General features: G+C 52.0%; 1 protein-coding gene and 1 long non-coding RNA gene across 3 annotated transcripts; one reads left to right on the forward strand and one right to left on the reverse strand.

Moving 5' to 3' along the window:
- Positions 1-40,537: 40,537 nt before the first annotated feature.
- LOC133251335 (uncharacterized) lies at positions 40,538-43,149 on the reverse strand. Its single transcript, XR_009737586.1, has 2 exons — positions 41,745-43,149; positions 40,538-40,702 (listed from the first exon to the last, which is right to left on the reverse strand). It is a non-coding gene; the product is annotated as an uncharacterized LOC133251335 (long non-coding RNA).
- An 87-nt stretch (positions 43,150-43,236) lies between these two features.
- On the forward strand, positions 43,237-121,348 carry PSD2 (pleckstrin and Sec7 domain containing 2). Of its 2 annotated transcripts, XM_061423652.1 has the most exons (17): positions 43,237-43,795; positions 49,483-49,612; positions 68,882-69,020; positions 82,816-83,229; positions 86,532-86,999; positions 87,323-87,517; positions 90,259-90,339; positions 93,974-94,086; positions 95,380-95,438; positions 107,645-107,734; positions 108,840-108,883; positions 109,946-110,136; positions 110,310-110,380; positions 110,773-110,930; positions 111,972-112,116; positions 113,459-113,602; positions 119,186-121,348. In XM_061423652.1, the coding sequence occupies exons 4-17, from the start codon at positions 82,856-82,858 to the stop codon at positions 119,393-119,395; spliced, it is 2,343 nt and encodes a 780-aa protein (XP_061279636.1). In that variant the 5' UTR covers positions 43,237-43,795; positions 49,483-49,612; positions 68,882-69,020; positions 82,816-82,855; the 3' UTR covers positions 119,396-121,348. The 2 variants fall into 2 exon arrangements, with proteins under 2 accessions (XP_061279636.1, XP_061279637.1); XM_061423653.1 differs by lacking the exons at positions 43,237-43,795; positions 49,483-49,612 and adding an exon at positions 80,416-80,495 and having other exon boundaries at positions 68,692-69,020.
- The last annotated feature ends 548 nt before the right edge of the window (positions 121,349-121,896 follow it).

Genomic DNA, 121,896 nt, shown 5'->3' on the forward strand with positions numbered 1-121,896 from the left:
GCCCCTGGTTCCCCTGCCCTGACCCAGAATTCCGCCAGGAAGGGATGTAGGGGAGGGAAGGATGAGGGTAGACAGAACTCTTCCCATCTCTGTCCACTCAGTGTTGCAAATAGATACGGTTAGGTGGACCCTAAATGAGTACTCCCCAAAACCCTCACCCCCTTGTTCTGGTCAGCAGGTTGTGATGGGGGAGTATTTCAAGAACAGGGGGGACAGGGGGACAGGGTACCAGGACCAGGCTTTTGTGTATTTTGATGTTATAAGAATAGCATGCAAAGCAGATGCAAATATTATGCAAACTAGAACTTTTCTTTTTCCAGTCAGCAGCACTGACAGGCTCTGAAATGGGATATAGGGGCCCAAGAACCCAAGGGGAGTGGTGGTAAGGGCAGGCATCAACACTGCTTTGTCAAGAGGAAGTGGCACCAGGCTGGGTTCCTGAGGGTTTAGATAAAGACTCGGGCACAGGGAAGTTGAGTGAAGTAAGGGCAAAAGCCATGACCACAGGAATTTGACTGAAGGCCTTTCAGAGATATCCTTGCATTTAATAGAATCTGAGACCAGATAGTAGAATGTTTAAATTCTCCTGTTCTGACCTCAGCCAGACCTGAGTTTGATTCTCAGCTCCACGACTTAATTGCTGTGTAATCTTGGGCAAGGCACTTCACCTCTGGAAGTTTCTGTTTATTTGCTCATAAATTAAGGCTAGTAATAGTATGGACCTCATTGGGTGGTTGTAAGGACTCAATGACATGCCTGCATGTACAGTGACTAGCTCTGGGTAAAGGCTCCATAAATGGGAGTTCTGACTGTACTAACTGCTTTCCCAACAGAGCCCCCTCCACCACCCTCTCTGGTCCTGCTTTAAGCTTCTAGAGCACAACATTCCCTAACTAACCACAGTGGAGTCAGCCCAGCATCTGCCTGAGGGCAGGGCCTGGGTTTGCTTTTCTCTGTCCCCAACTCAGCCTTGCCCAGAGGGGCACTCATCTGATTGAATGAATGATAACTGAATGCTCTCAACTCTACTGGCAGGCATGGAGGGCAGGCCCATATGGAGACCACCGAGGGGCTTGTAGGGTTACCTGGATTGGTAAACTGGGGTCCTAGATGAGGGATCCCAGCAGTCAGTTTAGTGAACAACGACTGGGTTAGTCCTTTTCCAATTAATTCCCCACCCAACTTCCTTCTAAATAAAGGTAGGGTGGGGGGAATAAGAGCAGGAGTTTCTACTCGCAACAAAAGAAAGCAAGGCCAGAGATGGGGTAGGAATGCCAGGGGATGGTCCTGATACAAAGAGGCAGGTGGTGGTGGTGGTGGTGTGGGGTGTGGGTGTGGGGGAAGTAAAGGCTCATAAAAATAGCCTAAATTTATTGAGCACCTATTTACCAGGCTTTGTGATAAACACTTTTCAGATGTTATCATATTCAAACCTTACAATGACAATCTGCTATTCTTTTTTAAATGCTTGGTGATATTGATAGAGACACTGCTCAAGGTCACTCGGCTGGAAAATATCTGTACCAGCATTTGAACCCTGGCATTCTTGCTCCATAGCTTTACCCTTCACCTCTGGGCAGCCCCTCCATGCTCCCTCCCAAAGGCTGATGTAGGTTCAAGGCCTGCCTCTTTCTCACCAGGCTTCTGTTGTTGCTTCACCTCAATCCACTTCATCAGTCAAAATATATCACTGCAGCAGAAAGCCATCCCCCCTCCCCATTCCTCCCCTCCAGCCCCATCCTCCCTGCTCCTCTCTGGTCTCTCTTATCCCTCTGCCTTCCTCTGATCTATACAGTAGCCAGAGGGATCTTTAAAAATGTAAGTCAGACCATGTCACTCCCAGCTTAGAACCCACCAAAGGCTCCCACTGCACTTTTCATAAACCCTGATGCCACACCTGGTCTGCAAAGCCCTGTCCTGTCTGCTTCCCCTTTGAACCAAAAGTCACGTCCACAGTGGCATGCTCCACACCCTCTCCTTTGCTTGACTGGTTCCTTCTGGTCTTTCAGGCTTCAGTTCAGATGTCACCTCCTCAGAGAGGCCCTCCCTGACTACCATAACACGTCACCTCCCTGAAATCCAGTCTCACATGGCCTGTTTTAGTATCTTATGGCTCTTTAGAATCTCCGAAATGATTCTGTTCAACTATTTGTTTACTTGATTATGGTCTGTCTCCCTGAATGAGAATGTAAGCTCTAAGAGGCTGATGTCCCCATGGTCTAAACTGCGCCTGGTACTTAGTACGCACTAGATAAACATCTGAAAGAATGTTGTGGTTGGTGTGATCTGGATCAAGAAGTCCAGCCCTTCTCTACCTCAGGTTCCTTTCTCTGTTGGGCTCTTGTCTCCTCTCTGCCTCCCAGGGAGAGCTCCGGATGAGATCAGAGATGGCAAAAGCGTTCCTCCGGGGGTGGGAGGGCTCGATGCCCGCCTGGAGATGAGGTCAGCGTGGCAGGCACCTCACCGCTGTGCAGGAGGCAAGGAGAGTTGCAAGGATCGTTTTGACTAGACCCCAGCCCCGAATGAGAGCCTAGACGGGCTGGGGAGGGTGCGCAACCCCTTCCTCCGTTGGGAAGCTCCTCTCGGCGGGGCCTCCAGTTCCCCCCTCCCCGGGGAGGCAGGTGGAGCTGCGTCCCCATCTTTGTTCCCATCTGGAGCGCGTTTGGCTCGGCGTGGCGGGGGCGGGGCTGCGCCCCCGCGGTGCCCGGAGAGACGGGCCCGCCCGCTTATCTGATCTGCGGCTAATTGAAACTCCCTGCTTGCGAAGGTCAGCTCGGTCCCCTGACAGCTGCCGAGCCGAGCCGGGCCGGATGGAAAACCCGGGCTGTGCAGGGCCCGGCCGGGCGCGTGGGGGAGGGGTTGTGGGGGGCTGCTTCTGCGGCAAAGTAGACAAAGGCTGCCCCTCCCTCCTAGTGCGCGCTGCTGGGGGTCGCCAGAGGTAGCGGCCTTCGCCCTCACCCAGCGGGGCGCTCCGGCCGGGATCACGTGGTCTAAGGCTACAGAGGCGGGGGTGGGGGCGCGCCCTTAATCCCTACGCGCCCGCCCATCCCGCTCCCACGCCGGGGCCTGTCTAGGGTCTCTGGGAGAGTCACCCCCAACTTCCTGCCCCTACCCCGCCTCCACGCCCCGGCTCTGAGACTTCCTGCCTCCTCGGCTCCGGGCTGCTCGGGCTGTGGGAAGCTGGCTGGGCGGGGGCGGCCGGGTCCCCTCCTCCCTGCGTGCTCAGCGGGGCGCTGGGGGTCCGGGAGGAAGTGTGCGCGGTGGGGGGCACGGCCTGGCCCCGGGGCGGCCATCCGGTGGGGCAGGTGCGGCCTCAGCCCTGGGAGGGAGGGAGGGCAGGCAGGCCCGTTGCTAATAGTGCTGGGGCAGGAGGGGGGTGGGGCGCGCACTGCGGGGAGTCCCGTCTCCAGGGTTCCGGGTGCGGATGTGGCTGGCTAGGAGGTCCCGCCCGTCGCGCCCCAGGCAGGCCCAGGCTCAGCAAAGCAGGCACATGTCCCCTCAACCTCCGGCCTGAGACTAGGCTAAGATGCTGGGAAGCTCCCAAGGTGTAACTCGGCCTTTGGGCTGACCGCGCCCTTGAGCCACGCTTTTTGGGCCTCGGCTTTTGCAGTCTGTAAAAAATAACCCTAGTGACAGCTACCATTTTTCAGAACCACGTGCCAAACATAGTGTTAAACGTTTAACGTACTTTTTCTCAAGCCACGCGACAATTCCATTTTGCTGATGAGCAAGGTGAGACGCAGAGAGGTTGCGACTTGCCCGAAGTCACACAGCTAGCAAGATACCTAGGCGGGACTCCAGGTTCTTTACGGGTGGTCTTGTTTTAGCAAGAGGTCTGGAGTGGTGCACCTATATAGGTCGATCGCACAGGGCATTCACTAGTTCCGTGAGCCCCTTGGTGGCGTCTCGCTGCACGTGTTCTAGTCTTGGAGCTGGGCACGTGTATCTTGGCGCACTCCCTCGTGCCAAAGCCTGGGGACAGAGGCATAGCCTAGCGCACTGGTGCCCAGGTGCGCCCTTCCCGGTTAGGACCCGGCAGAGTCATATGGTCTGAGCCGCGGGCTGAGTGGAGCGGGGGCGGGGAACTCAGAGTAGAGTCCACGCGGGCCGAGGCGCCTGGGAGGCCGCAATCCCGGCGCCTGCAGCCGGCGAGGCTCGGGGTGACGCGAGGGGGCCCAGCTACCGTGACCTCCTCCGCGGTTTCCATGGAGACGGTGCACTATAAATAAAAAAAAAAAGAGAGAGAGGAGGAATTTCAAACCCGTTTTCTACCGCGCTAGGCGGAGGGGGGGAAAGCTCTCTTTGAATCGAGTTTCCCATTTCACCTTCCCAGGCGGTGGGAGCGCTTCCCCCGCAGCCTAGCCGGGAAATTGCCGCCCCTCACGCCGCGTGGCGCCCCCCGAGGAAGCTAATTAGTGCAGCCCGGGGAGCTGGGGACTGGGGACCTGGCCCCGGGGGGCCGGAGCTTGCCTCTTGAGGGGGGAGAGCCTACAAATTGCCGCCCCCCCGAATCTCTCCAGGCGCGCACGCAGCCCGGCGCGGGCCGGGGCACAGGGCGCAGGCGGGAGGTCGCATCTGCAGCTTTGGCGCAATGAATCAGGCGCGGCCGCCGCCGCCGCTGCGGAGCGCGTCTGGCATCCGGAGTCTCCCGGGATCGAAAATAATTTGGGCAAAGCGGTGGGAGGTGTGTGCGCGCGCTCCGAGAGGAGGGCGGGGGAGCCGGCCGGGCCGGGTGCGCGGGGCGGGGGGAGGTGCCATCCGACAGCCCCGCTGTGGTGAGAACAGAGTTGACACTTCTTTCCTTTCCACTTACTGCGGCAAGTAACGCGAGGAAGCTTAACCCTCTCATTGCTTGGAGGATTAAAGATGCCGCGAGCGCCCTCATGAGGGCGCGCTAGTGTTGGGGGCCCAGGTGTGTGGGCTCTTTTGAGGCTGGTCATTGGGGCCTGCTGGCTTCAGCCCTTTGGCTCCTCAGACTGGTGCTCCCACCTGAACATTCTTTAAGGCATTCTCCTCGGGGCTTTTCTCCATCCCTCCTTTTACCTTTTCCAGAACAGCTAGCGTCAGTATTACGGCCTCAGTTTCCCCAGTTTTACAAGAGGGTCAGAGTCCTGTAGCAGCTTCCTAGTCTGTCTGGAGACTCAAGTTTTATGACCTGGCTGGAGCACTGGGCAGAGGCAAGAGTGGGTGTTTAGGACGGTGGATGCAGGAGTTGAAACCCCACCCTCTTTCATCTCCCGCCTGCACTGTGGGCGCCCTTCAAGAAAATGGCCGAGTTCCTGTTTTTGCCTCTGACGGCAGAAATGTCACTGCCGCTGCATTAAGCACGCTCGGTGGGAACTCGGGTTTGGATGGAGAAGCTGGCGCTCAGCTCTGCCAAGCTGCCTGCCGCAGGGGGGTGGGGATGAGCTGGCTGGCCAGTAGGCCTGGCTGGGGTCAGCTTTTGTATGTGCGGCTTCCCACCTTACTGCCTGCCACTCCAGTACCCCCAGGCTCCCCCTCCCTCAGCTATGCTGGTTGGTCCCACCTCGCTCAAGTTTTTTTTCTTTTTTGGGGAGGAGGCATCTATTCAGACCCTTGTGCCTGTCCATCTCAGGGATGGCAAGGAGAGCTGATTAAGGGGTAGAACCCACTTCTTCCTTCTCCCCACCCCCATAATAGGTAACACCTCTAGAATTTACTGATCTCCCCATTAGATGAGGAATTGTCCTTTGGATGAGGAAGGAATGGTAAGCCAAACCCCAGAGCATCCTCAGCCTTGTGACTTGAAGTCCTTCTAGCAGGGCTTGAGTTGGCGGAGCTTTCCACTACTTTCCTTCCTGTCAAAGGATCCCACCACCCCAGAAATTCTCAAACCTTGGTGCATGATTTGGCCTTGTAAGCTTGCAGATGTGGGAAGGGAGGGGTTGCAGTATGTTGAGAGTCTGATTCAGTGGGTTTTGGTTGTCCTGTCATCTGCATGCTTCACAAGACCCTAGGGGGAGGCCCTGGCTCCCACTCTGAGGCATGATCCCCTCACCCAAGGAGTCAGAGCTGGGAGTCCCACAGAGCTAGGTGGCCATGGCCATTAGCAGCCCCACTGCATAGACTGGGAGATGGAGAGAGGAGAAGGGACCGTCTAGGGTCACTCTGTGAAGTAAGGGTTCTATGGTTAAAGTGTAACTCTTGACTCAAGCTCTCTTGACTTTGCTGTGAATCAGCTGCATGTTGAGCTAAACTGTGCCATGTTTTCCTCTATTGTAAAATGGGGATAACAGTAATAGTCCCTAACCTCACTGAAACAGTGTGTGACCTCAGTGAGACAGTGCATTGAAAGTGTGAGCATAGGTCCAGGTGTGATAAATGTGAGCCTTTATTATCATTGTTATCACTATTAGAACTAGAACTCAAGTCTGAGGTTCAGATACTAGTTTTGGGGGGCAGAGACTCTGGCTGAGCTGTTGCTGATTCCCCAAGTCTGGTCCTTCAGGACTTCACCAAGTCTTAAACAGGGAAGAGTGTGTATGGGTTAGGAGTCAGTCCACCCAGGGGGTGGTTTCATCCGTGAGTCTCCCCACCACAAGCCCTACACTTTGGTCCTTTTTCACCCTTGGAAAGTATTGGTCCTGTCACAGTTCCAACAGTTCCAGATGCCCAGTGGGCACTGGCTTAGTTAGTGCTTGAGGGCTTACCCCCACCCTAGGCCCATGTCCAGCCATGGTTCTTTGTCGTGCATCAGATCCTGTGATGGTGGGAAATAGGCCAGGTAACTTAGTACCTCCTCCCTACCCAGGGAGTGTTGGTGTGGGGCCTTCTGGGGACAGGAATAGGATAGGAATAGGATACTCAAATTGGAGAGATCTTTGAGGGTGGGGAAGCCCACCTTCCTCTTTGGAAAGGCAGATCGGACCTGAATGAGGACATAGGACCAACATGTGCTTGGAACACAGGACTGATGGCTGTTTCATTTGGGAGCTTTTGGACTACTGGTTTCTGAAGTGTCACCCAGGGATTGTGGTTAGAATGCTGGAAGGACTTCCTGAAAACCAGGGGAGGGTTCTAGGGGGTCGTCCCTGGGCACAAGAGCATTGAAGTCTGATGTGGGGAAGGGGTGCATCTATTCGAGACCAGCTGGCAGATGGCCGAGATGGCCTCTCAGACCTCCTTATTAGACTGTAAGTAGTGGAGCACCAGCTTTGGGCCCTAAAGTTCTCACACACGCTTGCCTAAACATCTGCCTTTGCTCACTCATCCAGACTCACACTGTGCCCATATGTTGTCATCCCCACGTGTATGTACCCAAGAAGATGTGTGTATGCACATGTTAAAGCATCACACACGTGTGCAACACACACATATACTTCTGTATGAATTCACACTGGTATGCAGTTGAGTTCCCAGATGCACAGATACTAACATGCATGTGCACACAGTATCCTGATGCACTCAATGCACACATTAACACCTATGCACGCACATATGCACACATCAACACTCATGGATGCACACATGGGGACTTCCCTGGTGGTTCAGTGGTAAAGAATCGGCCTGCCGATGCAGGAGACTTGGGTTCAATCCCTGGGTCAGGAAGATCCCCTGGAGAAGGAAATGGCTACCTACTCCAGTATTCTTGCCTGGGAAATCCCACTGACAGAGGAGCCTGGTGGGCTACAGTCCACAGGGTTGCAAAAGAGTCAGATGTTGTTTAGAGCCTAAACAACAACAACAAATGCACACATGGGCAAACCCCTGACCGTTTGCTCTCCCATCAGCTAACTTGTGTGTATGTGGATTGTCTGTTTTCCATGAGGATAGTTCTATTTTCAGTCTTCTCCGTGTTTCTTGTATCATCTTCCCTCTATATGTGACTGTGTCCGAATTTCCCCTTCTTGTAAAGACATCAGTCATATTGGATTAGGGCCCACCCTAATGACCACATTTTAACCTGATTATCTCTGTAAAGGCCCTATCTCCAAGTAAGTTCACATTCTCAGATACTGGGGTTAAAGACAGCAACATACGCATTTTGGGTGGAAAGTAATTCAACCCATAGTGCTACCCAAGGTCACACATCTGGGAAATAGGGGAAGCAGGGTTTGATCCTGGGTCTGGAGTGTCAGAGCCCATAGTGCCATCCTACTGTGTGGTGCAGAGTGTGAGCACGTGTGTATGTCCTAGCAGTCACTCTCCGTGGCTCCCCTCTCCCATCAGCACGTGGGCGTCCAGTGCCTGCTTGCATGAAGGTGTTGGCCTTTTGCAGCCCGGACTCACTGGCATGCTGGTAGCTTTAATGCTCCTTTGGCTGTGATACGGGCACCTAGAACCATCCCCTGGGACCCTGGTGGCCAATGCTGCCCGACAAGTCAACATTGACAGGAGTGCCTGGAGATACACACAGGGGGCCGGGGGGCTGCCTGACTCCCTCCACCAGCTGCCAGTTTGGATGCTGCAGCCTCATTTCAGAGGCTGCTGGCTTTGAAGCGCTCAGCCCAGTCAGGCGGGAAGCTGGAGCCCGAGTCAGGGAAGAAGGGGCAGTCACGAGGCTTCTCTACATCAGCTGGGGCAGCTAGGACCAGGCAGGCCCTGGGCCAACTTCTGTCCACAGCCTGAACCTCTGCTTCTGCTGCAAGGAGACAGCGGGGCTGGACCTCTCCCCTTCTTGCTCCTCTGACCTTGGCTTGGGGTGGGTCTAAAAAAGAGACCTGGCCCCCAGGCCAGTGAGGGAGACAAAGTTTGAAGAGAGAGGCATGGCCTCAATTCTATGGGGAGCCCAGACTTTGGAGACATGGCCTCTGCCTTCAGAGAGTTTTCAGTCTGGAAAGTCCTAGGTTTTCTGAGGCCCAGGAAGTGGGGATGACATTGTTGTGAAGGTTCTGGAAGTTACTATGGTAGAGGATGGGCTTCCCTGGTGGCTCAGGTGGTAAAGAATCTGCCGGAGTGCAGGAGACCTGGGTTCGATCCCAGGGTTGGGAAGATCCCCTGGAGAAGAGAATGGCAGCACACTCCAGTATTCTTGCCTGGAGAATCCCATGGACAGAGGAGCCTGGCAGGCTACAGTCCATGGGGTCGCAAGGAGTCGGACACGACTGAGCGACTAACACACATAGTAGAGGAGGATTGGGATTAGCATGAGTGTCATACCCCACACATAGCTACAACGTTTATGGGGATGATGATGGCAATGGTGAAGGGTAACAGTTACTGAGCACTTACTGTGCTGCAGACTGCTAAGTGTCCTCTTAACCCAGTTATCCCATTTAATCCTTCTGAGATATCTAGAAGACAGCTACCATCATCATTGCCATTTTAAAAACATTTATTTGACTGTGTGGGTCTTGGGCTTCCCAGGTGGCTCAATGGGTAAATAATCTGCCTGCAATGCAGGACGTGCGGTTTCAGCCTCCAGGTTGGAAAGACCCCCTGGAGGAGGCATGGCAGCCCACTCCACTATTCTTACCTGGAGAATCCCGTAGAGGAGCGTGGCAGACTACACTCCATGGGGTCTCAAAGAGTCGGACAAGACTAAAGTGACTTAGCACACACACATACTGGGTCACGCAGCATCTTCCATCTTCGCTGTGGCCTGTGGGATCTTTTAGTCACAGCATTAGGGTCTTTACTTGTGGTATGCAAACTCTTAGTTGTAGCGTGTGAGATCTAGTTCCTCAACCAGGGATTGAACCTGGGCCTTCTGCACTGGGAACATGGGTCTTAGCTACTGGATCACCAGGGAAGTTCCATCATTGCCATTTTTAAATGAAACTGAGGTTCAGTGAAGTGGACTTGCTCAAGGTCACACAGCTAGAGAATGAAGGTATGGTCTGATACTGCTCTTAAAATTTCACAGCAGGCCCTGCAATTATATGAGGATGGGGTCTCAGGGGGGGACCTTGGGGTAAGACTGTCGTGGCTGGCAATGGCACTGATTTTGGGGTCTCCACACTCTGAGCCCTACGCTGGCCTAGGTGACAGTGGCTGAGGTGTGTCCATGATAATGATGTTGATGATGATAAAGTGTATCCTCTGTCAAGATGAACCAAGCATCTGCCTCCACACTTTTGAATTTGGTCTTCACAGCAGCCCTGTGAGGTCAGCAGGGTGGGAATTATTCTTCTTTTACAGATGAGGATACTGAGGCTCAAGAGTGTTGGGGTCAGTCTTCTAAGCAAGTCAGAAGGTGGTGAGTTGTCACTCAGATTTCCTGACTCCATGTGAATATTCCTTCTGTTAGACACAGGTAAGCATCTTCAGGTTATTTCAGAACAGAAGCCCTCCCGGTTCTCTTCCCCACCTCTGCATTGCTGGCGCTGTGATTGAGGGCAGGGACAGGTGAGGAAAGGGTGCCGATTCCCAAGAATCAACTCCCAGTAGCCACAGCAGCGTGAACAGTTGACCTGTCCTGGCCCCTCACTTTGTGATGTGCATAGTACTTCTTGTGTGGCCAGTGCCTTGGGCAGCCCTGCCAGCCGACATGAGTAGGCACAGGAATTCAGTTCCAATGAGCCTGCGTCAATGAGCACCTGCCAGACACCGAGCACTTGGCTGAGACAGGGCTGCAGGTGAGAAAAGGGCAATGACTAAGAGGCGGATATGAGACACCGGTGATAACTGTTAATGTTTGGGAACAGCTAGACTGTGAGGACACAGGCGCAGGTCTACCCGAGGGTCTACCTGAGGTGCTAGGAAAGGCTTCTCAGAGGAAGTAATGTCTAAGCTGAGGACTTAAGGGTTCAGGACTTAGCCAGACAAAGAAGAAAGAGTGGTAGGGAAGAGTTTTAGGCTGAGTACAGCCTAGAACCATGAGGCCTGAAAGGTGGAAGGAGAATAACGTATCCCAGGAAATTAAGGATGCTAAAGGTGCTGGAGCAGGAAGGGGTAGAGGAAGGGTGGGCCATTGACTCAGGACGTGTCACGCCAGGATAAGAGGTCTGGTATTGTCTCTGTGGCATGGGGGTCCACTTATCCTGCTTCCTGTCCCCTCTTCCACTTAGATAAGTACTTTCCTATCTTCAAGACCCTCTTTCATCAAGCGGATTCGCCCAATACCTCCTAGCAGTAGGTGGAGCCAGGGTCACCATATCCACTTTACAGATGAATAAACTGAATCTCAGAGGTTATTGACTTGGTCCATTTTACCTGGCTGGTATGAGGGGCATTGGGCCTGGGCCCTAGACCTCTTCAGGCCAGTACTCAGCCTGGGCTATCTGCAGGACATCAGTGTAGATTCTGGGATGGTGGTATGCCGTGGGGTAGGGGCATAGCCCGGTGTGGGGAAGCCCTGGGGATGGAGAGAGGGTGGGGATCCCCCTCCCCAAAGCTCCAAGTTGGTGAGGACTGCTGCCGCCTCCCTCCTGCAGTCCCCAGAGGCTGGCTAAGGGTGAGTCAGCCTGGATGAAGTCACCGGCTTCCGCGCAGCCTGTGCCCCCTGACCTGGGAGGCGCCTGCCAGGGGCACCCGCCGAGCGGGAGGACAGGCCGGGCAGCTCTCCAGGTCTCTCCGTCACAGCTGATTTAGGGGGGCTGGAGGTGTCCGGAGCCATCAGAAGCAGCTGGGTGTCTGGGGCTGCGAGGCCCATAAGTCATGCTGCCACCCGCCGTTCCCTGCAGTGCTCCCCGAGAGGTCTGTGATGAATCGCCCGGGACTGGGCTCATCAAAATCAGTTTATGCCAAAGAGAAATTAATTTCTGTCTCTCTGAGATGGGGAAGGGAAGGGCAGCTCCAGAGGCAGGCCAGTGACAGCAGTGCAGGAATGGGAGGGGTCCTCATGTGGCCATGGTAGTCCCTGGATTAAGACCCTAACCCTGTGCCTTCTACAGAAGGAGTGACTGAGGCTTGCAGGAGCCTCCTAATCTTGGGGACAAGAACCCAGATTTTGTTCTGTGTTAATTCTTTTTCCCCTCCCTCCCGGCTCTTATTTACTGAGTACCCGCTATGGGCCAGGCTCTGTCGTATGGTGGGAACACAGCGAGCAAGACAGAAATCCTGCTTTCATGGGACAGACATTCTGCCTGGGTGAGACAGACACGCTGGTAATAGGTAAATAAGAAAATACTAGACAGGCAAGCATTAAAGTCAGGTGATGTGGCCAACTTCCCCAGCATGGTCAGGCAAGACCTCTCTGAGGAGGATACAGTTAAGCTGACACTTGAGTTTCAGAAGGGGGTAACCCTTCCGTTGTGAAGCAAATTTTCTGAAAATCTAGTGTTGTTGAGGGCTGGGGTAGGAAGAGTGCATTTTAGGGGAAGGAACCAGCAGATGTTAAGGCAGGCAACCCCCAGACAAGCATTCCCCTCATGATCCTGGGCCGCTGACTGCCATCACCTGAGCAGCTGTGCCTGGGCCTGGCTGTTTGGGTGGCTGGGGGCAGGCTAGTGAACGGCTCTGCTTCCTGTATCTTTTACTGTATATTTTACTAGGGGGGAGATCAATAATTTAATATTACAATTTAATACAGTAGAAACAAGCCTGAATTGCTTATAGGGGAATTCACAAGACTCTTCTTTAAAGATAAAACAGGAGATGTCAAAGAAACGTTGGGTGGGGCAACTCACCCTGAGTCAGTGATCTTAAAGCCGAGGGAGGGCTCCTTTGTGGTTCAGCATGAGCGGCTGGGTCAGTCCCTTCACAGCCTTCACAGCCGGGCTTGAATCCCTCTCTCAGGAGTTCCTCTGTGGCTCCCCAGTGCCTGTAACAAGAACCTTAGGTTGGGCGTGGCGCCTGTCTGAATGCTCAAAATGATGCTGTTAAACAACTATTGTTACTCCCATGTTACAGATAAGGAAACTGAGACTTGGGCAGGAAAGAGACTTTTCGAAAGTCTCAGGCTTAATTAGTGGCAAAACCAGGATTTAAACTCACAACTTGGGTCATTCCTCATCACTGCCTTCCCGGTAGCCACATCCTCACTCTTACTTTCTCTTGATCCATTTTCCATTATCCTGTGTTCCACAGATAGTGTACCTCACAGGTTCCTACCCCAGCACCTTTGTATGCGTGGTTCTCTCCGCCTGCAGCCTCCTCCCTCCTTATATCTATTTGTTGAGACTCTAACCATTCTTCTGCCTGCAATTCGGGGGACTTGGGTTTGATCCCTGGGTTGGGAAGATCACTTGGAGAAGGGAATGGCAATCCACTCTGGTATTCTTGCCTGGAGAGTTCCAAGGACAGAGGATCCTGGCAGGTTACAGTTCATGGAGTCGCCAAGAGCTGGACATGACTGACTGACTTTCACTAACCAGTCCTCATGGTTTTATTCAGCTTCTTCCTCTTCTGATATGCTTTTTCCCACAAGCAAGGGGCTGCCCTTTGTCTCTTATGCCTCATACTTCTATTTGCCCTACTCTCTGAGCCATTATCACACGTACTTTGTGTGCCCAGGGATTGCAGTGTGACAGACCAGGATTTAGGTTCACGTCTCATTTCTTTCTTTCTTTTTGTGTGTGGCTATGCTGCTGGGCCTGCAGCATCTTAGTTCCCTAACCAGTGATCGAACCCTGTCCCTCGGCAGTGAGAGCGCTGAGTCTAAACCACTGGACTGCCAGGGAAGTCCCCATGTCTGTCACATATATTGGCTCTGTGATCTTGGGAGGGCAACAACTTTTATGAACCTCAGTTTCTTCATTTGTTAAAGTGAGCCTACAGTGTGGAGCCAAGAGATGATGAATAGAAACACTCAGCATAGGGTCTGGATGTCTCTGAAAAAATGGCAACAGTTGTTACAGAGCCTTTCCTAGCCTCAGTTTCTTCATCTGTAAAATGGGATTCAATGTTCCCTTTAGGTGGTCACAAAAGATGGCAAAGGGTGTCCGATGTGCCTGGCACACAGTGAGTCGATACTCAGCCAGAGAGGGTAAATCTAGGGCTTCCTCACATCTCTGTCCCTCACGGATCCAGCCCAGGGCTTTCTGGCTCGGAGCATATTTTTTCGGTTGAAGTTGAGGTAGATTTACATTTCCAAGCAGTGTGGGTTCATTCAGTCCAGGCAGCCCTCACGGTCAGCCTGGTACAAGAGGGGGAATTGACTCGGCACCCGCAAAGTCTCCGTCATGATCATCGTAACAGTAATTAATTTTTTGGTATGGGCAATTGGCATTTTCATTTTATGTAAAGCACTTTTGGAGAATTTTGCTGTTTTTATTGATCTGTAATGTATTGTCTAAGTACAAACAGCAGCTGCACAGGCAGTTTTAAGCAAAGCCCTCAGCTCCCTTGCAAACAGACTGCTGCCTGAAGAGAAATTTGGGAGCTCCCTCTGTCCAACCATGCCCCCACTGCCACCCTCTTTTGGTTATGAAACAAATTCTCTGGAAACTGCCCTTTAGTGTCTGGGGTTAGGAGGGTCGGGGTAGGTGAGGACCCCCAGCTCCTTTCACAGAGGGAGGGCTTGTCTTCAGTCACTTTCTCAGGGGGAAGAGGTCTGAACAGCAATAACAGAAAGATGGCCTGATCCAGGGGCCGGCAGGGAACTCTGCTTTGCGGTGATGGAGGGACTGCCCCCAGAGGTCCAAAGGTGCCTCTGTCCATAAACACATGTAGCTTTTCCCACCGTCTCTTCAGGCTGATTCCAGAGTTGGGAAGACTGAGATTGACGTTCCAGTGGCTCCCATCTTGGGGCTACTTCTCTGGGCAGTGAAGTTGACTACACTTTATAAGTAAAGACACAGCCAATGCAAGGCAGGTGCTTTGTTGTGTGTCCTTTTGGGGCTGCAGCTGATGGAAACGGGGCTTCTCAGAGGAAGAGGCTCTGTCCATAGGGCAACCCTGAAGCGTGCGGTGCCTGCGGTCTCGTGTGTCCCTCTCCACTGGTTGGGGTCTGAGCTTTATTTTGGCCACACTGAATGGGAGCTGGAGAAATGACCCAACAGTTTGGCAAACTGGATATAAGAAGAGAGAAATGGGGCAGTGGACCATAAGAAGGCTCTGTCTCTTTAGTTCATGGTGCCTGAGGATTTCAGGAGAACTTTGCCTGGAGGGGTGCAGAGCCCTTGGACCAGATGGGCCTCCAGGTGTCCTGAGGGGCCTGACAGCCCCTCTATCCTCCCCAGTTTTCCACAGCCCCATATACTCAGGGACCACAGAGGTCTTACTGTGAGTGACAAAGTAGATGGTGTGTGACCTCAAGAGGGGAGAGAACTCCTTGGCCTGTCTGGACAGCCCCTACCTCCTCTCCCCTTGGGTGTTGGGAGTCCAGCCGTCCTTACTGAGCTTAAGATTATTTAGTCAACAGTGTTTCTTGAGAGTCCCCAAGGCCCAGGTTTGTGTTAGGAGCTGGACCACCAAGTCCCCTCCAGGGACTCACTGTCAAGAGAGGGGAGCCAAACTCATGGCCAGCTCATTCCATGTCAGACATTTTAACGTGGGGATGCTCATAGCAAAGGCCTTAATCTGGTCTGGTCTGAGAGGCCAGGGAAGGCTTCATGGAAATAACTTGCTGGGTTCCAGTCACAGCTCCACCACTTACTAGCTGTTGACCTTGGAAGAGTTTTTTTTTTTTTAATGTTGCTGAGGATTCAGTGAATTAATACATCTAAATATGCCTGAAGATAGTGCCTGCCACACAGTACGTATTCTGTAAATTGCTGTGCCTGAGGGAAAGTTTAGTTAAGTAAAAACTAAAAACCCCAACAATCCAGTGATTAGGACACTGTGCTTTCACTTCAGGGGTACGGGTTCAATCCCTGGTCAGGGAACTAAGATCCCGCAAGTCATGCAGCCAAAAAAAAAAAACAAAACACCAAGTACCACTTGGGTGAGTAGGACTTGACAAGCATACGGGTAAGAAACAGTGTCCTCAGCAAAGAGAACAGGGATATGGATGTGGGAAAGCAGGTTCCTCCAAGGATCTCCCTTCTGTGTTACCTGGTGGGGGTGATGGTGGCTGTCCTGATCTATGATTTCGGCTGGTAACTCCTCCCTCCACCACCACAGAGTGGTCTTGGGGCATGAGATGCGACTGAGTCCCTGCTGTGCCCACTTACCTAGTCCTCTGCTGGTCCTGCCAGTGTCTGTGAGCCCAGCCATGGATGGGCAGTGCTGGGCATTCTCCTATGGGCATCTGGAACTCCTCATTTGGTTGGTGGGAAGCCTGGGGGTCAGGAGGGCTTCTTGAAGGAGGTGCTCTCTGAATAGTGTCCTAAAAGAAAATGAACCCTTTCCTAGACAGGGGAGGGGGGCGTTCCAGGCCCAAGGGCACAACCTATGCAAAGGTTGGAGAGATCCCAACTCTGGGAAAACAAAAAGACCTTGGGTGGAGTTTAGGCGCAGGGCCTGGGGAGCCCCACTTTGGATGGCTTTTATCAGGAGGTCTGGATTGTCCTCCCTTTGCCCTCCAGCCCCAACAGGCCTGGTGGCCTAAGAGGTTAAAGTCCAGTCTTGCTCCAGGGCCAGCCCAGGAGCTGGGGGTAGGGGCGCCAGTTGCCCCGTGCCTCCCTCCCACTCCAGAGCCGGGAGGGTTTGGCAAAGCAACAACGCAGCCTTTGTGCGTCTCTGCGGGTCTAGGCACGTCTGGCCCAGCCTAGGCGGCTGCCGGTTTCAGTGCCCTGTGATCCCAGCCAGGCGGGGCAGGGCAGGGCAGGGCGTCCTCAGTCTACACAGTGTGGCTCCTGGGGTCCCCCCGCCCCCCGGCCAGGGCTCCCCAGGTGAGGACGCCCCATGGTCTCGGTTGGAGTACCTGGACATAGGTGGGGCTGGCAGTGAAGCTATAGAGCAGGTAGACGGTGGGCGGAGGTGGGCGGGAAGGTGGGGGATGGGAGCCGGGTACATCCCAAGGCTCCCGAGTGCTGCAGCATGCGGCCCGATGGGTACCCCGGGTGAGTCTGAGTGTGCACTGGGGTGAGGACATGCTTCAGGGTGTGAGGGTCTGGGGTGGAGCACATGAGCAGCCCCCAGCCTGCTCAGAACAGAGCGCTGCTGTCTCTCCCCGTAGCGCCAACAACGAGGCCTCTCTCTCGGCACATAATGTCCCCTCTGTATTGTCTGCTGCTCAGTGGTGACGATAATTTTAAGGCTCAGATCCTTTTCGCGGGTGCTGGGGGAAGGATGGAGGCTGTCTGGGGGAGGGCCAGGGCTCCCGGGCTGAGTTTCAGCTTCGGGGGAGGTCTGTTGTATGTTTGGGGTCTCCCCCTAAATACCCACCACCCTCCCAGGGGCAGCAGAGCAAAGTCAGCCTCTGCGGGGACCCCCTACCCTCCAGTCATGTGGCCCCGCCCAGCTCCAAGCCCTCCCCCACTTAGACGTCTCACTGGGGGCCGAGACCTCTTCAAAAGAACCTGCTCTGGTAACCCCTTTTGGTCACTGCCTGTGTCTGCTGAGCTAGATGTTTCTTCATGTCTGCCTCTAGTCTTTCCTGCTGTGGAAGCGCTAGACCACCAGTTGTCAAACTTTTTGTTCTCAGGACTCCTTTTCGTTGTTCACGGCTAAGTCGTGTCTGACTCTTTGCGACCCTGTGGACTGCGGCTCGCCAGGCTCCCCTGTCCTTCACTGTCTCTGCAAGTTTGCTCAAATTCATGTCCATTGAGTAGGTGATGCTATCTAACCATCTCATCCTCTGCTGCCCCCTCTCCTTTTCCTTTAGAGGCTTGATAATTACTAAGGACCCCAAAGAGCTTTTGTTTATGTGAGTTATATTCATCAAGACTTACCATATTAGAAATTAAAACAAAATTTAAAAACATGTATTTAATCAGTCATTTAAAAAATAATAATACTAACTCTATTACAGGTTAACATAGACAATGTACTTTTATGAAAAATAACTTTATTTTCTGGAACAAAGCAAAATTAGCAAGAGGAGTGGTGTTATCTATACATTTTTGCAAATCCCACTCATTTCTGGCTTAATAGAGCAAAAGGCCCCCTTGGGGTTGGATTCTCACGTCTGTTTTTGCTTTCAATCTGTTGCGGTATGTTTCTGTTGTTTTGTTGAAGTGTATGAGGAAAACTTGGCCTCACACAGATTTCTGTTTGGAAAGTGATGAGTATTTTCCTCGCCTTTGCAGATAATTTGATACTACACCAAAACTTGACAAGTGATAGTTTCTTAAAGGTTAGCCGCTATGAAGAATCTGAAATCCCATCAATGAGCCCTTTATATTCTGTTTCATTGAAGTCCATTTGTCTGTCTTGTCCTTTGAATGGCTCTTTTGCCCATGCATAATTTTATAACATTATGCATTGGTCATTTAAAAAATTTTAGTTCACTGAGTTATGCAGATCTCTCAAATGTTAATATATTTCATTATGTAATATTAAATAGTCACATTGATATCACCATCAGTTTCATCAGAAATGTACCAGCAAGATCTCAAGCTCATGGTGACCTATACAAGTATTTCCCGATTCAGATTTTCACTTAAAAAAAATAGAATTTTATCATTGGCGATAAATGCTATAGTTGTTTTTGTTGAAGTGATAGGCTCACTTGGTTATTTTTGAGAGTATATCTGCCAGATAGCCAAGTCTAAAGTTTGTCTGTCAGTCTTTATTGTCTTTTTTTCTTTCTGTCTTTCCTTCTTTCTTCCCAACCCAGGAGTTGATCTGGGGTCTTCTGCATTGCAGACTGATTCTTTACCAACTGAGCTATGAGGGAAGCCCTTAAAGTAAAGTGGTATTCCATAAAAAAGCAGCTAGTTCAGGTCATAACTCAAACAACTGCAGAACTGCTTCCCTTTGAGGTAGAAATCATACTTTGGTATGTTACAGACTGTTTTATGTGAATTTCCCAAATCATCACACACGATGTTTACTAGATGTGTACGCAAGGTTGAGATTTAATAAAATCGCTAATTTTTTACTGCTTCACTTCAACAAGGACATTCTTAAGGGAAACTAGCTGCTTCTTTTTTTTTAATGGAAGCTCCTGACAGTGATATATACAATGACTTCTAGCACAGTTTGGTGTCACTGCCTTGATTTGTGCTAAGGCACGAACAATTTTACCCACTATTATTTTTGTACCATCATTGCAAATCTCAGCACAGTAAAAAGCCTTAGTATTATTGGTAAAATAATTTTGACCTTCAGTTCAGTTCAGTTCAGTCGCTGAGTCGTGTCCGACTCTTTGCGACGCCATGAATCACAGCACGCCAGGCCTCCCTGTCCATCACCAACTCCCAGGGTTCACTCAAACTCACGTCCATCGAGTCAGTGATGCCATCCAGCCATCTCATCCTCTGTCGTCCCCTTCTCCTCCTGCCCCCAATCCCTCCCAGCATCAGAGTCTTTCCCAATGAGTCAACTCTCTGCATGAGGTAGCCAAAGTACTGGAGTTTCATTCCTTCCAAAGAACACCCAGGACTGATCTCCTTCAGAATGGACTGGTTGGATCTCCTTGCAGTCCAAGGGACTCTCAAGAGTCTTCTCCAACACCACAGTTCAAAAGCATCAATTCTTCCGCGCTCAGCTTTCTTCACAGTCCAACTCTCACATCCATACATGACTACTGAAAAAACTATAGCCTTGACTAGACGGACCTTTGTTGGCAAAGTAATGTCTCTGCTTTTGAATATGCCATCTAGGTTGGTCATAACTTTCCTTCCAAGGAGTAAGCATCTTTTAATTTCATGGCTGCAGTCACCATCTGCAGTAAGAAGGTCTTAGATACTCCCAGGTTCTATGAACCCTGCTTTGAGAACCACTGTACTAAGTTATGGACTAAGTTATAGGCTTCCCAGGTGGCTCAGTGTTAGTAAAGATTCCACCTGCCAATGCAGGAGACTCAGGAGATGCAGGTTTGATCCCTGGGTTGAGAAGATCCCCTGGAGGAGGAAATGATAACCCACTCTAGTATTCTTGCCTGGATAATCTCATGGACAGAGGAGCCTAGTGGGCTACAGTCTGTGGGGTTGCAAAGAGTTGGACACGACTGGGCAAAACTGATCACACTCATGTGTACTGAGTTATTCTGCCTCGTTCTGTTCTTGGTGGTGGTGGGCCATGTTTTACATATTTCACCGATTAGGACACTGAGCCCCAGTGGAGCCTCATATGGGTCCTCATGTCTCATTCCAGCACCAAAATGAGAATTTTTTTCCTGGCAGGGATTGGGGAGACTTCTTAGGGGAGGTGGTGTTGATTTGATGGTTGGCCAGAATGCAAAAGGTGGGGGTGGGAGCCAGGGAGTACATTCTTAGTGGAAGGAACAGCACTGGCAAAGGCCTAGGGAAAAGAACACATAATGAGGCAAGATAACTAAGGATCTTGAATGCCAGCCTCAAGGCACTAGGCACCACAGAACGATGTTGACAGGGGAAGCAATGGCTGTTGTTTAGTCACTCAGTTGTGTCCAACTCTTGTGACCCCATGGACTGTAACCCACCAGGCTTCTCTGTCCATGGGATTCTCCAGGCAAGAATACTGAAGTGGGTTGCCTTTTCCTTCTCCAGGGGGGGTCTTCCCAACCCAGGAGTTGAACCTGCGTCTCCTGCGTTGGCAGGCAGATTTTTTACTGCTAAGCCACTGGGGAAGCCCAGTGATGGATGAGATGAACCCAAAGACAGACAGGGCCAGAGATGGGGCCCTGGGCCTTCACCAGGAGGCCTTTCCATGCCAGCTGGCCTCAGGACTGTGCCCTTAGAGTGGGGTGACATGTGGCTACTTAGATGGACTCATCTTTCATGACCATGACTGGCAGAGTGTGGTCTGCTGCCCAGAATCCCCTGGTGAAAAGTGTCTCCCAGGTTTCTGCACTGACAGCTTCTCTCTTCCTTTGTATCAGCTGTCGTGGTGACAGTGACCAGCCTCGCCTGGTTTCTTGTGTCATGCGTGCATGGGAGGGTGACCTGAGCAGAGGTGACAGCTGCAGAGAGAGGTTGGTCGTGGTGGCCTGTCAGTGGGTGATAAGGGCCTGAGCCCAGGAGCTGTGAAAGTGGGGGCTGCAGCACTGACCCTGAACAGGGATCGCCTCCCACCTCCACCCTGGGCCAGGCGTGCCCTTCTTCTCCTTCAGGGGCTCTGTGTTCCTGCTCCGGCGTGTCCCCCTGTGCTGCTGGGCCTCAACTGGCCAGGACTGAGATGGGGAGACAGACCTCAGTTTCTGTGTAAGATACGCCTCTCTACCCTGCTGTGCTCCTGGGTGCTGTGCACACCATATGGGTGTGCGCAGCTGTGCTGTGTGACTGTGTGGGAGTGTCCTATGCCACGTGTGTTTGTGACTGTGGCATGTGATGTGCCCTGTAGTGCAGATGCTTGTGAGCGTGTGTACCCTACCATGTTGAGTCGTGTGTGTGTTTTGTGCCTTTAGTTGGGTGGCATGTATTTTAGTATATAGTTTTGTATATCTTTTGGGGGTGTGAGTGTCACTGTGGTGGGAGTGTGTTTTTGTGTGGTGGTTTGTCAGTGTATATCTTGGCCCAGTCCCAGAAGGCCTGCTGAGGCATTGGGGGTTGGGGGTGGGGCCGGTGCTGGGCTAGGGAGCCCACAGCCGGGAGGTCTGACTGGGAATGGACAAGTCTTCACTGGCTCAGTGAGCGTGTGTGCTCAGTCAAGTCTGACCCTATGGACTGTAGCCCACCAGGCTCCTCTGTCTATGGGATTTCCCAGGCAAAAATACTGGAGTGGGTTGCCATTTCCTCCTCCAGGGGATCTTCCCAGGGATCGAATCCGTGTCTCCTGCATCTCCTGCATTGCAGGCAGATTCTTTACAACTGAGCGATCAGGGAAGCCCCACTGGCCCACAGAGCATTACAAACCATCAAAGAACCCCTGTCCAGCTTTGACACCCCTGGCTAGTCAGGGTGGCTGGGTGGAAAGGCGCCATGAGGGAATCAAAACAGACTTGGCCCGCCGCCAGCACCTTGCTGCCACTTGAGCCTAGAGGTGGTAGCCCAGTGCCTTGGGCCTGTCTTCCTAAGGCTCCAAGCACTTTTTGTTGTGGGAATTGGGAAGGGCCAAAGGCATGGCTCAGTTTGGCTCTTGTGGTCAACTTCAGCTCGTGGTGGACCATGGAGGCAGAGCTGGGCCCACACTGTGTTGGGCTGGGGCTGCAGGTAGGACTAGCTTCACTGAGTCAGGCCTGATGCTAAGTTCATTACATGTGTCATTCACTCAACAAATGTTTATTGAGCGTGTTCGAGGCCCTGCTTTAGTTGCTGGCAGTATAGCATTTAGCCTCACTGAATCGCAGAGAGGAGAGAGGGCCTACTGCTGTGCGTGTTACAGAAGAAGAACCAGATCTTAATGGGTTAAGTGATTTGCCCAAAGTCACGACAAAGCTGAGATTGGAAACCAGGCCTGTCTTGTGCCAGAGACGCCCTCCTCCTGCCCTTGATGTTCACAATTGCAGCCTACATGCTCACTGAGCTAGGACCAGCAGGGCGAGGGGATGGGCAGACAACGCTTGGGTCCTTGTGCCCTGGGCTGTTGGCTGATGCTGGAGAGTGGGTACAGCAGCTAAATAATGAGCTCCTAGTTGCTCTGCAGGGAAGGTGAGGTGATTGGAGTGGTCCCCAGAGGCTGTGCGTAGAGGTGGTCAGGTAGAGATTCAGGTGTGCGGAGGGACTGGAGGGTGTACCTTGTGTTTCCAGGGTTCAGTAACCCAAGGGAACACTTCCTCTCTGGCTATGTGAACTGGGATGGGGCTCTGCTGAGATGAGGTTCAACTGAGATGAGGCTCACTGTGAGCCTCAGCTTCTGCATCTGTAAAGTGGGCACAGTAATTGTCCCCTCCAGCCCCAGTGGGTACAATGCTCAGGGCTTGGTGGCTGGTGCACAGTAGGGCAGCTAGGGGGCTAGGGCAGAACTGGAAGTAGGTAGGGTCTCCCCCAGGGCTCTCTGCTCAGCCCCAGGAAATGGGTAGGGGGTAGGGAGGAGGAGGAGCAGATGTGCCCGCGTCTCACAAGAGCAGCCGCATTTAGCCACCGAGTTGGGATTGAAATATTCCTGAGGGAGAAGAACCCTGAGGCTTCAGGGCGGCAACAGCTCGTCAGTGGGGAGCGGGGAAGGGATGTTGTCACCATCTGCCTCGTGTCTGTCTGCGACTAAAATAATACTGGGGTGAGACTCGCCGCAGGCACGGGCCCAGCCACAAGGTTCCCCGGAAGAGGGAGGGGCCAGGGGGTGCTGCGAGGCTGGTGGGGGGATCAGTCTCATGAGTGCAGGGCCACGGGACCCCCAGACCTGCCTGGGGTCTGCTTCAGAGGGGAGACCAAGCGTGTGCTGAGATCTCAGTAAAGCAGGGGCAACAACAGAAACAAAAGCAAGAGGGACAGACAAATTGCCTGATTCAGCTTCCATGAGCAGATCCAGAATATTGAAACCAGAAAACGTAGCAAGAAGCTATTTTAATTTCAGCCAACGTATAAGTTTCGAGTCTATGGTTTACTGTGGTTTTTATTTTGAATCAAATATGGAGGATGCTCCATAATCTGCTCATAGCTCAGGGCTCTGGGGATAGAGCACCCACCTTTCTCACTGGGCACAGCAGTCACGTCCCAACTGCCTCTAAGGGTTGGTACCCCGGGATGTGGGCAGACACCCCTTCAGATGGGGACCTGGCTGGGAGCCTGATGCTTGGCCTCTGGGCAGTGAAGCAGTCATGCCTGGTCATCTTCTGTGCGTCTCACCAGACACGAGCTGTTGGGTATTTTTGTTTTTGCAGAGAAAACAGACCCATGACCTCAGCAGTTTATTTTAACTGCAGAAGCACCCTAACTGCTGGTTGCTATGTGCTGACACGGTGCAGTGTTGTCCATTCATCAGGCAACACATGAGCACCTACTGTGTACGGGCCATGGGCGGGGCAGGCTGGACCCACTCTCAGCATACAAGGCCAGCCACCTGGGTACCAGGGAGGGTGCTGGAGAGGTCAGTGAAGGGTGCTGGATATGGCAGGAGACCATGACTGTTGTCTTGAAGGAGGTGGCAGATGCACTCAGCCTTGAAGAGGAGACATGGAAGACATTTGGCATCAGCAAGGCAGAGCAGAGAGGATGCCCCAGGCAGTGGGAACTGTGCGTACATAGACCACGACTTTGTGGCTGCCTCTTTATGGGAAATGCGTCTGCATCACAATCTAAGCTGAGAAGCAGAGCCCTTCCAGTAGGCCAGACCTTGTGTTTACTGCTTTACATGGGTTTTCCTGGTCATTCCTTACCAAGCCCCCAAGAGTTGGTACACTTTATGTCCATCTTACAGATGAGGAAACTGAAACTCAGAGATGTCTAGTAACTTGTCCTGTGTGCTACCCCGGCACAATGCCCTCATTTGAGAGGCAGCAGTTAAGCACCTACTATGTGCAGGCCCTGAGCCAGGGGGCCTCCTGGAATCAGACCCAGCAGCACACTCCAGAGTTTTGTTCTCAGATGGCTGGGGTCTCTCATCTCTATCTGGGCACAGTGACCATAGGAACCTCTTTTCAGCATGTGTGCATGTGCGCACATGGGAGAGAGATGCAGGTGCCTGCATGCAAGAGCCTTGGGAACCCCACTCTACAGTCTTGAGCAAATTTCTCTGAGTCTCAGCTTCCTTATCTGTATAATGGGACTATAGGACCTATGTGCAGGCTTCTAGTAAGGATTAAAAGTGAAAGCAGGTATGAGAAGCCCTCTGTAAATTCAGTGAGTCCCCAATCAGGACTGATTCTCCTCATCTTCACAGAACAATCCAGTCAGCAAGCTTTCCCTGCAGCTGACAGCACCCCTGGCCACTGCATCAGCCACCACCCTGAATTATTCAGGACTCTCACTCCAGGCCTCTGTGGCCACTCTTCCCCTCCTCTGCAAGCCTGGCTGTCAGCACCCACTCTGAGCCTCTGTTGGGGCTCTGCTGACCTTGGTTCCCCCAAACTTCAGTCTGTTCAGGTGGGGCGGTGAGTGTGATAGGGTGAGTGTATGTGTCAGAGAGTGACCGGAAGTGTGTGAGAGCACAAGAGTGTGTGACAGTGTGTACAAGCATGTGAATGTGGGAGGGTTACCAAGTGTTTGAAGTGTGACTGTTAAAGTGTATGTGACCGTGGCAGTGTGTGTGTGTGGACACATAAGGGTGAGGATGAGTTTTTGTGTGAATGTATGTAAGTGTGAGGATGAGTGTGTGAGTGGTTGAATGTGTGTGTGAGTGTATGTGCAGGGAAGCCAGGCTCAAGAGTACAGGATGACCTGGAGTCAGATTCCAGCCTGGAGAAGGAGGGGTAGGCTCACCTCTATTTTCAGGGTCTCTTCATAACTGCATGCAGTGGGGAGAGATGGGAAGAGGCCAATGTTTGGGAAGAAGGGTATGTAGTGGTTAGTTCATGGACAGGACCTGAATCCCATGCTCTGTGGGGGCTTTAGCCCACTGCCAGACTGTTCCTGGTCTGCCTCATTTCTGGACAAACTGAGACCCTCACAGGAAAGCAATTCCCTCTCACTGGTCATTTTCCTCTCCCTGAACCGGGGTGAGCTGAGAACCCCAGTGGCTGTGACTGGGGGACTGTTCTCTTGCTTCCATAGCTAGATGGCAGCCCCCAGAGGTCTTAAGGGGGAGCTGTGGAGGGGGCAGGAATCTACTGGTACTCTTGCTGGAGGGCCTCCACCCATAGGCTGGAGGGACATAGCAGACCTCCCTCTGCTTGACCCCCACCCCAACCTGCATGCTGGTCCTGCCTGGAGCCTCACTGTCTAATGTACACAAATTTGGAGTACTGGGGTGGCCATGGGGGTAGGATTTAGGAACTGGGAGCCTGCAGTGTATGGAGGTTGGGGATGGACTGTGTGAGAGAGGCCTTTAGTATGGGAGAGGTCTCTGTACCGGTGTGAGGCTATGGGTGACCGAGTGTACATTTGTATCTGTGAATTTTTCTATGTGTATGAGCAATGTATGTGTGATTGTACTTGTGTTTATCTGCAAGTTTGTGTGTGAGTACCTGTTTGTGTGATTGGATGAGCATGTACAATCTATATTGGAGCGTGTGTTTGTAGAAGTATCTATTTGTATGAGGGGGTGAGAGATGACTGACAGAGAGGGAGTGGATGGGGGGGCCACCCTAAGCTCCATGGCTTCAGTCTTCCTTAGGCCTTGCTTGGCATGGCCTGAATCTGAGTGCAGTGGGGCCACGCTGCTGGCAGTGTGACTGCCTAGCTTTGTGGCAGAATCTCACAGCCCCATGGCAGGGGGAGCTATAGGTTGGGGTGGCAAGGCAGGGTGAAAGATTTGATTTTTGTGGGGGACAGAAAGAACTGGGGACAGAGACAGAGTTCCCAGAACCTGATGCCTTGGGTCCAAGTCCCAGTTCCTTCACTCACTTGAGTGAGCTGAATGAGTCGCTTCTCTCTCTGAGCCTCAGTTTCCTCATCAGAACAGTGGGGATTCTGATGGTCATGAGACCTTGGGGTACAGGACCTGCACATTAAGTGTTACCCACCAAATATCCTGAGACTGGGTTTTCCTCCAGACACTGGGAAGTTGGCCATTTGAAGGCTTGGACACTGGCCTCTAGAGGCTGGGGAGATGGTACCTTTTCTCCTTTTCTGGGCCCAAAAGGCCTGATTTGTCCCTACTGTACCTCTCCCATCAGCGAATATGTGTGTACGTACATGTGGAGGGTGCAGAGGAGTATAAGTCAGCTGGTCATCCGGTCCGTCCCCCTCCATTCTGGGAGGGTCAGTCCCCAGATCAGCGAGCATTTTCCATTCTGCTCCTCCTTCCCATGGTCAGAAGCAGGAATGGAGCAAGTCCTGCCCATTTCCTCTCTGGCCTCACTTTCTCCCTCTGTTAGAGCCAGGCGGGTGGGAGGCCTGAGTGTCCCTGTTGCTAGGTCCTCAGAGCTGGCTAGCTCCCCCAGTGCCCCACACCCACTAGCCTGCAGAGCTGTGGCCCAGGCAGCTGTCCGGCTGAGCGGGTTAGCAACACAAGACAGATGGCGAGGGATTATCTCAGCTTCTCAGAGTGCAATGGCGGCAGCGGTTGGGGGGAGGGGGAGGGCCTCTCACACCCTCCCCATGTGTGTATCCACACACACAAGTACACATGCAGTTCCCCACTCCTGCCCCAGACCCAGCCCAGCCTCCTGATACTTATGAGGTAGGCAGGAAGGCAGGAGGAGAGAGGAGATTCTGAGAACTGGTGAGAACCATGGGACTTGGCAATCTTGCTCCTGTCCCCCTGGACTCCTGGACCACAGGCTGAACCAGCTGGGCTTCTGAGAAGGCCCTCCCAGGCCCCTCTTGGACTGTGCCTCTGCTTCTAGGGTTTCTCTGCAGCTGCCCCCACTGGGAATGGTGTGTTCAGAACATGGACTTAAAGAGAAGCCTGAGGCTCAGAAATGTGTAAGCTGTGCCCAAAGTCACACAGCAAGTCTGGCGCATCAGCAGGCTGAGCCCTGGGGATTGGTAAGTGGTGGAGGGCACCAGACTATGAGGTTCCTGAGTCTTCTGCAAACAAAATGTGGTTGCCTCAGCACTTGACGCCACTGCCCAAGATCTCACAGGGATGTGTGTATGACCTGTCCTGGGAGAAGCTACATGGACACAAGAACTCAGGCACAGCCTCTTTCACATAGACTTCAGCCTGCATGCAGGCTGTTTGGAGTTGAATGACAGAGCTATGTCTCCAGGCTGTGTCACTGGGAAGGAATTGGGATGAGGTTAGAGCCCCACTAGAGTGAATTCGCCCACCTGTCCCCTAATTTGCCACAGGTGGACGGTAGAGACACTTCAGCTAGAGACTCAGCATTAGTCCCCCAACCTTGCCTTTGGACACCCTTCCCTACCCCCAGGCCTGAGTCATCAGTGCTGGGCCCCAGGGAGGGGTGTGGGCCAGGAAGTTGGGCCAGATTTGCAAATGACATCCCCAGGGGACCCTTTTCCCAGCATGGGGAGGGGGGAGGGGGCAGGGCAATGTGGAGACCTCTAGACAGAAACTTGGTCTCTAGTCATAGCCACCAAAGTCCAGACCTCTCCTCCCTCCCCTACAGTGACTCGGGGCCTGCTGGATCCAGTGATGTGGACTAGAGGCAGTGCTAGGCTGCGCAGGTGGCCTGGTTCATCTCTGCACGGAGCAAACCCACTCCTCTAAGCCCCTGAGGCTTCAGCTCCTCACTCTGCTCCTAGGGGCTCATGTGTGATTGTCTAGGACCCAAGATCAGGTTGACTGGAGAGTCAGTTGGGAAGCCAGTTGGGCCTACCCGTGAAGCTGCATTATTTGCTGGCTTGCAGAACTTGGCCAAGCATGCCCTGTCCGAGGGCATTAAGGCTGTCACCAAGTATACCAGCTCCAAGTAAATATAATATGCCTAGCCGCTGTTAACAGAGAAGGCAATGGCACCCCACTCCAGTACTCTTGCCTGGAAAATCCCATGGACGGAGGGCCTGGTGGGCTGTAGTCCATGGGGTCGCTAAGAGTCGGGCACGACTGAGCGACTTCACTTTCACTTTTCACTTTCATGCATTGGAGAAGGAAATGGCAACCCACTCCAGTGTTCTTGCCTGGAGAATCCCAGGAGCGGGGGAGCCTCGTGGGCTGCCGTCTATGGGGTCGCACCGAGTCAGACATGACTCAAGCGACTTAGCAGCAGCAGCGGAACTTGGAGATACCACCCAGACTGTTCCTGACATTTTGTGCACCACAAGCTCCTCACTTGCAAGCCACATTAGCCCCTCTGTCTCCAGTCTGAAATGACCTGACTACACTTCTGGCTCTCTGGGGCAGGGTCCTGGCCAGTCTCTCTCTCTGACCCTTTGGGCTCAAGTTGCTCGTCTGCATCCTCTGTCCTGAGGGTTGGGTGAGCCCATATTTAAGCTCCCCACGTCCCCTCAGAGATGGGCCTGGGGAGGTCCTACTTGAACTTCAGGGGCCTGAGCTTTCCCCCTCTCATAAGTGAGACTTTTCTCGTTCTTTCCTTAAGGTTTCAAAGTAACATTCTAAAGAGGGACCGTGAGAGCCAATCAGAGAGCCTATGTAAATAAGGTCTCGCTGATTGGCTGTCTCCTTCACGGCCTTTACGAAACTTCAACTTCATCAACTCAGCGAAGATTTTTCCCTTTGGCCTCTTGCGCCCTGGAGGAGACGGGGCTGAGGGTCACCAGGGCCATTCCCCTGCTGTAGGGTGCCTGATCCACCGAGTCGGGCCACTTTGGGTCAGGCAGGGGCGAGTGCGCCGGACCCTGGGGGTTTATTCTGGCTCAGAATCCCGGCAGGGGCGGCCGAGGGAGTGTGCCCCCTCCTCTTCTTTGTAGGACAGCTGCAGAGAGGGCTGCAGGCCGCGGGTATCGAGCTTGGCTGGGCCGGATCGATATCTGCCCACTGGACTGACGCGCCGGGGAGTCGGCTCGACGGGCTCCGCGGCAAAGTGATTGCCGTGCAGTTCCCCCCCTCCCACCCGCACCCCGCCTTCCCAGGCACTCCCCGGGAAACCGAGGCGGGGGAGTGGTGTTGGGCTCGAGGGCGCGGCGTGGGGCAGGCGACAATCTCTCGTTCCGGGCTGCTGCCCTTGTGGTGGGGGCGGGGGCAGCCGGGGGCCGCACCCTGCTCCCCAACCTACGCTTGTCCCCACCCCCAACTATTGCCCGCAAGTCGAGGCTGTCCCTGCCTGTATCTCGTCCCCTCGTCCTAGCCTTCGCCTTCCTCCCCACTCTCTTTGTGTGTCTCTTCCCTGGCTCTGAGGTCCTTCCCTTACTTCTGTCTCTGTGGTGTCTGTCTCTACATCAGCGTCTCCATTTCTTTCTCTGCCTGTCTCTCTCTAGCTGCCCCTCGGTCTCTGCTTAGGCCTCTCCTCTCCTCTTGCTCATTTTCACTTCCTCTCTTTGTCTGGCTCTCTCTTCTCTCCCTCCCTTCAGGCCCCCCCTCACCCGCACACCTCACAGCCCTGTTTACGACATCCCCAGGGCTGGCAGGTGGGCGGGGCTGCAGCAGAGAGGGGGTGAGTGAGGGAGACGCAGCCTCCCCCCCAGCTGTTAACCTTCACGCTTCAGGCCTCTGCGGATGGCAGAGGAGGGGGAAAGCCCAGCTGCCAGCTTGGCGGAGGTGACCAGGCGGAGACTGGGGGCTGCCCCTCCCTTTGGGCTTGTCTCTGGGGAGATTTGGGGCCGGAAGGAATGTGATGGAGGGCGCCTCCGGCCGAGAGAGGCTATTAGCCCCCAAAAGCTTTTGCTGGCCAGGCGGGTACCCAAAGGGGGCTCTGAGCGGCGCCGACTCTGCCCGCGGCCGGGCCGGACGTGGGGGCCGGCGTGAGAATCCCGCCCATCTGTGAGCCGGCCTCACGCCGTCAGACCCAATTTATCTCGCCGCCAAAGTTTCACAGCCATCTGCTCGAGTGGAACGGCTTCCAGCGCTGGCCCCACCGGGCCCCCCAGCCAGCGCGGGGATGTTTTCCAATACGGCAGTATCGCAGCCCCCCCACCCCAAAGCAAGGAGGGAGTGTGGTGGGGGGGAGGCGGCAGAGCGCGGTGCGTGGGGCTGGCAGGCAGCCCTCTCCCGCGAGCGAGCCGACCCTGAATTTTAAGCGATTGATCAGGAAGCGCAGGCCGTTCCCATCACTTAGAGCAGCCAAATGCGACGGCGCAGGGATTTCAAGGGGCCTTTGCGGAGGCAGTAATGAGGTCACCGTCACCGCGCCAGCAGGCGGGCAAGAGGGGGCGAAGGCCTGCGGGTACACGTGTGTGTGCACACGCTCGTGTGCAGCCACACCTGTGTCCACGTGATCCCCGGGGCCCCAGCACTGACCAGGAGAACTCGGCATTTGGGTGTGAGCCGATCACTGTTCCCCAACCCCCATCCCCCACCCCCTAGCTCTGTCTTCGTGACCTCGCTAGAACTCAGCCCCTGTCCCGACAATGATCACCTTAGCTTCAGCACAGGAACCCCAAGCTTCCTCCCCCCACCTCCATGTGCCTAAAATACAAATGTTTGGGCACCTGCCCATTGCACTTCTGAACAAGCCTGCAGGGACACATGTACCCTGGGCCTGGGTGATCACACAGGTGTGCACATTCGATTACTCACTTGACCTCAGTGCTCATGCATCCTACACTCCCACCGCACCACCCCCCCCCCACCACCGCCACAACCCCACCACAAACATGCACGCAGAAGCTCCACCGTTCTCAGCCCAGCACCAAGGAACAGAGAACCAAACAGAGACCCTCCACACCCCCTTCCCCAGGAAGCACACACATGTGCACACCGCTTCCCAAGACTCTGAGCTTGGCGCTGTGTCCGCGGGGTGGGCGCCTCCACTGCCCTCCAGCAGCGCGGGTGCAGACCTCAAAGAGAACAAAGGCCGAGCGGATGCAGGGAGGGGGACGCTGAGCCCCCGGCCTCATCCTCCTTGGCGATGCTAGTCTGTCTCGGCTCCACGGCCACCGCATCGAGCGGCTCTGATTGCCGAGTAAATCACAGCGATGATCTGAATAATTATCGTCTCCTGAAAAGCGGAAAAAAAAAAAAAAAAAAAAACCAGGGGAATAAATAAACAGAGGAGAGAGCAGCCACCTGATTTCTCGCAGCCCTGGGCTGGGGGGAATAGGTTGGGGTAGATGTCAGTGGTCTCCTGAAGATCCTAAGGCCTTCTTTTGGATGCTATGCAGGTGGGGGTGGGGTAGGCCTCAGGGCAGAAAGTCCTTCCAAAGAGGGTATAATGATCTGATTCCCTTTCTTCATTCATCTCCCCAGGTTAAGTCATGCCAGTTCCCATACCCATTCCACCCCAGCAGGCCTGTCTCTGCCTCTCACACAATCAAGCCCACCTGTCCTGTAGAACTCCCTGCTGTCTCCAGTCCCATTTCGTTGTTCAAGCCCATCTGCCCCCAAGGATGCAGTCTCCTTTCTGCTCCAGCTTTGACTGACTCTCCCATCTCTGAAGGATGAACCCCAGGCTACTTCCTCTGGGAAATTCTTCCCGATTGTCCAGCCTTCCAGGATCCTCCCCTCCCAAGGGTTCAGTGTCTGATTCTACATAGCCTGACTGATTTGGGGATGTTTACCTGGTCTCCTCAGCTGGATGGAGAGCTTTGGTGGGAAAGCTATGTTCTAAACAAAATAATGATTATTACAATAATAGCAGCTCTTACCCCATCCTGAGCATTACTGATGTACAGGCCTCATGCTAAAACATCCTTTCACGTGGATCCTCCCCAGAATCCTGTGTGGGAAGTAACAGTCCAATTTTACTAATGGGGAAACTGAAGCTTAGCAAAAGTGAAGCTTGGCTCTGGCCTTTCCTCCAGGATTAAAATGCTGATCTTCTGGATCCTTTCTGGAGTCATCCCTCCCCACCCCATCCTACAGGTTGGAGGAGCTGCTGTTCCTCTCCAGGTCTCAGCCCATTCCTGCTCTTTCCACCTCCCCCACCTTCGTTTTCCTATCCTCAGGAGGGGTGCCATCCATGCTTTTTGACCCTCAGCCCCCTAAAGGGCACGACCCTTCCCCACTGCCCCAGCATCAAAGGAGGGGCAGCTCAGTCCCTTGCTTCTGCTGCCTGAAATGGTTCCAGATGTGGGGCCTGCACGAGCCTGCACAAGCTAGGGTGATGTGCAGCACATGATGAATTTCCTCCTGGAGGCTGCCCTGAGGGAGACCCATCTACCTTCCACTCCTGGCACCTGGTCAGTAAATGGGAGCAGAGCATGGTTCATGGAGGGGGTCTCCCTGGAGGCTGAGGGAGGAGGACCCCTTATGAAGCCTGGTTGTCCAGGAAGATTCCACATACCTGTCTTGGAGCAACTAAGCCCATGAGCCACAACTACTGAGCCCTCTGGATCCTAGTTGTCTGGGGCAGGAGAGAATCCGAACCCATTGTGGGTTTGCATTCTACCCTCCATGGAGGGTAGGGTGTTGGATCTGGGGCCTAGGTTCTCCAGGCCAGGGAGGCCCAGGACTTAGCATTTCAGATCCTCTTACCACTTCCACAGAGAAATGCTACTGTGGGTGGGGCAAACTGAGTCAGGGGTCCCAAACTGACTCCTGGGTAGTGGTACTTGTGAAGAGCTCTCCCATGGGGGTTCTGATTCAAGGCCTCAAGTGTTCCTGGGGTCATGGGTTTTGACTCAAAGATTTGGGATAATTTGACCTCAAAGATTTTGTCTGTGGCTTGGGTAAAAAAGGGACACGTGGTTTTGGTCTAGAGACACATGGAGGTAGTCCCGCCTGAGCATGTGGAGGAAGATAAGGTTGGGCCAGCCTGGCTCTGGGAAACCCTCACTCCCTTCTCGTCAGGCCTATGCCTGGAACAGTCATAAACATTCACACCCAGGTACACACGGGCAAGAAGACATTCACACTAACATCCACACACAGGGGGACACACAGCACCTCTCAGTACAAACAAGTACGTACAGACACACTCCATGACAAACACACAGGATATGCAAGCATGTTGCACACACAAGAATCCCCAGGCCCCTGTGCTTATCTCCACACACATGCATATGGAGAACAGACAGGCACAGACAGGTACATACAGACACGTGCACAAAGACACACAAGCACGTTTGCACAGCGATGCACAGGCACACACATAGGCACACACCAGATCACTCGCCCCCACCCCCCGCAGGGAGCTGGCTGCCCGCCAAGTGCAGTGCTTTCTGCTGGGTGTGCACAACCTTTCACAGGCTCTAATTGAGTCGAGGGTGATTTATAACTCGGCAGCGCCCCTGCCTGAGTGGGCTGCCCCCTCCTATTGCAGCCCTGTCCAGAGCCTTCCCCCACTTCTGCCCCAGCGTCCTCACAGCGGGGTCACACACACACAGGTCCCTAAGATGAAGAAGAAAGGACCTTCCCCCTTGCCACCAGCTCCTCTCTTCATTCTTGCCTTTCTCCGGGGCCAGACTTTCGGTACTGAGAGTTTTTGCCTCAACCCACTCACCACCAGCAAACCCAGCACTGCACAGTTCAGCCTCCCAGAGACTAGTCACAGCCTTTCTGACCTGCCCTGCCTAGGGACAGACAGGACTTGGATTGCACATCTCATGTGCCTCCTTTCTCTGCAGCGAGAAAAACTGAATTTAGACATGAGAAGGGACATTCTCAGTGTGTTCGGGCTGGGGGGTGGGTTCTGGTCAACAGGGACTGGGAGAACCTGGGTTTCGGGTGGTGGGAGAAGGGGAGGTCACTGGGAATCTTGTTTCCTGCCCCTCCACCCTTTGGAGTAACTGAGCTAACTGTGACCCTCCTTCCCAGCTGTCCCCATGGCCTGTGTGCCTGGGTCTGTGATTAATCGCGTTAATTAGGCTGAAGGTTTGGCTAATAAAGTCCCCTTGTCCACGTAAGACAGAGCTGCAGTAAGGGCCTTTGTCCTGGTGTGTGCACGGGGAGTATGCACCCTGACCCCTCACCTCTGATCTCAACGTGGACTAACAGCCTCAGCCATGGTCTATGAGCTCAGCCTGAGAGCAATTTCATCCTCCCAGTGGCCTCCTGTGTTAGACGCTGATGCTGTTAACCCATTGGACAGTGAAGGCAAGCCAGGTTCAAAGAGGCCAAGTCATTGACCAAGTTATATACTTGGTTCGTGGTGGGAGCTGGCATTTGAAACCAGACAGCAGAGCAAAGCAGGCCTAACCCAGACTCTGACCTCACCATGGAGTCCCATCTGGCCCCCAGATCCCCTGGTGTTCAGGGTGCTATGTTTTGTTTTTTTTTTCTTTTTTGGAGCAGGAGAGGCTCCTTGGAGGGGCTAGCCCTCTCCATTCCCAGGACTGGGCTTAGTTTAAAGCATGAGGGACTCAGATAAGAGGGATCTTCCTGGCAGAAGGTATGTGTGTGTGTGTGTTGGAGAGAGGCCCTGTAGTCTCTGGGCTGCCCCTAAGGGAGTCCACATGGTAATGGCAGCCAACATTTAGTACCTGCTTATTGCCTATTGACTCACATAATCCCCCAGGAGAGAAGTTGAACCCTATTTCAGAGATAAAAACAACTGATACTCTGACATTTTAAAACCCATCTGCCCCAGCTTCATGGACTCAATGCAGCTGCACCCCAAGTCCTTCCCCCACTGCCGTGTTCTTTGGCCTCCGTGGCCTGGTGACCCCACTTCATCTCTGCTGTGGCCTTGACCCTCCAGAATTTGCTTGAATGCACTTGAGCCCATGTGAGTGAGGGTGTCAAGTGGGTGGCCTTGAGGGCATGGGGTGTGTCTCAGAGACTGCTGAGGTGTGGATTTGGGTGTGCATGCATGTGTCAGTGTGTGTGCTTTTGTGACCCAGGTCTGTTTATGTGTGGGGTATCTCTGGGAGTTGGTGTGCGTTTGTCTATAGATCTCAGCATGTATTAATTTACCTGTCTCTCTGCATGGCCTGTGCGTTTGTCAGTATCTGTGTTTTCTCCGCATTGGTCTCAGTGTGTGTGTGTGTGTGTGTGTCTTTCCTGGCTTCTGGGTGTGTCTCTAGGTGAGCATTTCTTCATGCCCTGCTGCGTGAGTGCGTGAGTGCGTGCGCGCGCGTGTGTGTGTGTGCTCCAATGTAGCCCTGTGTCTGTTTCTGCAAGTGACTTTAGGTGTGAGAGTGTGTGCGATGGTGTGTCCATCTGCGTGTCAGGGTCTGTGTGTGTGTGATCGTGAGTGAGGCTGTCTGGAGTGTATCCGCGTGCCTGTGAGACGCCGTGTGTGTGTGTGTGTGTGTCACTGAATGGTGCTGTCTGTGACCCTGTTTCAGGGCTGCGACTACGGTGGGCACCACATTTCTCAGTAATGAGGAAAATTCTTTCCGTGTAGTCTTTTTTCAAAAATCGCAATTAATGCAAAAACGGCACGGTGGAAAAATATAAAAATAGTAAAGGCAGGATGAGGTTGTGTGCGCGTCTGCGTGACTGTGTGTGTCCCCCCTCCCGCGCCGCCAGGTGAGCCCACCCCCTCCAGTCACGCTGCGCTGGGCTGAGCCGCGGTAATTTCCGAGTCGGCGGCGGCTTTGTGTGCACCGGCCGCTGTCTTGGGGGCGGGGATGGAAGGGAGGGTTATTTCTCCCCCCTCTTCCTTTTTATTGGGTCATTAACAACGGCCCGGACTGCCGCTGCGCCCCCGCCCCCCCTCCCCTTTCATGTCTGCCGCGCCTCCCGCCATTATCTCCCTCCGCCGCGCGGCGTAATTCGATGCCAATCAGGTTTGGGGCGCTGAGGCAGCCGGATCAAAGACGGGGCTGTGGCGCTGGAGGGAGTTGGGTGGGGGAACCGGCTTGTGTCCCCCGCAAGCCCCAAGGTCGGGGCACCCACCGTGTGTCCGGCGCAAGTGCCCAGGGTCAGACTGGGAAGCCCCGCCGGACCCGGGAGGGGGCGTTCAGAAAACCACTTGCGGGGGACGACGTGGTCCGCGGCACCGGGGCGCCTCGTGAGCTAGAGCTCAGGGGTGGTTCCTTGAGGTGGGTGGTTGGGGGGGTGCTGGCCTTCAGGCGGAACCTTGAAAGATTTTGGTAACAAAAGTGGAGCTAGCTGAGAGATGGCGTTCTAGGTAGAGGGACTGAAGCTGGGAGACAGGGATCAGCGTGTTCGGGGAACAGAGAAGAAGCTGCAGATTGTTCTCAATGGATGAATGTTTGTGCGGAATTCCGCGGCACGGAGCAGTGGAGGGTTCTTGGAGGAGCAGAGTCTCAGTTGGCCTTCAGGACAATTTATCTGATGGTGTCCTCTGCCTGCTGGAAGCCCTGCTGACTCAGTTTCCTCCTCTGGGAACTGGGGACCCTATCCCTCAATCTCCTCCGCAAGACGTTGGTAAGAGAGTGAACATTGATAAAACAAGCAAAGACAGCATAGGTCACATTTATTGAGCCCTTACTCTTTCCCAGGCTAGGTCCCTGTTTTGTTTCATCCTCACAACAGCCCTACACGGTTGAAACTCATTTTATAGATGAGCAAATAGAGGCACAGAGAGGTAAAGTGACCTGCCCAAGAATCCACAGCTGGTGAGGGCTGTGGTTGGGATTTAAACCAGGTTTCCAGACCCAGAGCACACAGAAAGAGGCTCCTCCCCTGGGAGAGTCCCTGCCCCAGCTCTCCCAGGCCACCTGGGCCTTGGGGAAGGACGGGGTAAAGGTTGGAAGCTCCTTGAGTAGGGTGGTGATTCCACAGAGCAGGCTGAGTGGGGAGTGGGACCAGTATCATCCTCCCCAGACTCACAGCTGCCTCTTGCTTACAACTCTTGGCCTTAGATACCTCAAGGCTACCTCCACCCAGTCTGCTTCTGTAAAATGGGGTTAACATGTTTCTTTGGCTTGTCTCTGAGGAGTCAGTGAGTGAATGCAGCAAAGGGTATTGAAAGTAAGATGTAATAGAAATGGTAGTTTTTATTATTTTTGCCATCAGCCAAAGATTGGTTGAGGCGGGGTGGAGTTGTCTGCAGGACAGTCCCAGCAGGAGATGAAAAGCCCCTTTCTTCCCAGAGAAAATGCCAGCGTTTAGTCCCAATGTTTGAGGCGAGCTGTTCCCCTACCCCCGCTCCTGAGAAGGAGAGAAATAGATTTTCTCTCCCAGATAGTGCTGGGTCTTCACAACTCTAAATATCTCAGACCAGAGACTGTTCTGAGCAAATCACGGTATACATAATACATATTTCTGTCCTCAACTACAAACAGGCCTCTGGACCTTGAGGGCGCCAGCCTGCAAGGGTCCCTGCCTCTGTTCTCTACCCCTAACCCTCAGGTCTGGGTTCTAGTAAGCACTGGTTGGGGAGAGTGGGGGGTAGAAGCCCCTGAGCCCTTGGTGCCTTCCAGATGGTTTCCTGAGTACCTCCTTGGGCTGGGTCTGTGTTGGCACTGAGGAGATAGGTACACAGAGAGTGCCCATCCTGGTGGGGGTGGCCAGTGAGAGCACAGTCCTGTACAAGGGGCTCTGTGCTCACATGGGCCAGGCTCCTAGTGGGCCTGGGGGACACCATCTGTGCTTGGAGGGACAAATAATTTGGATTGAGAAGAATGAAGTTTACCAGATGAGGGCTGGGGGCAGGAAGCACACTTCAGAAACATGCAAAGCCTGGAGGCCTGAAAGAGTAGCGCACAGTGAATGTTTCTGGAGATGGGGAGGATGAGTGGGGTGCTGAACTGGAGAGGGCTGCTGGACTCGGGAAGGGGGGAACCTGAAGGAGGAGAGGGTGCTAGGGACCCAGGGCAGCAATGCAGCTGCAAGTCACGTACTTCAGCCTTCTCATCTGTACTATGGGCACAAGACAACCCCCCCACACCCTGCCACAGCCAGGCGGGCCTAGATGGAAGGCAAACAGAGGAGGGAAGGCGCTTGTGCTTTATAGTCCCTTCCACTCAGGGAACTAAGTCATGAGCAGAGGCTGGGGTGAGGAGGCAGGGATGCGGGGCTCTGTGCACACTGTTCTCCATGCACAGGGAGACAGCTCCTGAGCCCCTCCTCCCAGATCCAGTGGCCAGGGTTTGCAGCCCCAGGTGATGTGAGCCTGTGGTTCTGGCAGTGGCTGCCGCTGGGGAAATGGGATCTTGGTTCTAGCTTTCAGCTCAGGAAAGCTCCTCTCCGCTGGGGGGCTCTGTAGGGCCTGACCTCAGGCCTGACCAGGTTCTCTTTTGCCATCTGTTGGTTCTACATCCCTTTCTTTCCCACAGAGGGTCCGTCGCCCACCCCCCCACCAGCCCCCATCCCTTCCCGGGAGTCCCTGCCTGACCTGAGCTGGGTGCCCGTGTGTGTTGGGGAAGGGGGTGCCTGCGCCGCACACCGCAGATCCCAGCCGCCTTTGGACGCTGAAAAATCCAATTTTCTTCCTAATTGGCACCGCCCGCGCTCTCTCCCCCCTCACAGCCTACTTCTGCTCGGCGGCGCCCGTTCCCCCCACACTCCCCCTACTCCTGCCTCCTGCTGCCCACCCCACGGCGGACGCTGCCCCCCTTCGCGGTCACCCGTGTCGGGACGCACCATATATCATGTCCGCAGTCGGGAGGGGCTCAGGGAGAGGACAGCCCCCGCCCTGGGCTCCCTGACGAAATCGTCCTTTTCTGCGGCGGATGACAGGTTGTGGGAACAACAGCTTGAATTACGGAAAGAAGTTTCCCCACTGAGTTAATCTGCAGTGGCTGGAGGTGACCTTCTGGAGACGGCGATTAATCACGGGCCGTGGCGGGCGCCGCGCCACGCCGGGCCCTTTGGGGGAATACTAATTCCACTACAAGATAAATCATAATTTGACAATAATCATCTGCCCTAATCACTCCAATTCTTCCGTTTAATTATTTGTATACACTGTGTTTCTTCATCAAGCACCCTGTGTGCCCATGGGTGGGGAAGAGATGGCCACCTGGGCACAGACCCCAGTCTGGGCCCCTCAGCCTTTGGGTGCTGTGGGTGTGCCTGGGGAGGCCTGACTTAGAACTGCTTGGCGGTACACTGGGGCTCAGAGTCTTGAGATGGCATGACTGGGGAAACTGAGAGAGGCCAGGCCTGGCCCAAGGTTCCACGTCAAGCGTGGGGTGAGTCAGGCTGAAAAGACTTAAGCCTGTGATGGTCAGTCCCAGGGGGCACCCACTGCACCACTTTGCTGAAGAACTGGTCTGGAGAGCCTCCCCTCCACTGACCAGTGACCGCTCCCCCAAGTCTCCTGGGTGCCCGGCCCCACTCCCCATCTGCAGGCACGCACAGGGTTGCTGGCTGCTTCCACTCTCCTCACCTGAGCCCTGGGCCTGGCTGTCCACTCAGGACGTGAGGATCAGGTTTTGTGGGCCTCTGAGCAGACATGGCCTGCCCTTGCCTACCAGGTGCTGTGTGACTGCTGGAAGATGACAAGACCTCTCCGAGCCTGTCGCCTTTACCTATAAATTGGGTGAGGCTCCCTCCCTTCCAGGGTAATAGAGACCCGGCCTGGAGCCAGATACAGGGTGCTCCCACTGCTACTTCTTGTTCTGCAGGGCCCAACTAGTAGGGCGCTGCATTTTCTACCTTTACCCTCCCTCAAATCTGGCCTCTGGTGCCCCAAAGCTCAGCCCCTGGTGGGGCTGCTAGGAGAGTTCCAGAGGTTTGGCTCCTCCCCAGTCGTGTCTCCCTTGGAGGAACTGGCTAGTCTGCGCCAGTGCTGTTCCCTGAAGCGGGAATCAGAATGATGCAGGGTATTTCTTCTTCCAGGCCAGCTCCTGGCACCCCATGGTGGAGGAGGGGTGGTAAAGAAGGGGTCCAGTGGGGGTTGTTGGACCCAGAAAGTCCCCCTAGATGAGCCTTGTGTGGGAACCTTGGTGTGCCTTTGTGGCAAGTGAGAGGATGCCTTCCCTAGACAACAGCCAAACGCATTGGTGAATGCTGATGGGGCTACCGCTCTAGAGAATGATATAGAATGACCATGAAAATGATGATAACAACATGAATGTTCGTTCCCAATAATGGCCTGCCTGGGGATCTCCTGGTCCCAGGGATGACCTATGGTAGGCTGATGGTAGAAACACAGTGCCTGTCCTCAGGCTGGCCTAGGCTCAGGGAAGAGATGTGGCTCCTTTGCTCAGATCTGAGAGAGGAGAAGGAAGCTGGGGAAAATACAAACCACAGTATTACTTGCCTAGCATTTGTGGAGCTCCTGCCATGTGCTGGGCCCCCTGCTTAATACTCTGTTTTTTTAACATATCTGAGTCCTCACGATCATGAGTGAGGTATGATGTCAGCCCATTTTATAGATGGGGAAAGTAAATCGCAAAGAGGCCCAGTCACTTGCTCAGTGTCACCAAACTTGTGAGTATGAGGTTGGGATATGATCTCAGCCTCCACCTTTATTTCCTCCTGTCTCCCAGAAATCTTGACAAAGCCCCTTCATCAGTGTTGTGGAATTTCTGGTCAGAAGATCTGGGGAAAGCTGAGTCAGTCTCTCCACCTCTCATGGCCTCAGTCTTCCCACCTATGAAAAGGGGTTTGGGGCAGTTGTGAGAATAGGGGTGTGAAAGGGCAGCTGGTCCATGTTTCTATCTTGTAAGTCCCTTATGGGGTCTGAATTCCCTCCCTTCTGCTGTAGTTTCCCTTCACTCATCTTCGGTGGACAGAGGGCTCCCTCCTTGGTCTTTGGCTAGACCTGTGCTCTTGCACTGCAGTTTCTCAGTGACCCCTGCCTAGAGGAGGAGATACATGTGGGACTGGCCATGTCTTGTAGTCTAGTGGCCTCCATCTGATGCCATTCCCTGACAGCTCTTGGAAGAGCAGCCAAGACTTGTGACCTGTAGGGCCTGATGCTGGCTCTGTGAGATGCGTTTTGTTCAGGCACCCTCTCTAAACATCCTGCGGTCCTCACTCTACCCATCTGACCTTTTGGGGCCAGTATTTCCACACACCAGGAGGGGCTCTTGAGGGTGGCTATGCAGGAGTTCCCCAACTGTAAAGAACCAAGGAGCGGGGGGTCATTTTGTCTTTCTGAGCCTCAGTGTCCTTATCTGCAGACCAGAGGTAATAATAATAGGCACTTAATAATTGTTATCTATTGTTAGTATAAGGATCAGACTGCATGATGAGATCACAGGAGAGTTGGCCACTTGTCACCCTCTCCTGGCCTGACCCCTGAGTTACCTATTTGGAGTGTTCAAGAGGGGAGGGGCAACCGCCTGCAGACAGCACTGGAGTCAGAAACACCAGGCTGCGGGGGTCAGGCCCTTCCCACCTGAGCTACCTCTCTTCCAGGGAGGCGGGGTGGTGGGGGCTGGTTTGGGAAGCTGGCAGGGAGGTGGTGGAGCGGTGGCAGGAGAGACACGAGCAAAGGTTGGGAGAGATGGCCTGGGGGGAGAGCGGCTGAGTCGCTGGGGAGGAAGGGAGGGAGGCCGTGGCGCTATAAATACCTCCCAGGTAACAGGACCTGTAAATGAAGGGAGGGAATTAGTCACATTCCACGGCGCCTCGGAGAGAGGACAGGGAGCAATGACCTGAATCCATGGAAGGGAAAAAATTAGGCTAACCTTGGCAGGGGGTGGTTAGGGCTGGATACTGTGCCTTGTCGGAGAGGTGCCCCAACGGGATCTGCTGGACGGGCCACGGAGTACCAGCTGTGGAGGAGGGATAGCTTGTCCGCTCCGTGCCCCGGTGTGTGAGGGGCTCTTTTCTTCTCAAGGATTCCCTGGCTTCTCTCAGAAACTCAAACCCATTCCTCTGGGAAGTCCTTCCAGGGCTCTAGCCCTGGTCTTTCCTCATGTCACTCTGAAACATGTTCTGCCTCCTGAAGCGCTCGCTTTCCCTGAAGCCTCCACATTATCATGCATTTCGCTCTGCGGGGTCACTCCCCGGATTCAGGCAGAAAGATTCTTCAGGCAGAAAGACTCTTGCGTGGGAAGGCAAGAAGGAGGTGTCCTGCTTCCTAACTGGACCCCACTGCCAGGGGGCTGGATCCTTGTCCCTTGTGGGGTGATGACCATAGCCTGCTCCCCAGTCTTTCAGCTTCACCCCACTCTGGACCAGCCTCCCCCCGCCCCCACCCATGGTTGCCAGAGCAACAGTCAGTGACCCGCCCTCCCTTGCTCACACCTTCCTCCTCCTCTAGGAATGGAGTCCAGGCCCCTTGGCTTGGCATACCCAAGCCTCTCAGAGCAGCCTCCCAGCAGCTTTCTAACCACATACTCGGCCTGTGCTCTCCCTCCCACCCAGCCTGCCACTCTAAATTCACCAGGTGTTTGCTCTGGTTGTCATTTTGGCCAAGGATGCCTCCTCTTGCTCTGCCTGGTATAGATCTGCGTTTTCTCCTGGGCCTCCTAGTCTAAAATTCTCCCTGCCACCTCCACAGTTGAGTGGGGAAACACTTCTGGCAGGGGTCCTGTGGGGAAGTGGTTAGGATCCATACTATGTGGCCTTGGGTGAATAAATAAGTTCTCCTTGCCTCGGTTTCCTTATCTGTAAAAAAGGGTTCTCACAGTGCTTTCCAAGGGTCCTACAGTTTGGGTGAGATGCTGCATGAGGAGGGCTTAGCGCAGGCAGCGGGTGGCTGTTGTTGGGGTCACAGTATCGATCGCGGTGTTTCTGTGTCTGCTTCCTCTGTGGGCTGTGAGATGGGAAGGGAGGGGTGGCGGCGCTGCGTCCCCGTGTGACTCGTCGCAGCAGCCGCAGTGGCCATCTCGCGCCTGGCACTGAGACGGTCGGCAAATGTTTGCTGAATTAATGAGTAGGGGCTGCAGGGCGGGCTTGGGCTGCAGTTCCGCCTGGGCTGCTGCAGCTGGGGCGCCTGGGTACATGTGTGAGCCGTGGGAGGACGAGTGAGGGGTATCTGTGGGTGGGGTATTCGTATCCGTGTCCCAGGGGTCTGGCGGCGCCGTGGGCAGCCTGGCGCGCCCGCTCCCTGGGGTCCCCGCCGAGCGCCTGCCTGGCTGCGGGACCCCGTTGCCAGGAGCAGTCAGGATGCGGCAGCGTCTCCATGGCAACGCGGCATCTCGAGCCGCGCGCCGCCCTCCCCCGGCGCCCCGCAGTGGGCAGGAGGCCGAGCCTGGCAGCCCCTCCCGGCCCAGCAGCCAGCAAGCTGGGCCAGGAGGCCGAAGCCTGGTGGGAGGGATTGAGGAGGGGGTTCCTTATTTTTCTAGAGATGAGGGGCTGACCTGTCTTTACTTCCTTCTCCATCTGGGGGAGGTAGACAACAGGAGGGTTCTGTCCTGCGTCCATGTGCAGTATTCCCTCACCTCCCCTACTCTAGCCAGGAAATCAGGAACAGGTTCTGGTCAGAATAGGAGACACTCACGGGCCAAGGGACATCTCTGATCGAAGTCCATGCTGTGAAAATGGTACAATGATCCAGGCTCTAGAGGCTGTTTAAAGGGGGCACTGAGATACTGCTGGGGAAGTGCCATCCTGTCCAGGGTATGAGTACAAGCCCAGTGACTTCCAGTACTCACCCAGTGTCCACCAGTATCCCCAGTTCTCACCAGCAATGCACATATCCCCAGTACCCTGAAGAAACAAACTCAGTGCTTCCCACTGCGGGCTCTGGTCCCACCCAGTGTCTTTGGTACTCACCTGGTATCTTCCCAGGGTGAGTATTTCCTAGGATCCTGGCAGTAAATCCTTCCAGTATTTCCAAGTACCCACTTGACACTTCCAGTTGGTATTAGCCCCCTATGTTTACTTAGTATTTCCAAATATCCATTCAGCTCCCCCTCATTGCTACCCAGTAACTATGTGGTGCCTTCCTTTCAGTTTAGTCTTGGTGCCCCTCAATATCCCCCAGGGACGACCCACTGTTCCAGGTACCTGCCTAGTGGCCCCTAGTGCCCTCCTTGTATCCAGCCAGTACCCTACAATCAGTACCTTAACAGTACTCCTATTCACTCAGTGCTAACCACCACAACCCAGTAAACTCCCACTGTGCACCACCTGCACCACTGTCTTCTTACTGCTAAATCTCCCTTTCCTCCTTATCTGCGCCCCCTCCCCACTCTATCCTCCCAGCCAAGCTCCGTCAGACTGCAGTGCTGTCGGTGGCCAGGAGGGGGCGCGCGATTGGTCAGCCAAAGACCGAAGCGCGGGGCGCGGCCCGGGTGGAGGTCGAGAGGCTGCATCCCAGGCCTTTGTCTTCCGAGCCTCAGTCCGCGCCCAGCATGGGGCTGCATTTCAGGGAATTCTTCCGGGAGTGACCGCACCCCTACCCTTATCCTCTGTTAGCTGGGTCCGCCGCCGTCGTGCTTATGGCTCTGGGAGGGGGCGCGTGCCCTCTGGTGGCCATGGCGCAGCACTGCTCCCTGGGCTGCTGTACGGGGACAAGGCGGTGCGTTCCTTCTCTTCATCCTTCCAATATCTTAAGTTTATTGGGTCTCTCCGGGTGCTGGCACGAGGAGGGTTGGTGGTTGGAGGGTTGGGGTTGTTGTTAATCCAGGCGCCTCTCTGGTGGCAAGGCAGAGGGACTGGAGCCTGGGATAAGGGAGAGAATTGGCTAGGGAGCTTGGGACTGGTGGTGGTGGGAGAAGTGCTGAATTGGCTAAGAAATGGATCTCTACTCAAGGATTCAGCAGTTTGGGGTTTTATCCAGGGTGCACTGTCTACAGAAGGACTGGGGAGTGGGTGTGCTCGCGGTAGGGTGGTAGGGTGAGGCAGCTTTATTCCAGGCCTGGCAGCTCCTGCCTGGCCCTAAACCCTTAGCCATGGGATCCCCATCGACCCACCTACTTCTGAATGAAGCCATTACTGCGTCTGTCCACCTGCCAGCCCTCAGTCCCCTGCCCACCAGCCTAGACTAGTTCCCCAGTCTTTGGCAGAACCGGGGTGCCCTTTCCTTCTCCCATTTTGTGAGGTTTTCTCTCTGCTGTGTATTAGGGAAATAGATGGAGTTATAGCAGGTAGGACCCAAGTTAGATTCCTACAGTCTGTCCTTGATTTGGGTGACCTTGGTCTGTAGGACCATCTGGGATCAGATCTGTCATCTTGTAGTCTACTCTGATCTGGCATCAGGACAGCACTCAGTTAGCTACTGCTCATCTGGTGTGGGAAATGGCACCCTACTCCTGTATTTTTGCTGGGGAAATCCCATGGACAGAGGAACCTGGCAGGCTCCATGGGGTCACAAAAAGTCGGACATGACAGAGCACACATGCACACACAGGGCAGAAGAAGGAAGGATTCCCAGTGGAGGAGCTATCTAGACTGGGTGCCGAAGGATGTAAAGAGCCCCCATCAGTGTGGTTGCTAGAACCCTATAGACATGCTGGAAGGGAAGGAAGTTGGTGAGAAGCACAGTGCCAACCTCATTTTTTTTTTTTTTTAAACATCTTGTATCTTCCAATGGGGGCTTCCCAGGTGGCCAGTGGTAAAGAATCCGCCTGCCAAGTAGGAGATGTGGGTTCGATTCCCTGCATCAGAAAGATTCCCTGGAGGAGGAAATGACAGTGCCCTCCAGCATTCTTGCCTGAGAAATCCCGTGGACAGAGGAGCCTGGAGGGCTACAGTCTGTGGGGTCACAAAGAGTCAGACACGAAAAGCATGCACACACACAGCCTCTGCTCAATGGATTAGTGAGTGAGTTCCCTTAGATTTATAGGTCCTTAGAGACACCTTCTCCATTTTCTTCCTCCTTGTGTGGATGGGGAGACTGAGGCACCCAGCAGGTAAAGAATTATTCCAGAATCACCAAGAATGGATGGGTGGGAGGGCGGGTCCCAAGATGGCAGAGGAACAGGATGGAGAGACCACTTTCTCCTCCACAAATCCATGGAAAGATCATCTGCATGTGGAGCAACTTCCACAGGAATGGAGGAGTGGGTGGCTGAGCAGTGAAGTGATGAAGACCACTGGTCTAGTCTGGGCTTAGGCTCAGTTTTGAGACTTTCTGAAGGTGCTTGGACAAGTCATTTCTTTCTTCCTAAGCCTCAGTTTCCTCACTTATAAAATGAAGATTTAAAACTTCTGTCTACTTCCCAGGATAGTTATAAGGATTAAATAGGATGATGATGATGTTGGGGAGATAATGATCAGAGGTGCTGTCAGCTGAGCGCTTTCTTTGAGCCCAATGCTGTGTCAAGTGACTCAGCACGTGAGATCCTAGAGGTTGATACACTCGGTTGACAAGGCTCTGGGCCTTCCTGAAGAGGAGCTCAGTAATGAGCAACTCACAGGCAGAGTGACGAAGCCCCTTCCAGGCCTGGCGCTCTGACTTCAGGCCTCCAGGATGCGCTTCAGGGCTCCTCTGGCTGTGCTCTGGCTGGAGGCAGAGGGAGGGACAAGATGACCTTGGGCTGTCCCCCGTGCAGAGCTCCCATGTTCCCTAGGCCTGGATCAGATTTCCGGCCCCCGGGGAGGGCAGAGGGGGCTAGTTGATGGAGGAAGCATGTGTCCTGGCCTGGGCAGCTGGACCTGGGGGCCTTGCCCTGAGTCCTGGGGCCTTTCCTGCAAAGGGAATATCCAAGAGCAGGAAGGAAGGAAGTGGGGAGGGGGAGGAAGGGGGGGTGGAGGGAGAGAAAGGATGGGACAGGCCACAGCTGGGAGTGAGTTTTCTCTGGGGCTGGCTGAGAAAAGACATCTGGACTCGCCTGGCTGAGAGGCCATGGGTCTGGTCACCCTGGCTGGGGCTTGGATGTGGGTGAGGAGGTGGCGGGGCAGGGGGAGGCCAGAAAAGAGGATGAGTCCCACCCTGTGTCTCCTCATCTGTGTCACAGGAATGAGAACACCCTCTTCCTGGGCAGGATGGGGAGTAGAGCATGAAGTCTAAAATGCAGAGTGCCACAGGGGCCTGATAGGTGCGTTGTGCCTGTTTGGTCCTTCCTGCCTGGCTTGGCAGCCTGACCTGTGAGACTGCATAGACCAGACTGGGGCCTGGGAACTCAGCATTCATTCAATAACCATTATGAGGCACCTACTGTCTGAGGAGCACAGGGCCTGTGATGGTCCAGGGGAGGTGCCTCACTCAGGCCAGGAGGCAAGGGAAGGCTTCTTGGCAGAGGTGATATTCATGCCAAGACTCAAAGGATGAGTGTGAGTTTGCCAGAAGAAGGATACTAGGTGGAGGGAAAGAAGAACAGGTCCTGAGCCCAGGGTTCAGGGCGAGCAGTGCTATGGCGGCAGCAGAATTCGTGGCCAGGAGCAGAGGGAGGAGGGGAGGTGGGGCCCTGGGGCTCAGCAATAGCACTGTGGATTTTATCCTGAGGGCACTGGGGAGCCACAGAAGGTTATAGGCAAGGGTGGCACAGTCAGAGTGGAGTAAGGCCCAGTGGAGGGCACTCGGCGCCCATCCCTGTGCCCTCATCTCTCACAGGCCCTCAGAGCAACCAGGCTGGAGCCTCAGATCCCCTGAGTAACTCCTCAGGTTTTCCCACCCCATGTCTTTGTCAGGGCTTCTTCCCCACCTGGAAATTATTTCCCTGGAGAAGCTGACACCCTCCCCTGACCATGAAGATGCAGCACGGGGAGGCAGAGCAGCCCTCAGTCCCATTTCCTTTCCGGGCCTCCTTATCAGTGAGCCAACAGGAGAGAGGGTTGGTAGAATGTGTGCCAACTGAGCGAAAGAAAGACAGTTGACTTAGTTTGTGCAGTGTTCCTGCCCCTCAGGTAAGAATAAAATACACGTGCATGCACAAGCTACAAAATGCAAACTGTGTGATTCTACACCTGAGTGAAATGTCCTTATATTTGCATTTAAAACTGGCCTTGCACAAGGTAAAGGTGAATGGTAAAAGTCATGCTAGTCATTAACATTTTTAATTTTTCTTTACTTAGAATGACATTAAATAGCCAATAAAAATGATCATAACAAGTTGAGAGACCACACAGGAAAGGAAAAAGCTTTATGTATATTAATATTAGGCACTTTCTGCTTCCTTTTTGGACAAGGAAGGGGCTCTACATTTCCATTTTTTGATGGGTCCTGCTCTGGGTGAAAGACCCCCTCCATGTCTGCTTTAGGGCAAGAGCTATGAGGTGGGGCCCCGGGGCTGCCTCAGCCCTGGGCAGTCCTTCTGTGGTGCAGTCAGTGTGGTGAGTGAGGCTGTTAATTCCCTGAACCCAGGGGTGCAGGCAGGAGATGGAACCGCCTCCTTTTCCATCACGTCCCTCCCAGCTAGGGAAGACTTAGCTCTTCCTGGGGGTCCTGCTGTCTCCCTGTCAAGGGTTTGGGGCCAGGCATCGGAGGAGGCCAGCCCCCTCAGGCCTGAAGATGATGCTGTCCTTGGCCTGGGAGGACCTCTTCACTGATTATCATGCTACCATCCAGTCTGCAAGCCCCAGAGGACTCCTGGCTCCTTCCCCCTAAGACAGGGCTCCCCAAGGTCAGGACTTGCAGAGGGACCTTCGAAGCAGGCTGTTGTGAAGCTGTAGGGGCTTCTGTCTCCCCTCTCCCAGTGCCACCCCAACTGGGTGAACAAGAGAGGTGGGTTCTTTCTCCTTGGCTTGCTTTTGAGGGGCAGTGAGTGAACTCCGGGTGTTGGTGATGGACAGGGAGGCCTGATGTGCTGCAATTCATGGGGTCGCAAAGAGTCGGACACTACGGAGCGACTGAACTGAACTGAACTGAAGGGAGGAGGAGAAGCCCTGTGGCAGGGATCAGCCAGCAACCTGGCTCCTACAGAGGCAGTGGGGGGTGGGAGTGCAGCGGGGTGGGGAGGAAGGAGCCTCCCCAGACTGGGCCTCTGAGAGCAGGTTGTCTGGGGTACTTAAGACTCCCTTGCCACTGTTTGCCTCCTGTTATAGTCTCACCAACTCACCCAAGCTCTCTGACCCTACTTCCTCCTTGATATCTCAGGATAATGACTGCACTTGCCCCCAAAGACTGCTGTGAACATTCTCTGAGCTAACACACAAAGAGCATTTAGTGTGGAGCTTGGCACTTAGAAGCCAGCACTCACAGAAGCTCATGTGTTGTGGAAAAGGAGGTTGGTGACTTGGTGAGACCTCCCTCCTCTGCCTCCAAGAATGCCCTCCATCCCCTTTCCCTCCTGTGTCCGCCTCCTTTCCCCTTTCCCCTGCCTCCCCTCCTCCTCTCCCTGCTGTTCCTCTAGCATACCAGGCTCACCTCAGGGCCTTTGCACTTGCCGCTCCCTCTCTCTGCAGCTCTGGTCTCTCAAATGCTTGGAGACTGACTCTCATTTCTTGGGTCCCACATAAATGTCCCCTCCTCCGGATGGTATGCCTGGCTGTGCTAGCTACTGTCTTCCTGGTGAAGCTGCTCTTACATTTCACTTGATAGGTGATAATTTTGTTTACTTGGTTATTCAGCGTCTTTCTTTCTCCCTCTGCCAGGCGCTGAGCCTCAGGTAGGTGGGCGCCTCGTGTCACACGTTCCCCAAACCCTCAGTGACTGGCAGCACGTAACAGATGCACTACCAAGACAGAGCCCTGCTTTCCTGGAGCTCACAATTCAGTGAGTAAGGTAGGATTAAACAAGCAAATGTTTCAATACATATTTTTATTTATTATTTTTCATAGTGGTAAGATATATATATAAATATATATAAAATGTTTGTAACCATTTTTAAGTATACAGTTCAGTGACATTGAGTCTTTTCACATTGTTGTGTAACCATCACCACCATCTATCTCCAGAACTCTTTTCATTCTTCAAAACTGAACCTCTGTATCCATTAAACAGCTCCCCATTCCTTGCACCCTCTCCAGCCCTGGCAACCACCATTTTCCTTTTTATCCCCAAGAATTTGCCTACGCTATGTAGCTCAAATAAGTGGAATCATGCACTCTTTGTCTTCTTGTGACTGGGTTAGTTTGCTTAGCATAATGTCCTCAAGATTCATCCATTTTGTAGCGTATATCAGAATTCCGTCCATTTTTATGGCTGAATAATACTCCACTGTATGTATATATTGCCCTTTGTTTATCCATTCTTGTGTCGATGAACACTTGGGTTGCTTCCACCGCTTGGCCGTTGTAAATAATGGTTCTGTGAATGTGGGTGTACACATATCTTCCCAAGACCCTGCTTTTGATTCTTTTGTGTATATACTCAGAGGTGGAATGATAGGATCATATGTTACTTCTAATTTTTTGAGGAATCATCATATTATTTATTACCTCGGTGGCTGCACCCTTTTCCATTCCCGTTAACAGTGCAAAAGGGTTCCAAATTTCTCCACATCTTCACCAACACTTGTTATATTCTGCTTAATTTTTTTAGTAGTCATCCTAATGAGTGTGAGGTGGTATCTCACTGTGGCTTTGATTTGCATTTCTCTAATGATTGGGGTACACATTTTGAAAAAATGTTTGGAGAGAATGGAGGGTAGGGAGCCTTTTAGCTTTGGTGGTCTGGATGAAGGTGGTATTTCAATTGAGGCAGAAGGGAAGGAGGCAGCCAGTGGAGGATCTGGGGGAAAAATATTTTGGGGAGAGAAAATAGTAAGTGAATGGGCTTGATGTGTGAGTGAGTGCTGTATGTTTTTGCTGGAGAAATAGTGAGTAATGGGCAGGCGGGTGGAGGTGGGAGATGTGGTCTGAAGGGTAGACTAGGTTACCCAGGACTTTAGGCCAGGGAAAGGAGTTTGTATTTGCAATTTACAGCAAGCACTGGTTTCCTTAGAGTGTGGGCAAGAGGGGGGCCAAGGGGAAACACAGGGAACAGAGGGATGGATGGATGAAAAAGGGGGCTAATTGGGGGGTGATGTCATTGTATGTGAGTGGGACAGTGTGTGCACACAGGGCTGGTGTGTGCCTGTGTGTGTATGCATGTGGCAGCCTGAGCCATGTGGGTGTTTATGTCCACGTGTGTGTATATTTGTGTGTGTGTGTGTGTGTGTCTGTGTGTCTGTGTACATCTCCAGAGGCCCTGAATCATTACTGATCTTTCTCAAGAAGGTGCTATGTTCCCCTACCTCCTGCCCACAATGACCGCCCCAGTCAGCAGGGTGCAGTGTTGCTTCCTGGGCTCCTCCCACCGGCCTGGAACCAGCAAGAAGGATCCAGAGCCATAGCTAGGGGTCGAGACTGACCTCTGTGCATGATGATTAGGCTTTGAAGGTTGGGAGACAAGAGGCTTGTCTGCCTGAGACCAGCAAGGCGGCTAGAGACCCCCGGCCGTACACTGGGTTAGCCGGGCAGGCTGCTGCAGTACCGAGAATGGCCACACGAGGGAAGCCGAGGACGCGGAGCGGAGGCGAGGAGGCGACGGGAGTGAGGGGTGGCCCTGGAACTGTGTGTGCTGAGGGTACAGAGACGCGCTCAGGGCTGGGGAGAACCTCCGTGGGGCTCTGTGGCTTGTTTCTGCTTCCAAGTGACTGTGTGAGTAATTAAAGGCAGCCATGAGCTCCTCGCCATGCCAGTGGCTTTCATTTCATCCTCAGCGACAAACTCTCAGGCCCAGAGAAGTGGAGCCACTTGCCCAAGGTCACTCAGACCAGGCCGGCCTGACCTCACAGCCAGTGCTCTAACCACTGCATACCCTGCATACGTTCATCTGCACATGAGTGCTGGTTTGTTGGTATCTCTTGGCCTTACCTGACCCCAACATTCCCTGTCTCAGTGAGCACGCTCCCTCTTGGTCAGGGCCTGGACAGCCTGGGGAGGGAGACTTGGACTTGAGGCTCCTCCTAGAGGCATCTGGGGAGGAGGGGTTCAGGGGCTCTGGGATGAGCTCAGGTGTATGCCCCCATCACCATGGGAAAAACAACTTATAATAACATCAGTTCCCTTTCTGACCTTTTCCTTGGCTGAGGGCTGGGGGAGCAGTGGGGATGGGAGGCGGTAATGAGAGGCTGAGCCCCTAGCCTGCCTCTGAAGCCCCTGCCCCCTTGGTTGAATCTCACCCAAGCATCAGGCCCAAGTCCCAAGGGCTGTAGGCTGGGAAACAACCAGGGTCTTCAAGAAAACCCACCAGTGACCTCTCCCTGCATCTAAGTGTGTGACTGAAACCGTTTGGCCATCCTTGGAGAAAAAAATATGGATGGTTTTAACTGAGACCATTGAACAGAGGGGCAGACTGAGGCCCAGAGAAAAACAGGGAGTCATTGAGGGTCATGCAGTAATGCAGCAGCTGAGGCCCTGTGTGTTTTTATCTGGAAAGGGCTAGAGTACCCTAGACAGGGGAATCAGTAAGATATATACCCTCAAAGTGGAGATTGAGGGGCCAGAATGACAGTGATCTGGCCTTCTCCTCCAGAAAGTCCTCCCTGACCATCTCCTCTGCTACCAGTGTTAGAAATGGCCTCAGAGCTCTCCTGACGCTTTGTTTGGACAGGGAAGCTAAAAATGCCCTCTGAGTTACTTTAAGGGATCTCAGATTCCCTTAGTCCATTCTCTTAGTCAGCCTAGAAATCTCTCTAACTCTCCTGACAGGTGCCCATCTTGCTTGCACACCTCATGTGACAGGAAGCTCACTGCCTTAATAGGCAGCCTGTCCTATTGTAGGATAGCTCCTTCTACTGAATCCAAACTGGCCTTATTGTGCTGTCTCCTGGTTGGAACTAGCTCACCCTGTGGAGCATGGAACAGGTGCCCAACTGGCAGCAGAGAGTTCTGTGTCCTCCCACCCTAAGCCAGCCTTCTCTCCAGCTTAGGTGGTCCCGCCTCCCCATAAAAACCTTTCCAGCCCTTCATCTTCTGAGCAGATCTCCACTGGGTTACTCTGGGTGGGAGTGGCTCCTTCTGTGGTGACTACTTCTTTCTCATTTCACAAGAAAATATGTGTTTGTTGTAGGGAAATTAGAAAATACACAAAAAGAAAAACACCCTCAATCCTGTCACCCAGAGACAACCCCTTTTAGCTCCTTAGGAATTTCCTTCTGGACTGATGCCAGTCCATGTTCATGAAGTTGGAGGTCAAAGCTGGTGGTAGGAGGCCTTTTAGGGCAGAAACACAGGTTTGTTCAACTTAACACCTTGATGGGTCATTTGATTGTGAAGACAGTTCTGCTCTGGAAGATTGAGGGAAGGAACAAAGAGAAGGAAAAGATCCTGATAATAAAGAAAGAAGAATTTCCAGTTTCCAGGGGCCATGCTTGAGACGTAGGAGAGTGTTTCTGGAGCTCTGTCCCCAACCACCATTTGCTCCATCACCTTACTCCTCCCCGAGCCTGGGGCGGGCAGCATGGGAGCGGGGAAAACTGGGGTTCCACTGGCAGTAGCCCCCTTTAAAGTGGGGGAGGGAATGAAGGCTGCAATCGTGCACCCCTGGGGAAAGCCTCCCATAAAATCCAGTGAACACTCCCTTTGCCCAAGTCAGGTTGTGAGTCCAGCAGATGGCGCTGGAGTGTGACGGAATTAGGGAGTTCCCAAGCGGAGAAGGCAATGGCACCCCACTCCAGTGCTCTTGCCTGGAAAATCCCATGGACAGAGGAGCCTGATGGGCTGCAGTCCATGGGGTCTCTAGGAGTCAAACACGACTGAGCAACTTCCCTTTCACTTTTCACTTTCATGCATTGGAGAAGGAGATGGCAACCCACTCCAGTGTTCTTGCCTGGAGAATCCCAGGGACGGGGGAGCCTGGTAGGCTGCAGTCTATGGAGTCGCACAGAGTCAGACACGACTGAAGCAGCTTAGCAGCAGCAGCAAGTGGTAGGGCAGGGGAGAGAGGACCGTGCTTGCAGGAGGCAAGACGCAGATGGAAATGGAGAATTTCCTGGAAATAGGGAAACGGAACCAGCTGTGATGAGAAATTAAAACTCCCCAAGGACTCCAGGGCGGAGAAGGCAATGGCACCCCACTCCAGTACTGTTGCCTGGAAAATCCCATGGGCAGAGGAGCCTGGTAGGCTGCAGTCCATGGGGTTGCAAAGAGTTGGACACAACTGAGCGACTTCACTTTCACTTTTCACTTTCATGCACTGGAGAAGGAAATGGAAACCCACTGCAGTGTTCTTGCCTGGAGAATCCCAGGGACGGGGGAGCCTGGTAGGCTGCTGTCTATGGGGTTGCACAGAGTTAGACACGACAGAAGCAACTTAGCAGCAGCAGCCGCAAGGACTCCAGGGATTGGGATGACGTGTGGAGTATCCTGTGTCATGGGCTGGAACCTTAGTGAGGGGAAGGGTAACCCCAGAGAACTGCTTTTCCTTCTCAACTAGTATATACATAGAGAGCATGCCTTCCCACTTCACCAAATGTTTGTGATGCCCCATTTTCATTGCTGCACAATACTCCAGTGCTTAAAGATGCCATGATTTCTCTAACCCCTGCCCTGTTTTAGGATATTTAGGACTTTTTGCCATCATAATTAACGTTGCAGTGAACAATCTTGTAGCTACATCTTTGTCCCTGTCCATCTTTATTTTTTTAAGATAAATTCCTATCAGTGGAACTACAGGTTGAAGAGCAGGAACATCTTTAAGGCTTTTGATGCCACTGCTGCTGCTCTTTAGTCACTAAGTCGTGTCCAAGTCTTTGGGGCACCACGGACTGTGGCCCGCCAGGCCCTTCTGTCCGTGCGATTTCCCAGACAAGAATACTGGAGTGGGTTGCCATTTCCCTTTCCAGGGGATCTTCCCAACCCAGGGATCGAACCTGAGTCTCCTGCACTGCAAGTGGATGCTTTACCACTGAGCCACCTGAGAAACATTTTGATGCATGTTGACAAATTGGTTTCCAGAAGGTGGCAGCACTTTTGGCTCCTAGTGGGTAACAGCCTTGTGAATGTGTCCATTTCTCTAGACTTTGACCATCAGTTATCTTTTACCCCCAAATTTTATTATTCAGATTTTAAACATACAGAATAGTTGAAAACTTTTTTACAGCAGACACCCGTGTGGCCACCACTCAGACTTGACAATGGGCAGTAGACTGTATTTGGTCTCATCATCTATGCCTCTCTCCTCCCTCCATCAGTTCATTTGCATTTTGGGGGCGTATTTCAAAGTAAGTTGCAGGTACCAGTACATTTCACCCTCCAACCTTCAACATGCATGTCACTAATAGAGTTCAATATTTGTGTATGGTTCTATGCTTCTTTGAGATGAAACACAGATATATTATTGGTTGAGTTTTGACAAATGCATAGACTTATATGCCCTGATTCCTCCAAGATATAGAATATTCCCATCCCTCCAGAAAGTTTCCTAGCCTAGTTCTGCCCATTCTGGACCTTCTTAACAATGGAATCATATGGCTTATTTAATTCACCATGTTGTGGAGATTTGTCCATGTTATGGCATCTAGCAATAGTTTGTTCTTTTTGTTGCTGAGTAGAATTCCACTGTGGATATATAGCAATTGGTTAATCCATTTGCCTCTTGATGGACATCTGGGCTGTTTCCAGTTTGAGGCCATTATAAATAAAGCTGCTATTCCTTGCCCAGAATGAAGCAGGGCAAAGGCTAACAGAGTTTTGCCAAGAGAACACATTGGCCATAGCAAAGTTGTTGAACCCACTTTCAACAACACAAGAGAAGACTACACATGGACATCACCAGATTGTCAATGTCGAAATCAGATTGATTATATTCTTTGCAGCCAAAGATGGAGAAGCTCTATACAGTCAGCAAAAGTAAGACTGGGAGCTGACTGTGGCTCAGATCATGAACTCCTTATTGCCAAATTCAGACTTAAATTGAAGAAAGTAGGGGAAATTGTTAGACCATTCAGATATGACCTAAATCAAATCCCTTACGACTATACAGTGGAAGTAACACACAGATTCAAGGGACTAGATCTGATAGAGTGCCTGAAGAACTATGGACAGAGGTTCATGACATTGTATAGGAGTCAGTGATCAAGACCATCCCCAGGAGAAAGAAATGCAAAAAGGCAAAATGGTTGTCTGAGGTGGCCTTACAAACATCTGTGAAAAGAAGAGAAGTGAAAGGCAAAGGAGAAAAGGAAAGATATACTCATTTGAATGCAGAGTTCCAAAGAATAGCAAGGGGAGATAAGAAAGCCTTCCTCAGTGACCAATGCAAGGAAACAGAGGAAAACAATAGAAGGGGAAAGATGAGAGTCCTTTTCAAGAAAATTAGAGATACCAAGGGAACTTTTCATGAAAAGATGGGCATAATAAAGGACAGAAATGGCATGGACCTAATAGAAGCAGAAGACATTAAGAAGAGGTGGCAAGAATACACAGAAGAACTATACAAAAAGATCTTCATGACCCAGATAAGCACGATGGTGTGATCATTCACCTAGAGCCAGACATCCTGGAATGTGAAGTCAAGTGGGTCTTAGGAAGCATCACTGCAAACAAAGCTGGTGGAGGTGATGGAATTTTGGTTGAGCTATTTCAAATCCCACAAGATGATGCTGTGAAAGTGCTGCACTCAGTATGCCAGCAAATTTGGAAAACTCAGCAGTGGCCCCAGGACTGGAAAAGGTCAGTTTTCATTCCAATCCCAAAGAAAGGCAATGCCAAACAATGCTCAAACTGTCGCACAATTGCACTCATCTCACACACTGGCAAAGTAATGCTCAAAATTCTCCAAGCCAGGGTTCAACGGTATGTGAACCATGAACTTTCAGATGTTCAAGCTGGATTTAGAAAAGGCAGAGGAGCCAGAGATCAAATTGCCAACATCCATTGGCTCATCGAAAAAGCAAGAGAGTTCCAGAAAAACATCTGCTTTATTGACTATGCCAAAGCCTTTGTGTGGATCACAACAAACTGGAAAATTCTTCAAGAGATGGGAATACCAGATCACCTGACCTGCCTCCTGAGAAATCTGTATGCAGGTCAAGAAGCAACACTTAGAACTGGACACGGAACAACAGACTGGTTCCAAATTGGGAAAGGAGCACATCAAGGCTGTATATTGTCACCCTGCTTATTTAACTTATATGCAGAGTACATCATGAGAAATACTGAATTGGATGAAGCACAGGCTAGAATCAAGACTACCGGGAGAAATATCAATAACCTCAGATATGCAGATGAAACCACCCTTATGTCAGAAAGCAAAGAAGAACCGGAGAGCCTCTTGATCAAAGTGAGAGAGGAGAGTGAAAAAGTTGGCTTAAAACTCAACATTCAGAAAACTAAGATTGTGGCATCTGGTCCCATAACTTCATGGCAAATATTTGGGGAAACAGTGAGAGACTTTATTTTTTTTGGCTCCAAAATCACTGCAGATGGTGACTTGCAGCCATGAAATTAAAAGACACTTGCTCCTTGGAAGAAAAGTTATGACCAACCTAGACAGCATATTAAAAAACAGAGACATTATTTTGCCCACAAAGGTCTGTCTAGTCAAAGCTATGGTTTTTCCAGTAGTCATGTATGGATGTGAGAATTGGATTATAAAGAAAGCTGTGTGCCAAGGAATTGATGCTTTTGAACTGTGGTGTTGGAGAAGACTCTTAAGAGTCCCTTGGACAGCAAGGAGATCCAACCAGTCCATCCTAAAGGAAATCAGTCCTGACTATTCATTGGAAGGACTGATGCTGAAGCTGAAGCTCCAATATTTTGGCCACCTGATGTGAAGAACTGACTCATTGGAAAAGACCCTGATGCTGGGAAAGATTGAAGGCAGGAGGAGAAGGGGACGACAGAGGATGAGATGGCTGGATGGCATCACCGACTCAATGGACATGAGTTTGAGTAAACTCCAGGAGCTGGTGATGGACAGGGAGGCCTGGCATGCTGCAGTCCATGGGGTCGCAAAGAGTCGGACACGACTGAGTGACTCAACTGAACTGACTCTTGTATAAGTCTTTGTGTGAACATATGTTTTCATTTTTCTTGAGTACCTAGGAGTGGAATTGCTGGGTCATAGGGTAGGTGTGTATTTAGTTTTATAAGAAACCACGCAACCTTTTTACAAAGTGGTTATACCATTTTACACTCCATCCAACAAAGAATGATCTTCACCACTGAGTTCGATGCTTCAAACACAATGGGCTTGTTACCTCCTTGGTTTTGGATGCTATACCTCAGTGAATTCCACTGAAGGTCATAAGGACAGGCTTGGCTGCCGTTGCCCGGGCAATCAGCTGGACACTTGGGGCTGTTTCTCATGGACAGGTGAATGGATGGGTGCCCAGCTAGGTCTTCCTGCCCTTGAACTTGTACAATTGCTTTGTTGGAATTTGAACGTTGGCTTTTCCATTTGTCCTCATTAAATTTCATTTTGTTGGTTTTCACTTAACCATCCAGCTAGTCCTGATAAGGATGACGGTGACAAACTCACACACACAATGTGCCAAAAAAAAAGTGAAAAGTGGGGGTCATTCAGTCATGCTTGACTCTTTGTGACCCTATGGACTGTAGCATGTCAGCCTCCTCTGTCCATGGAATTCTCCAGGCAAGGATACTGGAGTGGGTAGCCATTCCCTTGTCTAGGGAGTCTCTCTGACCCAGGGATGGAGTCCATGTCTCCTGCTTTGCAGGCAGATTCTTTACCATTTGAGCCAGCAGGAAAGCCCCCACCACATGCCAGATGCTGAGCTAACTCATTCAGGCCTGCAAACAATCCTACTGAGGAGCTGCTGTTATCCTCATTTTGTTGTAGTTTTAGTTGCTAAGTTATGTCTGACTCTTTCGACCCCATGGACTGTAGCCTGCCAGGTTCCTTTGTCCATGGGATTTCCCAGGCAAAATTACTGGAATAGGTTACCATTTCTTTCTCCAGGGGATCTTCCTGACCCAGGGATTGAACCTGTGTCTCCTGCACTGCAGGAAGATTCTTTACTGATGAGCTACCAGGGAAGCCCTATTCCCATTTTAGGCATCATGACATTGAAGCACAGGTTAAGTAACTTGTCCAAGATGACCCAGTCATAAATGCGGGGAACAGAACCACGTAGTTTGGATCCAGACATTGTGGTCTTAACCAGTCACTTTTTTGCCTCTTTTTGGCTTCAGATATCATTTCCCCCCATCTTCCACTTTCTCTTAGCACACTAATCATGCTTCTAGGTCTTCCAGATTATTGGTTAAAAAGCAAAATCAGGGAGTTCCCTGTTGGTCCAGTGTTGGTTAGGATTCTGTGCTTTCACTGCTGAGGGGCTGAGTTCGCTCTCTGGTTAGGAAACGGAGATCCCACAACCCATACAATGTGCCCAAAAAAGAAAAAAGCAAAGCCCCAAATTCTATGGACGAGATAAACCCAGGGCCCTGGACAGACCTCAGCAGCAGGCTCTAGGTCTCCTCTGCTACGCTGTGTTTCCCTTCATCTGTTGGGTTCTCAAGCTGTCTCCACCTTTCAGCTCTTATGAATAATGCTGCTGTCAAGCTTGTTAATTCTTATTTCATAATACCTTTCTCATCAGGTTCCCCTCAAGCATCCTCACTACGATGGCTCCCATCAAGGTCCTTAGTTAGGGACATCTGTTTTGCTAAATCCAGTGGTCTTTCCCATCTCATGTGATCCATCAGGAGCACCTGGCTTGGTCCATCTCCTCCTTCCTTGATATGGTTTCTTCATTTGGTGATGGGATCCCACATTCTCCTGCTTTTCCTCTGCCTCTTGGGGTGTTCCTTCCCCCCCTCTTTTGGTGCTCTCCTTTCCCCCATCCACCTCTGTGTATGGGAAGCCCTCTGACATGCCCCACCTGACTCCTTGGCGGCCTTCATGACTTTTCCCGAATGCCCGTCTCTAGCCCGGACCTTTCTGACGTATCTCCCTGTCTATCTGACATCTCCACTTGGGTGGCCAACTGATTCTGCAACTCTCACCTGTCCTCCTCAAACCTTTACTTCCCCACCTTAGTTTCCGGCGACTCGATCCTTCCTGTCGTTCAGATCCTCACATTTTGTTCACTCTTGATTCCTTTTTCCTCTGATGCCCCACACCCAATCCCTCAACTCATCTTATTGGCTTTAACTTCAAAATATATCCAGAGTCTGCCCACTTTTACAAGCTCCACTGCTATCACTCTGGTCTGGGTTCCCACCAACTCTACCGTGGAATTCTGCAGTGGCCTCACTGGTCTCCAGGCTCAGCCCTGATCCCTCCTATCTATCTCCAACATAGTGGCCAGAGGGGTCCTTTAAACATGTACATCAAATCAGGTTAGTTCTTTGTCCTAAATTTTGGGCGGCTTCCTATGTCACTCAGGTTCAAAGTCCTTACAGTGGCCTCCAAGGCCCGGTGTCCCCTGGCCCCTTCTCTGCCTTATCTCCACTCTCCCCTTGCTGCCTTTGCTCCTAGCTGTTCCAGAAGCATGCCCAGCACTCTAACCTCAGGGCCTTTGCACTGGCTCTTCTTGTTCCTTGGGACTCTCCTCCCCTAGATAGCTACATGACAAATTCTTTTTACCTCTTTCTTGTTTGTGCTCGAATTCACCTTCTCAGGGTGTCTAACAGCAGTTCTCCATTTAAAGTTTCAACACCCCTCACCCTGTCCACCCTCCTGACTCCTCCTGCGGTGCCCTATTTCTCCTGTAGTTCTCGTCATTGTCTATACCATTATAAATTTCACTTATTTGTTGTGTCCATTGTCTCCCCCACATTAGCAGTGCTTTTAGGGGGCAAGGGTTTCCTCCTCTTTTGTTTACTGATATCATTTGCCAGAAGTGAATATGTAATGCCCCAACAACAGTTTGTTGAATGAAGGAAGGAAGAAAGAAAGTAGGATAATTTAGGAAGGGGTCTGCAATTTAAAAATGAGTTGGAGTCAAGAAAAGGTGGGCTTTCGCCAGGGCCAGGTGTTGTGGACATCAGGGCTGTTTGCTATGTAGCAGCAGGGATCCTGTGACTCCTAACCCCTGTTACCCTTTGGAACCTTCCCCTTCCCACCATCAGTCCCTAGAGACTGCCTGGGGCTGATCCCATTCCTCACTCCAAGGCAGGCAGTGGCTCCTTAGGCTACAGTGACTAGCTCAGGGCTGGGCATATTTTGTTGGCCAGGGCAATGAGACTGAACCCTAAGACTTTTGCTTACATTCTTGGCATTGGGCAGGCTTCTTCCCTCAAAGCTAGATGGGTGCTCAGAGCTGCCTGAGCCACACTGGGCTGCAGATGTGGAAAAAGGTCACTGTTAGGGCCTGGATTTGATACTTGCTGCAGCTGGATCTACACCTGGACTTTTCATTTGAGCCCCATTTCACTGAGGCCAGTTTCTGTCACTTGCAGCCACTGACACTGTGCCTGCCTGAGCTCCTGAACTAGGAGGTGAGGAAGGGGCTGGGTAGGGTCAGCAGGGGTCCATCCCAGATGAGAAGGGTTTAGCGCATGGAGGGCACCCAATGATCAGTGCTGAAAAGGGGGAAATGGGAACAGATTTGCCTTGATCCAGCCAGAGAGGAGCTCTCAAACTGTCAGGAGAGAAGGACATGGGCACTCATGAGGTGAGAAAGACTGAGGAATCCCTTCACACAAGCTGCAAGCTAAGCTGAGATGGATTGCACCTAAGGTTGGGGAGGGAAGTGGGAAGCGGGATGTCTTCCCTAATAGAGCTCATTCCAGAGCTGCCAGTTCCCCATCACCTCCAGTGCAGGAGGAAGAGCCCAATTAAAATACACCAGAGACAAAGTGCGTACCAGGGGGTGGAGTGTGGGCTCTTTTCCACTAGAGGTATATTTTGCCCTGCTGCTGCTGCTGCTGCTGCTGCTAAGTCGCTTCAGTCATGTCCGACTCTGTGCGACCCCATAGACGGCAGCCCACCAGGCTCCCCCATCCCTGGGATTCTCCAGGCAAGAACACTGGAGTGGGTCGCCATTTCCTTCTCCAATGCATGAAAGTGAAAAGTGAAAGTGAAGTCGCTCAGTTGTGTCCAATTCTTCACGACCCCATGGACTGCAGCCTACCAGGCTCCTCCGTCCATGGGATTTTCCTAGGTCACTTATTTTTCCTAGCTTCAGTGCCTTTCTGGGTAAAATGGGCTGAATCATGTCCACCTCATAGGGTTTCCGTGTGGGTGAAATGAGATAATGTGTGAAATGAGATAATGCGAAGAACTTAGCATGAACCTGGCTCACATAACAGTCTTAATAAAAGTCATCTGCTGTAATTGTTACCCGAGGTCTCAGCCCATGGTTGTGCATGGTGGTGCAGGCGCAATCCTTATAAGCACCAGCAGATGGCGCCCCGACCTCAAAAGAACCCATTCCTGAACTGTTTTCTGAAGGGCTGCGAGAGGGGATGGGCGGGGCGGCCTCTCGTTTCTCAACCAGTTAGACTCCTGCCTTCCCGAGTGCGCTGGGGAGAAGTGACTGGCACGCCCCTCAGTTCCAAGAAAGAGGGGCCTGGATCACCATAGGATAATCAGTAGAGCCTCAGTTTTCCATCTGTATTGCGGAAGAGCATGGATTTCGGAGACGGCCTGAACCAAGTTAAGGAAATACTTAGGTTGGTGCAGGTAAAGGACTTTCAGAATGAGCAAGCATCCCAGGACCGAGGTTGGTTACAGAGGTCCTGCGACTGGACCATGGGGGCGCAGCTGAGCCTGGTGCTGAGGCAGAGCGATGGCCCATATGACCTCTATTCGCTTCCTTTCTGGATGAGTGAGAGAGAGAGGAAACCGGCTGCCCGGCACGGAGGACCCAGAACGGTGCGTGGCCCTATGACGCGAGACGCTCTGGTAATTCTGAGTCGGGCCAGCAGAGGGAGACCGAGACCCCTTGTGGACCCCGCTCTGCTCCCCTTCTAGCCCGGAGCTCGCCCTCCCTGGACCATCCCGGTTGGCCGTGCCTCCCCGGGCAGGAGTTGACATGTCCCTTTGCTTTGAAAAAGCCTTTTCCTTTACTTTCTGGCTGGGCTTCCTGGGGCAACGTGTGGGGTGAGGGGAAGGGTCAGATTCAACCCTAACTGAGTCCCAGCTGAGCCCCATCCCCTGGACCTCAGTGACTTGGATGGGATCTACTGGCCATTCTCATCCTAGCAGCCCCCACTTCCTGAGATGGGGTGTTGTGAGCTCCCCAGAGGGTAGGGATTTGGGGGAGCAGGAGATCCTTTTCCTAAGCCCCCATTAATCCAGGCCTGGATGGCCAGCTGGACCTCCGGAAGCAGGGGGCGCACCCCATCCCACCCTGGCAAGTTCCCGGCATTCTCCTTGGACTGGCTCCCAGAGGCCCACAATGGCCCTCAGACAAAGTTCTGGGCCGGGCTTTGCCTGTGCCCGGGGCCTGGGGCCGGCTGTCTCTAGGCACTGAGAGTCCCTGGCACTCCTTGTGGGGCTTTGTCCACCGGCCCTGGACCAGTACTGGCAGGGCCACATGTGCTGGGGGAGGGAGGGGGCCAGGCAGCTCTCAGAGCCTGAGTGGCCTCCCTTCCCTCCTGCACGTGGCCTTGCTGTCCTCCAGGGGACCTTCTCTCTACTTCATCTTGCTCACCCTGCCTTCTCCTCTTGGCTGTAAGCCTCCCCTTCTTCGGGGCATGCTCCTATTCTACTACTCATTTATTCATTCTACTCATTTATTCATTCATTTGTCCCCATCATTCAATACCTGTTGAGCTCCAGCTATACTCCAGGCCCCTACTAGATGCTGGGGATCCAGTAATAACAAGATACACAGTTTCTGCCCTTTTTGGAGTTCACAGTCTGGGTGAGACTGAAGGCAGGAGACTAGTAACATCCATACCTAAAATTTGTTTTCATCTTGTGATAAATGGAGAGAAGCAGATAAGTTGCCTGCCCCAGGAAGCTCCACCTACAGAGACATTTCCCCTGGGAAATCACTGCTAGGCTGTGAGCTGTGGAGGGAAGATCTTCATTCAGGCCCTGTACCCCACTGTCCCGGGACTGGCATACAGGCACACAGTAGGTGCCCAGTAAATGTTGAATGAATGGATGAATCATTAGCTTCATAGTGGGGGGGGGGGGCTGCCAAAGAGAATGGTCTTTTCACATTCCACTTCCTCCCAGTTAACCCAAGAATTGCAGGTAATGTTGGGGCTCTACAGACAAGAACCTGGGGCTCCCAGGAGTCCACCTCTGGCCAGTCTGATTCCTTGCCTGCTCCTCACTGCACAGCATTCCTACCTTGGGCCCTGTCAGAGTCCCATGGGCCATGCGTGTGTTTGTCCATTACCTCTCATGAATCCATTCTTGGGCTTTATCACCTTTTTGGTGGCTATCACGTGCTGGCCCTGGGCTCAGGAGGAGCTGGGGATCCAAAGAGGTGGGAGAAGCGTCCATGCCCCCCTGGACCATCCAGTCCAGACAGTAATGGCACAGTGTAGCATGTGCCATGATGAGGGAAGAGGATGGCACGGTTACAGAAGTGACAGAACAAATTTCCTGCCCTCCTGGAGCTTATGGTCCAGTGATGGTAGTGGAGGGAGACAGACAGTAACCAGAATAAGCGAGGGAACACACATGTGTGTTATGGAAGAAAGGGAAGCAGCTGAAGGGGAAGGGAGGGAGTAGGATTTTAGATAGGGTGGCTGGAGAAGGTGACATTTGAGCAGAGAGCTGAAGGGGGTCAGGGGTGAGTCATGCAGCTACCTGGGGGAGGATGTCTCAGGCACCAGGAATAGCACATGCAAATGCCCTGAGGTGAGAGTGTGCCTGGTATGTTAGAGGAACAATCAGGAGGCCAGGGTGGCTGGACAGGTATGAGATTAGAGAGGTGACTGGGGGCAGATTGTAGTAGGACCTTGCAGCAAGACTTGGCTTGAGTCTTAGTGACAAGGGAGCCATTTGAAGATTTTGAGCAGAGGAATAACATGAGCTGACTTACACTGAACACGATCCCTTCAGCTGCAGTGTTGGGAATGTTGATAGTGGGGCTGTGTGGAAGAAGGAAGGGACCAGGTAGGAGGTTACAGTAATAATCCTGGTGAGAGAGGATCGAGCCAGGCAGTGGCATTAGAGCTGATAACAAGTGGCTGCTCTGACACTGCTTTGAAAATAAATCCCATGGGATTTTTTGAGGGCTTGGATGTGGGGGCTGAGAGAAGGAGAGGCAAAGATAACTCCCAGGTCTTCTGCCTGAGCTGAGGGGGGGGGCTCAGCTGACATGGGCTGCGATGAGGAAGGTTTGGTTGGGTTAAGTTGGAGCTGCTCTTTGGACATCCTAGTGGACCCTTCAGACCAGCAGTTGAGTGTGTGGGTCTGACTTCAGGGGGAAAAGGTTGGAGCTTAAGAATCATGCAGTGAGAATCATCAAGGTTTAGATGGGCCTTGAAGCCAAGGTGGGCTCAGCATGGTAGTGCAAGGGGGAGAAGACAGAGGCCTGAGCCCTGGGGCACATTGGCATTTAGAGGTGGTGGGGGATGAGGAATCACCAAAGGAAAAGAAGAAGGCATAGCCGGAAAGAGGAGGAGAACCAGGGCAGTGTGGGTCCTAAAAGACAAGAGGAGAACATATTTCTGGGAGAAGGGGGTGATCAACTATGTCAAATGCTGCCAATAACCTAAGACAAGGTTTGAGAATTGACTTCTGGATTTGCATTGTACTGGTCACATAGGACCACTATCGAGTCCCTTTGGACAAATACTGGGAAGAAGGTGGCCCTTCCTGGAGACCCGGCTATGCAGGCATACAAAGGGAGACCCCTCAGTGTAAAGGGAAAGGTGTCTCTCTCTCGGTCACAGGTCACTTTGCAGCAGGCACACAGCATGGTGAGAGGGCAGCAGGCTGGATTTCAGCTCTCTCCACCGCTTTGCACCATGGGGGCCTTGTGCAGTGCCCAACCTGGACATCTGTCCCCAGCAGCTGTGCTGGTGTTGGTGGAGTGAGTATGGATGAGAGGATGAGAGTTGGCTTGGAGTGTGCTCATGAGGGATTGGTAGAGGAATTGGAGAGTGTGCACAGCTTTTTAAGGAGCTTTGTTGTAGCAGGCTGAAGAAAAGGGGACAGTGACTGGAAGGGGCTACAGGGATGAGCGGAATCCACCAAGTGAGAGTGGGTGAAGGGGAAGACATCCAAGCCAGGGGACCCACGTATGCAAAGTGAGGTCATTAGGAGTGGTTGGGATGTAGCGGGATCCTAAATGTCACATTTGAGGTGGGAGGTATCAGGAGAGGATGCTGGACTGGTGGGCTTAAGCCTCTGTCTTGGGGGTGGGGTTGGAGCACAGCTAGGCATACAGTAGGTACTCATTGAGTGCACTGGGACTTCTCAGGGAATCCCTTCCCAGTCTCTCCTCCAGGCCTCAGTCTCCCGGCTGGCAGATGGGAGAATTGGATGTTTCAAGTGTTCTCTGAGCCAGGGCTAGGCCTGAATGCCTTCCCCTAGTTAGTAGGTCTCAGGCCCTGGCCTCTTCTCCTCCCTGGATGCCACACCTTGTCCAGGCTGAGGAAGAGTAGAGGCCTCGCAGTGGCAGAGGCTGTGGTGGGCTGGGTGGGCCGGGAACTGCGTCTCCTGCCCCATCCAGCCTTTAGGAGCACCTTCCTGAGACTCCTCCTCAGGAGGAGAGGGAGAAGTTGCTGATTCTCCCTTCCTAGAGGGATGTCAGGGAATACAGAGCATTTTGGCTGCTGGTTGGGGGGACGCTGACCTTGTTCTCTTTCAAGGTAAAAGTGGCTACAAGGAATAGTAACGGTAACTCTCTGCCCATGTGCACGGCACCCAAAGCGCTCTCTCACTCAGAGCTCACCTGGGGCCTTGTGACTGTCCCTTGTAGCCCTTTGAGCTAGTCCCACTGGACATGGGAAAATGAGGCTCAGGGAGGGGATACAGCTGCCCGTGGCCACGCAGCCAGGAAGGAGCCGTGGCCAGACTAGAACCTGGGTTTCCTGTCTCTGGCCAGCTCGTGCCCCCTGCAGCAGGCCCCCAGAGTTTGGAAGGTTGGGGAGCAGATCCCGCCCAGGGACTAGGTTCTGGTACCAATCTGGCCCAGATCAAGTGCAGAGAGAGCAGGACCTTCCCTCTGTTTTCTCTTTCCACATGTAGTTATTAAGCCGTACTGCGTATGAGGTGCTGAGGGTGCACTGTGAACAAGGCAGACCTGTGTTCAAGGGGTCAGAGTCTGTTCAGGTAGAGATGAAATAATCCAATCCATGAGTTGTTGTTGTTCAGTCTCTCAGTTGTGTCTGACTCTTTGCAACCCCATGGACTGCAGCATGCCGGGCTCCCTGTCCTTCACTATCTCCTGAAAGTTTCTCACTTTCTCTTAACATCTGTTTCTTTGCATGAGAAATAGAGATAGTGATGTCTGTACTGCAAAACCACTGGGAGGGTTAGATGGGGAGTCACATAGGAAGCACCCAGCATCACAGTGCAGTGTTCCACAGACAGTGGCCAATGATACTATCGACACGCTGCTGTTCAGTCTCGAAGTCATGTCCAGCTCTTTGTGACTCCAGGAACTGCAGCATGCCAGGCTTCCCTCTTAACTGCTCAGCTGTGTCTATAGGATCAGACCTCCTGGCTTATGCTTTTGGAGTCTTAAGTTTCCTCATCTGTAAAATAGGTTGTAGGACTGTTTTGAGGGTGAACTCTAACACGTGGAAAGCATTTAGTATGGACTCTGGAACATGGGAGATGCACTGTTAATAGCAGAAGTGTCACCAGGGTGGATGAAACCCCAGCTCCAGCTGTACCCCAGATGAAGCAGGAGGAGACTGATCGCAGCTCAGACCCTGTGCCTCTAGTTGCTGGAAGCAGGGATTTGAGCATTGGGTAGGAGTTCGTTGAGCACAGCGGGATCAAGGCCTGATGGAGCAGAGGGTGGAATACTTGCAAAGACGTGGAGGTGGGAAGGAGTTGGGTGTAATGAACAGTCCTTGGGGGCTGGAGTGGAAGGAGACGGGTGGAGAGTGGCTTCCTTGTGGTAGGCTGGACTATAATCTGATCTCCCTTCTCTGTGGCACGGGGGGTCTGCTCACCCTCCCTGGCTTCTCACAGCTCCTGTCTCCCCAGATCCCTGTGCGGGGCGGGGGGAGGGGGCCTTTATCACCCCCCTGAGAAGTGGAATCTTGCTCTGTAGGAGGCTCACAGCCAGCATGTTCTTTTTAGTGTGTAGCCCAAGCACAATTCTGTCAACCACCTCCTCAGAGCTAGGGTCCTGGGCTGGGGGAGGGCTCCCCGGTGGTGACTAGCAGCGTCTGTGGGGCAGCACTGGGCTCCTGATTGGCACTGAGACTCTGCACTCCTCGCCCCCCCCCATCTGTCCCCCTCCTCCCTCTCTCCTGCACCCCTCCTCACTGCATTCCTTGCAGCTCTGTCTGGAGACCCCTTCTCTTCTTACCCCTATAGCCCAGGTCTGTCCGTCCCTCTGTCTGTCCCAGTAGGTCTGGAGGTAGGGAGGGAGGGCTCAGCCTCCCTGTCTCTGGGATCTTCCACCATGGTTCCTGCACTCCTCCTTCCTCTCTGTCCTTTGGGTCTCCCTGGGCATGTGTGTGTGTGTGTGTGTGTGTGTGTGTTGTGTGTGTGTTGGGGGATGTGGAGGGCAAGGAGTCAGACCACAGACCAGGGGGAGGGCAAGAACCCGCTCTCTCCTTCACCTCGAGGAGGGTGGATCCCGAGGGCTCAGGGTCTGGGGCCCTAGGGTCCGGCTGAGCGGGCCGGTTGGGTCTGGCCGCCTGGCCGGGGATTGGAGGACCGCCGGAGCTGCCTGGGCTCGGAGGGGGGGCGGAACCTCGCAGCGCTCCCCTCCCCCACTTTCTTAAAGGGCCGGCGCGGGCTGGTGCGGGACGGGTCTGGCCGCCTCTTCTCAGCGGCGGGTCGGGTTGCGCGATCCGGCCCTCAGTGCAGAGAGGCGGGCAGGCGGGCGGGCGGCCTCGGTGGCCGCTGTCGCCTCGCGGATCCGTTCCTCCCGCCCCCCTCACCCCCGCCCGCAGTGCCCCCGCCCTTCCCCGCCCTTCCCGCTCCTCCCTCCCTCCTTCTCCCCTTCCTTCCCTCCCTCCTGCCTTCCGTCCCCCCCATCTCTGCTCTGCTTCTCCACAGCCGCGGCTCCGACACCTGAACGGGTAGCAGTGAGCGCGGGAGCCCCGACAGGCGGTGGCGGAGCGGGACGGCCGGTCCACGGTAGCCTCTTCATGGCCCCACCGTGAGAGGCTGGACCCAGCGACCGGGAGCAGGAGCGGTGAGTGGGGCCGCGCGGGGCCACCTTGTCCCCAGGGCCGGCGTGTTCCCGGACCCCGCCCCTCCCGAAGCCGGGCTGGGGGCCGGGGGGGGGGCGGCTGCTGGGGTTGGGGGGCTGCATGCTGGGTGGCGGCGCAGCCCTCCGCCCTCCGTGCCCGCCTGGGTCTGCTAACAAAGCTACATTGCGAGATCAATTCCGTGGCGGCTGGAGCATCCGAAGGATACGGTTGTCATGGAGATGGGGCCGAAAGAGGAAGCCCGGGATGGCAGAGTCTGGGCCAGGGAGAGAGGGCACCGCTAGAGAGCCCCAGGCCAGCCTGCAGGGAGGATTAGGGCTGGCAGCCCAATTGTCCCCTGATGCCCCCTCCCCATTTGTCTAATCCGAGTGTATATGTGTACCTTGATGGGGTGCCAGTGGGAGCTTGGTGGCCAGGGACCTGGGGTGTTCAGTGCCAGGCCTGCTGGCAGCCACCTTTACCACGGAGCAGCTTTGAGGATTTATTTCTCTTTCCAGTTTCCCAACTTTGACAGCCTGGCTTGGCGGCCAGGCCTCAGCGCTCCCAGCTCTGCCGCTGGAGCAAGGCTTGTATGGGGGCGTGGCAGGCAGCAGCGGGTAAAGCACATAATGGCTATGGCAGCTGCAGGGAAGGAGGGGTCCTCGGAGTCGCTGGTGGGGCTGGGGTGGGGCAGGGAGTCCAGATGTGGGGACCCTCTGCCTGATGCAACCCCCCACACCCAGAAGGATGTATTCTAACTCTTGCTGTCCCTGGAGGACCTGGGGGCTCCCTGAGTCAGAACTGGGGGCATTGTCTCTGCACCGGTCCAGGGGGCTGCTGCCTCAGCCCATCCCTTCATCTTAGGGCCATCGTGGGGGGCCCTGGGAGAGAACTGGGGGCATCAGCCACAATGGAAGTGGGTCTGAGAATTCTTGACAAGCTCAGGATAAACCAGGCTGAACTCGATGAGCGGGTGAATGAGGAGCAAGGAGAGGGTTCAGGGCTAAGCCAGGGTCAGTGGGCAGCCTGGGCTCGGGGAGAGGCATTTGGACTTTCCTGGGTTCTCCAGCTCCTTCTTTCAGACCTTAGAAACAAGAGCTGCTTAATGGAGGATACTCAGCTCGAAGTAGAGTGGGGAAGGGGCGTTGGGATCACCTCCAAGCCTAGTCTGTTGCCCTGGGCAGATATAGTCATTTTCCACCTCTTCCTTGAGAGGTTAGAAATACCGCCTCCCAACGACACTGCAAATTCTATGACCTGTAATCTCTCAATCAGCAAAATGGGCCAGAAGCCCTCTTTACTCACCTCACATCTCTCACGTCACACCCACTTTCCCTCTCAAAAGCCCCCTATCCCCAGCCTATGGTGAGAGACAGTGCCTTTTGAATGGGGCTACTGCAGAGTTTGGTCCTGGTGGAAACAGGGCAGGTCCCCAGGTCATGGCTGAACCAGAGGGTTCCACACAGTGGGATGAGTGGGTGGGTGGTGGCCCAGCTCAAGAGAGGAGGGTGACTGGAAAGCCCTTGGAAGGCCTCCCCTGCTGGTGCCTTTGCAGGGAGGGACTAAAGCCGCAGTGCATGGGTGGCTTGTGCCTTGTAGTCCCAGAAGTGCCAGGAGCCTGAGGGGCTTCTGACAAATGGAGGTCTCTAGGCAAAAGGTATGTATATATGGGTGTATATATATATATTCATACAGTGAGTGTCCACTGTATGATTAGGTGTGACAAGACAAAAAGTTACAGGGGAGGAAGGGAGTGGAGGGGGACACTCTAAAGAAGGGAGCTCAGGGCTGGGTGTGGAGGCACAGGGGGTCACAGGAAAGGGCAGTTCTCATGCAGCAGCCCGAGGGGCTTCCCTCCTGCTTGTCCTGGTCTGACAGCTACGGGTATGTGCTCCCCAGCTGATCTGACCCTGAGTGTTTCCTGAAGTGGGGGGTGGAGCAATTAGCTGGAAAGAAGGACTTGCTGCTGCTCTTGGAAGGACTGAGAGGGCTGGGGGGACATGATGTCACCCAGCTTCCATACTCATGCATGGCCACGGTGCTCAATACTCTTCTACACAGGGAAGTACGCCCATTGTTTCTGTTTAGTGGATACTTAGGCTCAGGAGGGCTTCCCAGATGGCTCAGATGGTAAAAATCTGCCTGCAGTTCAGGAGACCTGGGTTTGATCCCTGGGTTGGGAAGATCCCCTGGAGAAGGGAAAAGCTACCCACTCCAATATTCTTGCCTAGAGAATTCCATGGACAGAGTCACCTGGTGAGCTATAGTCCATGGGGTCGCAAAGAGTCAGTTCAGAAAACTTGCTTGTTCCAAGTCACCTAGTTAGTAAGTGACAGAATCAGGATCTGCACTTGGGAGGAACTGATGGCTCAGTGGGTAGGGATTCCGCCTGCAATGCAGGAGACACATGAGACCTGGTTCAATCCCTGGATGGGGAAGTGGTACCCTACTCCAGTATTCTTACCTGGAAAATCCCATGGACAGAGGAGCCTGGCAGGCTACAGTCCATTGGGTTGCACAGAGTCAAAAATGGCTGAGCACAAGGCACACAGAACTGTTTGAAGCTGGGACTTCTGTCCCCAGTCTTCCTCTTCTTCCTTGGAGATGCAAGTTAGGAGGGTGATGGGACTGAACACCTTCTCTTCTGGAGCGAGGAGATGAATTTGGAGAAAACTGAGGCGCTCAGCTGGGGTCTTCTAGAGAGCCAGGATCGAGGCATTCCCATCCCAGACGACGTTGGCTTGCAGGAGAACGACACTGCCTCTCGCGACAGACGATGCTGTAGACATTCTGTGCCAGATGGTCTTTTCCAGGAAAATCTGTTTTGAGCGGCATCTTATGTCTGGGCTCCATATTTAGCCTGGCTCCTCACACAGGAGGATATACTCAGACTGTTGCCCCTTGGGGTTTTTTGTGGGGGGGTGGGCCTTGGCCAGACCCAGCTCCTTCCTATGGCTCAGGCAGAGGTGGGTTAGGGCCCCTGCTCCAGATAGCCTTGCCCCAGCTGAGGGCTGCCCTGCTGGTCTCCCTGGGCCCTGGTTGTTTCCCACAGGGCCTGTCCTTCTAAGCTGATGTGCCCATATGTTAGCTTGACCTCGTTTAGGGGGTGAGTCGCTCCAGGACTGTGTCTGCTTGGCCCGGGTGACTCCAGTGTCCGGGCCGGGCCCACGCCCAGTGTGCAGGCTGCTGCGTGAGAACTGCCCTTGCCTGTGACCCCTGTGCCTCCACACCCAGCCCTGAGCTCCCCTCTTTAGAGTGTCCCCCTCCACTCCCTTCCTCCCCCTAACTTTTTGTCTTGTCACACCTAATCATACAGTGGACACTCACTGTATGAATATATATATATACACCCATGTATACATACCTTTTGCCTAGAGACCTCCATTTGTCAGTTATTGACATTTTGCCCACATTTGTTTCTCTCTCTCTGAAACTTCTGAAAGTAAGTTGCAGATACCGTAGCACTTCAGCTTGAAGTACTCAGTATAAATTTCCTGAAACGAGAACATTTTTCTACAATACATAATATTGTTGTTTAGTTGCTAAGTGGTGTCCAACTCTTGTGCAGCCCCGTTGACTGTAGTCCCCCACGATCCTCTGTCCATGGGATTTCCCAGGCAAGCATACTGGAGTGGGTTGCCATTTCCTTCTCCAGGGGATCTTTGCGACCCAGAGACTGAAGCTATGTCTCCTGCATTGGCAGGCGGATTCTTTACCTCTGAGCCACCAGGGAAGCCCAATACATAATGACTATAGTGTTAATCATATCCAAGAAATTTTAATGATGCAATCTAAACTCATATAATTCCATATTCAAATCTCTGTAGTTGTCCCTGTAATGTCCTTTATAGGTTAAAAAAATTTTTTTTATAAAGAATGGCACATTGCATTTAGTTATGTCTCTTTAGTCTCTCTTAACCTAGAACAATAGTCTGCTTTTTTTTTTCTTTTGAAGTCTCTTATGACAATGTCAGTTTTAAAGAGCCCTGGTCAGTGTTCATGTAGAATGCCCCACATTCTGGATCTGTCTTACTGCTTCCTCATGAGTAGATTCAGGTTAAGCATTTTGGGGTAAGAATATCCCATAGGTGATGTCGTGTCCTTCTCATTGCCTCTCATCAGGAGGCACTTGTCATTAGCTGCACTGTAATAGTGGTGCTAAGTTAGGTCACTCAGCTAAGGAGTCCCTTTGTTTCAATCCCGTTCCTCCCTCTTCCTTAGCTCCAGAAGCTTCATCCACCTGGTTGTCTGCATTCAGACCATATGCTGGAGAAGGGTGCTTAGGCAGATGCTGATGGGGCCTTCAAGGAGTTCACAGCCTCAGGGGTGTGGATGGGATGAGCTGCAACTCAGGGCAGGTGTTGCCAGAGTGGGGAAGAAGCCCCGAAAAAGCAGCAAGGGGCACAGGCTGGGGGGACAGCAGAGAGCCTGAGGGGCAAGACAGGAAGAAAGGGGGTGGGGCCTGGACCAGCGCTGGCCTAGAATGTGGGCTGACAGCTGGCCCTTTCCCCAGGGCACCATGAGCTACTGAAGGGTTTTAAAGAGTGGAACAAGGAGGCAGATGTGAGTGCTTGGAGAGGCACTTTGCAGAGGGTGGCGTGGATGGCAGGGCTGGCATGGTGATAAAGATGGGCAGGAGGCCCTGCCGTGGTCCAACACAAGATGTTGAGGCACTGATTTGAGGCTGCAGCGTGCATGGGGGGCTGTGGGGTGGGCTAGGGATTCATGTGATGGCCCTGCTGAAATGGGGACGGGGTGGAAAAGGGATGGAGTAAGGAGAGATTAAGAGGCAGAGTGATGAGCACTGGTGTTGGTCGGGGAGCAGTCACAGGATGGCTGGGGGAGGCTGTGGAGAATGCTGTTTTCAGTGTGTGGGGTCTAGGGTATTTTCCAGGTCAAAGGAACAGTGTGTGGAGAGCTCCCCAGGTCTTGGTGGCCACCTGTGACCCCCTCTTAGGAGCTTGCTTGGGATGAGGGCGGAGGGAAGGCCTCACACAGCCTGCAGCAGGGGGCGGACAGTGGGGCTCTCAGGCACCAGCAGGGGCGGGACTTTGAGGGGAGACAGGGCCGGCTCAGAGGCAGCTGCCACTATGAAAGTCAGGATGAACACTGCCTTGCAGGCCCCCCATGTCCCTTACTTCATTTTGCTTCTTCATACTTGTTGGCAGAGTCCCCACCCTGGTTAAATCCAGTGCCTGGTCTGCCCTCCGCCCTCTGCGCTGCTGAATGGGGCTAAGAAAATCCACTGCCCAACTGGTCTCACTTGTAGTTCAAATCCATGAACTTCAAGTGGGTCTTTAGCACTGCCGTGCAGTCCCACATGGGTCCAGGCCCACCCCCTCACTCCCTACCATAGCTATTTCACTCTTTCTGTTCTGCCTTCAGCCCTAGCTTCTCTCCTGCAGTCCATTCTCAAAGCATAGGACTTTGCCTCCTACTTCTTTGAGAATGCAAAAGCAGTCTTCGGACTGCCAGTGCTGTGTTCATCCATCCATGGGCCTCTGCACCATGGGTCTGCCTTTCCCCATCCCTGTGGGTGTAGGATCCCTGCTCCTGGTTTAGGACACCCTCTATTGTGCAAGAGATCCCATCCCCTTGTGGAATAGAGGGGGGCCTATAATGTGGGGGGCCCACACTGCTCCAGCAAATGTCCCCTCCTGCTTTACAGGTCCTCCTAGACTGGATCATTCCATCAGCAGATATCTTGTTATTGTTTCTCCTGTCTTAAAAGATGACTCCCATTTTCTTCAGCCAGCTATCCCTGCATCTCTGTGCTCCCCTTTACAGCAAAATGCCCCAGAAAGGTTGTCCATTGACTGCTCTTCTTGGGGTGACCAGTGACCTCCGTGTTGCTGTATGCAATGGCCTCAGTCCTCATCTGTATCATCTGACAACTTCAGTCTCTCCCTCTTCCCTGAAATGCATTCCTTGACCTCCAGGACGTCCATTGTCCTGTTTCCCGCTGACCTCACGGCTGCTCCTCCTCAGTCTCCTTCTCTCCCACTACCACCTTATAACATTGGCGTGCCAGGGACTCAGCCCTTGAGTGGCTGCTCTTCCTCATTTGCATTCACTCTTGAGTTGACATCAACCAGTCCTGTGGCTTTACACACTACCTATGTGCTCTCAGCTCCCAAATTTGTATCCCAAATCTTGATTTCTGTCCTGAGCTCCAATAGCTCACTCAGCATCTTGGCCGCCATGTCTGCTGGACACCTCAAACTCAACTTGTCCAAAACTGAGCTCCTTTCTTCCTGATCTTCCTTCCCAAACTTGCTCCATCCAGTCTTCTCCATCTCAGGAATGGTGCCTCCATCCTTCCAGGTGCTCAGGCTCCAAACTCTGGTGTCATTCCTGACTTCTCTTTTTCTCTCCTACCCTGTGGACTGTCCATCAAGAGGTGAGGCTTATACCAGCCTCTAGGTCTCCCATCAGTGGGCTATGGCTGAATAGAAGGGTCAGTTTTAGAGATGAGGACAAGAAGGCAATTGTGCAATGGCCCAGCACAGACCCTGTGCTGAAGCCTGAAGCAGAGACAGGAGAGGGCAGGGGAAGAGCAGGGGGAGGGGAAGAGGGGACTCCACAAGGGAGGGGTTAAGTAGCGTGACATAATCAGGAGGTTGGGAGAGGGTGAGGAGGAAGGTCTCAGGACAGAAGGCAGAGAAGAGGCAGGGTAGACAGAGAACAACACGAGGTGTTGTTCTGGAGGGTGTAGGGTAAGTGCAAATTGGGCAGGGAGAAGGGAGTTTGACGTTTCTTGGTTATCTCTTCTGGCTGTTGAATCAGACTGAGGGGAAGCTGCTCAGGGTTTGAGCCCGTGGAGTCTGCCCCAACCCAGGCTTTTTAGCCAAGGCAGGACTTGTTGGGAGGACTTGCCCTTGGTCAGTTCACTGTAGCTTTGGGGGTTCAACTCTCAGTCTATAGGCTCATGGCTCAAATGTGACTCAAGAAGCAGAGTGAGTCCCAGGTGCCAACTGAAGTTCCAGGAAGACAGGCAGCAGCCAACTTAACCAGAGCAACCTTGTCCTCTGTTGCTCCTCATAACTGAGGGCTCGCCCTGCAGGGAAAATTGGCTGAGGGCGGAGTCACCACCTATAAACCTGATTCAGGGTTTGACAGCAGGCGCTGTGAAGTTCATCAGTGTTGAGGGCTCTCCAGCCAGCATGCAGATGTATGCAAATACTAAACAAATGAAGGTGCCAAGTGGCTGGAGGGTACAGAGTGAAGTAAGCTGGGGGATGTCAAAGAATGACCTTTGCAGAGCTGGGCCCAGGGGCTCCTAAAGTCCCAGCAGGCTGTGGGGCACATGCAAATAAGATGCAAATGCACACCAGCCCTAGGAACCTCTGCTTGCTGACCATGGGAAAGGAGGCCTTTTAGACCCCCACGACCAAAGGCAAAGCTGGTTCCCCAGGGGCCAGGCTGAGAGGCGGAAAGCCAGGTGGTGCTGGGCTCCTGGTTAATCCCAGATTGACATTACCCGTAGGGGATGGGCACCTTTTAAGGGAGGTTCAGGCCTCTGGCCCTTGCCCAGTACCCCATGTGGCTTTTGTGCCTTGAGATGGAAAGATTGGAGGGAGCTTGGCCTGGGGACCAGGCAGGTGGGTCCTCACCTGCCTCAGGAAAGGGAGGGGCACCCTCTCTGTCCCACCCTTCTGATCCCCACAGGAGCCATTCCCCTGCTTTCACCCTCCGGCTGAGTCTCTGATGCCGCTGCCTCAGTACCTGCTCTGATAGGCTGCCCGGGGCGAATGTCTGCTGGGACCCCTGGGTGTCCTGGACTGCTCTCCTGTGCATTCCGCCCCCAGCATGGGCAGCCAGCTTGCTTCCCTGCAGACCTGAGAGATGGTTCTGCAAGAGCAGTAGCTGCTGCCCGTCACTGAGCACTTGTGCCCACTCTGAGCTGAGCCTTGCACCCACAGCATCTCCTCTGTTTTCCCTACAACCTTGAGAGATGGATGCTGTTAGCACCCCACCGCCCATGTTGCTGAGGAAGGGTCTGAGGCCCAGAGAGGTGGGCAACTGTCCCGAGGTCACACAGCTTGTGGGATTTGAAGCTAGGTCTGTCTGACTGCAGGGTTAGGGCGCTGACCCACCCTCCTGGACTGTTCCATCTGAGGCACTTGTTGCTGCACAAGGTGGTCCAAGCTAAGAAGACCAGGTGAGTAGAGGGATTAGGGTCACTTTGGGGAGTAGAAGCAGGGCAGTTCTCAAGGCTCCTGGCTAGACATGCCTATCCTGGACGCCTATCCTGCCCTGGGCAGGCAGATCATGGAGGAAGCACACGCCCAGCTGACCTGTGCCTATAAGTGTGCTTATAGCTTTGGGGCGACAGCAAGGTCCAGGCCTCCAGACTCATCAGCTGGCAGAAGTTATGGGGCAGCATGGTGAGCTGTGTGATCCAGGGGCCCCACCTCCCTGGTGCCTGTGCTGTCAGCGGCTCAGCAGGTTCTCTTGGAAGCCTGGAGTGCGCAGGGCTGGGCCGGCCCAGGCCCTGTGAGTGGTATGGGGTGCAGCTGGCCAAGGTCTGTTCTGAGCACTTACAACACACCTGCCCTTTTCGCTGATTACCTTACTTAACAATCCTTGTGTGTTTGTGTATGTGTGAAGATTCCAGCTTATGTGCTGAAATCTGGGTGAGCTGGGGAATCAGTTAGTGTTGCACAAATTTGGGGGAAGGGCAGTGGAACCACTGGGGGTGTTCAGCTTGGGTTCCCAGGAGGCAGAGAATAGAGCTGAGAATGAAAGTTTTCCAGCTTTTTTTCCTTTTCTTGCAAGCAGCCTTCATGAAACTCTGAGTGGATGGTGTCAGAGGTGGAAGGTCCTTGGGGATTGTCCAGGTTGGGGTTCATGCCCAGTTTCTATGGATGGGCTGTAGGGGTCCATAAGACTCTCAACACACACACACAAATGTTGTGCACTGTGTGAGTCTGTCTGGAGCAAGATCCAGAGCTCCATCAGATGCTCAAGGAGGTCTCAGGGTTAGAAATGGTTGGGAATCTCTGATGCACACAGGGAAATGAGGCCAGAAAAGGGTTTCCTTTGCCCAAGCTCCCCTAGCACCCTGAAGGGCAACACCTGAGTGCCTGGCTCCTAGCCCTGCTCTCTGGGACACTGTGATCTTACTGTTGCCTCTACACTGACATTCCAGAATGATTTTCTCTGCTCCTGGTCCCCGTATATACCCTACCTTGGACATCCCACCCACTCTTAGATTTGGCTTGTCCTGGGTAGTACTCAGCACCACAGGTCCCCTACCCCAGTTCTGCCTCATGTTCTTCCGTTTCTTTTAAGTGCACCTGTACTCCCCCATCTCCTCCCAAATCCACTCAGCTACCTGACGCCACCAGTGTGGCTGTGGTCGCTGTGGGTGCCTGTCTCCCCCACCCCCTGCTCTAGCCTGAAGCAGTGGGTTGTCCCTTCCCTGCCCTGGCTTCTCCTAGAGCAGAATGGTTTCAACGCCAGCTGCCCAGTGATGTAGGTCTAACTGCCCTAGACCTTGCCCCAGGCCTGAGGACTCCTCATCCCACCTCACGTCCCACTGGGGGACCACCTTCTGAGTGGCTGCTGCCTCCCTCCGTGTGTGTTTTTGTGTCTCAGTGTGTGTGTGCGTGTGTGTTTGTGCCCACCAATGCTGTACTGTATGCTTGCTCACAGACATGTGCACAGGCGCCTGCACCTTCGTATCTGCCCTCTGTCTTATAGAACATGTTGGGCCCTCCAGCCCTTTTCTTGAGCTTCCCACACTCCCTGGCTTGGGTCCCAGCATGGAAGGCACTTTATGAAGTTATCCCTTTGACAGTCCTGTGTGATTCTAAGCAGACACCAGCCTTGTCACTTTCCACCTTTGGGACCCTGAGCATGGTCCTCAACCTCTCTCAGCCTCTGCCTACAGTGGGGATGGTGGTAATCTCTAGGTTTTCATTTGCCAAATATTTAAAAAGTGACCACTGTTTCCCAGGCCCTGTTCTAGGCTCTGGGGGAGACAGCAGTGAACGTGACCTAGTTCCCACCCTCACTGAACTCACTAGCTAGTGAGGGAGACGGGCAGAAAATAAGGAAACAAATGGAAAATGGAGTTTCAGGTCTGCTAAGTGGTGCTTAGCAGACACAGTGCTCTGTGAAGAAATGTGAAAGAGTGCTGGGTAATCAGGGAGGACCTCTCTGAAGAGACAGCATTGGAGTTAGGCCCTGAGTGACAGAAGAGGCAGTCATTTAAAGATCTAGGAAAGGAGCATTCTAGGCCAAGGGTACAGCTGGTGCAAAGGCCCTGAGGTGGGAATGAGCTCAGGGAGCAGAAAGAAGGCCAGTGTGGCTGCTGGGGTGGGGGATGGGCCGAGGGCCGTGAACCAGCTCAGGCAGAGCCTTTTTAGGCCATGCTGAGGAGGCCAGATTGGCGATGGGAGCCGATGGGATTACCAGTGAGGGAGGGGGTGTGATGTAATTTGTGTTTTCACAACTCCAGCTGCCATGGGAGAAGTGGGAAGGGGGCTAAGGTTGTTATAGGAACACCTGAGACCTGGCCCAACCACAGTTCTGTTAACCATCCTGGGTCCCATCTTGGTTGGTGCTGAAAAAGAGGCTGCTCAGCCCAAGGTTATCCCAAGGGCAGTCCACGGAGCCACCGCCTGGAGTGGGGCCTGGTTCTGGCTGAGGGAGGAGGCAGGAGATGTAGCCACTGCCAGCCTGTCATTTGCAGGCATCTCCTTGGCATGGGTGCCCTGTGGCCCAGCTGTCCCCCTGTCCCCTGCTCTTGCCGGCAGGGCTGGAAGTGGGCAGGGCCACTGCTTTGGGTAGATGCTTCTGGTGGAGGATTTGAGCCCATGATCCCATGGGAGGGTCTGGGAAATGGGGGCTCATCCTGTACTCCCAGCCCATCCCGGTGCAGAGAGAGGCTGCTCTTGAGTCTCGAGGCAGCTACTCACCCTGTGACCTCAGGCAAACCTTTTCCTGGTTCTGTGCCTCAGTCTCCCCATATGTCAAATGCGTTAGTAGAGAGAGTGGGCTGTAGCTGCCTCTCTCCTTGACCTCTGTAGTGTGTTTGTTCTTCCTTGGATCTCAACCCTCTCAGCACTCATGACCTTAAGTTCTGCCACCAGCCCTGGGGAAGGAGAGTGGAGGTAATGCCCCCCGTCTTGCAGATGGGTTCATAAAGATCATAAAGGTCAGACGGGACAGTGATGAGTCCCAGGGCACATGGTGATTCAGAGCAAGGATTTGGGGCATCATTTAACATTCTGCTTGGAAGATCCCCCTGTATGCACCCTTCCTTGGGTCTAGCAAGAGAGGGAGGGGTCCTGGCTCAGCTTTTTCTGGGCTCAGTTGGCCTTTAGCCCAGGCAGGGACTCTGGGCCCCTGCCCAAAGTGGAGCTCAATGTGCCCCTTGTCTGTCCACCCCAGAAGCTGAGGACACGGCCCCGTGCCCGGTGTTGGCAGAACCTCCATCACGCTGTCAGCTGCAGGAGGACGTGGCAGGGCAGGTAGGGCTGGAGCCAGCCTGAGGCAGCTGCTGGGCATCGGGGGTGACCTGGGGCCTCCCAAGAGGTCCTTGATTTGTTCACAACCCTGGCTTTGGGGCTGGTGTAGACTGAGCACCAGGGGAAGCCACTTATGCTCTCAAATGTCAGGCTTCCCTGGGAGCTCAGGCAGAGTCCTGGCCAAAGGGGAGGCACTGCGCCCTGCTGGGCTCAGCCTCCCTGTGTGGCTATGGGAGCCTGAGGGATCCTGGTGGAATTGGGTTGATGCTCTGTGCCCCAGATCCAGTGCTCCCCCATGCCTGTGGGCTAGAAAGCAGACCAGAGGACCAGAACTCAGGCAGCAGGCCCATAGACCTCCTTGTCCCTCCTCTTCCCTTTCTAAATGCTTCCCTCCCTGCAAGGAGTCTCAGCTGAGGCGATGACCTCCTGTTCTCCCTCCTCTGAGCACACAACCTGAGGGAATGGACTGAAATAGCAACTGCAGCAAGGGATTTAGGGCAGACCAGAAAGAATCCCTCACTCAGTGCCAAGCCCCTTGGGGTCCCCAGCGTCCTAGGATCAGGGCCCAGATAGTCTGGAGCCTGGCTCGGCACTTTTTTTTAAAGTCTGTGGAAGTTTTCTCTTTTTTTTAGAGTAAAAATCTTCTGCTCACACAGTCTTCAGAACTCTAGGAGGCAACACTCAGGGGTGGGGGTGCTGAGGCCCCAGATCCCCCATCAGTCCTGCTCTCTTCTGCTCCATGTTTGAAAACCAAGGAGCACGTGAACCTTAAGTGGTCCTCTGGTGACAGACCTCCCTCCAATTGCTCAGGAGCCCCCAGAGTAGGCTCACTTTCCTCTCCGGGCTCATCTCTATGTGGGAAGTTTCTCCTGGAGTCCAACACAGTGTTTCCCAAACTTGCCGTATGATAAGAGTAACAGGTCACTAGACCCATTCTCCGGAGACTCTGATTCAGGAGGCCTGGGGGAGGGCCTGTATTTAACAAGTTCCTCCAGGTGATGACCAGGTGAGTGTAGGAAGTGTGGGCCTCCCTTAAATCCCTGTTGCTGTACCCACAGCTTGTTCTGCTGCAGCTCAGAAGGCTGACCAGTCATTTTCCTCCTCCAGCCTTTCCTGAACCCCCAGCACCTCTTCTCCAGAGGAGAGTGGGGATGCTGGGGGAAGCTGAAGCCTGAAGAGAGGAGGAAGGGAGTTCTTGGGAGGGACTGGTCTGTGTCCTTGCTGGCAGAGGTCACTGGGGTGGTGTAGGGCAGAAATGGCCGCAGACAGAGAGGGCTAAGGCACACAGCCCATCACTCCGCCCTCCCACCTGAGATTGGGCAGGAAGCCTCTGGGAAACTGAGCTGGTTCTGATGTGTTTAAAAAGGGATGGGGTGGAGGTGGCAGGTAAAATGGGTCTCCTCATTTTACAGAGGAGAAACAGACCCGGAGCAGGCAGAGGGAAGGGGGTGTTGGCCTGGGGGGAGCAGTGAGGAGTCCCAACCTGGACCCTCACAAGGTCACACAGTGAGTTGGGCTCCCCTGGAGGGCCCCATGGCAGCCTCCTCACGAGCCCCTCTTCAAGGCTGGGTGAGCTCTGGGGGCCAAGTGTCGAAGGGAACCCCAGCTCCCCCGCCCCCTCTCCAGTTCCCTCTCGCACCGCCAGAGCGTTGGGCGCTGCGTGGTGGAGGAAGCCCCGATCTCCGTTGAGTCTCCCGGGTGGCGCCGCCCCCGCTCAGCACCCTGGACAGCACCTCGTTCTGCGCCTCAGGATAGCCTCCACCGGGCCTCGCTTTGGCTTCTCTGGGGTGGCCTCTGTTCTGACTGACATCCTTGCCTCCTCTCTTAACTCCCTGTAAAGGCAGACCCTAATCCAGAGCTCTCCATGCACACTTCTCTGGCTCCTGGAGCCAGGACGAGGGAACATGGAAAGAGGCAAAGTGGCTGCCTGCTGTCGGCCTGGGGTTTTGTTCCTTCACTCACCAGCAGGAAAGGAAGTGGTCTTGGAGGAGTCTTGGACCTTTCCCTAGTCCTGCCCAGCCCAGATCTTCCTTAGAGGTTTTGGTGACTTCTGAAGGACACAGCAGAGATACATAAGAGGTCAGGGAAGGTAGGACTAGGGCACAGTGGTGGCTGGGGGTCAGGGGAGAGGTGAGTGGGGCTGGCCTGAGCAAGGCAGTGAGACTCAGACTCCTCCAAGACCCTAGCTAAGACGTCCTTGGAAGATCATCTGGGCCCACCTCTTCGTCCTCAGGCAGGCTGCCTGGTGCTGGTTCTACTGGGCATTGAACTCCCAGCACCTGTTCTTTCTGATCCACCCCGTTCTCTCTCCATCTGCTGCCAGGTCTAAAGGAGTCCCTAGAGCGGCCAGCAGGGGGAGAAGCATGGATGAGGATACGCTTCTGTCCACACTGCCTGGGGAAGATGGTGCCACCTGGGACCCCAGCCTGGAACCTGAGGAGGAACCTGGGGTCCAGAATGGAATGGCCTCCAGTGAGGACCTAAACAGTAGCCACACCAGCCCAGGGCATGCAAGGAGGGGCCCCCTGGCAGGCACCAAGGGGCATACAAAAGGCCTGGACATGGCCCTCCATGGCCTCAGCCTTGGCCTCTCCCTCACCAATGGCCTAGCCCTCGGGCCAGACTCAAACGTTCTGGAACATTCTACAGACCCCAGGCCGTGGAGGGCTGGTGGGCTGGCTGAGGGGGACGATGCCTCCAGGAGCCTCTGTCCAGACACTGAGGATCCTCCACTGGGGTGAGTGGGAGTCTCAGAATGGGGGTCACCACATTTGCTCCAGTGCTGCATGGCCTGGGCCTTGCCACTTAGCCTTTCTGGTTCTTCTTTTCCTCATACTTGAAATGGGAATTTGATGTCCCTGTTTTGGGAGGATAGAGCTATAAGAGAGATTTCAAAGGCCAACATGCCTGTTGTGTCCCCACTCTCAGTGCCCCTAATCACCAGCGGCTGTTTCTTTTTAAAAGTTTTAAAACTTTTTTCTTTTCTTTTCTTTTCCATTATTGCTTATTACAGATATTGACTATAGTTCTCTGTGCTATACAGTAGGATATTGTTGTTTGTCCATTCTATATATAATGATTTGCATCTGTCATCCCAAACTCCCAGCCCATCCCTTCCTCACCTCCCCTTCCACCGCTGTTTCTATGTAGAGCTTGAGGGCCACACTCCCTCCATCCCAGGCTGGGCATCAGAGTTCCAAACTGCCTTGATGTGGGAGGTCATCTGGCCCATCCTTCTGCTTCCTGGAGATGAGAACTGACCTAAAGAGAGTAGGTTTTGTAGATTAATCTCTGTCAGCTATTCCTCCTTGAGTGCCATCTGGGAATTCGACAAGGAACTCCTACTTATTGGAGTAAGTCCTACTTCCTGGAGTTACAGCCCTATTTCTATTATCTCCAGCTGCAGGTGGAGAGGCTTGGCATCTTAGAGGTCCCAGTTGGACAAGGAGGGTAGGGATGGTTCAGGGGAATGTTTAGAAGCCCCCAAGGTGAGCTGAGAAAAGAAAGCATATAGAAGGTTTAGTGTGCCCTGCTGCAGGGGCTTCCCTGGTGGCACTAGTGGTAAAGAACCAGCTTGCCAGTGCAGGAGACATAAGAGACACAGGTTCGATCGCTGGGTGGGGAAGATCCCTTGGAGTAGAAGATGGCAACCCACTCCAGTATTCTTGCCTTGAGAATTCCATAGACAGAGGAGCCTGGCAGGCTATGGTCCATAGGGTTGCAAAGAGTCAGACATGACTGAATGACTGAGCAGGCATGCACGCACGCATGCACCCCATGTGTACTGTGTACTGATGCATGCATGACAGTGTGTGAGCCTGTCGGTGTTCCTGGCCTGTGCATTAGGGGCACATTTGGGTGTGCACGTGGATGCATGTGTCACATGCATCCTAGCTGGAGTCACACACTCCTAGCTGGAGTGTGTCTAGGTCTGAAGACAGAGTCAGATGCCTGCATGTACTGGGTGTGCCATATGAGGGTTTCCACCTGGGCAGGACCTAGTGTGGTGTGGGGCCTCGTGAGGTGCAGGCAGGGGGCTGCGGCTTCTTGGAGCTGCTGTTAGTGTTTAGGTGGTATAGTTTTGGAGGCTGGCTGAAGGTTGGGCAGTGGGAGTCTGCAGACTGGGCTAATGGTCTTCAAGCCCCTATCAAAACTGCCCTACAAGTGTGAAAGGGCATGAAAGGGTGGGATATGTGGGAGAACCATTCATGGTTCTGATATGGGATGAGCCCCCAAGGGCAGGACTCTGTCTTATTGTTCTAGGACCCCGTACGGGCTTGGCAGAGAGAGCTGCTGGGCAGATTTGGGGTGTCTGCTCTGGCGGCCAGGGCAGTGGCCCTTCTCTTCCCTCCTGTCCTCCCAGAGGTCAGTAGAGGCAGCTTCCACCCCAGCCCCCTGCTGGGCAGCCTACTTGTGACCCAGTGTGACACTTTCCCCTACTTCCTTTTCTAAATGAGACCGCCCTCTCAACTCCTGTGGGACTGGAGTGGGTGATGGCTGTGGTCTCAGCTTTTCACTCTCAGGTCAGTATTTCTCCAGGAAGCATGCAGGAATCAAATCTCAGGCATGGTGGTGGGGGTGGTGCAGTGTCCAAGGAGTGCCTTGAGGGAGTGGAGCACTGCCTCATTCTCCAAATCTGACTCAGTCTCTGTGAGACCCCAGGGGTTGGGGGATAAGCAGGACATCCTCCAAGGGACCAGGGTGTGCTTCTTTGCAAATGGTGGGCCCTATAAATTAGGTCTGAAATGGGCCGGGCTCAGCCTGCTTCTTTCTTTTGCTGTTTCTGTTTCTCTCTCTCTGTCTCTCTTTATCTGTTACTCTCTGCCTCCCTTATTCTGTCTCTGTTTTCTGTGCTCTCTGTATTTCTTTTCTGCCTCATTCTTGTCTCTCTTATTTCTCTTCTTTTTTCTCTCTCTCTCCTTGTCTCTATTTTGATCTCTTTTAGTCCCCTTCCTCGCCTGACTTCCCTGTTCACTTGCGCGTCTCCCCAGTGGGTAAGAGGCCTCGCTTCATCTGTGTGTGTTGCTCTATTTTAGGTTCTGGGGATACATCAGTGAACAGAATATACAAAAACTCCTACTCTCATGGAGCTTATGGTCTAGTGAGGAGACAGATAATAAATCATAAAAATAATAGATAATTACATAGTATGTTGGAAGGGGGCAAGTACCTTGGAAAAACTGAAGTAAGAAAGAGGGATTGGGGAAGAGAGTAGGTCCCAGTTATAAGTAGGGCAATCAGAGTGAGAAAGGGATGTGGAAGGGAGGCTCCAGCTTGAGGGAAGTGCACTCTGGGCAGAGGAAACCACTGGTGCCAGGGCCTCTCTGGGGGGCAGCACAAGGCAGGGCTTAGGCAGCAGAGTGGGCCTCCAGGCTGACAGGCATCTGCTCATTCACCCAGCGCACCATTCGGCAAGACTTAGAGGATCTCCTGTGTGCTGGGTGCTCCCTGGCCTTGTGTGTGGCGGGGGAAACAGGTGTAAATAGGGGAATAAACAGAAGGCGACAGGCTGGGAGGGGCTAGGAGGAGATAAAGGGGCACCCTGAGGATAGACACTAATGAGGGGCCACTGTGGTGGGTGGTCTGGGCCTGCCTCCCTCAGTTTCTCCAAAGAGGTGACATTAAGGCAAGGCCTGGGCAGCCAAGCTAAGAACCACCCAGTTTGTGGGGACAGCAAAACTGTGACCCAGTGAGACACTAGCTGTGATGGGGAGCCTGGAAAGAGGAGCCCCCTCCCCATCTCCTGGGCCAGGCAGGAGTGAGAGTCACGCTCATTCATTTAGATGAATGATACCGACTGGGGGCCAAGCCTGGTGGGCACTGCGGGGGGCAGGACCATGCCTGTCCTTTCAAACTGTACCCCAGTACCCAGCCTGGCATCTGGCACCTGTGCTCAGTAAGGGTTGGCTGAGAGAATAAACAGGACACGATCCCTGCCAGGTCCCCACACCCAGGGAGCTCCCAGACATGGACTGGTGCCATCCTAGCACCTGTAAGGGGCCATCTGGCAGGACGGTGACTGGTCCACACATCCCACAGGCCGGGTGGCCCTGGAGAGCCAGATGTGCGAGACGGCTTCAGCGCCACGTTTGAGAAGATTGTGGAGTCGGAGCTGCTGCGGGGCACCCAGTACAGCAGCCTGGACTCCCTGGACGTGCTGAGCCTCACGGACGAGAGCGACAGCTGTGTCAGCTTCGAGGCCCCTCTCACGCCCCTCATCCAGCAGCGGGCCCGGGACAGCCCTGAGCTGGGTGCGGGCTTGGGCACTGGGGACATGGGGTCTGAGGGGGACATGGGAGCAGCTGGTGGTGGTGGGGTGCTCGGCAGCCCCCTGCGGCGCTCCATCTCCGGCAGCCGCTCCGAAAATGTCCTGAGCCGCCTGTCTCTCACGGCGGTGCCCAACGGCTTCCATGAAGACGGACCCCTGGGCCCACGTGGGGATGAGGAGGACGATGAGGAGGAGGAGGAGGAGGAGGAGGACACGGACAAGCTGCTGAACTCGGCCAGGTGAGGCAGGGCCCGGGCTGGGAGCCGAGAGAACCCAGAGGAGGCAAAACGAGTCAGGATAAGCCAGGGCCCAGAGTGAACGGCCCTCTGCACCCAGACCTCCCACCCCCTGCCTGAGGTTCCATCCTGCCCTTCCAGGTCTTTCCAGCCTGGGTGGGGTCAGGGGGCTGATCATCTAATGGTTTCCTCTGAGGGTTTTTCTGGAGGTCTAACTTGATTCTGTCCTGATGCAGTGGAGCTTCTTTCCCTGGTCTTGGGAGACCTTCCAGCCCCTGCCCAAGGGTCTCTGACCCCCTCATCCCCACCCCGCCTTCCCTCTTCAGCGACCCCAGCCTGAAGGATGGCCTGTCGGACTCGGACTCAGAGCTGAGCAGCTCAGAGGGGCTGGAGTCTGGCAGCACAGACCCACTGGCCAATGGGGGCCAGGGCGTCAGTGAGGCTGCCCGCCGGCTGGCGCGCCGGCTCTACCACCTGGAGGGCTTTCAGCGCTGCGATGTGGCCCGGCAGCTGGGCAAGAAGTGAGTTGCATCTCCATCCCCCACCCCAAGCAAACCTCGTGTCAGCCCAGGGTGATGTGGTGACTTCCCTCAGGGGTGCCTAGTGCTGGGGGCTCCCAACAGTCTCCAAGAACTGCCTCTGTCCTCATTCTGGGCCTTGCCCTAAATCCATTTCCTTTCTGGGCTGCCTGGGCAAGGGCCCCTGCTCCTAGGGAGGGGAGGTAGGGTTGGGGGGCCCCTCGGGGCTGGGAGAGTGGCAAGGACGGAGCAGCCAGGCAGGGTCTCGTGGGTGAACTAATGAGGCCAGGGACAGAGGAGCGCCTGGTCTGAACAAGGACTGCCTGGGACCCTGGAGCTGGGCAAGGGGACCCTGACCCTCACTGAGCCCCACTCACTGTCTATTGGGACCAGCTGAAGAGGGGGACTGCCTACATACAAGCCCGGGTCTTTGGACTCAGGGAACTAGCCAGGTTTAAGTCCCGGGGGTGGGGGACATCAGCTGTGAAGTCAGTCGGTGTGTCATGAGCAGGTCTGGCCGCCAGCACGCCCGCCTCCCTTGTCTGTCTGCCTTGTCCTCCAGAGGGGCCCCCACACCCACATAAGCCTTCAGGTTGCACAGAGGCAGGCCTGGCCTCCAGCGAGGGCTGCTCCCAGGCTAAGAGAGTTAGCCCAGGCTCTAGACCCCAAGTTAGAGTTGACGGGGCCTCGGGCCACAGGAGGTCCTGAGGACACCCCTCTTCTCCCCACTCCCACCTCTTCCACCCTCCTTAGCCCCCACAGTGCTCCTGCCTGGGCCTCCCCCCAAATCATGTTGCCCGCACCCTCGCCTCTCCCACTGGACTACAGACCCCCAACCTAATGACATCCTCCTTCATTAAAGTTGATCCCCACCCTCCCCTGTCTTTTCAACCATTCTGTCTTCATGAGTTTTCTCATCAGCATTTAATTGTGCTTAACCATCTCCCATCTGAAACAAAAATCCTTCCTCAAATGTACTTCCTCCCCCTGCCTCTTCACAGCCAAAATTCTGTCTTCTGCTCTGGGTGGCCTCTGTCCTCTCCCCTTCTGCACACTCACCATCTCCAGGTTGGCTTCTTCCTGGTCCCCCACTGCCCTACACAAGCCCCTCTTGCTAGAGTCAGTAGCAGCCTGGTCTCTTTGAATATGGTGGCCTCAACTCTCTCCCCTTCAACAGCCTCGACACACCTGCCACTCCTTTCTTCTTCAATTAAACTTTCAATGATGAAAATTTCAAGCACACACGAAAGCAGAGAAAGTAATACCTTAAACCTCCTTGTACCCATTATTCAGCTTCACAGTTATCAACATTTTTCTATTCTTGTTTGATCTCTTCCCACCACAGCTTCCCCTCACATTTGCTGGAATATTTTAAACCATATTTCAGACTCTATCATATGATCCATAAATGTTTAGTATGTGTCTCTAACTGACTAGGATTTTTTTTTAGATAGTCATAATTTCTGACAAAATTCCTTAGTATCTCTAACATTCAGTCAATGTTTAATTTGCTCTGGTTGTCTGAAAAATGTTTGTTCAAATCAGCACACAAATAAGGTCTTTGATTACATTTGGCCAGTATGTTTCTTAGGTCCCTTGTAGCCAACAGCAGTTGCCAGGCCCCCCCCCTTTTGGTAATGCCATGTATTTGTTGAGGAAACAGGAGGGAGAGCTTGGGGCTTGATTGGACTGAGGTAGAATTATGTTCTCTCTCTTGGCGAGAATGCATCACCCCGGTCTTGACATTCTCTTCCTTGGCCTCCAGGACACCACACCCTACGGCTGTGGCTCCTGTCTGTCTCCTGCACGAGGTTTCTGTCTCTTCAGCTCACCCTGAGAGGGGCTCTCCTCAGGTCTCTGAACTGGGTCTGCTGGCCTGTCTGAGCCCTTCCTACAGGCTTGTCCCCCTTCCTACGCTTACCAGTTAGGGTCAGACAACTCTCATGTAGGTGCTTCTAGACCCACTTGTTGTCCTGGGCTCTGGGCACCACCCTAGGGGCTACTTGGTCATGTCCCACACCCACTCCATCCCTCCCCGTGTCTTGTTGGATTCTGCCTCAGAAACATCCCTCCTCCCACCCTTTCCGTCTCTCTCGTGGACAGCTCCTGCCAGCTCTCAGTAGGTCTCCACTCTGCAGGCAGTGTTCCAAATACAGATCTGACCCTCTCATTCACCTCCTGCTTCAAACTCTTCCAAATCAAGTCTCAATCCTTGCCTTGGCCCAGGCCCAGATCCCTGCCTCATCTCCTGCTGCCCCCATTCCTGCTTTCCAGCTCCTGCCACATGGCCCTGCTGGTATCTTTCTGGATAGTGTCCTCTACTGGGGACACTGTATATCATCCCACACCCTACTCCCTTCACCTGGCTGGCTCTTACTTTCCTGAAGGTATTTGATGAGACATCAGCTCCTCCAGGAAGCCTTATTGACCCTCTCACACCCTGGCCCGCTGGAGAAGGAAATGGAAACCTAGTCTAGCGTTCTTACCTGGAAAACCCCATGGACAGAGGAACCTGGTGGGCTATAGTCCATGCAGTTGCAAAGAGTTGGATACGATTGAGGGACTGAGCACACCCTGGCCCAAGGTTGAACTGTCAGAGTCCAGTTGGCCAGCAAGGGAGGCAGCAGAGGGATGGATGGACAGGTCTGAGTGGGTGGGTCAGGGTCCCCAGGGGCCCACTGCCCATGTGCCCCCACTGTTTGCTGTGCCCTGCTTCTAATGGACACCCCCTGCTCTCCTGGCAGCAACGAGTTCAGCAGGCTGGTGGCTGGGGAGTACCTCAGCTTTTTTGACTTCTCGGGCCTGACTCTGGATCGAGCGCTCAGGTCAGTGCGGCTGGGCTGGGTGGTGCCCACAGGCGATACATCTGGATCCTCCTGACAGCTGTAGTGTGGACTTGCCGTGCAGCCTTGGGCAAGCCCTCTTGAGCCCTCTGGGGAGGCTGTGGGGAAGGGCCCAAGAGAGCAGCACAGTGCAGAGACTCGCTGAGTGCTGGCTCATGGGGGGCACTGCCAAGGTGAAGGAGTGCAGAGGTGACCCTTCAGGAGGCATAGCCTTGACACACCCTGCTGACGGCACCTTAGTGACACCCCTGTGAGGTGGGTGGTACTCTCCCATTTATAAACGGAGAAAGTGTGGGCCAGTTCCCCGAAATCACTGAGGGAGATATGGTCAAAATGACATTGGACATGGTCAGTTTGATCTCATGTCCTGTTGATGTTTGGACCCGGAGAGTAGCCCTCAGGAAGGGCAAGTGCAGGCCTAGGGAGCAGAGGGCAGGCAATGGGAAGATGAAGCCTGGTGCCAGGGACCTGAGCCCAGGCCAGAGCCCTCGCAGGTAGGGATGGCGGACTCTGAGCCGAGCGAGGGGTGGTCCATGTGTGTTATACCTGTTTACCTCCCGTGTGTCTCTCATATTTTTAGAAACTGTATTTTCCCTTTATTTTCTCTGTTTCCATTGGGATATTTTCTACTGACCTGCTTCCAATTCACTTATTCTTCCTCTGTGTCTCATATACTGCTAAACCCATTTATTGAGTTTTTACTTTCTTTTTTTTTAATTTAAATTTATTTATTTTAATTGGAGGCTAATTACTTTACAATATTGTATTGGTTTTGCCATACATCAACATGAATCCGCCACGGGTGTACATGTGTTCCCAATCCTGAACCTCCCTCCCACCTCCCTCCCCAGAGTTTTTACTTTCTATTGTTTTATTTTTTCAGATCTAGAGGTTATATTTTGTTAAAAAACTTTTTTGGTAGGTTCTAAATCACTGCCTTATCGTTGGTGAAGGGACTTGCGTAACTCGATGAAGCTATGAGCCATGCCTTGCAGGGCCACCCAAGAAGGACGGGTCATAGTGGAGAGTTCTGACAAAACGTGATCCATTGGAGGAAGGAAAGGCAAGCCATTCCAGTGTTCTTGCCTCGAGAACCCTCGAGAACTGTATAAAAAGGCAAAAAGATATGACACCATCACCGATTCAATGGACATGAAGTTGGGCAAACTCCAGGAGTTGGTGAGGGACAGAGACCTGGCATGCTGCGGTCCATGGGGTCACAAAGAATCGGACACCGCTTAGCGACTGAACAACTGCAACAATTCTCTGGGGGGAGAAGTCCTCATCTTTTCATTTATTTTTACTTACTTTCTCCATCTTTCCCTCTCTTTTTGGGAACGTATTAGTCACAGTTATTATTTGAAAGTCCTTGTCTGCTTATCACGGTATCTGTGTTATCTGATTCATCTGTATCTGGTTCAATTGTTTTTCTCTTGGTTTTCCATCATCTATCCTATTTCTCTGTGTGCTTAGTAATTTTTTATTAGATCCTGTACATTGTCCATAAAATTACAGTAGCTCTAGATCATTATGTGTTCCTCTGGGGGGTGTACCTTCTGCTTGTCCAGGCAGCTAGGGGAGAACAGGGCGGGTACAGTCCCAGTCTATCCAGGGCTGAGCTGGGGAGCAGCCGCTCTGAAGTGTGGTAAGGCTCAGAGTTCAACCCGATCACAGGGCAAGGGCTGCAGGGCTTTCCACTGGGATCCTGGTGTGTTCACTGGGGCCTCTCCCTTTGGTGGGTCCTAAATTACAATTTTGTCTCCTCAATGCGGCAAGCCTGTGCAAAAACCAAATCCATATGCTTCTCAGAGAGGCAGAAAGCTTAGCTTTTCAGCGTACGGCCCCTTCCATCTTTAGACTTTGGCAAATATCTCACAGGGAAAACTGGCCACATGTTTATAGCCCCTGAAGTCTCTCCAGCTCCGTGAAGCCACTGAATGTTCTGCCTCAGCCCTGTGTCCGTAATCGGCAGTGTCCCCGGGGAGAACTGCAGATCGGCCTACCTCCCTGAGGTCTCTACCCCCTGGGATCTTGGTCCCATTGGTGTCTGTTGCATCAGCGGTTTTCTGATAGCTTAAGAGAGATGTATTCTGTCTGGCATTTTTCACTGTTCTCAGTGGAAGTGTCTGTCAGCTCGAAAGCTGCTCTATCCTGAGCTGAGTCAGGTTCACACTGGATGATCCAGCAGGGAAGGTGTTTGGTGGGTCAGCTTGCGATCAGAGGCCTGGGTGCTGGGCTGGAGGACCTTGAATATACAGCCCAATAGATTGAGACTCAACTGCACAGGCCCTGGGGAGCCACAGCAGGTGCTGGGTGTAAAGCAGGGTTTGGGGAGGCAGTGGTGGCAACACTGTGTTGGTGGCCTTTGATCCAGAGTCTCCTGAGGAGGATCAAGTAGGAGAGGATGAGGCCTGAAGTTGGGCCACAGGGCTCGAGGAATGATTGGTGTGAGAAGTGCAGAGGATAGAGCAGAAGGGCTGGTGATGCCAAGATACAGAGAGAGAAGGGGGTGGCCATCTGTGAGGCTGATCCTGGGGATAGCCTGAGAGTTTGGTTGGAGCTTGGTGAAGACCCCCAAGGAAGGGGTGTTTGGGCTGGCGAGCCCCACCTGGGATGCATGGCTCATAGGTAGGACAGGCTATGGTTGGGATGGGGGATGGTGTTAGTGGAGTGTGAGGAGAAGAGGGAGGGGCCGGATGCAAGGAAGAGAACAGGAAACAGGAGAGACAGAGAAAGGAGGACCAGAAGGCGGATGGAATGTTTTTGTATAGCTGTTGACTGACTGGGATTGAATCAGAGAGTGGTCTGCAGTTTTCCATGCTTTGGGAAACTTCCGAAGGTAAAGACTGGCCAAAATGGGGTTCATGGGTCCCAGGGTGTCTTAGAAGTAGTTTGAGGGAGGATAGTGGGCATAACAGAAGCCAAGGGAACCACAGCAAAATTGGGAACAAGCTAGTTTTATGAACCCAGGACAGATAGAGGACCAAACTGTCTCAGCCTCCTGTTTCCCCTCCCAAGGAGGGGTGTGCCTAGGCGCCAGGTGATGGACCCCAGGCCCATCTCCCGGCCCCTCCGGTTTTGGTATTCTCTGCTAGGGACCCCTGAGTGCTGGTGACCTTTGACTTTTGGCCTTGAGGGGAACTCAGAGCTCTCCAGCAGAGGAGGCTCAGACTTGAGGTGGGAGAGTAGAAGGGGCCCAGGTGGTTGGGCCTGGGGCCATCACGTGAGGGGTATCGCATCTGGGAGGGGTGGGAAGGGCTGAGGGAGAGCGCTCCGGGGGAGCGGTGTGGGTGGCCTGGGCCCAGCCGCGGAGGAGGGAGTGAGGAGTGGGGCGGAGGCTGGCACTGGGGTGTTGGTCAGCCTCTGTTCTTCACAATCTGCCCCCGTCTCCTTCCAAAAGGGCCCTGAAGGGTGATGAGGGTTGAAACTCCACACTCCAGAGGCTGTCAGGGGGCTCAGGGTTTCCTCCTGGGCCCAGATGCTGGGGCTCTGGGGCCTCAGCCTCCTCAGGCAGGCTTGGGTGGTGTCTGTGTGGGGTGGGGGCTCCTACCTAGAGTGAGGATTTGGACGACTCAGGGGTCTGGGAGGCCCTCAGCACCCTTGCATCACCCTCCAGAACTTTCCTGAAGGCATTCCCGCTGATGGGGGAGACGCAGGAGCGTGAGCGGGTCCTGACGCACTTCTCCCGCCGGTACTGCCAGTGTAACCCTGATGACAGTACTTCGGAAGGTACGCCTCACCTTGCGCCCCTTACACCTCACCCTGCACCCCTGATGCCTCACCCCGCGCCCCTGATGCCTCACCTCACGCCCCTGACGCCTCACCCTGTGCCCCTGATGCCTCACCTCGCGCCCCTGACACCTCACCTGGTACCCCTCACACCTCACCCCGTGCCCCTAACGCCTCACCCCACACCCCTGACGCCTCACACCACACCCCTCACACCTCACCCCGTGCCCCTAACGCCTCACCCTGCACCCCTGATGCCTCACCCCATGCCCCTGACGCCTCACCCCGCGCCCCTTACGCCTCACCCCACACCCCTGACGCCTCACCCCACACCCCTGACGCCTCACCCCGTGCCCCTTATGCCTCACCCTGTGCCCCTGACGCCTCACCCTGTGCCCCTGATGCCTCACCTCACGCCCCTGACACCTCACCTGGCGCCCCTCACACCTCACCTGGCGCCCCTCACACCTCACCTGGCGCCCCTCACACCTCACCCCGTGCCCCTTACGCCTCACCCCACACCCCTGATGCTTCACCCCGCACCCCTGATGCCTCACCCCGTGCCCCTGACGCCTCACCCTGTGCTCCTGACGCCTCACCCCACGCCCCTGCCCCCCAGTTGGGCCCTGGCTTCCTCCTGCCCTTGATCCACCTGCCACTTCTGTCCTGCTTGAGAAACATCGGTGAAGGCACGATGGCGTGTGGCAGGGGGCCTGTCTGCTGGAAAAGGCACCTCCCACTGTCGGGCCTGTTGCTACTCCCTGTGCCTGAAAGTCCTCTGGGTCCTCTGTGCCCTGGAGTCAGTCCTCTGTGCCCTCCTTCTCTGTGGTTCCCTGTCACAGTGCTGATCGATAGTGTGGCAGGAGTCCTGGGTCCAGCACCCTCTTGTCCCATGGGTGGACCTGAGTCCCAGGAACTGGGGGGCTAGGCTGGTTATTAGAGGAGACATGGGCCTTGGAAGGGGTATAGCCTGGGACCCAGAGCCTTTCCTGGGTATGAGATTCAAGGTGAGTTTGGCCATAGGAGGCAGGAATCTGGGCTAGAACAGGCCCAGGGTGGTCGGGTCCCCCACTAAGGGAAGAGTGTTTCCTGACCTGGGTCAGGGGAGTGGCTCTGATGCTGTAGAGGGGTGGGGCATGGAGTATCACGCAGGCCCTGGGCCCTGACATGCAGTTGGCAGGTGGCTGGCCTCTTCTAAGGCCTGAAGGCTGGCTCTGGCAGGAGATGAGTGGGTGGCTGCAGTTGAGAAAGAGCTGGATGCTTACACTGAGGGTGCCTCTATCTCTGATTTAGATGGGATCCACACGCTTACCTGTGCCCTGATGCTGCTCAACACGGACCTGCACGGACATGTGAGTTGGGGAGGCCGAACCGGGGTATGTTCTCTCACTGACTTATCCCAGGTTGTCCAAGGGCCAGCCCTTTCTCCAGCCTCCTTCCTGAGACCTCTCGCTTGCTGGCCTATGTTTATTTAGCAGACCTGGGAGTCAGGCCACTTGGCTTCTAGACTTGGCCTTACTCTAGTTGTATCCACTTGAGACCTGCCTGGGTCCTCACCCCCAAGCAGCGCCATAAGAACAACTGAAGTACAGGAATTTAGGATGTGCTAAATAAGATATGTGCCCCTAGCCGTGTCCACGCCAGACGCTGCTAAAAGATCACCTGCTCTTCCTACCCCTCGTGCTATAAGCCTGACTGCAGCCCTGCTGAAGGGCCATGCCCCAGGCACCCCCTTCCCCTCAAATGGTAGGTTGCCATCAAGAGGCATTTTCATCATCTCCATCCTCCACTAGGCAAACAGAGAAGTGATGGGGGGTACCCTAGGCTGTGAGCCTGTGCCTCTTCTGGGCCCTGGGCATCTCAGTGCTGCTTGTGGCTCAATAACTCCTTCTTCTTTCCTCTGTCTGCTCCGGGGACCCCCTCTCTGGGCTCTCTTGCCCTCCCTCAGGTGGTAAGTGTAGCTGGTGGTCTGCATGTCCTGTGAGCTTAGACCCCCCATCTCCATCCTCCCCTTCTGTGTCCCCCATCACCCCGTCTGGCCTCACTGATCACTGTGCCATCATTGCTCACCCTGGGATGGTCAGAGCACCTCTGCTGGATTGGGGATATTTCAGTGACTCATGGGAGTAATAGGCCCATGTGAACGGTTCCGGAGGTAACCAGGTTCCGGTTCCATCTCTTCTGGAGGTAACCAGGAAAGTCTAGGACACTCAGGGTGGAAGAAGGAGCTGGGAGAGACCCAACTTCCGATTCCACTCTTGCCTCCAGGTGGCACCTCTGTGACCCAGGGCAAGACTCCAGCACTCTGAGTCTCGGGTTCTACACCTGTGAGGTGTGAATGGTGATTTCCCCATAGTGTCCTGGGGAGACCTGGGAGAGGTACCACCAAGTGTCAGGGTCTGGCACTTAGTAAAGTATTTATTATGAATAATATTATTACATAATCATCACCATCATATTCATCATTAATATTAAAATTTAAATGATGGAGAGTCTGAAGGCCGAGCCTGCAGATCCCTGGAGGATCAAGAATATGAAGGACCTGCCCTGATGGCAGCCTGAGCAGGCGTGGGCACGCTGGGTGCCTGGCCTGGGGTGAGTGAGAGCCTCGATGGCCTTGACACGAAAATTAGTTGTGCGACAGCTTTGGTTTTGTCTGCCAGGGCTGTCAGCCTGAGTGTGGAACAGGAGAGATGTGTGGATTCCATGGGAATGTCACCAGAGTTAATGCTCACTAATGGGCTGATGCTCCCCCAAGACTGCTTACTGTTTGCAGAGAGCAGGTGTTGCTGGCGTACCCTAAAAGGAGCTTTAAGCACACATTCCTCTTCCTATCCCTATGCTCAGCAGGGCCAAGGGCCATCTCAGGACCCAGTCACTGCTGTGTTAAGCCCTGGGTGCCTCTTCCCCTGGTTGAGAGCTGCTAACAAGGGCAGCAGTCAGTAAAGCCCAGGTCGAGAATATTCTTGAGCTTGGTGGGCCTTAGCTGCCCATGGCACCACCTTCTGCCTAAAGTTGAAGAGAAACATTACTACCTTCATACGTTAGACGTGGGTGCAGTAGGATTGTTCATACTCACAGCCAACAGACATTGAAGATCCGTTTCTTTCTTAAGGCAGTATTGCAAAACACCAAAAGCAGGAGGTCTGAGTTGTAATCCTCTTTATTTTTCACACGATAGTGTGTGACCTGAGGTGAGTTACTGACTTCCCTGAACCTCAGTTTCTCCATCAGAAAGTCCCTGTGAGATTTAAGGAGACAGCAGTTGTAGAGCGTTTAGCCCAGAATCGGGCCATTGGCATCACTGGGAGCTTTCCTGAAAGTGGCAATGCCTGCTTTGTGCTCACCCCATCCCTCCCTCTTCTCATGCTACCGTTGTTCCACAGAGACTCAGTGCCTGGGGGAAGATGGGGATCTCAGGAATGTAGGGCCTGCTAGGGCCCCCAGAAGTGGCTCTGGTCAGAGCGGGAGCCAGTATGGGGACTGGCAGAGGGAGTTGGTGCACACTCCCAGATGGGCACAGCCTAGTGGAGGAATTGGGAAGGCTTCCTGTAGGAGGGGCATTTGGACTGTAGGGGCCGACACCTTCTGCGTTCCATAAATGAAAAGGAAAGAGAACCCCTGCCTCAGTGTGCCTACCTTCTAGTTAAAGGAGATGAAAATAAACAAGTCAACAGGTGATTACAAATAGTGATAGGTCTCTGAAGGGAATCAACAGGCGGGTGTGATGGTGGCTGGAATGCCTTTCAGAGGAGGCACAATTGGGGCAGAGACCTGCAGGAGCCAGTCACGGAAGGACCAGGGACAAAGTCTTCTAGGCAGAGGGGCCAGTGGACTGGTTTTCATCTTTTGGCTATTGTGAACAGCGCTATGAACACTGGTATAAAGGTTTTTAAAATTTTTTAAATTATTTTTAAACTGAATGAAAGATTGTTTAAATTCATATAGTGCTTACAATTTCCAGAAGTTTCCCATGCATGACTTCATGTAATCCCATAATAACCCTTTTGTCTTCCTACCCCTCTATTGCCCTCCCCCTTCTTGGTAACCACTAGTTTGTTCTGTGAGTCTGCTTCTTTTTCTGTTTTATTCACTGGCTTGTTATATTTTTTAGGTTCCACATCTAAGTGATATCATATAGCATTTGTCTTTCTCTTTCTGACTTGTTTTACTTCGCATAAGTTCTTGTTTGAGAAGCTGCTCTCAATTCTTTTGAGTGTATACCTAGGAATGGATTGCTGGGTCCAGTGGTATTTTTGCATTTAACTTTTGGAGGACGGGAAAACTGTTTCATAGTGGCTGTTGAGTCCAGGAGGGAGGTGATGGTAGCTTGGGCTGACAGGGCAGTGAACAAGGGTAGAAGGGACAGATGAGCGAGATCAGTAGAGGATGAGCCTGATGGGACTTGCTGATGGGCTGATCAGGGAGAGGAGGAAGAATGGCTTCAACATCTGGCTCGATGGGGGTGCTACTTCCTGAGATGAGAAGGGAAATTCTGTGGGTGGGTGGAAGGTGTGGTGAGTGGGAGAGCTGGGGCTCCAGTCCCATTTTTGACATATTGTATTTGAGATGCCTATTGGACATGAACATGGGTGTTGCCAAGGAGGTGGTGGGATAAATGAATCTGGGATGCCAGAGAGTGATGGGGTGACGAGGTCGCTGTCATCTTGATGGAATGAAAGCCATGGGACTGGCTGAGTGCCTCAGGGAGAGCGGCAGGTTGGTGACCTTGTTGTGGGTCATGGCATTATTTAGAGGTCAAGAACTTTTCACTTTCATGCATTGGAGAAGGGAATGGCAGCCCACTCCAGTGTTCTTGCCTGGAGAATCCCAGGGATGGTGGAGCCTGGTGCATTGCCGTCTATGGGGGTCACACAGAGTCGAACACGACTGAAGTGACTTAGCAGTAGCAGCAGCAACAAGCAGAGCAGAAGGAGACATTTTGAAGCAGCCATGGAGATGGGAGGAAAACCAGGAGTGTGTGGTGTCTCAGAAGCCAAGAGAAGAAAGTGTTTCAAGGAGAAAGAAGTGGCCAACTATATAAAAGGCTGTCATGAGGTCAAGAAAGACAATAACAGAAAAACAGCCTTTGGGATTGGAATGGCCATTGGTGGGTCATTGTCATTGGATGGTCAAGGTCATTGGAGCCCTTTACAAAAGTACTTTAGGTGGAGGGGCCAAATGCCAGGATGGAGTAGGTGGAGGTGAGGATAGGAGGTGAGGAAGTAGAGGCTGTGGAGAATTCTTTTGCAATATTTGGCTTTGAATGGGATCCTGAAGTGAGCCACTGGCTGGAGGGGTCTAGCAGGGACTTTTTTTTTTTAAGTTGGAGTATAATTTCTTTACAATGTTGTGTTAGTTTCTGCTGTATAATGAAGTGAATCAGCCATATGTATATATATATATCCTTTCCCTCTTGGTCCTCCCTCCAACCTCCCATCGCCATCCTACCCATCAAGGTCATCGCAGAATACTGAGCTGAGCTCCCTGTGTTCTACAGCAGATTCCCAGCAGCTATCTGTTTTACACATAGTAGTGTGTGTTAATACACTAGTTCAGTTCAGTTCAGTCGCTCAGTCGTGTCCGACTCTTTGCAACCCCATGAACTGCAGCACGCCAGGCCTCCCTGTCCATCACCAACTCCTGGAGTTTACTCAAACTCATGTCCATTGAGTCAGTGATGCCATCCAGCCATCTCATCCTCTGTCGTCCCCTTCTCCTCCTGTCCCCAATCCCTCCCAGCATCAGAGTCTTTTCCAATGAGTCAACTCTTTGCATGAGGTGGCCAAAGTACTGGAGTTTCAGCTTCAGCATCAGTCCTTCCAATGAACACCCAGGACTGATCTCCCTTAGGATGGACTGGTTGGATCTCCTTGCAGTCCAAGGGACTCTCAAGAGTCTTCTCCAACACCACAGTTCAAAAGCATCAATTCTTTGGTGCTCAGTTTTCTTTATAGTCCAACTCTCACATCCATACACGACCACTGGAAAAACCATAGCCTTGACTAGATGGACCTTTGTTGGCAAAGTAATATCTCTGCTTTTCCATATGCTATCTAGGTTGGTCATAATATGTCAATCCTAATCTCCCAACTCATCCCAACCTTTCCTTCCCCCTCTGTGTACACATTTTGTTCTCTGTGTCTCTGTTCCTGCCCTGCAAACAGGTTCATCTGTACCATTTTTTTAGATGCCACATAATATGCATTAAAATACAATATTTGTTTTTAGGAGAGACTGTTTTAAATCTGACTAGGGTGTTGTGTATATGCCACTAGGATCTACTAGGCAGGCAAGGAGAAACTGATGATGCAGGAGAGAGAAGGGAAAATTGAAGCTTTCCTTGAGATGAACAGCAGGGCATAGATGGAGAATGGCCTTAGCTGGGAGTAGGGAATGCTCATTCCTCATGACAGGGTGAATTGGAAGGGAAGGATGTCAGAGGAGGGTGAGCTTAGCCTCCAGACAAGAGAGAATGGGGGCTTGGGTTAGACTTGGAGATGGAGACAAGGAGAGAGATTATAAATGTACTGTGGATGTGCAGTCACTAGCACTGGTTGATGGAGTCAATGTTGAGGTGAGAGCAGAAGTCTCTAGGATGAGACCAGGAGAGGCGGGAGGAGATGGTGGGAGAAGCTGCGCTATGAACCTCCAAGCTGAAACAAAGATAAGTTGTTTTGCAAGAAAAGCTTAATTTCTCTCACACTTGGGCTGCTTGAGGTTTAGCAGTGGGAGTGCTGGGGAGGTGTGTTGGGGCCAGATGGTGGAGGACTTGAGGGACAAATGCACGGGTCAGCATACTATTCTGAAGACTGGCAGTGGCAGGGAGGCCCTGCCCATTCTTAGATGGTGAACAAGCCTCATATATTAGAACTTGGAAGGAGCACCAAGTGCAACTCAGGTTTAGTCTAGATTTGCAAATAGTGATGAGGGTTTTCCTGTCCAAAAGACTTTTGACTGGTCCCTTCCCTTGCTCTGAAGGATGACATCTACTTTCTTTCTGCTTGGCCTGTTTCATTCTGCTTTGAGAAGGGGAAGACTTAAAGACAGGCTGGGATTGTTCTGACCTCAGGTAGGTCACACTAGACCTGCAGAGAAGGCCTTGGAATGGGGCTGTGGCCCGCCCAATCATAATTCTTTTCTGATTGGAGACAGAGGCTGTGGGAACAGATTTTTGGGTCAAGGGCAGGCTTGGAGGCCCTTTTGATCCAAATGTTGGTGGGAGGAAGGGAGGAACTGAGAACTTGGAGGTCCCAAATCACTCCAAAGCCAAAACAGCTTGGCTTTGGAGTGTTCTGGGCATGTCTTTCTTTCTCTCCATCTTTCTTCCTGTCCTCCCTCCTTCCCTCCTTTCCTCCCTTTCTTTCCCTCTCCCCTCCCATTCCCTTCCCTTCTCTTCCGTCTCTCTTTTCCTTTTCTGGTATATATCTTTTGGCCTGGTGGCTGTTGTTCATTTACCCAGTATGATTTGACTTCTTTGCAACTGACCGTCTTACTTTCTCATCCAGAGAGAGATTGATCTTAGTAGCTGTTTTGCATGGACTTGAAAGTGTATTCTGCAGTTGTTTGTTGTAATGTTCTATATGTGTTGAGAAGGTCAAGCTTTTTAACTATGCTGTAAAACTCTTTTATATCCTTAATGATTTTTTTTATTGTGGTAAAATGTATAAGACATAAATTTACCATTTTAACCAGTTTAAGTTGTGCACTTCAGTGGAGTTAAGTACATTCACACAGTGTGCAACCATCACCGTTCTCTGGTTTCAGAACTTTTCATCACCCCAAAAGGAGACCTTGTACCCATTAGCAGTCACTTCCCATTCTCTCCTTCTGCCAGCCCCTGCCTCTTCTGGATATTTAATGTGAGCGGAATCATACAGTACATAGCCTTTCATATCTGGCTTCTTTCACTTAGTGTAATGTTTACAAGGCTCATCCATATTATAGCATGTGCCATAATTTCATTTGTTTTTATGGCCAAATAATATTCCATTGAATTGATATGCCACATTTCTTGTATCCATTTGTCCTTTAACGAATATGTGTATTATTTCCACCTTTTGGATACTGTGAATAGTGTTACTCTGAACATTTGTGTACAAGTTTTTGTTTGAGCACTGTTTTCAATTCCTCGGAGAAGACCAGCTGCATCATATGGTAATTCTGTGTTTAACTTTTGGACGAACTGTGAAACTTCCTTAGTGGCTGAACCATTTAGAAATCCCACTAGTCATGTATAAGGGTTTCAATTTCTTCACCTCCTTGCCAACACCTCTTTTCATCCTTTTCTTTTTTAGTGATAGCTGTTCTAGTCAGTATGAAGTGGTAACTCATTTTGGTTTTAATCTGCATCTCCCTAATGACTAATGACATTGAGCATATTTTCATGTGCTTATGGCCATTTGTATATCTTCTCTGGTGAAATATCTATGCAAGTACTTTGCCCACTTTGAGGGGGATATATAATTATTATTTAAAATTGGGGTAAAAATATTAAAAATCATGGTAAAATATGCATAATATGAAATTTACCATCACTGCCATTTTTATGTATAGTTTACTAGTATTAAATCTATTTACATTGTTGTGCAATGAATCTCTAGAACTTTTTCATTTTCTTAAAAAGATTTAACTCTTTTCTTTTTAATTTATTTTTTTATTGACGGATAATTGCTTTACAGAATTTTGTTGTTTTCTGTCAAACCTCAACATGAATAAGCCATAGGTATACATATATCCCCTCCCTTTTGAACCTCCCTCCCATCTCCCGCTCATTCCCATCCCTCTAGGTTGATACAGAGCCCCTGTTTGAGTTTCCTGAGCCCTACAGCAAATTCCCATTGGCTATCTATTTTACATATGGTAATGTGAGTTTCCATGTTACTCTTTCCATACATCTCACCCTCTCCTCTCCTCTCCCCGTGTCCATAAGTCTATTCTCTACGTCTGTTTCTCCATTGCTACCCTGTAAATAAGTTCTTCAGAACCATTTTTCTAGATTCTGTATATAAATACAATATTTATCTTTCTCTTTCTGACTCACTTCACTCTGTATAATAGATTCTAGGTTCATCCACCTCATCAGAACTGACTCACATATGTTCCTTCTTACGGCTGAGTAATATTCCATTGTGTATATGTACCACAACTTCTTTATCCTTTCATCTGTCGATGGACATCTAGGTTGCTTCCATGTTCTAGCTGTTGTAAATAGTGCTGCAGTGAGCAATGGGGTACATGTGTCTTTTTCAATTTTGGTTTCCTCAGGGTATATGCCTAGGAGGGGGATTTCTGGGTCATATGGTGGTTTTATTCCTAGGTTTTTTTTAAGGAATCTCCAAATTGTCTTCCATAGTGGCTGTATCAATTTACATTCCCACCAGCAGTGCAAGAGCATCCCCTTTTCTCCACACCCTCTCCAGCATTTATTGTTTGTAGACTTTTTGATGATGGCCATTCTGACCGGTGTCTTTTGCTTTTCTTTAATTGGTCTGTTTGTGTTTTTGTTGTTGAGTTGTAAAGGTTCTCTATTCTAGATACTATACTCTTATCAGATATATGGTTAGAAAAAGTTTTCCCTTTTTGCAGGGATCATGTGTTTTCTTCCTGTCTTCCTTCTATTAATGTGGTGTATTATGTTAATAGATTTTTATATGTTGAACTACTCTTGTTCTTCTGGGATACATTCCACTTGATCATGGTGTATAATCCTTTTACTATGCTGCTATTTTGCTAGTATTTCATTGAGAGTTTTTATATTTATATTTATAGGGGATACTGTTCTATAGTTTTATTTTCTTGTGAATTGTTTGTCTGATTTTTGTATCAGAGTAATGCTGGCTTTATAGAATGAGTGAGGAAGTATTCTCTCTTTTTCAGTTTTTGGATAAAGCTTAAGAAGTATTGTGTGCTCAGTTGCTCAGTCGTGTCTGACTCTCTGCGATCCCATGGACTGTAGCCTGCCAGGCTCCTCTGTTCATGGAGTCCTTCAGGCAAGAATATGGGAGTGGGTCACCATTTCTTCCTCCAGGGAATCTTCCTGACTCAGGCACTGAACTTGCATCTCTTGTGTCTCCTGCATTGGCAGGTGGAATCTTTACCACTGTACCACCTGGGAAGCCCCAAGAAGTATTAATGTTAAACACAAGTTGCTCAGTCATGTCTGACTCTATGACTCCATGAACTGTAACCCGCCAGGCTCCTATGTCCATGGAGTTCTCCAGACAAGAATACTGCAGTGAGTTGCCATTCCCTTTTCTAGGGAATCTTCCCAACTCAGGGATCAAACCTGGGTCTCCTGCATTGCAGACAGATTCTTTACCATCTGAGCCACCAGGGAAGTCCCAAGTATTAGTGTTAATTTTTTTTTAATGTTTGGTAAGCTTCACTAGTGAAGCCATCTGGTCTTGGGCTTTTCTTTTGTGAGGTTTTTGATTGCTGAGTGAATGTCTACTTCTTTTTAGGTTTATTTAGGTTTCCTGTTTATACTTGAGCCAGTTTTAGTAGTTTGTGTGTTCTTAGGAATTTGCTTATTTTATCTAGGTTATATAATTGGTTAGCATTAATTGATTGATATTAGCAAATTAATTCGGAGAAGGCAATGGCACCCCATTCCAGTACTCTTGCCTGGAAAATCCCATGGATGGAGGAGCCTGGGAGGCTGCAGTCCATGTGGTCCCTGAGGGTCGGACATGACTGAATAACTTCACTTTCACTTTTCACTTTCATGCATTGAAGACGGAAATGGCAACCCACTCCGGTGTTCTTGCCTGGAGAACCCCGGGGACGGGGGAGCCTGGTGAGCTGCCATCCGTTGGGTCACACAGAGTCGGACACGACTGGGGCAACTTAGCAGCAGCAGCAGCAGCAGCAAATTAATTGCTTAGGATTCTTGTTCTTCTTGTTACCAAGAAAGCAGTGTTAAAATCTCTAACCAAGACTGTGAGTGTCTTTCTCTTTTTAGTTCAATTTTTGTCTTTTACTTTTTGAAACTATGTTATTAGGTACATACAAATTTAGAGTGTTTATATCTTCTGGTAGATTGACCCTTTCATTATTATGAAATGTCTCTGTAGTAATGCTCCTTGCCTTCAAGTCTATTTTGTCAGTTATTAGTGTAGTTATACTGGAGTTCTTTTGCTAGTATTTGCATGCGTATCTTTTCTGTCCTTTTCCCAAGATTTCTGCCTCCTTATATTTAAGAGATGTCTATTAATCTTTGCCTTTTAATTTGACCATTTAATAAATTACTAATATATTTGAATTCAAACATATCAGGTTACTCCTCATTTTCTCTTTGACTCATCTGGTCTATATTGCTTATTTTTTTTCTCCTTTCTTGCCTACTTTTGGATTACTTAAGTATTTCTTTAGAATACTGTTTTCCCCTGTTAGCTTGTTAGTTGTGAATTCTTTTAGAATTCTTTTTGTAGTTTGCAATATATATCTCTCACTTATTAAAGTACTTTAACCATGTCCTAGCAAATGAAATAACCTTAAAAGGCCTTAATTTATTTGTCTTCTCAACTTACATACTACTGTTATCATCCTTTTAACTGTTTGTATCTCTTTCTATATTTTATTCCCCAGAAAACTTTATTATTTTTTATTTTTCACAGTCAGCAATCATTTAGATTTAGCTATCCTTTTTGTTGCTCTTCATTGCTTTCTGCTTTGCCATCTGGGATAACTTTCCTTGTGTCTGAAGAATTTCCTTCCTTTCTTAATTTCAAGTTTTGAAGTGTGACTGGCATGTTTCCCAGTGCCCCTTGTCCTCGGTGGGCCCTGAGTTCCAATTTTCGTTTTCTAGTCCTTTTGACCACTCAGTTGCTCACTCTTTTGTCCACTGCTTGAGAACTGACAGATGCTTTGAAGAGGAAGACTGCTCCTTGTCGGCCTCCCCTCTCCATGTTTCTCTTCTTTGTAAGACCTTTGCCCTTGAAGTCTTCATTGCTCTTATATTTCTCCAATGTTTTATCAATATTTTGACCAGCAGTTGTTTCTGATGGGAAGGTTGATTTGCAACAAGAGAGTCTGTCATTACTAGGATTATAACTCTTGCCTGGTAATTTTTTGATTTTGCACCCACCCCTTACTGATGGCTTGGGAATGTTCAGTGTGTATGTGTGGAACTCAGACAGTATGATCAACATTGCCCTCATGTTCCTCAATTATGACTGTACACATAAATGACTATATACATATATACATACATACATGGATGTACATGTAAAATATATACATAGACATATGAAACACATATTAAGGCATTTGTAGGATCATTTCTCCTTAGTCCTTTGGAAAAGGTGTAGAAAATTCTTGTTTTTCAGCTACTTATAAAACTTTCTATCACTGTTTTCTGAATTATTTCCTGTGGTGTGTGAATGTCCCACATGGTGTTAATAGAATCATTGTTAAAATGGAGCAATTGAGAAACTACATCGAATCCTCTCCTTGGAGACCCTCACTACCACAGAAGCACACTGAAAGCTCTGAAACATATAAACTTATTTGATTATGAAATCCTTCAGGGGGAATTCCTATTCTCATTTGTAGGTGAATTTTGGGAAACACTGCCTTATAGCAAACCTAAATCCACCAAATCCTACACCAATAAATATCTAGTGTTCAAGGGACTTTGTCTTCTCAATGGTGAAGTGCCATCAGTGTTTCCTCAAGCATGGACACTGCAGAGAGTCTGAAAGTATGCACATCAGATATTGGGTTTGGGGGGCTGGAGCCCCCCTTCTAATCATTGGTAAAAAAGGCAGAAATATGGGGTACAGTCATTCCAGCCCTTTGTCTGTTTGTGCCTCCTGGAGTGAAATCATCTGCTCAGGTTCCCTTGGTCCCAGAGCAGCTTGGCATGGGGTACCCATGTGTGTTGGTGGAAATTGATTTTTGATTCTCTTAAGACCAAACTCTCCCTCACTTCACCTACCTCTTGGAGGTCTTGCCGCCCCTCTGTACAGGTGAGAGGGTGAGACAGTTGTGACGGAATACACAGAGCTTCTGCTCAGGAGTCAAGAGGCCTGGGTTCAAGTCCTGGTGCTGTGACCTTGGGAGAGTTAACCATGGAGTAGCGGGTGAGAGCACGGGCTTTGGTGTCAGACACACTCAGCCCTTCTACTTCCTTGCTGTGTGATCATGCGCACGTCACTTCACCTTCCTGCACCTCAATTTCCTTACCTTCAAATGGGGATAATAATAACACCCACCTGACCTTCTCTGTTGTGAGAAGGAAATAAATAATGCATGTCAAGTACAATACCTGGAACGTGCTGGGCACCTGGCAAATGTCAGCTGTTATTTCATCTAACCTGACTCCTTCATCTGGGTTTGAGGAGAACCCCAACCTCTTGTGATGCTTGAGGATCAAATAGAATCTTGAATGTGAAAGAGTTTTGTAAACTCTTGGAGTGACAAAGGGAAATTCAGGCAGTCTTTTCTCATTACTGCCCTTGATGCTGCCTCATCCCCTCTGGCCGGGCAGGGCAGGGTGTGGAGACCATACCAGGCTCCATCCCTACTCTCAGGCAGAACCATTCCTCCATTACAGAACATTGGCAAGAAGATGTCCTGCCAGCAATTCATTGCCAACTTGGACCAGCTGAATGATGGCCAAGACTTTGCCAAAGACCTGCTGAAGGTATAACTTGCTAAGGGTCCCCATGCTCCCAGCTGTGTTCAGGGTGGGTGGGGAGGAGAGAGGTTTCTGCTCCACTAAATTCTGATGGTCCAAGTTCTTCATTCTGGGGTCAGGGTAATGATGGCTTTGGGACAGAGGTAGAGACCATCCAGCTCAACACATGACTAGTATGTGTTCCCTGAGTTGGGCAGAGGGTAGGCTTTGTGAGATTTGTTTTTAGTGCTCCACTATCATTATTTCTGTCAAGATAGTGCTCAACACTGCCACCCATTGTCACAGCTGTCACCGCCATCACCCTCACCTGATCACCCTTATCACCACCACCACCTTCACCACAACCATCAGTATCATCACTACAGGGAAAAGCCCACTCATTCCTTAAACATCACAAGGAATCTAGTTTTCTTTTGAATACTTTTGAAAAGTTTCTTTTGAAAAACTCTGGCTTTTCAAGTTTGGTCAGCTCTCCACCTTGGAGGAATAGGAGCATGTTTTGGGGGATAGGTGATGAGTTCAGTTTTAGAGGATGAGTTAGAGGGAACTAATGATATCAGGTGGGCAATTGGATAGTGAGTCTGGAGGACAGAACATGAACATTGCTTTCATCACTCTTCTTACCATAATTATGTTCTTCACTGTCAGGAAGAACTAGTTAAAAGTGTATTTGTAAGTACAATAAAATGATCCCAGTCCCTTCACCCACCTACTCCCCATCTACTCATCCACCCAAATGCCCATCCTCCCATATATCCATCCTTCCATCCACATACCCACCCTGCAACTCAATCATTCACCTGTCCCTACACCTATCCATTCATCCATCACCCACACATACTCTCCTACACAGCCCTCTATACACACTCACCCACCTATTTCTTGGCCCATTGACATAGTTAGCAGCTCATCTACCTACTCATCCTCAGTCTATCCAGTCATCTAAACAATACTCACCTACCCCATTCATTCACCTGTCCAATAAATAAGTGTGAAGCAAACACCTACTTTGCCCCACTGGCTGAAAAGGTACTCCCTCACTGCATCCACATCGCTAGAGGTAGATGGACTCTGACTCTTCTTTGAACTCCTCTCTTTCCCCCTCTCCTAGACCCTTTACAACTCCATCAAGAATGAAAAACTGGAATGGGCCATGTGAGTAGTGCCCATGAGCACAAATATGGGGAGAGAATTACCGGGAACGGGGCGAGGGAGTGGCTGATGGTACAGGGAAGTCATGCTGGTTACTCTCCATGGTGCTGATTTCTCCTACCCAGGGCCCTGGTGACCCCTGACCAGCTGGCCAGCTCCTGCTGTTGAGTTCCCCTTTGGATTCATTTTGTCTTGATAAATAGTGTGCAGTTTTACAGCTATGGAATAGATTAAACTGACAGTTTCATGATGTTCACAACAGTTTTTCTGTTCAGGGGATATTGCCACTATTTTCAATGATGATATTATCTCTTTCCCCTTGGGGAGGTAGACAGGCATGAGCTCTGAGTCCCTTTACAATGCTAGTAATATGACCAAAGTGAAGTGGTGACTGCTCTTGGCAATGGGGAGATGTGACTGCCCCCTAACTTATTCCCCTGAGAGGGCAGTGAGACTTGGAGGTACCCAGCCATCTGGAAAGAGGTGTGGTGACCTTGCTGATTGGGAAGACTATATATAAGAGGCTTCTGGGGAAAGTTTCCACCCCACTCTGCTGTACTCCCCAGGGCAGCCTGGGTCTTGGGGTCCATGTGAAGGTCCCAGGCAGGGATCGTTAGGAAACCCAACCCAACTGGGGAGAACTGGCATTTTTCTACCAGGGCTCCAGTGGGGAACCTAGACTTTAGGGGCCTAACCTACTGATCTTCTGTCCCTCACCATGTCCCTGGGACTTGGGCAGTCTGCCCATGGGTTACTTCTCCCTGGGGCTTGGCTTTCAGAGAGGTGAGAGAAGACCAGGGGGTAAGTCCGAAGGTGGTAAGGTCTCCAACTTTGTGATCAAAGGTGAAGATTGGAGCTTGGAGGCCAAAAATCAAATTTCAGAGGACAAAGGTCAGAATTGGAGACTCAGGTCAAAGGTCTGGATCTATGGTTGGAATTGAAACCCCCTTATCTCTGTTCCTCACCTCTAACTGGCTTCCAGAGGAGTGTTTGGTGGGGAGAGGGCATGTTGGCATGGGGATGAGGGCTCTGTGGAGGTGGTACTCAAGCCTAGTACTTTCCTAGTGATGAAGATGAGCTGAGGAAATCACTGTCTGAGCTGGTGGATGACAAGTTTGGGACAGGCACAAAGAAGGTGACACGGATCCTGGATGGTAGCAACCCCTTCCTGGATGTCCCGCAAGCTCTCAGCGCTACCACCTACAAGCATGGTGTGCTGACCCGGAAGACTCACGCCGACATGGATGGCAAGAGGAGTGGGTGTCAGGCGGGGAAGGGGCATAGGGAGGGATGCTAGTCCAGAGAGGGTGTGCACCCCCTTGGCTGCTCCTCTGGGAATGCACATGCCAGCAGACATGTAGGGGGACACGGGGGAGGAGATACTGGGATGGGTGTTATGGCCACACTACCCATGGCCCCCTCTCCCTAGCGCCCCGTGGGAGGCGTGGCTGGAAGAAATTCTACGCGGTGCTCAAAGGGACCATTCTGTACCTGCAGAAGGTGAGAGATTCCCCCAGAATCTTTACCCAGGAAGGGCCAACTCAGCCCCTGCCTTCTGGTGCCTAGAGGGTCCTGGGAAAGGCCTAGGCCTTAGGCAGATCTTGGATCCTCCCACATCAAGGACCTGACTGGCTCACCGAGGGCTTTGATGGTTTCAGAGAAGGGCCTTTTAAAGGGGGTTTCAGAGGAGTAAGACCTGTTCAAGCTTCTGGGGCCAACTGGGTGCTGGGAGTGTGTGGTGATTCTTGTTGGGGCAGCTGAAAGATGGTGGGATGTGTAGGGACAGAGAGAAGGAGAATGACCGGGAGGGACAGTGAGGGTGGAGGTACGGGTCAGCAGACCAGAGCCTGGTGATGACAGAGGCTTGCCCACCCCTGACCTGGCCTGTCCAGGATGAGTACAGGCCTGACAAAGCCCTGTCCGAGGGTGACTTGAAGAATGCCATCCGTGTGCACCACGCTCTGGCCACCAGGGCCTCTGACTACAGCAAGAAGTCCAACGTGCTCAAGCTAAAGACAGCTGACTGGAGGGTCTTCCTCTTCCAGGCACCGTAAGTAGGAGTGGGCACCCCCTCGCTCCCACACTGGGCTCAGTACCTGCCCCACAACCTTGCCTCATCTACCTCAGGGGAGGTGCCCTTAGCTTCCCCGGCACAGCAGCCATGAGAGCAAGTGTAATTGCTTGGCACAAACAAACAGCTCAGGTCCCTCCTGACAGCAGTGTTTCTCAAGCGTGATCCCTCAGTATCTCCTGGAAAACTTGTTAGAGGGACTTCCCTGGTGGTCAAATGGTTAAGACTCTGCTCCCAATGCAGGGGGCACAGGTTCAATCCCTTGTTGGGGAACTAAGATCCTGCATGCTGCCCAGTGTGGTCAAAAATAACCCCCAAACTCATTAGAAATGCAGTTTCTGTGGTCCCACATTAGACCTCCTGAATCAGAAACACTGGAGGTAGGCCAGCAGTTGTGTTTTAATAAGACCTCAGGGTGATTCTTATGTGCACTGAAGTCTTTAAATACAAGGCAGATGGACTCTTTCTAAATCATCCTACACTTAAAGTTGGGGTGATGGGCACGGAAAACTCACCCTGTGGTTTCTCCATAAGGCCTTCTTTCTATGCCCCTGTACCTCATCCTTCTGTGACTTGAAATTCGGGTTTCATGTGTCAGATGAACTTAAAAGGGGGGAGACTGGCAGGTGAACTCTGAGGATAGGAGTGGAGGTGCCGAACCAGGCAGCGGGGCAGGACCGAGAGGGCGGAGTCAGGGTGACCAGTTGCCCAGCTGCCTCTGACCTCCCCTGCTGGTCTTAAGACTCACTAGCTCCAAGCCGTTAGCTCTGGACCTGGCTGGGCAGCTTCATGTTCACATGGAAATCCAGGTCTGTCTGGGAGCTGGAACAGAAGGGAGCTCCCTACGCAGACATGACCAGGCTCATCAGCTCCCATCCTGCCACCCTCCCTCACCCCTTTGCCCGCCTACATGGAGGTCTTTGTGGCCTCTCTGTGCCTGGCTGTGCTGGGTGCTGGGTGGGGGATAGGGAGTCCTGCTGTGAGAAGCCAGTGCGCCCTCCCCTCCCCTCCGGTCCCCAGGAGCAAAGAGGAAATGCTGTCCTGGATCCTGAGGATCAACCTGGTGGCTGCCATCTTCTCAGCGCCCTCCTTCCCTGCTGCCGTTAGCTCCATGAAGAAGTTCTGTCGGCCTCTGCTGCCCTCCTGCACCACTCGCCTCTGCCAGGTATAAGCTCCTGGGCTCACGACATCACCTCCGCCGGCCCCTCATTCAGCAGTGCTTACCCGGTGCTTGGTCCTAGGGTGAGAGACAAGCCGAAGGAGCAGACATTCTCCATCCCCCCGCCCACACCCCCACTTACACACGGAGGGACTGAGGTCATACCCCGCACAGTGGTGTGGGTGTGCCGATGGCGGTGTGTTCAGTGGATGTGGTGTGGTCTGTGGGTGTCCTGTGTGTCTGGGCATGAATGGTTGTGAGTGTGTGTGTCCTGAGGAGCGAGTGACAGGCAAGACTTGGAGAACCCTTCATCCAGCTGCTTCCCTCATCTACCCTTACATGTTTCTTTGTAATCCTTAAAAATCTCCTGGGCTTCCCAGGTGGCTCAGTGGTAAAGAATCTGCCTGCCTGTGCAGGAGCCACAGGAGACATGGTTTTGATCCCTGGGTTGGCAAGATCCCCTGGAGAAGGGAATGGCAACCGACTCCAGTAGTCTTGCCTGGAAAATCCCATGGGCAGAGGAACCTGGTGGGCTACAGTCCATGGGGTTACATAGAGTTGGACACAACTGAGTGCACATGTGCACACACACACATCAATACTCCATTTTTCAGGGGTTTTTTTTGAGAGGAGAGGATAAATGCTGGGCTACTACTTGCATGGTGGAGAGTGGGTTAACACCATGTTTTCCATCCTGTCATGGCCCTTTCCTGATGAGCCAGTGTCCTGGGTCTTCTCTGTGGAGCCCCTGGGGCTGCTGTCCACAGCTGTGCCAGCACTCTCGGTGCTCCCACACAGGCACACTTACCATTCAAGTACACGCATGTTTGTGTGTATATACACATACACACACACATACACATATGCAGCCCAGTGCCCATAAGGCACAAAGAGGTCTGGCTGTCCTGTGGCGGGTGGGGTGTACTGTTCACTTGTCTGGTAGTGACAGTGTCTCTGTCTTTGGGTGTGATCCTGGATCTGTGGCCTTCAGATGTGTCTGGACATGAGTATGAGAGGCTGTGTGCTTCGTATGAAGCCTGGGGCGCCGGGCTGAGTCTCGGTGATTGTGTGTCTATGTCAAGGAGTGTGCATACACGAGAGTGAGGGCCTCGCATCTCCTGAGCCTGCTGCGGAGGCTCTGGGGGGAGCTGATGCCGATGGTGGGAGGGGACGAAGGAAGGTGGCGGAGGTACACTCGTTCAGGCACAGACCTGGCTCTGCCCCTGCGTGTTGGATGGCCCTGGCAAGGCCTCGGTTTCCCCTTGGGGAAGCAGCTCTCCTTTGGATGAGACCCACCCATACGACCCCCTGAGGGTGGGACCTCACTGTCCACGACTGATCTTTGCAGGAGGAGCAGCTGCGCTCTCATGAGAATAAGCTGAGGCAGGTGACTGCAGAGCTGGCTGAACACAAGTGTCACCCGGTCGAGCGGGGCATCAAGTCCAAGGAGGCTGAGGAGAACCGGCTGAAGGAGCATTATCTCACATTTGAGGTGGGCCAATCACAGGAGGATTTGGAAGGACAGGGCTGGGGCAGGAGGAAGAGGCCAGCTTCTCCTTCCACATCTTTCCACAGCCAGGGACTCCTTCTTTGGGAGCACTCCACTTTGGGGGCTCCCCTGAGGTCATGAACTGCAGTCACCTGTGAGCCAGTCTCTGCACAGCCCAGCTGCACAGACAACTCACTTGTGTATCTACCAGAGACCTCCCTGACCTTCTGCAGCCTTCTTCAAGCCCCTGCCTCACGTCCAATTTCTGCATAGGCCCAGCTTTTCGGGAAGCTTCTACAACCAAACCACAGAGTTCACAAGCCCTCTCCATGTGACTTCCCCCCCCTCACATCTCAGTGCCCCTCTCAGTGGGTTTATCAAGCAGAGCACCTTGGTCTCTCCTTCTGAGCTCTCCCTTTCTTCTGTTTTGTCTCTGCCCCTACCCTGCTTCTGTCCTGCAGTGCTCTGCCTTCACTGTATGAAGGATGAGGGTAGACTGAGGGGAGGAAGGCAGGAACCACTTGTGCATTTTGGACTGACCTGCACATGGGGGTGGACAGATACAAGAGAGCCCGAAACCAAGCCAGGAAGTCCCTGGAGCAGAGGGGCAGGGAATCGCCCATCTCAGTCTCTAGATTTCCATGCTGACTTTCTGTTGTGGTGTAGAGGAGAGAGGATAGATAAATCCTGCCTTTTGGAAAAACATGATGTTTTATAACTTTTGGAAGCCTCCTCAGATCCACTCTCTCTGCAAGGTAAAAAATAACCATGCTGATTGCCAGGCATGATTCTCTTCACTTCGCTTATGTTGACTGATTTAATCCTCATATCAACTGTATGATGTGGGTTTGTTATCCCCATTTTACAGATGGGGAAATTGAGGCTTGGAAAGGTTGGACCATGTGCCTGAGGCAACACAGTTAAGTCCAGGAGCCAGGATCCTAACCAGGCAACTGACTGTGCCTCCAAAACCCTGGTCTTTCTCACCCTCAGCCTGACTTAACTGGGGGGTGAAGAGGCAGGGCAGATGGACAGTAGGGGAGGTAGAGCCCAGAATGAAGAGCTTTTCAGTTTCTGTGGCAGAGCTGGGTGAGAACAGAATCTTATGACCCTTAGTCCCTGCCTCTCCCGCGACAGTGGTGAGGGCCTGAAGCTCTGAGTCAAGACCTCAGACACTGCCAAACCTCCCTTCTAATTGTTTACCAATTTACATCCCCTTTAATAGCTCATGAACACACCTGTCTCTCCATACTCTCACCAACACTGGACGTAGTCTTCGTTAATCTGATAGGTTTAGCAAGTGGTATCTTATTGATGTTTTAACTTGGTTTAAATTTTTTAAAACAATTGTGATTTAAAAAGCATAGCGTAAGATTGATCATGGTTAAGGTTAAGGAATCAATGGTTAAGGAACCATTTTAAGTATTATAGTTCAGTAATGTTAAGTCAGAGAAGGCAATGGCATCCCACTCCAGTACTCTTGCTCGGAAAATCCCATGGACGGAGGAGCCTGGTAGGCTGCAGTCCATGGGGTCGCTAAGAGTCGGACACGACTGAGTGACTTCACTTTCACTTTTCACTTTCATGCACTGAAGAAGGAAATGGCAACCCACTCCAGTGTTCTTGCCTGGAGAATCCCAGGGACGAGGGAGCCTGGTGGGCTGCCGTCTATGGGGTCGCACAGAGTCAGACACGACTGAAGCAACTTAGCAGCAGCAGCAGCAGCAATGTTAAGTCTTTTCATATTCTTGGGCAACTAATCTCCAGAACTTTTTCATCTTCCAAACTGAAACTCTATAACTATTAAACAACATACTCCTAAGCACCTTCCTCCTGGCCCTAGTCCTTGACTACCACAGTTCTACTATCTGTCTCTGTGAATGTGACTACTACTCTTAAGTGCTTCATACAAGTGGAACCACAGAATTTATACTTTTGTGACTGGCCTGTGTCACATGACATAAGGCTTTCAGGCTTCATCCCTACTGTAGCATGTATCAGAATTCCTTTCTTTTTGCTTTTCTGTTGTATTTGGACACCACGTTTTGTCTGTCCTTTCATCGGCTGATGCACATTTGGGTTGGCTGCTGTTAATAATGCTGCCATGAACATGGGTGTGCAAATGTTTCTTTGAGATCCTACTTTCACTCCTGCTTTTATGTCCAGAAGTGGAATTGCTAAACTGTATGGTAATGTTATTTTCACTTTTCGAGGAATAACCACACTGTTTTCCATAGTGGCTGTATCAATTTACATTCCTACCAATAGTGTACTTGGATTCTAATTCTTCCACATCTTTGTCAACACGCTTGTTAATTTATGTTTGTTTTTTTTTTTGTTTGGGTAGTGGTTATCTTAATGCATGTGAGGTGATAATCTCATTGTGGTTTCAATCTGTATTTTCCTGATGGATAATGGTGTTGATGGAGAAGCTCTATATAGTCAGCAATAACAAACCCTGGTGCTGACTGAGGCTCAGATCATGAGCTCCTTATTGCAAAGTTCAGGCTTAAACTGAAGAAAGTAGGGAAAACTACCAGGACATTCAGGTATGATCTAAACCAAATCCCTTATGATTATACAGTGGAGGTGACAAATAGATTCAAGGGATAAGATCTGGTACACAGAGTGCTTGAAGAACTATGGACAGAGGTGCATAACACTGTACAGGAGGTGGTGACCAAAGCCATCCCCGCAAAAAAGAAATGTGAGAAGGCAAAGTGATTGTCTGAGGAGGCCTTACAAAGAGCTGAGGAAAGATAAGTGAAAGGCAAGGGAGAAAAGGAGAGATACACCCAACTGAGTGCAGAGTTCCAGAGAGTAGCAAGGAGAGATAAGAAGGCCCTCTTAAATGAACAATGCAAAGAAATAGAGGAGAATAATAGAATGGGATAGACTAGGGATCTCTTCAAGAAAATTAGAGATACCAAGGGAACATTTCATGCATGTTGTGACATGACATTTCATGCAAAGATGGGCATAATAAAGGAGAGAAATTGTAAGGACCTAACAGAAACAGAAGAGATTAAGAAGAGGTGGCAAGAATACACAGAAGAACTATACAAGAAAGGTCTTAATGAGCTGGATAACCATGGTGGTATGATCACTCACCTAGAGCCAGACATCCTGGAGTGTGAAGTCAAGTGTGCCTTAGGAAGCATTACTGTGAAAAAAGCTAGTGGAGATGACAGAATTCCAGCTGAGCTATTTCAAATCCTAAAAGATGATGTTGTTAAGGTGCTGCACTCAATATGTCAGCATATTTGGAAAACTCAGCAGTAACCACAAGACTGGAAAATGTCATTTTTCATTCCAGTTCCAAAGAAGGGTAATGCCAAAAGATGTTCAAACTGCCATACAGTTGCACTCATTTCACATGCTAGCAAGGTTATCCTCTAAATCCTGTAGGCTAGGATTCAACAGTATGTGAACTGAGAATTTCCAGATTTACAAGCTGGGTTTTAAAGAGGCAGAGGAACCAGGGATCAAATTGCCAACATTTGCTGGATCATGGAGAAAGCAAGGGAGTTCCAGAAAAACATCTACTTCTGCTTCATTGACCATGCTAAAGCCTTAGACTGTGTTCAGTTCACTTCAGTCACTCAGTCGTGTCTGACTATTTGCAACCCTATGAACTGCAGGACGCCAGGCCTCCCTGTCCATCACCAACTCCTGGAGTTTACCCAAACTTATGTCCGCTGAGTTGGTGATGCCATCTAACCATCTCATCCTCTGTCGTCCCCTTCTCCTCCTTTCTTCAATCTTTCCCAACATCAGGGTCTTTTCAAATGAGTCAGCTCTTTGCATCAGGTGGCCAAAATATTGGAGTTTCAGCTTCAACATCAGTCCTTCCAATGAACACCCAGGACTGATTTCCTTTAGGATGGACTGGTTGGATTTCCTTGCAGTCCAAGGGACTCTCAAGAGTCTTCTCCATCACCACAGTTCAAAAGTATCAATTCTTCGGTGCTCAGCTTTCTTTATAGTCCAACTCTCACATCCATACATGACTACTGGAAAAACCATAGCCTTGACTAGATGGACCTTTGTTAAACTGTGTGGATCACAACAAACTGTGGAAAATTCTTAAAGAGAAAATTCTTACCTATCTCCTTAGAAACTGTATTCCAGTTAAGAAGATACAGTTAGAACCAGGGAAAGGAGTATGTCAAGGCTGTATATTGTCACCCTGCTTACTTAACTTATATGCAGAGTACATCATGTAAAATGCCAGGCTGGGTGAATCACAAGGTGGAATCAAGAATTCCAGGAGAAATATCAACCACCTCAGATATTGGCATATATACATATACCTCAGATATTCTACCACTCTAATGGCAGAAAATGAAGAGGAACTAAAGAGCTTCTTGAGGAGAATGAAAGGGGAGAGTCAAAAAGCTGGCTTGAAACTCAACATTTAAAACACTAAGGTCATGGCATTCAATTGCATCACTTCATGGCAAATAGAAGGGGAAAAAGTGGAAGCAGTGACAGATTTTATTTTCTTGGGTTCTAAAGTCACTGAAGATGTTGGTTACAGCCATGAGAAACCTAGACAGCATATTAAAAAGCAGAGACATCACTGTGCTGACAAAAGTCCATATAATCAAAGCTATGGTTTTTCCGATAGTCATGTATGGACGTGAGAGTTGGACCATAAAGAAAGCTGAGTGCTGAAGAATTGATGCTTTTGACTTGTAGTGCTGGAGAAGACTCTTGGAAGTCCCTCGAACTGCAAGATTGAACTGCAAGTCAATCTTAAAGGAAATCAACCCCAGATATTCACTGGAAGGACTGTTGCTGAAGCTGAAGCTCCAATACTTTGGCCACCAGATATGAAGGGCTGACTCATTGAAAAAGACTCTGATGCTGGGAAAGATGGAAGGCTAAAGGAGAAGGGGGTGGCAGAGGATGAGATGGTTAGATAGCATCATTGATTCAGTGAACATGAATTTGGCTAAACTCCAGGAGTTAGTAGAGGACAGAAGAGCCTGGTGTGCTGCAGTCCATGGGTTACAAAAATTGGACATTACTTAGCAACTGAACAACAGCAGCAAAATGATGCTGAGCATCCTTTTTTGTGCTTATTGGTCATTAGTGTATCTTCTGTAGTGAAATGTCTATTCAAGTTCTTTATACATCTTGAAATTGGGCTGTGTTTTGTTGTTGAGTTCTAGGAGTTTTCCCCCCCTTTTAATATTCTGGATACTAGACCCTTACTAGATTAATGATTTGCAAATATTTTTCCCATTCTGTATATTGCATTTTCATTCTGTTGTGTTCTTTGATACAGAGATGTTTTAAATTTTGATAAAATCCCATTTGTCTATTTTCACTCTCATGCCTATGCTTTTGCTATCATATCCAATAAGTCATTGCCAATTAACTTTGATTTTTAAAATTATGAGTTAAATTTCTGTGTGTGCCCTTTGCCTATTTTAAAAATTGTTTATCTCCTTTTATTGGTTGGTGAGAACTCTCTAAATATCAAGGAGAGAGTCTTTTGTCATATAAGGTATAAATGTTTTTTTTTGCAGTTTGTTATCTTTTGACTTTGTTTTTGGCCCTTCTCTGCTCTTTTCCCAGAAAAGCCGTTATGAGACCTATATCCACCTCCTGGCTGTGAAGATCAAAGTGGGCTCTGATGACCTGGAGCGGATTGAGGCCCGATTGGCCACCCTGGAGGGGGATGACCCTTCACTCCGCAAGACACACTCGAGCCCTGCCCTCAGCCAGGGCCATGGAACTGTGACTGGCAGCAAAGCCATGAGGGATACCACTGGGCCTGATACTTAGCTGGCAAGGATGGGCAGGCCTCAGAGGCAGGCAGTGCCCCTGGAGGGGCCAGTGAGCACAATTCCAGCTAGGGGCCACTCAGACAAGCTGCAGACAGTTGTTAGGCAGCCAGAGGGGTGTGGAGAGCCTTGCGGGCTGAGGAGATGGAGATGCTATTCATGGTGTCGATCTTGCATCCTAGGGCTGCTCTGGGCCTTAGAGTCTGTTGCCAGCCCTCACCTCCCTCTCCACTCTGGAGCCTCAGTTTGTAGGCCAGTTGTGTGCATGCTCTAGACACCATCTCACTGGAGGAGCAGGAAGGGTGGTTGGCTTCCCAGGCTCTCCTCTTCTCACAGTTCCTCCCCTCATCTCCCTTGTTTCTGAGGGCAGGTCTCAACCCCAGGTCTCAGTTTGGACTCCCACCCCTTCTCCTCCTCCTTCCTCTGAGTTGACCAGCAGCAGGTCTGCAGACCACCAGCACTGTCCAATTCTCCCTCCACTCAGCAGCGCTGGGAACTGCACCCTGTTCTCCTGCCTTGCCCAGCAATAACCCAGCTCTCAGGCCTGTCCCTCAGTGCCAAGCTCACCTTCCATCCATCAAGACCACTCCTGCTTTCTTTTATAATGACATAAATGTATATATATAAGAATTATATACATATATAAACTACCCCTTTAGAGATGGTTTTGGAACTGATATCAGAGGATGAAATGAGGTATGGAAAAGCCTATCTCAGATACACTTGTTAGTGAGGAGGGCTGCTCTTTGGCCCCTGGAGGCTCTGACTCTCTGGAAGAGAAGATAGAGATAGTGTGTCCTCCTCGCTCCCTGTTTCCCCTCTTCCGGCTGACCTGTGATTTAAACTGCTCTTACAGTTAATGCTTTGGAATAAATAGTGTGTGTGCGTGCTGCCCCGTCTGTCCCACAGGTGTCCTGGGGTGTGAGTGGGATGGGACTGCGGCCCTGCTTACATTTTGGTCTTTGTGTTGGTGCTGCCAGGTCTCTTGGGCCCAGAGGTGACCTCTTGTACAGATCTACTGCTACAGGAATAAAAGACACTCTGCCTTGCAAATAGCCACTTGTCAACAAACCCAAAGATGTTTGGTGGGAGAAGCCTATGGAAGCCATTAATTCTTGGTCTTGGGGAAATGTGGAATGACAAGTTGTTGATTGTTAGGCTGATATTTCTTACACTCTTTGAGTGACTCAGAAATGCTAGTTAAGGACATGTCTGGAAAGGACAATTTGCCACATGATGGTTGCAGACTAGCATCTTTTAAACCCTGCATTCCTCAGACTGACAAGTGGTGGGGGTGATGGCACCCTCAATGCAACTGTGATGAGTAAATCCTTTCTATTTTTTAAACAGATTACTGTAGTTTGGCCAGCAGTTTGACCTCAGTGGTAATATATTTAGATAATAAGATAAGCCAACCTTGCAACTAAGTACCCGACATTTACAAGCCCACTCACATTTGATGCAAGGGACCTGTGAATCTGTGGAGAGATGTAGTGATTTAAATACAGATTATTTAATTTGGATCAGCTGAGTGTATTTTATAACCAAACCATCTGGCACCTTCATTTTGCTGAGGGGAAGTTAATGTTCATTTAAGTGAAATTGAAAGAGCAATGTGGCAACATAAAAAGCTCTGTGTACTTTTTCTCTGTGCTGTCTCAAAGATCCTTTGAGTTTGGGGTCTGCTTCCCACCCTCTACCTCTTGAGGGTGGGTGAGTGAAAGCAGAGGAGCAGGCTCCATCCGCTGCAGACAGGTGTGCTTCCCTGAACACTAGTTGTGCCTCCCATCAGTTAAAAAAAAACTTTTAGTTCACTTTCTTAATTGTATAATTATTTATTGTAAATTATATACATGTACTACTGTACTAAAATATTATGTACATTATAAAACATACACAAAATAGAAATTTTAAAAAGATGAGATGAAAATAAATCTAAAGCAAAGTTCTAATATTTTTTTTCTGCATTCCAATGGACCACATGTTCCCTCTGCCCCTAATATGTCCATTTTCCAGGACTGTCCAAATCCAGAGCCTTGGAGGACAGCAGGTGAGATGCAATAAGTGGTTTGCGCCACCTGGTGGTCCTGGGAAGTGGCTGCAGGCTCAGGGACCCCTGGGGGCTGACCCTTGAGGACAGCCTCCCTGGAGCCTCCATACACTCATTCATTGAGATGAACAGCGCTGCACATTGTGCTGGGTGCTGGGGATACTATTGTGAGAAAAGGATTGACCAGATCCCTGTCCACACGGGGCTCACAGTCTAATGGGGAGGGAGATGGTCAGTCACCATTCCCATCTGGGACTCTGGAAAGGCTGGGGAGACAAGACAAAAATGACCTGGCCGAGAAAAATTGGAGTGGGGAAGACTGACTCAGGAAGCCGCCTGAATGTCCTAAGTGCTCCTGGGGGACAGGATAGTAGTAGTAAGGCCCTTCTTAGGGCTATACTTCTTCCTGGTAGGCAATACTAAAGATGCCCCAGAGCGAAACTGGAGAGGCA

Source organism: Bos javanicus, chromosome 7 (assembly GCF_032452875.1).
Source record: "Bos javanicus breed banteng chromosome 7, ARS-OSU_banteng_1.0, whole genome shotgun sequence".
Taxonomy (NCBI): Eukaryota; Metazoa; Chordata; class Mammalia; order Artiodactyla; family Bovidae; genus Bos; species Bos javanicus.

Bases quoted from the DNA above. Each gene is read 5' to 3' on its own strand.
- PSD2 (XM_061423652.1), top strand. From the start codon at position 82,856: ATGGATGAGGATACGCTTCTGTCCACACTGCCTGGGGAAGATGGTGCC. The intron at 107,735-108,839 runs GTATAACTTGCT...CCCCTCTCCTAG, and splicing joins TTGCCAAAGACCTGCTGAAG to ACCCTTTACAACTCCATCAA. The intron at 110,931-111,971 runs GTAAGTAGGAGT...TCCGGTCCCCAG, and splicing joins GTCTTCCTCTTCCAGGCACC to GAGCAAAGAGGAAATGCTGT.